The sequence below is a fragment of the Phaseolus vulgaris genome, chromosome 9 (genome assembly GCF_000499845.2).
Source record: "Phaseolus vulgaris cultivar G19833 chromosome 9, P. vulgaris v2.0, whole genome shotgun sequence".
NCBI classification, from domain to species: domain Eukaryota; kingdom Viridiplantae; phylum Streptophyta; class Magnoliopsida; order Fabales; family Fabaceae; genus Phaseolus; species Phaseolus vulgaris.
The window spans coordinates 14373918-14518096 of NC_023751.2; the positions used below are offsets into that span (position 1 = coordinate 14373918).

Sequence of the window (144179 nt, forward strand, 5' to 3'; positions counted from 1 at the left end):
GTAGCAGTACAATAAGGTTTCTCCAGGAGTGCCAATTATTTGAATACAGAAAGAGTGATTCTTATTTTTTCTACATTCTGCATAGAGTAACATTTTATTTGTGATAAATTCAGAGGAACATTTTATTTTCAAATACTTGTGTTAGAATTAAGAGCAATGTCAGTGCATAAAACTACATGTTTGAAATAAAGGATTGGTGAAGACAGTTGTCTAAAGTCCACTACAAGAAAATCATAAAATAGAAATTAATTTTTAGAGACCAAAATAATTAGTTGCAATAATAACTAAATTAGAGACCATTTTAGAAACTAAACAAAAAATTGGTTTCTAAATTAGTTTATATTATTGTTAAATAGTTTCTAAATTGGTATCTAATTAGCAACCAAGGTTTTAGAGACCAAATTTAGAAACTAAATAATTGGTGGTTAAAACATTGATCGCTAATTAGATACCAATTTAGAAACTATTTAACAATAATATAAATTAATTTAGAAACCAATTTTTTTGTTTAATTTCTAAAATAGTCACTACTTTAGTTACTATTGCAACTAATTATTTTGATCTCTGAAAATTGGTTTCTATTTTATGATTTCAGATAAGAGACTGATTCCGCAACTACAAATGCAAATTGAGATTGAGAACAAGACAAAGACAATTTCAACATGATTGGCTGGCTATACATACACCATTGTCCAAAGAGTTACTTGGAACATATATTCTAGTCTAGTCTACCACCTAAAGCACTTCATAATAATAGTAATAACAGAGCCTGAAATTGTCCAAGTGAATTAGTTAATTAGCAGAATAAGAATGTGAACAACTAACAACAAAGTAAAAATTCTTGCTCAATGCTTAAAAGTTATTATGAATTAAAAGAGCCTGTGGTGGGGAATCACAGAGCACAGCTCAATAGTGCCATAATGCAGCAACTCCTCTATCATTTGCTCAATGTGGTCCTCTTCAAGAGGCTTGAACTGTTGAGTCCTCTCCACCTTAACCTTCTTCAGAACCCAATTCTCCTCTACTTCTTGCTCCTCCTTTTGTCTCTTTTGTGGCAACATTGTTTTAGTTTCGTTACTCTTTAAGGAGAAGTTACTTGTAGAGGTGATGACATTTGGTGAAGCCACTCTCTGAGGCTCTGGTAGTGATGGCCTTGTCATTTGCAAAGAAGCCATGTAGCACCTATGCAGCTTTGCAGTTAAAGTTGCTGAGAGAAGCTTCGAAGATGATGACTGAGATGCATTTGGGTTGTAAGGGAAGTTTGTTCTTGCTCTTGTGCCACACATTAGCCTTGCCGCTTCATCATAGGCTCTAGCAGCATCCTCAGCAGTTTCAAAAGTTCCTAGCCATATCCTAGTTTTCCTGTACATAAGAAACAAACAAGTTTAAATCAATCATGTTCGAGATACTGTCACATACTAAATACAAACATTTTTTAACAGATATTGGAAGGTTGGTTCATCATGGTCTAAGAGATTAGTTCTTGGTGCTAGACCCTGTTTATTGTTAATGGCTATTTAGAAGGAAGTGAAATGTGCATGGGAGTGAAAACAAAAGGGGCACTTACAATATGGGGTGTCGAATTTCGGAGACCCAAGAGCCCCAATGCCTTTGTCGGACACCTCGGTATCGCTGTTGTGATCTGGCCATGTTAGGGAAAAGAAAAGAATTGTTTTGGAAAGAGTTAGTGAAAATGTTGTGAGTGATAGAGTTGTGGTACCAAATGGGGGAGGAGGAGAAGGAAGAGGAGATGGGTTTTTGTAGTTGGGCTTGTTCTATGTGTGCTACTTTCTCCAAACAATTTGCACCAATTTAAGCAAAGGAGGTCCCACAAGGGGATTTTGAGGTCTTACTTTCTTTTTCTTTACCTATCAGCTATAACTTGGCTGTATTGCAATTTGCTAGTCATGATTATAGAATTGGTGTTTCATAAGACGTTTCACATGTTGTTCACTCTTATATCTATCCATTGGGTGCAAAATTATATATTTGTTAATGTATGGAAAATCTGATATTCAATATCACTGTCCACAGATTCTGCTCATGTGAAAACTGATCTGCAGGGAGCAATTTGTAGATAATGACCAGTTTGTAGTCCCCTCTTGTGAGAAGTTTGAACCACTAGATCTTTGAACACATCATTCTAAAATATAAATAAAGAACCAATTGCCTCATTGATTTTTGTTTTAAAATAAAAAGGAGTTTCTGCCTCGATTTTATCAGATTTTAGACCTTAATCTCGACAATTTGACGACCAAGATAATGATCAATCGATCATGTGTTGCAATTATTTGCTGCTGTGATCGGCAGTGCTACAGAGCAAACATGGATAAACACTGTTTACCACTGCATACCCATTCATGAATCAATATGATATGATACTGTCTTTGAAAACTAGAACAACTATTTTACAACTGTATTTATTGTAATAATATAATAATATGAATGGATATTGATAGATTAAATAAAATTGTGATACATGTTTGTATGGTTAAATAAAAATTGCCTACTTTTTTATTATTAAGTAAATAAAAGTTTGTTAAGTTCTCTGTGCACACCTTACAAGCTATTATGTTTTATTTGACAATTAGATGTGTTGCTTTATTATTGAAGGTTGGGCTTTGTAAAATTATTTGTTCTCAACAGCACAAAAACTCTTCCGTTTCTGTTTCCACTTTCAGGCGCTGCACTTTGCTCAGTGTTATTATTACTTTGACTTTTTCTTCTAATTTGTATTTTTTTTTTCAACACCTTTTAGAAGACTTCTAAGTCTAAGTTTAGCTCAATTTTATAAAATTAAAAAATCGATTAAAGATAATAAGTAGGTATAAATCTTATCTTATAAGTCAGTTTTATAAGTTTGAATTGATTTTAAAGTTTATCTCTTAATATAATATCAGAGTCATTTAAAATCTATGATAGGTGGTAATTATTTGGAACGAGTTAACTTTTCACTTAACAAAACATTTGAAGTTTAGTAGTGATTTTATGTTATGTTACATAGGCTTCCTCCATTCTCAAGTGTTATAGAAGTAGAGTACATGGTTGATCAGCAATTGAAGTTTTATGTTGTATTTATTTAGTGTTTAGGATTCTTGAAAGGGAAACAAAAAGGATATCAGAAGCAGTGTTTCAAGATTTTGGTTGGTAACTGCCCATGTTCTTCTCTCATAACTTCTGTGTACAAGTGCCATAGTCAATTCACCATGACCATAACACTTCCTAAGCTAAATAAATAAAATCATACAAGACATGTAGAGAAAGAAATTAATTTCGTGTATGATCACTGTCAGTTAATAGATTATAATAAATATGTTTTTTAAAGTAATTAAATAATTCATGGTGTATGATAACCTATGACGAGATTGCAGTGTAAAAAAGTATACTTAAATCAAATTCATTTACATAAATTAGGTTCATGGAGAAAAGATAAAATTCAAAAATAATAAGAGTTAAAAAAAAGTGCTTGGTAATTAATCAAACACATATCTCTTTTCTGCTGAAAAAGCAGCAGCAGTCACTGGTGAGTGGTGAATATTGCTTGGTTTTATGCGTTTTGCAAACAAAAAACTGCATGGTTCAATGAACTAAAATGATAAATTTGGTCATATCATAGCCTCTGTGATCAGTTCCATGTGCTAAACTACTAACGGCAAAACACCTTGTTATTATTTGAATAAAACAATGGTGGGGGGTGGGGTCTATATTGGGGAGGGTGATCTTCTCATGTCTGTGTGCCAAATGTAACCAACAAGATGATGTTTATGTCGTTATTGTCTTCTTGAAGAATCACTTGCATTGAAGAATCTTTTAAACTCGGTTTTATGTTGGCTTACAAATCTAAGGAATGAACTAATGGTAAAGCTATTTCTACTTTCTGGTTTTTGGTAAAGTTTTGCTTTTTGTTTCTTTCTAAGCTAAAGGAAAAGAAAAAACAATAGTAGTCAAGACAAAGAAAACAATAAAAAAAAAAAAGACAGGAAAAAAGAATAGAAGGGAGACAAAGAAACAAGTAGCATATATGTCAAGGATCGAAAGATTAGGAGCTTTGTAAATATCCCTATCCATCATGTCTCTATCCTTCTTCTTTTTTCCCCTTGAAGGTGAGCTTTATTTCTGGTTTACAGCTATGGTGGAATTGATATGCACAAAAGGTCAAGAAAGTGAAATTTATAAAAAAAAACTAGTTTGGACCAACCCAAACATACGCGTGAAATGGGTCCCTAAACATAACATGGGTGATGAGAGCAAAAGTAGTGCATGTTTTATTAATTATTTGTATTCTAAGTATATATATATATTTCTCTCCATGGTTTGTTGCACTCATGAACTTAATAAGTTTCTGACACTCATCATGTTTGTGTCATCTATGAACTCTTTTTCTCCTCACAAAACCACAATGCTTCACATGCAAGCCAACACACATATATATAATATAATCCATCGAATTTAAACTATAAAATAACAAGGGTCATGGCTTATTCGGGGAAAGACCAGAACATGGGAATTTCTCCTTTGAACTAGTAATAAATTCAACAGTTGTGTCTTTTCTCTGTGCTGAGTCCAAAACCTTAACACACATACATGCACATATACGATGTTCCTGTGTGTTAATTGTCTTTTCCTTGATATATATGTCTGTCGTTTTGCTAGAGTCATAGTGCTCAATGAATATGGCATCCTTGAAAACGTTTCTGCCCTGAATTTAACATTCAGATATGATATCAATCTCTTCCAACATTGAAACACAGTGTAGGTTTTTTTCCCACAATCAACATCTTTAAGGATGAAGTCTTTGTCTTTCATTGGGAGCACACAGAAATTGACGCGGTTGAGTTTTCTTACAAAAAAAAATGGTTAACATGCAACATTTTTTTATCTGGGGTATACCTAAACTAGCCTATAAAGAAAAGTATAGCAGACTAATAGAAAAGTTAATCATATAATCCCCTCCATTATTATAGATATGAAATTTTTTCCATCTTACATTCAATGAATAGAATAGAAGAACTAAAATAACTCACGGACTCAACTGTAATCTTAAAAAGAAAACTAAATAAGTTTCAAGGTTCTAATAAATAAAGTCTCAGGTTTTAATTAAATGACTAATTTTTGTTTTGAATATTTTATAAAAAAATATTCTTTAAATTGATTATTTAATAAATTTAAATTTTTGGTTTAAGTGTTATATATTTGTCCTCCTTTTATGCTAAATTTAAATGTTTCATACAATCTTAAATGTTAGAAAAAATTATATGCGTTGTCTTTCTATTACTTATATTATCTTGATAACATATGTCACTTTATATTAAAAATAATATTTAAGTTATTAGAAAATTATTAAATAAAAATTATTTTTATAAAAAAAATTATTATATTGATTAAATTAAATATTATTTTATATACTAAAAAATTATTAGTATGTAAATTAGTTTTTTATTATTAATAAATAATTTTTAAAGTGAGATCTAACTAACTACCAACTAAATTATAAAGTTAGTAGTTAAATAATTGGTAGCTAATTAGATACCAATTTAAAAATTATTTATTAATAATAGAAATTATTTTAGATATTAATAATTTTTTAGTTCTAGTATCTTAATATAAATACTAATTATCTTTTGTCTTTAAAATTAATTTCTATTTAATAATTTTCTCGTAATGTATTATGATACAAAATAAGTTAAAAAATTAAAAGAGAAATATAAAAATATTTTAGAAAATATTTAAAAATATTTATTATAATGATATAGGAACTAGATATAAAATAAATATATTTTCAGAAATTTAAGATAATTTTTTATAATTTATAGATACAAGTATTTTAGTTGGATTCGTGATTTGGTTTTCTAAGTTTTTCTGAATAGTAATTGTATTGAGTCAAAATTTTAGCTTTTTTTACCTATATTTAGGGAAGATAATTTGTGTACTGACAAATTCGTTGATTATCTTTTTGTTAACATGAGTTTTTTTTAGTCTTTCGTATTTTTTTTAATAATAATATTTTTTCATGTGATGATAGATGATTATTGTTATTTAGGTGTCAGTTTAATTAAGATGTCAAGTTGCATGTGATGACTAACATAAAATTTTTTATAAAAAATAAAATAAAAATTGTTGATTATGTATAAATGGTATTGATAGATTTCAAGGTTATTTAAATTTCATATTTATGTTTTCAGAATTTTTTAAATGTAGATTATAATTATCTTGTCTTATTATAACAGTATAGTAAATTTTGGTCTAGTTGCCCACATTTTTCATCCTTAAAAAGATATATTGAAGCACATGGATTATCATTAATTGTGAGTGGAATTTGTTGACTAGTGCATATATCTTCTTGTAGACGATATTATTTTCTTCTAGCTTAAGCAAATATCTAGTTTTCATTCCTCACCAATGGTCTACATCCTTTTATATAGAGTGAAGACGAAATTGACAACTATTTTATACCTAATCACCTATTTACTCATTGAAAAAAAAAAATCCATTATTAACATAAATAGCTGGAGATGAAAATTGTCAATCATATTTTGCTTTGGTTCAAGTTGCTGTGTTCAAACAAGCATAATAAATGCTTCTCAATCGTGATTTTTTAACGCGGTTTCGTTGGAAAGCAAGCAAACAAATTAACAAAGGGTGTATGAACCGTGAGAATCAACTAAGAGATGATGTGACCCATTCCCCACTCTTCCTATATATTTTTTCACTAACAAATAGTTAGGAACTAAATTTATTAAAGGATATAAATATTATATTTATAAAAGTATTCTAATATTAATTGTGAATTGTGTATTTTTTTAATTATTAGTTGTTTTTTTTTATGGAGTAAATAATTTTATTTTGTCTTTTGTCGATTATGATTCTAGTATTTATTTATTGATTATTTCTTTCTTTGGTTTGTAATATAATAGTATGAGTCTATCCTACTGAGTGTTTGTTGGGTTTATCAGGTCACTCACTATCGGGTCGTTATCGGACCACCTATAATATGTTATCTCACGCACGAGCTGTAACTCTCGGCTTTATAGAATGAATAACCTTTATTTTGTCTTTTGTCGGTTATGATTCTAGGATTTATTGATTGATTATTTCTTTCTTTGGTGGCTCGTAATATATATGGTATCAATTTCGAGTCTATCCTAACAAGTGTTTGTTGGGTTTATCAGGTCATCCATTATCGGACTGTTATTGGATCACTCATGATATGTTATCCCACGCACGAGCTGTCACTCTTGGCGTGAGGGAAGCGTTGGAGATCTCACATCCACTAGAGATAAGAATAATTCATTGTATATAAGTGAATGTAAACCTCATCTAATGAACCGATTATATGAAGTTGAGTTAGGCTTAAAGTCTATTTTATAATAAAATTATTTTAAAACGTAGAGATTATAGAAATATATTTTATTTCTTCTAACAAAGTCTTCTTTATGATCAAGGCTTGAATCTTAACATGTTTTAAAAACTCAACATATTCATCAATTGTAATGGTTGTGACTGTTCATGGAAATGGCATATGCAATTTCCATGTGGATATGCTCCTATTTTTCCTCCACCACTAACATGTATTTGCTCATATAATACAGTGCTAGTTATACCAAACATTTTACCAACCAATCTTCATCTTATTAAAACTTCAACAGCTCCAATATGTATCATACACAAAAATTGCTCGAATCTCTTTCTCTATTATTGTTTTAGAAGAGACAGCATTAATTTTAGAAAACGACAAGACCAAATTCTCTTATATTTTTTTTATGTGAATTTGGTTTTTTTTTTCATACGGTAGCAAGCATCGTGACAATTTGTTATGAAAAAAAACACAAAAAAACTAATGGAGCTTGCCTGAAGAAAAATTTAAATTTTTGTGTCTTCTATTCTCGTGACATAACAAAAGTAACATGAGAGAATCTATCATCGATTGCAAATAGATTAAGAAAGTGGTTGTTAACATTTTGTTTGTGTAGTATTAAGTTGTTATATCGTGTGGCACATAGCTATTTATCCACCCTATTGCAAGAAACTTAAATGCGCCAGACATGTTGTTTTTGTCTTCAACAGAAGTTAGTGAAGGTGAAGCACATGCTTCGGCTACTGTACAAAACTGCTAAAGCCAAGACTTTGGGACAACCAAACCATTGTGTTGGTTTCTCCATTAAATAATATTTATATATTTAGTATAGGTTTTGTTTATTGTAATAGTGTATTTTTTTTTAAATCACTAAAATGGGTAGATTTTTGGAAAATTACGTTGGTATCAACTACTTTAATTTTTTTTAAATGAAATTTTATTAATGTCACAACTGAAAAATATTATACTAAAATCGTATTAGATAGTCACAATTTCACTTAATATTTCAAAAGTCATATATTTTTAAAGTCATGTTATCTTGAAGTTGAGTTACTTTAACACGGCTAATCTTTAATTGATAGAAAATGATAAAATATAAATCAATTTTAAAGACAAAAAATAATTAGTTGTTATAGTAGTTGCTACAGTAGTTAAAGTATGAACCATTTGAGAGACTAACAAAAAATTTTATTTTTAAATTTGTTTCTATTATTGTTAAATAGTTTATAAATTGGTATTTAATTAGCTACCAAGTTTTAACTACCAATTATTTATATTATAAATTTGGTAACAAAAATCGTGGTTACTAATTAGACACCATATTAGAAACCATTTATCAATAATACAAATTAATTTATAAATAAATAAAAAATTGTGTGACACTCCTAATGGCTTTAGGCGCAACTTGCGTTGAAAGACTTGATGGTTAACAAAAAAAAAATAGTTTCTAAAATGATTTTTAATTTAGTTATTGTAGCAACTAATTATTCTTTGTCTATAAAATTGATTTATATTTCATATTTTTTTTTTAGTGTTTATTGGTATCTTTCTCGTTCAGTATTTATAAAAAAAAACAGTAGAGTAAAAGGACCTTTATTATGATGCTTCTAACATTTTTGTTATCCTTTTTCGAATTTATGTTTGTTGTTACAAGAATTGATAACTTATTCTTTGACGTTGTCTTCTTAAATCACGGAAATGGCCTTGGAAACGGTCTATTCAAATATCCTAAGTAGATTTAGGTAACAGAAACCATGAAAGAGGTTCAACATACCTATGATTAGAGAGGTTTTAATATGTAATGGGGAGTTTTTGAAATTAGGAGTGGTAGCGATAATTGAGGAAGTTCTAAAGACTTGGAAGAAAGTCCTGTGCAAATTTCCTATTGCCATGTGACTTTATGTGCTTCTTAGGGTGTGGATCTTACACTTGGATTTATCTTTATATCTAATCAACTTTAAAATATTAACAAATTTCAACTATGTCAAACCTATTTAATGTTATTGTTTCTAAAACTATGTCTATATATATATATATATATATATATATATATATATATATATATATATATATATATATATATATATATATATATATATATATATATATATATATATATTAAAATTATTTCCTTCTCCATTAGTACATAGTAATTTTCACATGCAATTTGCAAATCAAGAGGATGGTTTTTAAGAATTTATGATTTTTTTTCAAATTTAAATCATGGCTGGTTTATCCTCAAATTTAAATCAACCTTATTTTATTTAAAATTATAACAATTTATTTAAATTAAGATGTATCTTATTTTAATTTATGGGAAATCCTACTAGCTTTATTATTGCTTCAAATTTTAAATCAAATTAAATAACATTTTTATTTTATATTTTATTAATTTTTTTAGAGAAAATAAGAAATTGAATATACAAATACAAATTGGCAATTTCTTCTTCTACCTCCTTCATGTAACACGTGAAATGACAACTTTGTCATTTTTTTTATATTTTTTATTTTTTGGATTTATATATTTCAGAGTACAAAATTATATTTTGAATTTTAAATTTTGTAATGTATTTTTTGGATTTAAAAATATATTCCAAACTCTAAAACTCAAATCCAAAAAATATCTTTCAAACCATAAAATGTGGAATATAAAATTGTATTTCGAATTTTACACTTCAAAATGCATTTTCGAATCCAGCAAATACCTTTCAAATCTTATTTTCGAATAAAAAAAATACATTTCAAATTCTAAAATTCATAATACAATGTATTTTTAAATATTGCCGATAAAAAAAACATATATGTATTTTTAGATAGATTACTAAAAAAAATACACTTTGAACTCTAAAATTTGGAAATTATAAAGTTCAGAAGTTATATGAATTATATAATTCAGAAATAAAAATTAAAAAACAAATCCTACACTTTTTTTCCCAAGGATAATTTTGAAATTAAAAAGTTTATGGAGGTGCAGGAAAAAACTATGGAGGTGGAGGAAGAAATTTCCTACAAATTTATTTCATCCGTTTCGGGGGCTTTCACTCAGGCCCATGTTAAAAAGCCACAATAACGAGGCCCATTAAAAATGGGAAACTTTTGGATTTCTCCCTCTGTTAATTAAAAAAAAAAACTCACGTAAATTTGTATATTATATAACATAATTATGCATATGGTTGATTTAAAAAAAAACATATAACTTATTCTAAGTGAATTGTTAACATGATATTTCAACCTAAATGGTGAGGTAAGAAAGACAAAGTGTTGTTTTGGCAACCCAATTAACTCTCAACTGTTTAACACTTAAAATATATTCTTAATTGTCGAGGTTTGTGTAATTAAGCTAAAATTAAGTCAACCAATAATAATGTTAAATTGAAGTTAATTTATAATTACTTGTGAACCAAATTAAGATTGAATAATTTAAACAGTTTTATAATGTCATAAATTAGTTAAAGAGTCACCAAATATCTCAAAAATATAGAATACTTATCCCGTACAATGTTAAACTCAACTTCACTATCCATTCAATTGGAATATTATTATGGATTAAATTCATAAGTAACTACTTTAATTCGTTAAAGTCTATGTATATTTAAGCAACAATAATTTGTATAATATGAGCAGAGTTATATAACTATGATATATGGTTTGATGTTTCATGGAAAAAATGAAATTTAAAAGTTCAGAAATAGTAAATGACTATTATAAACGAGGAATAAGGGCATTGGTTTAATACATTAGGAATAAATAAAGTTTATATTGGTAGTTATATAACAACTAATAAAATGTTTAAATAAGATATTAATCCTTCTATTGGTTCGTTATTTATTAAAAATATATAGAGTCAAATGGTAGTAAAATTATATAGATGTATCAAATGTTAGAGTGAGATATATAACATATATATATATATATATATATACGAATTATGGGAAAAAGAAATAATACTTTAAAAATATATTTTGTTCTTAAATAACAAATGTTTTAAATAGATATGTGATTTGGTAAACAGGTGAGGACCAAAATCATTAAACTATGTAATATTTGAATACTTTGTCGATATTCATAAGACAATAATTTGCAAATAATATTCATATTTTATCTAACAATAAACTAGGCAAAAGTGTTATACTAGGCAAAAGTGTTATGTTTACATTTTTTTTTATATAAAAGTTTTCATGTTAGGCATTTGCAACTTGACATCTCAGCTAGGCTGATCCTTCAAGTAACAACAATCATCTGCCATCACATAAAAAAAATATGATTAAAAAAAAGAAAAAGAAATAAAATACAAAAATATGGGGGACTAGACCAAAACCCACATGTTAACAAAAACGATACATAGGTAGACTATACCTATTCATAAAGAATTCTAAGAACAGACTAGATGGAAGTCTATTATAACAATTAAATGATTATCTATGAATGAACCCTAAATTAGCCAACTTATCAACACATGCATTCCCCTCACGAAAAATATGAGTAACCCTAAATCTGATTGTACCACAGTAATTAAGACAAGTATTTCATCGATTACAAAGCATCCACGGAACATTAGTTATAGCAGTAAACGCAGCACAAACAAAGAAAGAATCACATTCAAGTCAAACATTAGTTCTAACAGTTATGTTTACATTTTTTATTAAAAAAATATGTCAAACAATAATAGGTAGACTATTTTGTAAAATATAAATCTTAAATTTATAATTATTAAGATTTGTATATTCAAGATGCTCAAATGTAATGATATTAATAGTTAAAATATCAATTAGGGGTTACAATGCCAGAATGTTTAGTTTATTGAAAATGCATAATTCACATAAAAAGTCTAGCTCGTTCCACATTACCACTTTTAAAGCCAATTTTTTTTTATAATTGTTAAAAAATCAAATAAATAATTGAGGATGGGAATTTTTTTAATTAAAGTAAATAAATTTGTAATTAGTAATTAAATTCAAAATAAGCAAATGTAATTTTATCAGTATAAAATGGTAAATGTTTTTTTTACATATAATAGGATAAAAAAATAATATTTTGAATGTCAACTCAGTCATTAATTATGTGCAAATAATCTCATTTATATTTTTGTAATTAAAGGAGGGTGTAGATGAAACCTATTTCTCAAGCCTTTTTATTTAGAAATTTTAGGATTTCTATTTCCATAACATATTTTTGAGTTTTGGAAATTTTTATTCAAAATGTATTTTTAATTTTGTGTTTGGAATGTATTTTTTATTTTTGAATTTTATTTACTGTTCTAAAAATCTGGAATAAGGGTAATTTTGAAAAATTGGAAAAATGATAGGGTGTAGGTTAAAAATGATATGGTGAGAAAGAAATTGCCTCAATTATTTTTATAATGGACTGAAAGAGAATTATTGTATCTCGTGCAAATCGAAATATTGTTTGTTTGGTCCAGAAAAACGTTGGCCTTTACATCTTGCACCCCATTTTACAAGCAAGACTGTTTCTTCCTGCACTTCCATAGCTTTTTCTGGCACCCTATACACAACATGAAAATACATTTTTAACCCTCTTGTGCCACCCCCATAAAATAACTTCCGGATTATGTAATCCATACATGCATTTAAAAGAGACTTCCGGATTATGTAATCTGAAAGTCTTTTTTAGCTTCCAGATTACATAATTCGAAAACTAATCCTGCATCTGAAAAAATACTTCCAGATTATGTAATCCGGAAGTTAATTATGAATTTAAAAAAAGACTTCCGAATTACATAATCCGGAATATTACAGAGGGGTATTTTTGAAAATATGAAAATATATGGAGGTGGAAGAAGAATATATTGAGGTGCAGGAAGAAGCAGCCTACAAGCAAAGGGATTAACATACCCTTTTTAAAAGTTTGTTCTAAAATTTTTGTTTTGAAAATTATGGTTTGAAAAGCTCATCTCATAATGTATTTCATATATTTCAAAAAGTTTGTTGCAAAAATTATGTTTTAAAAAGTTTATTCTTTATGAAAATTCTGAAAAGTTTGTTCGAGAATATTTCTAAAAAAATTAATGCAGAAGTCACATTTACAAAAAGTAAAATCATCATTTTAAAATTATAGAGATACAAGAAGAAAATACCTATATGTTTTATTTTTTCTTCATGATTTAATAATTGCTTCATTTAGTGATTTTGAACTCTGCACCCAATCTTTTGAAATTGCACTCAATCAATTTTGAATTTTATCAAAATTGTCCTTCATTATGAAATTGAAAATCTAGAATTATAAAATACATTCCAAAAAAGCAATTTCATAATAGATTTTGTGTGTTATGGAAATACAGTTTTGAAAAACAAAATCTATAAGTATATTATAGAAAAATAATTTATGAAAAACAAAATTCAAACAAATATTCTAAAAATCCAAATTTAAAAATGAATTCTAGAAACCCAAATCCAAAATACATTTTGTCATGCACTCCCACTCCTATTTAAAAACTAAAAATTATATTTTTATCCTTTCACATAAAACACTGAGTACAAATTTAAAAACATTGAATACTGAAAGCAATTCCCTGCAGCATTTGTTTATTCACGTAAAGTCACTCATCTTGGTATACCCTATAAATTATCTTTGATTGTTTCCTCCTGCACCTCCTCCTTTGTATATTCTTCTATCTCTCTATACAAAACAGGAAAATATTTGTTTATCCTTGTGTGATCCTCATATTTTAGATTACATAAGTTAATCTCAAATTCGAGAATACTTTATGAAAATAGATTATATAATTTAGAAGTTTGGATGTTAGAATAGTTTCTAAATTATGTAATCCAGACACACATTTAAAAGACTTTTAGATTACATAATCCGAAAGTTAATCTCATATTAGAAGACTTTTAGATTATGTAATCTGAAAACTAATTATGCATCTAAATAAAGATTTTTGGATTATGTAATCAAAACTAATTACAAATTTAAAAAAAAGACTTCCAGATTACACAATCCGAAAGTTGATCTCATATTAGAAAAGACTTTTAGATTATGTAATCTCGAAACTAATTATAATCTAATTAAATAAAGATTTATGGATTATGTAATCAAAACTAATTACAAATTTAAAAAAAGACAAACGTCTGAAATATTAGAGAATGACATTATTGAAAATAACAAAAAATTATGTTTTCCTTTTCATATTCGGCTTCTTCCTGCACCTCCACATTTTTCTTCCTGCATCCCCACAATTTTAAATATTTCAACATTAACCTTTATTTATAATTTCAAAAGGGGCTACCGGATATCAGGATCCAGTAATATATTCCGGATTCATGAATCTGGAATTGATTAAATTGTGTTTTCTGGATGAGGGGGTGTTCCGGAAGATAAAAGATCATAAATTGTTGTTTTCCAGAGTGCTGAATCCAGAAGCCTAAATTGCATTACGAATTGGTGAATCCGAATTTTTTTTTTTTTGTGTTATGGATTTCTGAATCCGAAATGCATCACTTGCATTATGGATTTATGAATCTAGACTTGTTTTTTTGTGTTATGGATTCCTGAATCCATAATGGTCTTTTTGAATTATTGATTGTTGGATCCGGAATAATGTTTTTGACTTATGGATTCATGGATCCGAAATGCAATGATTTTGTTTCATTTTTTATTTATTTGTAGAAGCATGGACAATAGTGATGAATTTGAACAATAATTATATGATAGGGTTGATTTATGGGATGATGATGATATTCAGAAGTCATTATCCATGTTCTTCATGTGTTTCATCTTCATTAACATGTCTGCGCAAGAGAGCATCCTTGCCTGCACCTGGGTAGGGTTTTTTTAGATAAGGATATTTTTGGAATTTTAAAAACTAATAAGGGTGATTTGGTCTTTTCATAAGAGTGTGGGGGTGCAGGGAGAAAAATGTGGGGGTGTAGGAAGAAACTGCCTTCATATTTATACAAAATGGATCATTGAATAAGCCCACAGACCCATGACCCAAATGACTTAAACCAATCCATTTCCCCTTAGCCCAAAAGGCCCTGCAACTCCTTTCCTTTTTCCTCCTCTCTTACCTTAACCATCTAAAATTTAGTTTTCAAAATCTGATTTATTAAATAGCTCATAAAAAACACAACCAAAGTAAAAGTTTTTTTATACTTTTTTATATACGTGTTAAAATATGTATTATGACATATATTTTATATAGATAAAATTTATACGAAAAGAAATTTTTAAGTAAATGAATTTAGATATAAGATTATCTAATAAAATATCATTGAATAGGCAATAGTTGGTAAAATATATAGTGATGTTATTTAAACCCTCTTTATGCTAAATAAGCATATAAACACGCTAGTATTTACAAAATATTTCACTGATTTTTTGTATAACTAAAACTCCTGATAAATTATATAGTATATATTTTAATTATATAATAAATAATGTAAATCATGATAATTTTTTTAATTATTTATAAAAGTTGAAAAAATATTAAAATTGGTCAATCCATAGACAAAGCCTAGAAATAATTAAAAGACATAAATGGTTAACATGATCGAGCAAAAGATAAAGATTAAAAAATCACAGCTTGAAATCATTTTTTCTAAATAGAAGAGTGTGTATACTAATATATGATATAATATTAAACTTTTAAAATAGGTATATGAGTTTAAATTGTATATAAGTTATGAAACTTAAGTATTTAAATAAACTAGTAAATATGTAATTTCAATTTGCTCTAATGAAAATCAATATAATTATAGCAACAATATTATTATAGATCGATTTATTATATATTTACAACCCTTTCAATGATGTAGGTTAAATTTGTTTTTCAAAACTTTCATGAGTAATATTTAGGTTGATTATTCAATGTTTTTTAAATTGCATACTTAACAATTTATAAAAAAATTGTTTAAGATTTAAAAAAAACAATTTTTTTAATATTTTTTTATTATCATGATAACATTTAGAACTAAAATATATTTTAGATTTTTCACATAGTTGTTCAAATTTTTTTTTTATTATAATAACCAACATAATTCATCCTATAGTATGTGTTAAACTTCAGAGATTTAATATATATCATCTCTTAACACTTCAGATCCTATTATTTAAAAGACACTCGATTAATAGAATAAATACCAGTGAACTTAAATAAAAAATATTTAATTAATTAGATATCCAATTTGTAAATAAAAAATTAGTGTGCATTTTAAATAAAAATCGATGAGAACCTAAATTTTATTTAATTAATGAATTAATTTTTTAAATAAAAATTAACAACAATAAATCCCCAATTAGAGTGATAGGTATGGGTATAAAAGAAGGGTGAGTTTCTATCTTGTCCTTAGGGTTTGGTTATTAGGGTTTTCGCTGTTTGGTATCAGTCCAACACTCGGCGCAGTCGAACATCCAGAAGACAAAGCGAAAATGGTGCTCCTCAATCAAAATCACAATCTCTACTCTTCAATTTGTAATTGTTGCTGAAGCGATTCCTTTGCGCTTTCGGCGTTCGATTTGTGTCTGATTTTGTTGTTCTTGTTTGCAGCCGTCGCACAAGACTTTCAGAATCAAGAAGAAGTTGGCGAAGAAGATGAGGCAGAACAGGCCCATCCCCTACTGGATCCGCATGAGAACCGACAACACCATCAGGTACGATTACCCTACCTTTCGCATAATATAGGTTCGCTTTGCTCTTTTCAAGCTAAAGGTTCTGTTTTCCATTTCAGGTACAATGCTAAGCGCCGTCACTGGCGTCGCACCAAGCTTGGCTTCTAAGGTGTTTGCTCTGCCTCGGTTCGGTTTATCCAATTAATTAGTTTTTCTTTTCTCTTTTTTTCATTGAGGCAAAAACTTGGTATTGGAGATTTTATGTTTTTCATTTACTTGAAGACTATATTGTGTACGGAAACTTACTGTAGTTGATACCAATGGTGCTCACCACCGCTCTCTAAAGTATTTTGGAATTCTTCACAATTTGTGTTCTGGATTATTATGAGTTCGTTTTTAATTTTGTTTTACTTTTGATAACCGTTTTGTGCGTATTATCTTTTGATTTATGCGAGGCATATTGGTGTAGGCTACTTATTCTATTATAATTATTTACATTGTGCATGACGCTTTTTAGTTGTGCTTTAAGTAGCGGTAGGAGTTTGGTTTGTGATTGAGATGTTCTTTGTCATAATTGAAGTTTGTGTTTAGTTTTTACATTGGAAACTTTGAGATCTTATCGCCTGCCCATTCCAGGTTACTTGTCACTAGTTTTGTGTTTTTAATCTTTTTGTCTGGTGCATTAGAATTCATTGAATGGATCTGCAGACTTTTATGTGAATAGTTTCTGGGTTAGAGGAGATGCAAAGCTGGTTTATTGGTGCTGCATAAATGCAAAATGTTAATTGGGTTTAAATTGCTGAGTGATAAATCTATAGAACAACTAGCTTCTGACTTCTGCACGCTTTTTACTTGCTTTATCATGTATTTTGATTTAGACTTGGTTTGGTGTTTCGGCATAACTTTTCAGTCAAATGCTATACGTATTTCCCATCTTCCAAATTACTTCATGAACGCTACGCATTTATTGTATGATTGAGTTTAAAGTTAAGAATGGATGTTGTTAATGGGGAAAGCACTCTAGGGATTTTGCCTGTCAAAAGTGGACAATTTTTTGAACTTCAATGCATCTTAGTTATTGACCATTATTGACCTGGCCTAGGTTGGAACATTGGTTAGTGCGTCCTTTCCAAAGGGAATGTTCTATTATATTGATCACCCTTTGATAGTTTTTTTCTGAGTTATATTTTGGCCCGTAATAAAAATACTGCATTATTGTTTTGATTTAATAGTGGATTTATTGAGATCTTGAATGGAGTATGGCAAATGGAAGTGGGTAATTCTTCTTGGGATTTGCTGATCTTGATTTAGCTATAAGTGAAAATACTGATCTTGAGTATTTTAGAAAGGAACATTTTGAACCTGATTTATTGGATGGTTCGTATAAATTGTCTTTTGAATCTGATAATATTCTACCTTCCTTGATTTTTTATATGGATACTTGTGTGGATTGAATTAGGGAAATCTTTATAAAATTAGAAAGAAATGGGAAACTAAAAGTACAGAGATCTTCTGGAGATCGTTCATGCATATATCAGTAGCCCTTTAACTCCTACAATTTGATGTAATATTTTTTTATCATATTTATTGATGATTTTTTCTCGATATGATTATCTTTTCTTGATTTAAGAAAATCTTTAATGACTTGAAAAGTATGAAATTTTAAAAAATGGAAAGGTAATTCTGAAAAATCATCAGGATTGTTAGTTTTGACCGTGGTGGAGAGTGTGATGCGACAAGAATGACATGTTTGTTTTTCATATGTTTGGAAAAAGCCAAGAATGACTGTTAATTGCTTTTGTTTAAGTTGTACATAACCATGTTTTCAATATGTTAAAATAATTTATATAGACCAATACTTTCTTTAAGGGAAGCCATGTATTGTGATTGAAAAGGTTATGTTTAAACATAAAACAACTGACTGAAATGGGATTAAAAGATAAGAAAGATAAGGAAAATGATACTTTAAAAAGTTGTATATAATTTTTGATGGGATGTGATGGGTTATAATATATCATTATCCAGAAGATAAAATGCATGACTGCTTGTTCAAAAGAAGCATATTTTATCTTCTCCAAAAGAATAAAAAAAATAAAAAGATTGAAAATGAATAAAAATGTTGTTTGGTTGGAAAAAAACTAGTGGAAGAAAGATAATTTTATTTTTAAAAAAACTAATTTATAATAATAACAATAATAATAATAATGAAAGTAAAACATTCATAATTAATTAGAATTTGTAATTCAATATAAATATCAATGTTATAATTTATAGTAATATTTAATGGGTTTCTTCATTTTGATGTATATAATTGTTTTATTTATTTATTTTACTGGTAATAATATTTTAAAGTTGTACTACAAAATTCACAAGGAAGAAAATTAATGTAAAAAAAAATAAAATTAAAATAAAATAAAATGGAGAAAAAACAAACTAACAAAATAGTGGAAAGAGAGCTACATCTAGATTAAAAACATTAACTACTAAATAGGAAAAAAAAGCTAATAATTAGTGGAGATAAAAGGTAACTGCTCATTTTTTAAATATAATTAAATTGTAACTTTTTTATAATACTTAATTTTATACATTTAAACTTTTAATTACAACAAAATTTTAATATAAAATTCAATCAAAAATAGATTTAATTATTTTGTTTTCTTTTTTAAAATAATATTATAATTATAAGATATTATAGTGAAAAAAAAATCACTGTGTTTCCGGTTGTATAATGAATGCGTAACAATATCAGAAAACAACTTTTTTGCCTTTCTTATCTAGTAAGCGTGAAAAATCTCCGCATCTCATTTTCTCGATTATTAAACTTTCTGCATATTTCTTGAGTTCCAATGTTGCTAAGACTCCATCTTTCCTCACCCTTACTTCCTCTCTTGATCACTTTTGATAGAAGCTTCTTCAGTCTCAATTGAAACAAACATACTTTTAATAGAAGCTTCTGATTTCTCATTACAATGTGTTGGGTGTATGACTGTGTATACATGATTGAGTTAAGAGGTTCCAAGTGATTTTGGCTTTATGTACTGAAATTTCACACACCCAAAGTATGGAATGGGAGACAACAGATCCAATTTTATACAAATTCAATACTCTGTAGAGTCTATACACAATCCACCTCCACCCAAAAAAAAGTGAAACTAATTTCTTCTTTACATCTGTTATGAACAAGCTAATGCTCTTTCCCCCTATTTAAGGTAAACACCCTTCCCAAATGAATGTTCTTATAGTTTGTCCTGGATCTATCTGTAACTTGGAGTATTTGGTAAAAAGAAAATGTCTTGCCAGCATCATACCCCCCACTGATGCCCTTCATTCTCACTGTTATAAAACTGATGAGTACTATGAAGTACTATGCTGCCTCACTTCACTTGTGAAACTCTTAGTGTTCCTCCAAGTTCCATGGGAACAAGAGGGATAAGTGAGTGAAGAACATCTGTGATAAGGGGGCGATAACTAGGTTCTGGTTGCACGCATAGCACAGCCACAGCAGCAACCTATAAAGCACAAAACCCATTAAAGAAAAGTACATTTGTTTGGTTAAGGAAAGTACCTAGTAAGCAGCATTGGTAATATAAATAAAAGTGGGAAATGAGTTTTGAGTTTTGAATTTTGAATTCTAGGATCACAAACCTGGTACAAGTGTTTGGGATCCATTGTGTTCTTAATCACTGGATCCACAATGTTTGGAAGCTTGGCTCTGTCCGTGAGCTGTGGCATGGCCTGCAATCATAAATAGTTATGTGCCTTACACTGCTTTCCATACTTATGGGGGGTAGATGAGATGAAAAGTAGCCCATACCCATGTGACAATAGACTGGCATTGCGTCGGTGCCAGTTTTTCCACTGGCTTCCTTCCTAATAGGAGCTCCAATAGCACAACCCCAAAAGCATACACATCACTTTTATCACTTAATTTACCTGTAAAATAATTGAATTGCAGCCATTAATTCTACAAGATTTCCTACACATGAATTTCACAATGCTACATGAACTTGCTTTATGAATCTAAGACATGATAATATTAAAAAACTATTGCTACAGTAACCCAATCATCCATATCTAAGTGAATAATTTCTACCTCAATTGAAATGAAATCCCTCTCAACAGTCAAAAACATATTAGACCCATCACAAATCGTCTCAAATTTTCAAATGAATTGTAGAAAGCTTATATCTGTTCCCCCAAACCATCCAATGTTTACCATTTTTCAGACAAGAATAAATTCCATTTCTAAAGCGAGAGACATACACTTCAAAATAAAGTGCTCTAACAACCATTGCTTAGAAAATAAAAGCATGAGATTGTCATTAACTTCAAAATTTGTTCCATGTGTATTCATTTTTTATCACATGGTCGATTTGGTCAATTTGAATAATGTGTACATGTGACTTTTCAATAGGGCAGGTATATGATTATATGTCCAAGATGAGAACAAGAGACATAGGTCGTATGTTTCAAACCCACCCTAAAGTCGTGACGTCATTAAAATCAAAGAGGACTGAGAAAAACAATTTCTTGGATCTGGTTTGCTAAAGGGTTACAATATATTGAAATACACTATCTGTCAAACCAATGCATATGGCGTATAATGATAACAGGTTTAGCTGGCATACCATCTAGAAGATACTCCGGTGCTACGTATCCCAAGGTACCCGATAGTTTAATGTTCTTCTTGCTTTGGGACCCATCAGTTATGGCTAGACCAAAATCAGACAGCTGAATCCACCACCAATAAGTTCGAGGTGCCAACACATAATATGAAGCTTAGGTGAATACAACAAAAGAGGAAAACAATTGGTAATGGAAAAGGGAAGTAACTTTTATGGCAAATCTAATGTGATTTTCTTACCTTGGCATTGAAGTTTGCATCTAAGAGAATATTAGAAGATTTCATGTCTCTGTGGATCACTGCAGGGTAGCAGTGTTCATGCAGATATTCTAGTCCTCTGCCAGCATACCAGAAGAATGTTAATACCACTATAATGAACACAAGAGAAAAAAATCAAAATCTTTTTAGCGGAACATTACTTTGCTGTGTCAAGGGCAATCTTCATCCTCATGTACCAAGTCAATGCCGAGCCATGAGTAGGTCCTTCAGCATAAGATTTTGGAAAAGAATGACACAATAAGAATTTAGTAACCGAGAATCAAGTGTTGTTGTTTACTGTTTCAGAAAACTTTTCTGTTTCTAAATTTTATTTGTCTTTTGAACACATCTGAGGGTGTTTGCTTCAGGAACACGATTGTGTCCAGAAGAAAAAATAAAACATCTCCTAACCTTTTCTGATCTTTGGTTTTTAAAACAAATATATTTAGAAACGATTTTCAAAATTTAATAACTTTGGGAAAAAAAATCAGGTCCTCTCTGCTATGCATTTAAACATGAGATACAATATTTTACCATGTAAATGAGCCTCCAATGATCCATTTTGCATCAACTCATAAACAATAAACCTCGTGTCACCATCAATGCTGCAACCCAGTAAGGAGATTATATTCGGATGCTGAATTTTACTCAACAAATTAACCTCGTTCTGCAATTTCATCACACCATTCAACACAAGAAAGAAAGGACCAGAAAGAAAAAAAGCTAAAAAACAGAGAACCAGCAAATTAATTACCTCGAATTCTCTCTCCGCATGTTGAGTCTCACAGTGGAGTTTTTTTACTGCAACATCCAGGTTATGATCCAAGCGAGCCTTGTAAACACGTCCAAAACCACCCTCGCCCAAGATGTTACTTTCCAGAAAATTATTGGTCGTTTTTTCTATTTGCTTATAATCAACTATCGGCACAGACTCCTTCATACCAACAATTTTGACGGAACTGAATCTACTCAGAAACGGTGCTAGGGTGATCCCCTTCTCTGCATCTTGGCATTCAAACAGAAAGGGAAAAAATTAATCTCAGACAACACCATAGAGTCGATTTGATTCTGAAATTTTTCTTAAAAGGTATATGAGAAACGGAACATTAGAAAATAAATAAGTACCTGGACCGGGAGTTTGAACCTTTTTGGTTTTGGATTTTGTTGGAGACTTAGTGTGATAAATCCAGAAACATAGGAAACTGAAAATGAGTGCAGCAAGTGAAGTGGTGGCTACGACAATAGCTATTAGCATTTTCTTGTTCAGGTGATGCTGCTCTTTCCCTGCTTTAACAGTTGTGAGAATCCAAAAGTGAAAAGAATCATTAGCAAAACCAATTATTTAACAAAGATTAAGAATCCCAATGATGAGAAAGAGATGAATGAGTACCTGGAGAGAAAAAAGGAGGAGGTTGAGGAGAGGAAGCAGGAGGGTCTGCAGCAGCAACGTAGTGCAGAAGAAGAATAAACACAAAAAGAAGGTTCATTTTCATTGTTTGATGTAACTATGCATGTATTTGGAGGCACAAGCATAAAGGGAGAGAGTGTGCCCTGTGTTGTGAATTGTGAAGCCTTTGGAAGTTAATGTTAATGGGTGTTCTCTTCTCTTCTCTTCTCGATCTCCAAGGTTTCAACTGCTTTTTGGTTTTCCAAAAAGAATGCTCTTTTTTCCTACCCTTTTGAATCTTCTTTTCCTACCTCTCTTTGTCTCTCTCTTTTCTTCTTTTTTAACTCGCTAATATATCATCAATTCAACCAAGGATAATTCAAATTCGATTATATAAGGTTTTTTGAATTACAAAACTCCTTTTTTATACTTTTTTATAAATATAAGATTGCTGAAATAAGTGTGTGAAATCATGTATTAAAGTGTGTATGTGATATTATGTCGCTTTCTGTGCAGAAGAGAAAAGAAGGAACAGTGGGGAAAGGAAATTTAATGTTGAGGTGAAGCGGCAATCACACGACAAGCATGTGCATTTGCTCTTGTCAACTGCGCTACTCTGCTGCAACCATGAACCAACATTTTCTTCTTCTTTTTATTTTCTTTTGTATAAAATTTTTAAGCTTATGCAAAGGAAAAGAGAAAAAGAAAGGAGTGGGAGGTTCATTCATGGGGCTGCAAAATGATGAAGACGATTCATTTGATCTTCTGAACATGACACCTTCACATCGTTAGGTCCTTGTCTTGGTGGTGCCTTTCTAATAATAAGTGCATTTCTAAATAATAACTACATTTCTAAGCATAATATACTTTTAGAATTTTACTCCACACTTTTATGTAAATTTTAAATTTGTTTTAGATATCACATTTACTACAAATACATTTTATAATATAATTAGATGTAAAATTCATCTCATAAATTGACTTTATAAGGTTGAGTTAAATTTAAAATTTATTTTCTTAACATGGTATCATAGTCATTTAAAGTTTATATCTAAATTAGTTAGAATGATAAAGTCATCTGCCATCTATTAGACCGGATCATACACAAATTGAAAATATCGATGTGTAGGTGTTTTATGAATTGATTTTTGTTATGTTTGAAATCTACTTCTTAATAATATTATTTAACTTAATACTGTTTAACTTATTTTTAATTAAAAAAATTATTGGCTAACCTTAATCAATATTTTAAAAATAATTGTTCATAATCATTATTTAAAAAAAAAACTAATAACTAACTTACAAAGAATTTTTTTACATATATAAGCAAGTCATTTGAGTTAAGCAAATTTTGTTGAAGTGTTACATAACCCTTAAAGTAAAGTTTATGAGATAACTTTCCCTTAGTATGTGAAGGTTTTCATAACATCTTAGGTAATATCTTGTAACATGATTATGGACAGTTTTGATTAAATTTATCAATCACGTGTCGACATATATCATATAATTGATAAATAATTATATTTTATAATTATATATTTAATCTTAAAAGTACATATTAAAAACAACTATCTCTTAAATAAATCTCTTAATACACTAAAAAAATAAATAGTTAACTCTTAATTAAAAAATATTTCAGGTTTATAAAAAATTTCCACACCAATACTAATTTTTTTGCCAAAATTTTACCTTTACATCATCATGTTCACGAAAGTTATACAAAGTAAACAACCCTGACTTTGACTTATATTTTTTAAAAACAACTAAAAAATAAAATATAGTGAAAAAACATTTTTACATTATTTATAAATTAAGAAATAATGAGTTGTTTTACCAAAATATTTTATTTTGTAAAGTAATCTGGTAAAAGTAGAGATTTTTTATAGTATATTTTTATTTTTATTTAAAAATATTTGAAAATTTTGAGCTATAATTAATCTTCTTTTAATTAGAGAATTTAAAGTTGTTTAAAGGATGTAACTTTGTTTAGACAATATAAATTTGATGGTAATGACCCAAACCCTAATTTAGTAAGTTGTTAAAATTTAAGTATGAGTCTAAGTTCTAAATTAAGTATAAAAAAAAAAATGAATGTCCTAAACTAATAGTCTTGAAGTTTTGGATTAGGGCTATTGTAAATCCTTTATGTGAGATTGACTAAGTTTCGTTATTGTTGGAGATCCTACATTGACTAGAGATTAGAGTCTTTCATTGTATATAAGTGGGTGCAAACCTCAACCCTATGAGCCGGTTTTATGGGGTTAAGTTAGACTTAAAGTCCACTTTGTAATATGGTATCAGAACCATTTCGAGCCTATCCTAGTGGGTAATTGTTGGGCTTATCAGGCCACCCGCTATCGGGCCGCTATCGGACCACCCATAATATATGTCCCACGCACGAGTTGACAGTCTCGGCGTGAGGGGGGGTGTGTTGGGGGTGTGTTAGAGATCCCACATCGACTAGAGATTAGAGCCTTTCATTGTATATAAGTGGGTTAGGCTTAAAGTCCACTTCGTAATAGTTATTGTTGAATATTTTTTATTAATCTTACCCAACATATATATGTGTGAGAGAAAAATGATTTATATATAAAATATGTGATATTGTGAGTTCCGATAAGATGATAATTATATGAATACTCAAGATTGTATCCTAACCAATTAGTATTAAGTAAATGAACATATATTAGCAATTTTTTTTTAGTTTTACTTATGTATAAACAATATAAACTTAAACATTTGATGATAAAAAAATGATTGAGATTTAAGCTTTGTAAATTAAATGCAATGAATCAACATAACATAATAGAGTTAAGGTGAGTTTTTAATGGATCTTATATTAAATTTTGATGAAGATTATTTAATATGAATTTTACTCAAAACGTGAGTATAAGAAACACCTTGTTGTCATATGATATATAGTTGACAACTCTTGTAGTATTAAGCTATGAATAAGGTGTAGATTGTTGTTCTTATTTTTCTCTAATAAAAGAATGTATGGTAATTTCATTCTAAAAAAAATACAATACCATATTTATATAATTAATAAATTGTCAAAAACTAACATAATTGGAAAATTTCAAGATTTACTACATATAAAGAATACTTTATTGAAAGAGATGAAATATATTTTAATGATACTAATTGTTGATAGGGCTATCAAAGTTGATAGTTTGTCATGGTGTTTGACTCAGATAATATGTAGTGTTATAGTAAAAATCAACATTAATTAGAGTCATATGTGACGAAATCAGATAAAGATAAGTATGTCCATTTATGGTAAAAATACAATATCAAACTAAATCAAAAATATGTGTTGAGAAAGATAAACGCTATAATAGAAATATCCATTAAAACTCAACTTACACTTTAAAAATTCAAATATGAATTGAAAATCATGTTGAATAAAAATAATAAAGTCAAATGACATATAAGTAAAAAAACTCATAAACACATTGTCTTTAAGATTTTGAATTGAAAATAATTTCATAATTTTTTATATATCTGTGAAGTTATTGAAAGTAAATATCTGAGTCTATTTTCGAGCACAAATACCAATCAATAAATACTATAAAAGTTTGACTATGAATTATTAAATAGAAATAGAATTATTAATAACTACAAACGTCAATAACGTTTAGTAAAAAAAAAAAAATCATAAAGTGACTGCTAAAACTTTTATATTAAAATACAAAGCTTTTGTCTCCCTCCATTTTATTGTTCATAACCTCCTCTTAGAATTAGCAATAACACTCCACTTACAAAAGTCAATTTTGGGGAATTCTTGTTCATCTTGAATATATATTAGAAAAAGAAAGAGTGGAAGATGGTGGAGAAAAACCCCTTTTTCTTTATTATCATTCTCATACTCATGCATAATAAAAAATATTCCACACTCCCGAATTGATACTTGCTTTTTTAGGTGCAATTTTTCTATTTATAAATGTCTTTTTAACAACATATATTATATTAACCAACTTTTTGTCGTTGAAATGATAAAAATAACAATTTTTTTTATCACTTTTGTTAAATAAAAAAATATTATGTATGAATTGACTCTTATTTTCCTAATTTAAAAAAATAATTAAAAAAAAGTAGGCATCACTAGAGTTGAAGGTTAGTGGAAACAGATGAGAATGATTTGATGAAAATTGGAATGTTGATAGAAAAATAAGACTCTTCACATGTTAGATTTGTTAGGTAAAGGATGGTTTTGAACTTTGCTAACTAAGCACGTTACCCAAATTATTTGGCCTCTCTTTCCTTACACTGTTGTACTGCCTCACCAACGAAATATTAAAAATAATAGTAATAAATAAAATTATCTATCAATAATAAATACCAACTTCTCTTTTCATTTATTTCTTATATTTTATTTTATTTTTTATTTTTAAAAGAGCATTACTATAACATCTCAATTTTATTTATATCTATTACTTTTATTTTATTTTTATAATAACTTCTCTTGTCAATACCCCTATAACCTATGTAGCACAGTGACACGAACACTGATACGACACGGGCACGGACACAAAAATACGTAAAATTTCATAAAATGTAGGACATGGGAACACGAATCTATATATTATATAATTATTAATTATATAAATTGACGATAAAGATTTATGTTCACAAATATGCTTCAGATTATTTTTTAGAGCGGAAAGATATTTTTTATGACTGGTTCATAAGGATTTGTTTCTTATTTTAATAATCATAATAACAATTTATACAATAAAATTTGATTTTTTAGAAAATTAATGTATTTTTCCTTTTTAAAATTGTGTTAGAAACCGTAGTAGAATTGTCAGAAATCTAACAAATATTTTTTTAATTTGACACTTCATGGATATGTGTCCTACAGGTGTCGGTGTCCGATATTCGAGCTTCATAGACAATGTAAGGGCATTTCTTTTTTATTTACATATTTTATATCTATATTTTATTTTAAATTATATTTTAGAATTAGAAAATGAAAAATATTTAGATTTACAACATGTTATAAACTAATTACATCTTTTAACAACATAATATACTATACACCACCTATTACTTTTTATGCACTATTTAAAAAAATATATATAGAGAGACAGCAAATTCTTTTTGTGAGTATTAGAATATGTAAAATTAATTTTACAACACCAAATCAAATAAGATTTTATGCAAATTATTTACACACGTTTCCCAGAAATTAAAAATAAAACGAAATATAATTATTATGAAAGTGATTTTTAACTTGGCATGATAATTGGAAAGGCCAAGGTAGCTAGGATGTCACAGTCGAAGAAATTATACGCATCAAATGTTGACAAAAAAATTATACGTCTGAACTCCTGTTATATTTATCTACCTTTTCATTTCGTTTTCAATGAAAATACAAAATGTGTTTAATTAGATTTTAGGAAATAATTTAATTGGAATAAACTAACACCCTAAAAATATAATTTGTTATCTTCTTGTGTATGCTGAAATAATTAATTTTGTGTTAATTACTACTTTAAAGTCATTCTCAATATTTGAATTTTAATAGGTGCTTAATATGAAATGAGTTTGGTTAAAAGAAAACAACTAAATATTTCTTCCTTTTTTATACAATTGTATGGAAAAACAAAAAATTACAAGTTTTTAATGTAGTGGTCGGTGGGTGAGTTAAAAATATATTAATTCAACGGTGGCAGGTGAATAAATACGTAAGTGAATAAATTTGCCATTTTAAATATCTTTTTATACATACAAGACTTAAATGCAATTTTATTGATATTTTTACTGTTACTTTTACTTTATATTATATCTTTACCTTAATAAACTATACTAATATTTAATGTAAACATTATGAGTCAATTACGGAAGTACAAATGATATTTTTAATTTAAAATAATCCAAAAATATATATTTTATTAGCCAAACGTAACGAGAGACAAATATATTTTTAGTCTTCATTTATAATTTTTTGGCTTAAAAATATTTTTAGTGTTTGTGGTAGATATTATTTTTTTATTTATTTTTAATTAAAAAAAGTATTGTTTATTTTTTTTAAGTTTTATTTTTTATTTATTTATTTTGTTAGACAATCTTGATGAAATTTATAATGTGATAAATAGAAGTCTTGTTATCTGAATTTAATTGAAAATGAAATGTTTTCTTTTTAAATAGTTAATTATGTTTTTAGTCCTCCAACAAAATTAGTTACACTTTTAATTTTATTAAAAATTCATTTTGTATCATAGTGCTTTGATTTTTGTATAATATTATTTGTAGTATTTATATTGATAACATTGATGACGTAATTTTTTTAAAAAGTTTATTGAATTTTTTATAACTTTCTTGTATTTTGATCCTATGCATATGAGTTTGCTTTAAGAACAAAAAGGGTAACTAATAATCATCCAATCATGTCGGTTTTGATCTTTAACAAGTTGTGATATCATCTTTTACATTATATCTTTCATCATTAGGGTCTTCCTTGAAAAGTAAAAACACATTTGAAATATGTTGAAGGAGTTTCACTCGACACTTGTCATGGGCAATGTCATTCTATTATGTGACAATTGTCTCGATAATAAGGACACGAAGGAGGAGTGTCACAAATTGGCTCAATGAGGTTTAATTCTAATAAAAAGATTTTGATTAATGTTAGGGTTATTGTGTTTTTCATTAAGATTTTAGAATATTACAGAGAAGTGAGAAATGTTCGTGTTGCATGATATTTGCACATGTTGATAAGAAATTGATATAATGGTGATATAAAGGGAACTTTAACAACACAATCTAATCCCAACAATTAAAAATAACATTTTGCATGATCAGAGAACTAAAGAATGCAAAAAATATATATATTCCCCCTCCCCTCACAATTTATTGTGATCTAAATAAATAGAGGTGTTATTTTTATAAATGAAATTTTTAGAAATTTATAGGTTTTAGTTGCAAAATTTTTAGGAATTGGAGATGTTTGTTCTTACGAAACAAATCACCTACCTCCTTGTAATTGAGAGATAACTTGATTTATGTATTTAGTTATTAATATAAAATCTCCTCTTTTGTTGTGTTCTTTATCTTCCCGATTTAATAAAACTTGTTGGATTTTCATCTTTGTTATGCCCGAATCCTAGTTTTCTTCTTTTTTTAAACCAACATCTATGTTGATAATAATGTTCTTTGTGATGGGGTCATATAACCTCCATGCCTTGAATTTATCTTGACTCTCAATCATGCGTTCAAGTACAACATCTCACAAAAAAATAGTTTTTCAGGATATTAGAATTTTAAAACAATTAGAGAATAAAAAAATGAAACTTTTATTGACCAATATCTCAAAACTCAATGGAAAATTACAAAGGAATCAACGTTAGTCTTCCATGCGAAGTCAAAACAAAAGAATTACAAAGAAGAAAAGAAACTAAGAAAGCCCTCTATAAAGTTCTCCCATTTCTCTTTGAGACTTGTGTCCTTTTACAGACTTTTCTACTTCAAGGATCTTGGAAAAATATTTTAGTTTATATTTTGTTAACAGTTTCCAAGTTTTCAACTTTCCAAAATTCTTGGATTCGTTGGAAAACGACTTAAGGTCATCTGACCACTTCTATATTATCATCTCTCTAACATTAAATAAATCTACGCTGGAATCATTTTAATTTAACAACAAAATAAAACTATCAACATCAACAAAATCTCTTCTTCTTCACCTAACTCAACATATTTGGCTTTCTTCTCCCAGTTAGGACACTCATATTATAAATGTCATAGTGTATGACATTTGAAACTCAATAGTAAATTTATTTAAAGTTTGTGTTCGTCTACCTCTACCATGTCCTCCTTTGAATGCACCACCCGACCTTTGCTAGGTTGGTCTTCCTAAGCTACCTTTAGCACATGTTCCTCTTCCATGTATCCTTGCATTCTTTGTTCATGTAAAGTAAATTTTATGCAAATCATCAGTAGTTAAGGCACTTTGGTCCTTGATTCCTTCATATCACAAACAACATAAACCCTAAACATATCTTGCTAACCACTATACCTTGCTCCATTGTTTCACCATTGGATTTCATCTTACTAATCACGGTTAAGGTTCATCCAAATAAATTGTCTACTTTTTCACCTTTTTTCATAGTAAGTAATTTGAATTCCCTTCATAATGCTTGAAATTGTGCTCTTTTTACTGCCATGGATCCTTGGTACTTTTGTAGAAATTGACATTTTTTACTTATAAAATTATCACTCATTCTACTATATTGTATTCTCACTAGGTTAACAATGGAAAGATCACTCCCTTTACAGTATCACACACACTTTCTCCCTAGATTATCATATTCCTTTCGGAACTCTAATACTACTTTTACTTGTTAGATTCATGTATTTAATAATTTTAAAGTATGTGTTATTTGATAGAAGAAAGAGAAAAGTTCCACACTTATTCAATTTTGAGAAAACAAAACAAGACTATACATATAACTTTTGCAAAAACAGAAAAATAAAAACATATCACATTTAAATGTCTACAATGTGATTCCTAAAATATTGAAATTGGGATTTATTATCCTAAGAATTAGGGCAAACCAACAAAATCAAAAGAATATAGAAAAATCTCTAATAAATTGAACCAATATTGATTGTAGTAACTACAATGTTTTACTTGTTTTTCAGATATAAAAATACTTATAATTAAGTTAAATTGAGTATAGTTTTATAAAAACTACTTTACAATTTAGTTTAGCTTTTTCTTGTAAACTAAACTATGAACAACCTAATTAAGAGATAGAGTATGAGGTTAAGAGAAAAACCTAATAATTGAGCTTAAGGGATGGTAGTTTAAAAAATGTTTTAAGAATAAGATATTTGAACGAAAATTAACGTAGTTTTAAACGAAAATTAGAAAAATAGTAAAATACTGCTTAATAAAATATTTATATTTGTGAGAACGGGAAAATGTGTATTGATATGGAGAGAGAATGCATTTGCTTAATCAACGGGAGAATAAGATGTCACTTGGCGTGTTGAAAAGAATTGAAAAAAAAAATGAAATGAAAAGAAAAGAAAGAGATTAATTAAAGGAAGCAAATGAGGTGTTTAAGTGACTGGAAAACGATGCATTAAATTATCGTAACCCATTCATTGAGACGTTCCACCCAAAATGAATCCTAACACACAATTATGTATTAACAAACCAAAACCATTATTTTGTACCTGTAACTGTCAACATGACAACCTGGCACTTTTCAACCTTTTTATACACAAATTACGTGTTTTAAGCATAATACATCTATAAAACATTGTAAAAAATATCTATAACTATTACAAATCAATGAAATATTTTTCATCTTTAGTCAATGTGTGATCTCCAATACACATCTCTCACACCGAAAGTGACAGCTTATGCGTGGGACAACATATTATGGATGATCCAATAATGAATCAATAACAGGTGACACGATAAATTCAACAAACTCTGGATAGGCTTTAAATGACTCTGATACCATATTACAAAGTGTACTTTAAGTCTAACTTAATCTCAAAAAACCAGCTCATGAAGTGAGATTTGTGTTACTTATATATAATAAAATATTCTTTTCTTTAATTCGTGTGAGATCTTTAACAATAATTTATTTTAAATAATGATTGTATTAATAATCAATAATAGGTGACACTAAGACACCTCATGATATCCTAACACAAGCACGAGGAGTGTTTCTCTCCCACCTCATGCTTAATGATCATCACTTTATTAATGACTAATTAAATGCTTAAACACTCTTGAATATAACAGTTTTATTACCTGATAACTGTATTTGTTATCTAATAATTCTATTATAAATGCTTAAGCACTCCTTAATTACAATAAATAGTGTAAACAAATATATAAGACTAATTATTTTATTAAAGATGTTGAATTCTTTTTTTTTTTTTTGCACCGTTTTAGGGGCCTTCTTCTCACCAGACACCAGTGTGATTTTTTTAGATGGGCTACTTATTAAGGCCTGCTTTGAGAAAAAAATAAAAAATTTAGGGAGTTTCTTCCTGCAACCCTACATTTTTTTTCTACATCCCTACATTATTTAAAATACCGAAATTACTCTTTCACAGTTTTATGTGATTCCAGAATAGGGATTTTGTGAGAAAAAATATTTCCGGAATAAAAGTTATGTAAGCAAAAAGTATTTTCAGAATAAGAAATCTGAAAGGCAAAAATTCATTTCAGATTTTTTTGAGAAAACATGTTTCCAGAATAAGAGTTTTGTAAGAAAAAGTATTTCCAGAATAAAAAATCCGAAAGAAAAAAATTATTTCAGAATATCTTTTCTTGAATACATTTTTTTTATTCTGGATTCGTAAGTCTGGAATTAATAAAATTTGATCCGAAATAATATGTTCTGGAAACATTTAAGAAAGAGCTAAAAGGAATAAAAGAGTCTTCTTCGAAAATGATGGGGTGCAAGAAGAAATTTTTGAGGGTGCCAAAAATTTAATGTCATTTCGGTCTTGGGCCCTTATAAATTAGGTTGAATAATGAAAGGCACATTCTTCCTGCACCCAACACATTCTAATTGGCACCCAATCACTTAATAGTAAAAGACGAATATACCCTTAATGAAATTTTGAAAACTATAATTGTGATATGCACCCAATCACCTGCACCAACCCTATTCTTCTGTTCTTCCATTCCATTGTGCCTGCCGCAGCCACCGAGCCACCGTAAGCCATCGTGTTGTGCAGCCACCGTGAGCAAGCTTGTTGTCCAACCACCGTGAGCGACGTTCTTCTCCATTCTTCTGCACCCACCGTGACCTCCATTATCGCAGGCAGAGCACCAGATTCGAAGGTACGTCATGCTTCCGGATATTTTTTTCCATAAGTGAGTGAGAGTTGCGGATATTTTTATCCGCAAGTGACTTTTGAGAGGTGCAGATATTTTTATCCGTAAGGGAGTTTGGGGTCCGGATATTTTTATCCGTAAGTTTGTTTTGACTTACGGATATTTTTATCCGGTATATAGTTGGGTCCGGATATTTTTATCCGTAGGCAAAACTGTGGCTGGCTTCTGGATATTTTTATCCGTAGGCACAACTGTGGCTTCCGGATATTTTTATCCGTAAGCAACGAGCAGTTCCGGATATTTTTATCCGTAAATGAAGAAGACAAGGGCATTTTAGGATTTTTAAAAGTGTGGGGGGTGCCACTCACAATTGATCGGGTGCAGGAAGCAATTGCCATAATGAAATTGTTCCATCCAATTCATCATCATTCTGAAAATCTAGAACATACTTTGAAAAAATTATTCTTGAAAATATAGTACGGACCATATATAATACATTCTGAAAAAATTCATTCTGAAAATTTTGTTACAGAAAATGTTTTTCAGAAATATATTTCATGAACTTCATAAAGTATGTTTCAAAAAAAATAATCAGTAGTCATTTTTAAAAAAGGTAAGTATAGTGTTTTCCGAAATTGATGTATAATGTAATACAAAATAATAGCATAATAAAATCAGTATTATTTTTATTTTGTATTTCATTAATATATTATTATGGTAATAAAGATGACATATGAGAATAATAAACAACTTAATATATAAATGTAATAATTTTTTTACTGTTATTTTTTCATTCACATTTTAAAATTATAAAAATATTCAAATTTAAGTTAATTAAATCTCTTAAAAAATGTTAAATAGAAGTTTCTCTTATTGTTTTACAGCATCGCAAGAGTCCAATTCGACTTGAGCGTGTTATTTGAATAATTTAAAATATAAGTTTTAATTCAATTATGCGCAGACTGTTGAATGATATATTATTTAAAATATTTTAATTATTATTTTCGTCCTTAAATATAATTTATATACTTTTTAGAGCATTTGTAAAATGAGTTATTATAGGTGTTTTGTATTTTTTCTTCTTTTTGTTAGAATAAAATTTATTAACTATTAAGTCTTTTAGTGTAGGTATTTTTTCTTAATACAGTAATGTACTATATTAGTTAATCATAGAAAGGTAAATTAGTGATATAAAAATATAAATACTCAGTATTGACCTTTTTGTCCAACGTTTTTAACAAGTTTTTCATCAAGATTTTTTACTGATGCTAAGATGATTAAGTATGTTATACTATATTTAATAAATAAAAACTTATCCCGGTGTTATTTTTATTTTATTTTCAATATAACAATGTTTTTATATCTAAGTTACAACTTTAATGAATCAAATAAATTTTATTTTATTTTGAGTTATTGTTATTTGAATAAAAAATTTATTAAAACTTCAATTCAATGCGATCCATTTAATTAAAATTCAACTAGTTCGTTTATTACAAAATTTATGAATGAATATTTAATTCATTTATAAAAATATAGTTTTGCAAAAATATGTTTATATTAAAAAAAATTAAAAAATTAAATTATAGATATGTTTTTGAAAAAAAAAATGAAAAGTCAAATTTGGAAAATACATAATTATAAAAAAATCAGTTTAATTGATTTTGATCGGTTAACTATAAATAGAATGATTCAAAGATATTTGAAATAATAATATATAATTATTTATTTATAAAATTAAATAAATAAATTTTTTTATTTTTTAAATATATTATTAAATGAATGTATTTATAACGGTTCAAACAATGGGAGATAAGTAAATTATTTTGTATTTTGGTCATTAATGAGAGTAAAGTAATTTTATTCACACTTTAAAGTTTTAATCCTATATTATTGGATTGTAACCATTAATAAATTCACTATTTTCTAGTGATCATATGTTGGGTTTATTTTGTTCTTAACTCTTATTTTTGTTATTTTTGTTAGAGTAGATGGTTTAGTGGTTACACGCATTAGACGATTTGGTAGGAGCATCTCACTGAACCGTATGAGGGAAATGTCTACCTTTGCAAGTGAGTCGAATACGCGACAGTTCAAGTTGTTTCCTGTAATGAAAATGAAAGCAAGATTTGAGTTAAAAAATTAGATAATAGAATATACAATATCTTTGAAACCGAGTTCGTGTTAAACTTGGTAACATAACCTAAGAATTTTGAAAAGTTAGAAACTGGAAAACCATGAACAACATATAAACTGAAATATTATTCTAAGATCCTTGAAAGAAAGAAACTTATATAAACATACAAGGTCCAAGGATAAAGCATAAAGCTAAATAGGAGTTTGAAAAATATGACATTAGAGTTTTCTTAATTATTTTTTCATTATAATCCTATCGTTTTGCCTTCGTATGGAAGGTTAAATTTCTTAAAGTTGATTATCTTGTGATTTCGCAATAAATTTTGAGTTTTTTTGTTCAATAAAGCTTTATTCTTAATTTTCGTAGTAGATTGTGTTTTAGTGTTGGTCTTTCTGAAATATGGTTTCTTTCAAAAAGAATTGTTTAACGTTTGTTGAAAATTCAGTTATTTTTTTTAATTGAAGTGTTTTGTTCATTCGCTTAGTCTTAATCGATATCTTGTTTGCTTAATTTAAGAGGTAAAAGGAAAATATATCATAGGTAGAAGTTGGAATTGGTGAAATAATAAATATAATAGCGGATGATTGAATTTTATTTACTCTTATTTAGTTTAAGTTCAACACTCTTTAAGGACCCAAAAGGTTAAAATCTTAAGAAAATCAATTATGAATGCATTGTGGGATAAACTTGTGAGGCAACTTCTTTAATATATTGTCTTATAATTTTACTTAAATTTTTTTGCATAACCATATCAATCTTTTACTTTTTAAATAATATTTTCATTCTACCTACTATTTAATTATTTATACTATTATTTCTTTGGGTTAGAAGTACTCACACTAAAGATATTTTAATGTAATTATTAAAAAAAAATACCACTTATAATATACGCACGTAAGATACGCACGTAAGAAGTGATGTAACATTATCTATATTATTATCTCTTGGTTAGAAGTATGGTCAATAAAGTTATTTTAATTTAATTATTAAAGGAACATTACCACTTCTAACATTGATTTCAGTGTTGCTCTATACGTAAAACATGATCGAATAAAGTCACGTGCTATTCCGGAAAAGCAAATATCGCCTCGATAAGAAAATGGAGCATAACTATTTCCAAGACTCAAAGCAACAAAAATTCTACCTAATGCAAATATCTCGTAACAGTAATATGTAAGTTTATAAGCTTCTCCGATAATTTTAGTGGTAATTTTTTTTTTCCATTAACTATTGACAAAGATGTTCACAAATACATGGTTTTTCGACATTTCAGAAGGGCCTTTCGGAACTAAGAGACATGCCTCCCCATGAATAAAACCATATTAATTGTAATAGACAAAATCTGTATTTCGTGGTATTGGTTGAAATCCATTTATGAATATATCACTAAAATTTTTAGTGTCCCACTAAATAGTTAAGCATGACTATAAACTTTACTTAACTTTTCTTCCCCAATATTAACATTATTGATTTTCGTCCACATATCTAGAGCATACTCATTTTTTCAAGCGCTTTATTGTACACAATTATTATACGATATTGTACGCAATTATACGTAATTAATTTAATAATGGTAGAATCTCATGATTAGTAGATCCAACTTGTGTATATTTCCTATACACACAAGAGAATTCAGTTAAAAAAAAATAAAAAAATATAAGTGTAATTTATTTAAAATATATCACAAATTTATCTTTTCCAAGTAATTTAGTTAGATAATCAGAACTTAAAATAATCCATGTAATGCTTGAACAAAACGAATTATTACAAATATTTTATATTATAACCCATGAAAAAAATGATTTGATGGCTATAGTAGTAATATTTTAATTTTGAATAATTTTTGTATATTTTTTTAATAATATTTTCATTCTATCTACTATTTAATTTATTTAATTAGTTGAGAAACAATAAGAAGTTATGTAACATTATCTATATTATTATCTCTTGATTAGAACTGTCGTCAATAAAGTTATTTTAATTTAATTATTAAAGGAAAATTATCACTTTTAACATTGATTTCAGTGGTGCACTATATGTAAAACATGATCGAATAAAGTTACGTGATATTTCAGGAAGCAAATTTCATCATGATGAGAAAATGGAGCATAACTATATCCAAGACTCAAAGCAGCAGAAATTTCACCTAATGCAAATATCTCGTAACAGTAATATGTAAGTTCAGAAGTTTCTCCGTTAATTTTAGTGGTACTTTTTTTGTTTCCATGAACTATTAACAAGGGTGTTCACAAATACATGGTTTTTCGCCCTTTCAGAACTAAGAGGCATGCCTCCCTCGTGAATAAAATCATATAAATTGTAATAGACGGAATAAGGGGTTTCATCTTGTGGTTGTGGTTGAAATCCATTTATGAATATATCACTAAAATTTGTAGTGTCAACCTAAATAGTCGAGCATGACTATCTTTATTCTTATAATAAATTTTACTTAACTTCCCTTCCCCAATATTAACCATACTGTAACTGTATAACGGTTATAGTTCATCTATATATATATTCTTATAATACTCTTTGTAACAGAGGATTTCATTTTTCAATAGATTATTTTCTGTTTTTTTTCTCTCTCAATTACGTTTCATGCATTGCACTTATACAAACATGGTATCATGAGCCCATTCTAAGTTTTTTTTTTCGTCATGGCTGCTTCTCTTCCTCTCCTAAATCATCTTCTACGTCTTCTCATTGCTCCCTTCCTCTGACCATGACCTTCGTTCATCAGTTTACAACACTGATCACTCTTAAATTAGATGAAGATAACTACCTTCTTTGGAAACACCAGGTTCTTGCCTCCGTTCGAGGACTCAAACTGAGTCATTTTCTTGACAGCACCAGTGTCCCGTCCACAACTGCTTCTTCCGCTGCAGACAGTTCTTCACCTTCTGATGATTCTTTATGCTATCAACAACAATATCAGTTTATCATCGCTTGGCTTCTTGCATCAATGCTTACACCCATTCTTACCAACGTAGTGGGTCTTGATACAACTGCATATATTTGGCGCTTCCTTGAAACTCAATTTTCCTCTCATACTCGGGCCAAAGTTCAGAAACTCAAGCTCTAGTTAAAGACTCCCAAGAATGACAGATCTATTTCCTCTCATCTTCATGATATCAAGAACGTTGTCCACATACTTGCCGCGATTGGTGCCCCTGTTTCCACTGCAGATCACATCGACATCATTCTTGAAGGCTTGCGTGAAGAATACAATGCTTTTATCACTACCGTAACCTCTCGCACAGACCCCTACACTATCACTGAGATTGAAGCCCTGTTGTTTGCTAAAGAAGATCGATTCACCCGGTATAAAACTTCTCCCTCGTCTTTTCTTCAAACTAACACTGCCTTTGTTGCTTCTACAAATCATTCCCAATTTCGCCCTACGTTTACCAACTTTTTCCGTGGTGGTCGTGGCCCACCTTCTACATCCAACTCAAATCGATTCCATCGCGGCAAACCTCGACCTTCACAATACACTTCTTGGAACTTCAGTTCCTCGTCATGGAAACGCAACCCTGTGCGTTGTCAAATATGCTCCAAACTTGGTCATACTGCAATTAATTGTTGGCACTGGTCTGATTGTTCAACACCACCATCCTTCTCTGCAAACACCTCTTCTTTCTCTTCACCTCAACATGATGAATCATCCTCCTCTCTTCTTGGTTCACCATCCTCTTTGGATGATCCGTTATGGTATCTAGATATATAGCGGTGTTTCTCACCATATCACAAACGATCATACTCTGTTTACTAATCAACAACCTTATCAAGGTCATGCAAGCGTCAAACTAGGTAATGGTGCAGGTATGAAAATCGCTCATATTGGTTCTGCTTCATGTGTATCATCTACCTCCTGTACTTCTTTCTCTTTACATGATCTCCTACATGTTCCTAACATTACTAAAAATTTGCTCAGTGTTTCAAAGTTTGCTCGGGATAACAATGTATTTTTTGAATTTCATCCTCATTCTTGCTATATTAAACACCAGGTAACCAAACAAATTCTTCTGCAAGGCACTCTTAAAGATGATCTCTACATCTTCCCTGACCTACGCTCCAATGTTTTTTTTTCTGCTAACTACACTTCTTCCAAATTTGCAAAACCTCTTCTTCATCTCTGGCATAATCGGCTTGGGCATTGTAGTCTTTATGTGATCAAAACTATTCTCAAACAATGTTACATTTCTTGTAATGCAAAACCGTTTTTCTGTGATGCTTGTGTTACGGGCAAAGCCCATCAATTGCCTTTCTCTTTATCTACAACTGTGTATCATCATCCTTTAGAATTGATATATATATTGATATTTGGGGACCTTCTTCTATTTGTGCTAACAATGATGCCTCATACTATATTTCGTTTCTCGACGCATACTCAAAATATACATGGATTTATCTCTTGCATACTAAATCTCAAGCTCTTGTTGCTTTTGAACGCTTCAAACTCTTCTCTGAAAATCAAACTTGTTTTAAAATAAAAGCCATCCAAACAGATAATGCAAATGAATTTGTTGTTTTTAACATTTTTTTACTCAAACAAACATGGTATACAACATTGTTTCATATGCTCTCACACTCATGAACAGAATGATGTTATAGAAATAAAAGATAGGCATATTACTGACATGAGTTTCTCTATGCTTAAAACTAAACCTGATTATACCAAATTTAGATCCTTTGTATGTGCCTGCTACCCTCTTATGTGTCCCTACAACAAACATAAATTGGATTTTCGTTCTGCATGCTGTTTATTTCTTGGCTATAGCTTACATAACAAAGGTTACATCGGTATATCTTCCTCTGGCAAAAATTTTATTTCCAAGCATGTGGTTTTTAATGAAGATGTTTTTTCATATTCTAACCCACAATATGGTTTTTTACCCGCTCTGTCAACTCCTTCTATTTCTTCTCCTATACATTCTACTCTAACAATTTTATCTTCACACCCACTCGTTCCACCATCGCCACTTCTGCATCTCTGTCGACCTCCTCTCTACATCTTCAACAATCTTCATCATGTTCCACTGCTCCCACCACACGTCACCCACTCACAATATTCACCCAATGACAACTAGAGCAAAAGCAGGTATCGTTAAACCAATTTTTTTTTTTGCTCACATAGACTCTGGTTCTCCTGAACCTATTACTGTAGTTGCAGCTTTCGCTTCTCTCCAGTGGACTCAGGCCATGAATGATGAATATCGTGCTCTTATCACAAATGGCACATGGACTCTGACTTCTCTACCTCCGGGTGCAAACCTTGTTGGTTGCAAATGGATTTTTAAACACAAGTTCAATGCTGATGGTTCCTTTTAAAGACACAAAGCCCGGTTGGTGGCGAAGGGGTACAACCAATCTGAGGGTCTAGATTACTCTGCAACCTTCAGTCCAGTAGTTAAACCTACTACCATACGAGTTGTGCTTGCTCATGCTGTTTCGTCTCACTAGCCCATTCATCAAATTGACATTAACAATGCATTTCTTAATGGTGACCTACATGAACATGTGTACATGCAGCAACCTCCGGGTTTTCTCGCTACAAATCCAAAGCTTGTATGCAAGCTTCACAAGGCCATATATGCTAAAACAAGCACCTCGTGCTTGGTTTCAGAAGCTAAGTCACACTCTCAACAATATTGGTTTTCGTTCAACAATCAGTGACCCTTCCTTATTCGTTCGCTTCACTAACTCCTATACATTGTTTGTTTTGATATATGTAGATGACATAATTATCACTAGATCCTCCTCAACTACCATCACATCCCTCATCACCACTCTCAGCTCTCACTTTGCTCTCGAAGACCTTGGTCCTCTCCATCATTTCCTGGGTATAGAAGTCTCTACTCTTCCCTCTGGTCACTTACATCTGTCTCAACGACGCTACATACAAAACTTACTCCATCGCACAAATATGTTGGACTCTAACCCCCAACCAACACCTATGATATCATCCTTCAAACTTCCAAAGGACGCCACTGCCGCTGTTCCTGATCCTAGTTGTTCTGCTCTGTTGTTGGTGCGCTTCAGTATGCTCTCTTCACTCGGCCTGAACTCACTTATTCGATCAACAAAGTTTCGCAGTTCATGCATAGCCCTCAAGAACACCATTGGAAAGCTGTCAAACGGATTCTCCGGTATCTTAAAGGTACGTTGCATCATGGTCTCCTCATCAAATGCATCACCAACACCGATTTCATGGGGTTTTGTGATTCAGACTGGGGGAATGACATTGATGATCGAAAATCCACCACTGGTTATTGTGTCTATTTTGGTTCCAATATTGTCTCATGGTCATCTAACAAACAAAATGTTGTTTCTCAAAGCAGTACAGAGGCTGAATATCGTGGGATAACAGTGGTCCTTACTGATATCATTTGGCTTCAATCCCTACTCTCTCAGCTTCGCATCTATCCACTTCTGTTCCCAAAGTTTACTCTGATAATCTTGGAGTTGTTTTACTCTCAACAAATCCCACTCTACACTCAAAAACCAAACATTTTGAGTTAGATCTCCATTTTGTTCGTGATCACATTCAACACCAACGTGCATGCCTCACCCATATTCCAGCTAGATTCCAAGTTGTTGATATTCTCACAAAACCCATTTCGGGTACAAGTTTCACTACCTTTAGAGATACACCTATGGTTTTGGATAATCCAACCCTAAGTCTTCTATATATATTCTTATAATACTCTCTGTAACAGGATTTCATTTTTCAATAGAATACTTTCTCTTTTCTTTCTCTCTCCATTACGTTTCATGCATTGCACTTATACAAACACCCAATATTAACATTATTGATTTTCGTCCACATATATAGAGTCATACTCATTTTTTCAGTTTTATTGTACAATATTGTATGCAATTATTGTACACAATTATTGTACGATATTATACACAATTATACGTAATTAATTTAATAATGATAGAATCTCATAATTAGTGGATTTAACTTTATATATTTACTATACATGAAATGATGTAAATACATACAAGACAATTTATTTATAATAAAATATATTTAATATTTAATGATTGTATGTAAGGATATCAAATATAATTCACTAAAATAAATAAATATAAGTGTAACACAAATTTTATCTTTTCGAAGTAATTTAGTTAGATAGTCAGAATTTAAAATAACTCATCTAATGTTTGACAAAACAAAAATTATTGGTATAAATATTATATATTATAACGCATAAAAAAAATAATATTTGATGGGTATAAAGTTATTTTAATTTAATCATTAGAGAAAAATTACCAGTGTTGCTCTTTACGTAAAACATGATCGAATAAAGTCACATGCTATCCGAGGTAAAACAAATATCGTGAGAAAATGTAGCATAACTATTTCCAAAACTCAAAGCAACATAAATTCCACCTAATGCAAATATCTCGTAACAGTAATATGTAAGTTTATAAGTTTCTCCGATAATTTTTTTGTTTCCATTAACTTGTTCACAAATACATGTTTTTTCGGCATTTTAGAAAGGCCTTTCGAAACTAAGAGACATGCCTCCCCATGAATAAAATCATATAAATTGTAATAGACAGAATCAGGGTTTCGTGGTCGTGGTTGAAATCCATTTATGAATATATCACTAAAAATTTTAGTGTCCCACTAAATAGTCAAGCATGACTATAAACTTTACTTAACTTTCCTTCCCAATATTAACATTATTGATTTTCGTCCACATATCTAGAACATACTATTTTTTCAAGCGTTTTATTGTACGACACACAATTATTATACGTAATTATACATAATTAATTTAGTAATGGTAGAATCTCATGATTAGTAGATCCAACTTGTGTATATTTCCTATATGTAAATACACACAAGAGATTTCAGTTAAAAAAATATAAGTGTAATTTATTTAAAGTATATCACAAATTTATCTAATTTAGTTAGATAATCATAACTTAAAATAATCGATGTAATGTTTGAACAAAACAAATTATTACAAATATTTTATATTACAACCCATGAAAAAAAATGATTTGATGTCTATAGTAGCAATATTTTAATTTTCAATAATTTTTGTATATTTTTTAAATAATGTTTTCATTCTATTTATTATTTAATTAGTTGGAAACAATAAAAATTATGTAATATTGTATATATTATTATCTATTAGTTAGAAATATCGTCAATAAAGTTATTTTAATTATTAAAGAAAAATTATTACTTTTAACATTGATTTCCGTGGTACACTATAGGTAAAACATGATCGAATAAAGTGACGTTATATTTCGGGAAGCAAATTTCGTCTTGATGAGAAAATGGAGCATAATTATCTCCAAGACTCAAAACAGTCAAAATTTCCTTTAATGCAAATATGTAATAGTAATATGTAAGTTCAGAAGTTTATCCGATAATTTTAGTGATAATTTTTTTTTTCCAATTAACTATTGACAAAGGTGTATTTAATGATGGTAGGAAAGGATATCAAACATAATTCACTAAAATAAATAAATATAAGTATAATTTATTTAAAATATATCATAAATTTTATTTTTTTAAAGTAATTTAGTTAGATAGTCTGAATTTAAAATAACTCAGGTAATGTTTTAACAAAACAAAAATTATTGCTATAAATACTATATATTATAATACATGCAAAAAATATATATTTGATGGTTACAGTAACAATATTTTAACAATTCAATAATTTTTTTTTATATTTTTTAAATTAAACCGAAATTGCAGTACACATAATTCCAACATTTAATAATCTAATTTTATTTTTTTTAATTTCTTTATCATAAATAACTATTTTTTAAAACATAGTTATGATGGTAAATAAAAAATTTAAAAATATTTTCTTAAATAATCCATTCATAATATATCTGAATTTTTTAATATTTTTATTATTATTACGGAAAACTAAACCAAACATGAAAATTTGGAAAATAAGTTATCAGCTTTAAAAAAATATTTAATTTTAGTGAAAAAGATACAAAATGGGTTGAATATTAGATAAGAAGAAATTAAAAGTTCATGTAATGTCAAGAAACTCTTGTAAATACAATAATACTACAATTTGTAAGCGTATTAATTGTTTAAGTATCTAATAATTATATATTATAAAATCAATTGTTTAAGTCTGAAAATAAAATAAAATATATACTTTAAAAAATTTAGTATTGATTATGATCGTTATAGTTTAAGTGATAAATTAACTTTTGAAGTATATTTCCTTATTTTTCAAGACATAATTACTGTATATTTTATACAACCAAAATTTATAATACACAAGTATCTTTAAATATATATATATATATATATAGATTTTGTTTTAATTAAATTTTACAATAAATAAAAGAAATTGAACAGATAGATTATCTTTTAGATTCATAAAAATAATTTATACTATTATTATTTAAAAATATTAAAATTAATATCATAACAAAAGATATTAAAAACGATAAATAAAAAAAATTAGGTTAAGTTTTATATAGAGATGAATAAAAACCAATCTTTTATTAAATTTTGATATCAATTTGCAATTTATTTTATTAAAAGATAATTAGAAAGTAAAATGTTGATATAATTAGCTTCGGGCCCAATCCAAGGAACCAATCAATGTCGGTTAATCACCTCAATTCTCTCTCACCTCACGTTACATCACTGTATCCTTCATCACCTCTCATATTCTGCCACCTGTACCACACCTTGTAACAACTATTAAACATTATTAAACCACAGAAAAAATAAACGCGTCGATTAACTTCCACAATAAACCTCACCGTCGATAATTCCTAATAAAAAAAATTCCTGGTTTTTAAAAAAAATACAAGATGCGTTTAATAAAAAAGATTTTATATTTTATTTCACTAAATCTTTTTGACCTTCCAAATCCCCAACCCAATCCACACGCGCTATTCAAGGAAATAAAGAATACCGCGACCATGACTCAGCGTTGAGCAAATACAAATCTTAACGAATAAAATACGTGGCTCCAACGCGTCACGCGGAGAGATTGAGAGTGTTTATGTAATAGACTTCAAAGCACCACTTTTGGGCTTTTACCCTTCTATCCCTAAGCCGCCTCCTCCTATATAAAACCCTTTTACCCTACTATTCTTTTCACATTTCATTTGGCAAATACTCTCTTCTTCCTTCTGCGTCTTCGGTTTCGATTTCTATTTTCTTCCCCATTTTTCTTCTACTGCTTCGATTTTCCTTTCAGATGGAAGTTGCCGTTCTTCATCCGCACGATTCTCTCGCAAACAACCCACCTATCCACTACCGAACCATGCTCCCTCACTTTCCCAACATGAAACTCTCCAACCCTAACCCTAACCCTAAGCTTCATCGGAGTTCCCGAAACCGTAAGAAACGGGCCGATCCAGCCCCCCAAGTAGGCCCTGACCCGGCCCAACACGCCAAGTCTCTGAAGCACCAACCGCCGCATCTTATCATGGGCCAGGTCAAAATCCTGAAACGCGGCGAACTACTCACTCAAAAGACGCCGGATTCACAACTGCCGACGGAAACCGCCGTGAAGGAGGTCACCTCCGAGACGGAGACCGTGGAGATAACTCCGACTTTACCTTCAACGGAGAAAGTGGAGATGACTCCGATTTTATCCTCAACGGAGAAAGTGGATGGTTTGTATGCGGGATACTCGTTGTTGGTGATGTCGCCGCCTCCAAACTCCGTTCCGCTACCGGCTTTTATCACTAATAAGATCGCGGCTGCGAACTGCGCCACGAGTGAATTACGAAACATTTTGCGGCTTGATTTTCATTAACAGGTTATGAATGAACGAAAATTTGGATGGAGGTTGTTGGTGATTGGGGTGATTCAGTGCTGGATCTACTCTTATATTTTCAGCGGGTAGTTCGAGTGCGAAGAATCTCTGGTTGTGTAGCACTTTCTCCAGATCGCCGTACATACATGCTTATACTGGGATTTGGTGTTAGAATTTGTGCCTTGTTACGCTCAAGTTTAGGTCTTTTTAATTTTAGGGTTAGGCTTCAGTGTATCTGTATGATGCTTTGTAAGTATTTAGGATATAGAAGCGTCCCCTAGTTTATGTTTATTTATGTTTTACATGCTTCATTCTTCGCCTCCTCAAAAGCAAGGTGATGTGAGATGAAGTTGTATATGTTTCTGGGTTATCATTTGTACTAAACACAGTTGTAAAAGGATCTTTTTATTTTATGAAATAGTTTGAATTTTAATTTAAAATTGTTCTATAACATTCATGATTCTTGCTGAATCCATCAACGGAACCGTCATTTCTAGCTGCTTGATATTGTTTAATGATCATCAAAATTAAGCTTCAAATTTTAAATTTATTTTGAAATTTGATTTTTGCACGATTTTATTAGATTTTCTTTGCTGTTAGTATTTAAATTTCAAATCTGGTAACAATATTCCAAGTATGACTAAAGAGAAATAATATTTGATGTGATTTGTAGTTGTTATTCAACTATTAAATTAAATTTTTAAAGATTTCAATTAAGACGGTCTAAAAGATAATATTATATATTAACATTTTCAACTTTTCATATATTTGTTTTTCCACTTTTATTTTTTTATGACTTGCAAATAAGGTATTGGATTTATCTGGTCTCTAAATCCGTATCTTTTTAAAAATAATTTAGATTTTTATTAATCTAAATCCTATTGGTTTGAATCTTAAATCCAAATCTATATCTTTTATAATTTATATAATATTAAAAACTTATCAGTATAATATAATTATTTTTTTATGATAAAAGTTAGTTATTAACTTTTTAATGTTAATTTTTTAATTGGTCATTAATTTCAATATTTTATAGTAGTTTAACATTTTTATATTTGTGTATTTATTATTTATTTAATATATATTTAAATAAGTAAGTTTGATTTTAGGAGAAATATTTTAGGCGGATTCTTCCTGCAGCATATCAATTAAGACTGCACCCAATAATATTATTTTAAAAGACTTATTTGTCCTTAATGCTATAAAATCTTACATCCAACAATATTGTATTTGCACCCAACCCATTAGCCATTAACACTGTATGAACCATAAAACCATACTCAATAACACTGTATTTGCATCCAACCCATTAACAATGAACATTGTATGAACTCTACACCCCAACAACATTGTATTTGCACCCAACTCATCACTAAGCTTGTTGCAAGGTAGCAGCAGCAAAGAGGAAGATGGTTGCTTAGAGAGAAGGAGAAGTGAGCACCATTGCCACTCTTACAAAAAAAAAAATCACTACACAATTGCCACTCTTGCCACTCACTACACCACCACCATTTCCATTCAAAACCCATACCACATTAACACAACACTCCTATGTAGCATTTCAAAAAATATAAAGGTTTCAAAACACACACCACAGTAAGATAATACTTCTTTATAGCATTTAAAAAAAGTTAAGGACAATATTGGATTTTAAAATTTATGTTGGGTACATGTTTAAAATGATATGGTGCAGGGAGAAACTGCCAATTTTTTATTCTGATTTCACTTTCAATTATATCTATTCAGATAAAATATAAATTAAATCATTTTAATATATTTAATTTTAAAAAAATTGTATTATGCATATTTTAATTTTGATAAAAGATTTTGCTTAAAAAAAATTATTCCATTATTTTTATTAAGATTGAATATATGCGCTTTGCGCATGTATATTTGTATATTTTGTATTTTTATTTAATATATATTTATGTTTAATATTTAATTTTATATTTTTTAAAAGAATAAAAAATAAAATAAAATTATATTATTGAATATCAAGTTTATTGAACATTAGAACACATATTTTGTTAACATTTTCAACTTTTCATATATTTTCTTTCCAGTTTTATTTTTTTATGTCTTGCAAATAAGGGTATTGGATTTATTTGGATCTCTAAATCCTATTGGATTGGATCTTAAATCCAAATCTATATCTTTTATAAATTTATATAATATTAAAAAATTATCAGTACAGTGTAAATTATTTTTTTATGATAAAAGTTAATCATTATTTCAATATTTTTTGATTAAAAAATTATTATTTTTATGATAAAATTACTTTTTTAATGTTAAGTTTGTGTTTTTAATCGTTATTAATTTCAATATTTTATAGTAGTTTAACATTTTTATATTTATGTACTTATTAGGATAATTTTTTTATTCTGATTTCACTTTCAATTATATCTATTCAATCATTTTAATATGTTTAATTTAAAAAAAATCGCATTATGCATATTTTAATTTTGATAAAAGAATTTGCTTAAAAGAAATTACTATATTTTTACATTTTTTATTTTTGTTATTCATATATATTTATAATTAATATTAAAAATATTCTGTTTAAATTCATATTTTTTTAAGAAAAAGTAAAAAATTAAATACAAATAAGAGATAACAAAAACCAAATCACAAGAAAAGATAATAAAAAATATATTTTCTAATAAAGATGAAGATATAAAAAAATAAAAAAATAAATTATTTTCCATTTAATAAAAAAAAAACTAATCCAGATTTAAGATTTAAAAATTTATAACTGTTTTTTAAGTAATCACAATATATTAGTTTTTAAAAAAATTAATTAATAATAAAAATAATTAGTTATTTAGTAAATATTTAAAAAATAAAAAATAACTGAATTAACTAAAATAAAATAATAAAATAAAATATTAATAAGGATAATAGGTTATATATAGTAAAGAATTATAAAATGTTATTTTATTTTCTATTTTTTGTTATATTTTTTTTAATTTTTTAATTTTTATAATATTAAAATAGATTGTATAAGATTAATTGTTTTTCACTTATTTGATGTCAGTAGAAAAAGTTTATTATTCAAAATTCTAAAATGAAACACCCTCTTTAAGAAAAAATAAATTAATATTTTTATTCCATGTATTTTTTCTTTTCTTTACATTTTTTGTAAAATAAAAAAAGTTTGTTAAAATTTATCCATGCCTCACACATTCAATGGTTTGAAATCATTTATGGGTAACATTTCCAGCAACCAACCATGGTTTATAATAGTTTTTGGTTAACCAACCTGTAAGAGTGGGAGATCTCGCGAAACTTTGTAATACATGTTCACATGCTGACCATGGAATAATATAGTTTTTCTTAAATCTGTATAAATGAAATGGAAGTTTGATATGAAAAATGTATAAAATATGGATTAAAATAAAAATTATATTTAAATAAATATATTTTTAATGGATTAGAATAATTTAAACATAATGATTAAACATATAATTAATAAAGTTTTATGGGTTATATATGCTATGGAGTAAGCTTAAAATATGAGTTTTTATTAATGTTCGATTGAAATGTGATTCTGCTTTGCTTTGTGCTATGTTTACTGTTAGGACCAATGTTTCTTGGATGTTTCGTAATTGATGAAATACTTGTCTTAATTACTGTGAAAAAATCAGAGGTTTAGAGTTACTTATATTTTGCGTGAAGAGAATGCATGTGCTGATAAGTTGACTAATTTATAATTTATTATTGGAGAATCTTTTCATTGGTATAATAGGATACCATCTAATATGTTCTTATAATTATTTATGAATAGATATAGTTTATCTATGTATTGTTTGTTTTTGTTAACATATGAGTTTTAGTATAGTTCCCTCATATTTTTGTATTTTTTTAATAATACATTTTTTTGTATATGATGACAAATAATTGTTGTTACTTAAATATCAAGTTGCATAACGATATCTAACATGAAAACTTTTATTTAAAGTAAAAAAAAAAAAAATTAATTAGATAAATCTTAACTAAACCACATGTCTTTAGTCATTATCTAATATTTTGTATTTGATTATCCTAATTATAAAAATCCATCAATCAAATTTAAATTATTGATCATTGAATAAAAAATATATAATTCCTACAATACATATATTTAATAAAAGTATGTGTTATAATTTAACCGATAAGTCTAAAGTGTGAATATGTTGAAATAATATCGTCAAATTATTATAGTGTTTATAGATAAATTACAATTTGTACACTTCAAAGTTCAAATCAATTAAAAATATTTTTAATATAATTTTAAAATAATTGTTATATACGTTAACAATCTTATTATCTATTGATTTATGATAAAAACAAGTCCATACAAACTAAAATGCACTTCAAATTAATATTTTATAATTTTATGGAGAGTTTTAAGAATATATTTCTTTTTATGCCGAATAGAAAGGTGTTATATCTGAAAATAACTTTTGTAGAATTCCCCATTTTCCTATATTTCTTCTCTACGGTTTTCAATTTCTCCAAAACCCAACATTTTTTCTTCACTCATTGCTTCTCACACTTACTTCTCCGTCTTCCTAATTCACCCTTTTCAGAAAACCTTACCCGTGATTCCTTTCAGAAAACCCTAGCTAGCTTCCATGGCGTCCAAGAAGAAACATTCAGAGGGAATCGCCTTGTTGTCCATGTACAACGACGAGGAAGACGACGAAATGGAGGTCGACGACGACGAAGAAGATGCAAGAATAGGCATGGAAGAAGATGCCGCTGTAGATGTGAGATTTGCAGCGGAGGAAGATTCCGCCAATAGAACAGCTGTCCCTGATTCAGGTAAGGAGGGCGCTGATGAGGGGGCTTCAACACCGCTGAATAACAATTTGGTTTCTCCACCGCCGGAGAAACCTAGGATTAGTCGGAAAGGGGCTCTTACGATAGTGGATTATGGGCATGACGAAGTTGCGATGTCACCTGAGCCTGAGGTACTTCTCTATGAAATTAATTGAAAATTGTTCACTCTCCTAAACTAGATATTTTGGATTGTAAATGAGGTTGTTTGCTGGTTCTGATTGCAGGAGGGGGAGATATATGGTAGCGGTCGAGTCATGTTTGGGGACCAGCTTCATGTCAATAATGGTTAGTTTAATTTTTGTTTGGCCTTTAGTTATTATTTTACTAGCTAACTGATTAGCAAGGTTCAATTTGTTTGATCATCTCATCATATGTTTTAGCTTCCCACACATGTTTGTGCTGATACTAAATGCTAAAAGGGATCAATTGACTAGTCTTTTTTGCTGTCCAGCAATATTGCCTTGCTTTGTAGTTTTGTCATGCTGTCTGTTTATTCCAAATGAAATTTTGGATTTCTACAATTCACTAGTAGATTTATCTTTTCAAGAGAGCGAGTCTTGGCACCATGTTAAAGTTGCCCTTTGTGACCTGTTGGTTGTAGGGTCAAATCTAAAAACACCCTCTCAAAATGAAGTACAATGACCTTCCCCCATGCCTTCGTGAAGCATTTTTGCCACCAGGGCACGTTAGTTTTATTTTGTTCTTATCATTCGCAGATGACTTGGTTTGGCTGGTTGGCTAAGAATAATGAATCGCAAGCTACTGGGTAATCATGATTATAACTAAATAATTGATTCATTATAACTAATCTGTGAAGTTCTGTATGATATATGTTGATGCATGAGAAATTGCTTCAGGTCATGTCAAGGTTTTATTGTCATTCCGTGCTCCATGTTTTTAGATTTTTTTTATAATTATATGTATATAATTTAAATTAAATTATATTATATAATCCATAGTTATTAGAATGTTATGATTCACGATTTGAATCTTACAATTGATAGTCCAGCTTCATACCAACTGTATCATAGGACAAATCTTAAATGACTATATTGTATTGTACGTGAATGATTTTGTGCAATTTTGTATCATCAATTTCAATCATACGATTTAACTATTTGTTAATTTCTTTTAAATTTTTTTGATCAATTAATTCTCTTGAAAAAATTGAAAAGTCATATAATCTTAAGTTGTTAATGAAAAGAAACTGAAACATTTTTTTTATCTTATCTTATTTGATTATTCCACTACTTTATCATTCACTCATTCAATGTATATACTCTGTTTAGCTATTTAATTTAATATCTTTCTTTCCATTCTTCTAAAGTAAAAGCTTTACAAAGTCATAGAATTAATTTCTTTGATAAGACTTCTAGTTAAGTTATTTTATCTACTTCTGGTTTCATTTTTTTTCCCATAGAACACTATATATCATCTTTATAATTTATTTGATTAATTTTTCAATGTCTTTCAATCTTACAACCCTAAACCCATCTGAAAATTATGATTTACAACTAAATATTTAGCGCAGCAATTCACAATTCATATATCAGTTTGATAGCCTTGCTATAATTGCTTTAAATATTTCAGAATAGTGGCTATCCTACTATCCTACTGTAACATTTTTGGGGCTGGCTGCGTTGTGCTGATATCTGAGATTGAAAACAATGGTTCATGCATATTTGCAATATTTTTTCCTCATTGGTACTTGTGGATCAGATTAAGGTTTGGTTGTTTTTGAATTTTTTCTTTTGAAATATTCTGTATACATTGTTTTTTTGTGAACGAGGTTGATAAAAAAAATTGCTTTGATGATTTGGTTTCACTACTTGTTTTGCTTTGGAATGGCTGTGTAAATACAATTGAGAATAATAGCATGTTTATATTCAATTTTCTGAAGATGCTATTGCCTTATTTATTCAATTACATTACTATTGTTGTAGATGCATTTCTTTTGGCATCCTAGCGCCTAATCCAACATGTTATTGCAGGTGATTCGGTAGAGAGAACACCATTAGGAACAGTCCATGTTTTGACACCTAGCAATCAAGCTAACACTCCCCAGTTCACTGAGTCATTGAAATCTGATTCCTTGAACAATGATGCTGTGATCAAATCTGATGATGCAGAATTGGGTGAAGGAGATCAAGATGATCAAAGATATGTAGATCCATTAGATAAATTTCTTCCTCCCCCTCCAAAAACCAAATGGTCAGAGGAGCTACAAGTAAGTTCTGTTAAAATGGTTTAATCAGTATCAGATTGTTGAATACCATTTTGATGTATGATAAAGTAGCATGTATTGCTTACTGCTTTTACTTTGGTCAAATCCTCTGTTTTTTGTGGGGGCATCATAGTTAGTAACTTAGTAGAATCACAAGAATCATAAGATTCATATCCAATTTGATAGTTCCTAAAGCCATATTGATTCAAATTGAAGTTATTAATGTTGAAACTGAATTTCACTCAGAATCACTTTAACTGCTTGCTAGAGTAATGAGTTTAGGGTTAATTGCGTGATTTGTGCATGTCAGTTCACACACAGAAAAGGTTCTCTTGCATGTAGGTGTGTTAAAGTGAGGGAACCCGACTCACACGGGCTAGTTAAAAATGGGCCAGTTCTCAACCCACTATGAGTTGGTGGGTTAGGTGGATTGACTTACTAAATTTAAAAAATATAAAAAATATGTACATTTGAGCAATTTTAAATTGGATATGATAATTTCTAACACTTAGTAGCTAATACAAACTTAATTTAAATGTCAAATACATAACTATGTAGCAAATAGGAGTCTTAAAATAATTAAACATTAAAATCCCTTCAAACAATGCTGTCAAAAATAGACGTCTTGAAAAACCAAAGTTTCAACCTAAGTAACTGAAATTAGTGAACAACTTTAAAGTAAGAAGTATTATTAGCGAAGAATATATTTTTGAAGTATTATATCCTCCAAAACAATTTTTTCTTTTTGAACATTGTCATTGTCTTCATCTACAACAAAAACAAAACATTAGCGAAGAATATATTTTAGAAGTATTATATCAAGAAAGCATTGAAAAGTAACATAAATTACCAATATTTTCAAAGCCATGTAACCAGTTTTGGATTAAAATGGGTTCTTGAACATTGTAAGGAGGAGGGAAGAAGAGTAGAATGATACTTGTTAAGCATGTGGGCACAATGCTAAATGGCAGACTCACTAGCAACAATTGTTATTGAAATGCTCAACACCTCACATGCCAATCTACAAAGATTTGGATAACGTTCTTGAGGATCTTTCCAATAGCTGAAAACATCGAACTTTGAAAAATATTTTGGCTCAAGTGGTGTTTCAATCAAATAAAGATCCAACTTAGACTTGCAAGTGACATTAACATTTTCGCTCACATAATTGACATATTCCTTTGACAATATAATAAAAACATAATAAATTGATTAATTAGGATTAAAGAATAATAATAACAACATATAGCAAGAATTACTAACTTACTTATATGGCTCAATCTATTGGTTTTCCTCTATATTGAAATCTTGTTCTATTGGAGGAACAAGTTGGGACATTGATGCATTTGATGAATTTGACCTTACTCTCACATATTCTTTAAAGAGATTGTACATCTTGCCTCTTATATGATAAATATTTTCATCACAATGCAAGAATGACACTGTACTTACTCCCATACTTTCCAAATTCTTCCATCATTCTTTTGGCCATGTATTTCATCAATAGATCATCACCTTTGAGTGTTTCCGTTGACAAGCATTCAATTTTCCATACTTGCATGCAGTATGTATTAGAGATTGGATAACATGCGTCTGAAATCAAGTTGGTTATTTTGTTAAATGGTCTAAAAAGTACACACATATTCTCTCAGCTATTTTCCACTCATCATTTGATAGACAATATTTGAAATTTCAATCATGAATAGTGAAACATCTAAGACCACTTTCAAGCAAGAGAAAAGTAGAATTCCATCAAGTAGGTACATCCAACCTCAAGCCCACCTTAGTGTCAATGCCTCTAACTTGGACAACGCATTCTTTAAATGCTCTTTTTCTTGCCTCTGACCCTTTCACATATTTAATGTTTTCTCTTTTCATAGACAACTCAAGTTCAGCCGCTTTTAAACCCTCTTGAACTATAGAATTCAAGATATTTTGAAAGTTTAATTGTTCACCCAAAATTTGTTGCATACGATCATTAGCACGAAAATTGTCCAAAGTTATGGAAAATATTTTCCTATCAATTCCCCATTTAGTCAAGCATTTAGAAACTTTATTTGCTAAATCATGATCCATATGTGGAGGTTTCATTTTACACAAAGCAAGAATCTTACCATTCAATCTTCAGTTGTTGTCAACAAAATGTTTTCTTAAGCAAATATATTCCCCTTGATTACAAGTAGTGCAACAATCAGATGCCAAACGAATTCGGTTATGAAATTTATTCTTCATGCTTTAATTTGTCCTTCATTTCATGATGAAATTTCCACATATGAAACAATTGTATTCTTACTCACATGCTTTACATCTGGATTTAAATATGAAAGCAATTCCCTAATGCATTTTCAACAAATTTAAATGGCAAACCATCTTTAATGGCAGCCATTTCATGATCTCAAAAACACATTTGTGGTCAAGTTCCCCATCCCTTAACTTTTCGATATGGTTAGTTATCATTCCACCTAAATCTTGTTATTTTGGGTAAATGGTGCATTTTTTCAAATAACGCAATAATGTTGAAGCGCCTATTCTAGACCCATCAATTACATACTCTTGCCCATATGTTTACATTTAGCCTTTCCTTTGACATGTTTCACACCAATGTTGGAATTTTTTTTTTCCAAACCTCATGTACAAATCTTAGCTTTCTTGCTCTCCTTTTGAACATCATCATCTTCTTTGTTAATTGGATTTGGTTCCATATGTTCTTCATTACTTATAAAATCACCATTAATGCATTTCATATTGACACTTTGATGGAAAGTTTCAGATTCCATATAACAATATTTTGAAAAAAAAAATTGATTGCTTATTTAAGAGAAGTCACAATCAACTTTTACAATAAAATTTAGAACAAAGTGTGCCGTTAAACAAATATGGTTGAGAGTCAATGAAGGAAAAAAATGAAACTTGGTTGAGAGTGTGACCACTTCATGGTGAGTTGGGGTTTTCTGGCAGACTGCAAACAGTGACTTGTGGTGTTGGAAGATGATGCAAACAGTTTGAACATTAGACACTCTAGTCATGGAGCCTTCACAAGGTTCAGAGCTTCAAGCAAGAGAGACAAATGGAGGAGGGAGAGGATGCCAATGCTTGAGGAGGACCTCAATGTCATGAGGTTGGGAGCATTGAGTCGAGCAAGAGGATCAAGGATTCTTCTCACATAGTGCCACAAGACGGCATCAACATGGGTTGTTTTGTTTTAGGATTAGGTATTCACAAATTATGTATATTATAACTTGAGTTTCCTTTTTAATATAAAAATGGTTCAACTCACCATCAACTTCTGTTGAACCTATATAACTCCCAAATTGAATGACTCCAGTTCATTTTGACCCGTAATCGGCAAAACTTCTGTTTTTTCAACCCAATTTGACCTGAACCCATGGTAAGTCAGATTGGCTCACAGGTTCCTACCCATTTTTAACACCCTTACTTGCATGGTAACTTTTCTTGAGAAACATGATTTTAGGGTTTCTTAAAGTAAATTTTTTGTTTGTGATTGGATGGAAAGAGACAATCTTTTCCTGAGGTTAGAAACTTGGAATCGAACTAAACTCAGGTGATGAAGACAGCGTTACAGTGCTGTAAGCTTGAAGATGAGAGTGTAGTTGTTTAGATTTCACTATTTTTTGGGTGGAAAGCAAAATACTATCTTAAGGCCCAAAACCTAAGCTCTTTAACATGATTTAAATTAGTTGAACCAGCCAGATTAATTCATTATTTCACTTGGTCTGATTAATTCATTTGATGATTAGAGGTTTTAATTAAAAATAATTCATATTATAATACTCTTGTTTAAAAAAAAAGATGTTTAGGCTTTAAGGAGAAAAATGTCATAGCAAATAACCTAGCCACATTTCCTCCTGCTTTTACACCCTGTTTGGCTGAGGATGGAATTAATGTAGTATGTTTAGGTTGAGAAGAGAGTACAAATCATTTTTAAAAATGGTGGGACCTATTGTACTATTTCTCTCACCTATTTCTACTCATCTCTCTATCTCCATCTCTTATCTATTTCTATTTAATCTAACACTTAAACTTCTAATTTATTTCTCATCTACATTTTTAATAATGGTGGGACCTATTGTACTATTTTTCACCTATTTCTACTCATCTCTCTATCTCCATCTCTTATCTATTTCTTTATAATCTAACACTTCTAATTTATTTCTCATCTATTTCCAATCCACTAACTTATTTTCATCCAAACTATTTCTCTCCACTCTACCAAACAGAGCATTAAAGGACTTGGTTTAGAATTTCATATGGTGCAATTTTAAAGTAAGATAAATTTGTGGGCTTTATAAGAAAGGAAACCGTCTTGTTACCTTAATATGGGTTCCTTTTCTACTGTCGAGAATGCGAATATCTGGGCTGCCTACTAGGGGCATGAATGAATTGAGCTATTTGTGAGTTATCAGATATCTACTTATTAAATGCTTGTTCAAGCTTGTTTGTTTAGTTATGCAAATAAGCTCGACCTTATAATTAGGCTCAATAAATATCCAAGCTTAAGTTTTGTAGATTTGACATGAACGGCTTGCGAATAGCTCATATACATGAGTGGGCATGTCTGTTGTTTTTGAAGCTCTTTGTTATATGTTTATATCACTTAGATAGTTACAATTATATTTATTAAAAAAATCTTAAAGATTAAAATTTTGTTTATTAACATCTTGTATGTATGTATACCAATTTCCTAAAGCCAATTTTTGGGAATTATACTTTCAATGGATGGTTATAAATGTACTTTTAAATTTTCATCATTAAAGATTTCATCTTCAATCTAAAGTCATCTTTATGAATATAAAATTATAAAAGATTTTACTTTACTTTTTATCATGAAGTTACTACTCAAGACATACAAATTTTATGCCATACACAGTCAAAGAAATATTTGTATTAAATGTTCTATCAAAGTTCCATTTTTCCCATTTAACGAAAGTGGGAGAAAAGAAAATGTCCCTGCCCAACCTTTCTTTAGCTTTTAGACATTGCATTGCATTCATTAATCAAGTTAAATTTTATGTTCAGGATAGTGGATAGGATCTAGGATGTTTTCATTTTCTAGCTTTCTCTTTGATGGTTTAGTAGCTTTCAGACATTGCATTCCCTTTACATCATTGTCTTTGACTTTATTTTATGACAGAGAAAAATAAATAAATTCCTGGAGTACAAGAAGGCTGGAAAAAGTTTCAATGCAGAAGTTCGTAACAGGAAGGACTATCGAAACCCTGACTTCTTACTGCATGCAGTGAGGTACCAGGATATTGATCAAATAGGGTCTTGCTTCAGTAAAGATGTATTTGACCCTCATGGATATGATTCAAGTGACTTCTATGATGAAATAGGTACATAACTGCTGCTTCTCTGTCACGTTTTGCTATTTTTGTGTCTACTTGAGTATCTCTGTTGCATAATTAGATTCGTCTACATTTTGTTTTTCAGAGAAGCAGGTCTGATTGTTGGCTTTTTATTCCCGTAAACTAACTGTTAATTTCAAGTAGATTGCAGACCTCCCATATATTTTTTATTTATTTCAATGTTAGAGTTTTTTTTTAAAATTATCTGTAGAATGTTGTCTTGTCCTACATATTTTTTTGGATATCAATGATAGGATTTTCTTTAATTTTTATAAAATAGAAATGTGTTTTCTCTTGTTTCATAGACACGTTATTGTTTAGGCTGACTTTCAGAGATAACTTATTAAAGTTTGTTTTGGTCGGAGTAATCATGTTATGCTTGGTGGTGAAGTTTATTTGACCAAACCAAGTATTGTGAATGACTTAAAAGAAATCGTGATTTCTTTTGTTACGCTACTTTAAAGATGCCTCTGATTTTGGGTTTTTTCCTGCACCCTTTTATTGTCAAATTTTTTTGGTCTTTACCAAGTGAACAAAAATACTTGTTTAGTTTACGCTACTATTTTTGGTATGTTAAGGTTTAGTATCATTCATGGCATCAATTTGTAATTAGTTGTTTGTAGTATTTTTCCGGTGTCAACTTTTTACAGATTACTTAATGTCAGGGATGTTGTAGCGTCATTGCGAATTACCATTAATAACTTTTTCTCCTGTCTCTTAACTATAACAAAGCAGAAGCTGATATGAGGCGTGAAAGTGAGAGAAAAGAGCAAGAGAAGAAGAAAGCACAGAAAGTTGAATTTATTCCAGGGGGCACGCAGCCAGGGATTGTTGCTACCGCTCCTAGGATTAGCATGCCTGTTGCAGGTTCAGAAACCTCTTAATTTATTTATGCAGTTGTTGTGAAGTCCTTCATTAGATGTGATTTCCGCATCTTCTTTATTATAGTTTGACTTCTTTTTTGCCGTAGGTGCTTCTGCTGTGACTGCAAGTGGTTTGCCTTTGGTGCCTCCTACAGCTGATTCTCGGGATGGTAGACAGAATAAAAAATCAAAATGGGATAAGGTAGTTTATCTAAACACAGGCAATACTTCAGAGACATTCTCAGTTGTGCTTATGAAATTTCTGTAAATGACAGGTGGATGGTGATAGAAAAAATTCTCTGCCCTCTGCGGGGCAAGATTCTGTATCTACTATCGGGGCTCATGCGGCACTTTTATCTGCTGCTAATGCTGGTGGTGGATACATGCAATTTGCGTAAGTTGTTTAACAAACAGCTTTGAACTTTCATATACATTGTAGTTCTATCTTCATTCTGATTATGCTTTCAATTTCTAAGATTTGATTTTTGGTTTGACACGTTTTATTGTGCAGAGATTTTTGAGGTGTTCGCATTTGTCCACTTTTAACATGAGAAATCAAATCTATTGATAAAAAAACTATAATCTAAATTAACATATCTCTTGCAGAGGTTTTGAAAATGAAATATCGATTTTGAATAATCTGTCATCTATACTTAAATAACATGTTTCTTTTTAAGGTCAATGTTATTTGATTTTTTACCTATCGAGTCCAACAGTCACGTAGCTGATTTCACCTAGAGAGATAAAAAAATGCTGTGGTTGATTTTATTCCATGAAATTGATAGTGAAAATGAATGGAATACCCAGTTCTGATGACTGGCAATTAGCTGATGTTGTGTTTGATTGGATAAATGTTATTTTGTTGATCAGGCAACAAAAACGGCGGGAGGCAGAGGAGAAAAGATCTAGTGAAAGGAGGTTGGAGAGAAGATCGTGACCCATTCGTTGTGGCCTGTTGTAACGAACATGCATATACGTAAGCCGTTGCTGAGATTTTTCTGAAACAATTTTGTATTTTATTAACTTTGGCAATGATAGTAGGCACTTGCTGTATATTCTCAAACTAGAAAAGAAAGTTCTTACTCTAACTGAGCCTTTAGCTGGGGTAATTATCCAATTCCAGTGCTTATCCCATGATCTCGTTGATTGATGGATTGGGGGTTCGTTATTCATGTTTGATTTATTTGCTTAGTGCTTACATATTTTATTAGTCTATTGTCATTATTCCTGTGTGGATCCTTTTGTGAATATCAAGTATTGGACCTGCATATCTTATACCTTAGGAAAGTTACCACCCTTATGTACTTCCTCCAGTGAAAACTTCTTCCTGGGAAAAAAATGAAAGCTCTAAATTACATATCTATATCTATCTATCTATATATATATATATATATAGTTTTTTTTGTCATGTCCAAGCTTCATAGGTTAAGGGGGCGTTAAATATGTTCTCATAAGAATGTATATGAAGTAAATAGCGCTTGAGCTGAGACTCTAGATGTCAACATGCAATATATTATATAACCAAGTTATCTTCCATTATATAAAATTAGCTAACAAGCTATATTGTATGAATAGTGTTGAAAAGAACAAAGTATTCAACACAGTTTTGCCGACACATTCTGTTTTATCATTTAAAATTTATTCACCTCTCTATAAGAAAAATGTTAAGACCATATTTTGAGGCACCATTTTGAATACTCTTTTGGTATCACTTAAAATTTATTTAAAGACTAAGAAATATTTGTTAAATAGGATGGGAGATTTTTAATAGATTTCAACTAAATATGTTTGAACTATCTGTTGTGCTTTCTGAGAACAAAACTGGAATGCTTAGAAACATGTAATTAATGGCATGGGGCTCTGTTCAATTCAATAAAAATATTGACAGTAGTTATTCGATAGAATCAGTGCTTACAGTAATTCAGCAGGAATTTATTGCAAAAATTATGGAAAGGCATTTTTACAAAAAACGAGGTTTAGCATAGGAAGACAAAAGGGAATGGTCCCAGCTAGGTATGTAGCACGATACGGTTCAGTGGATTGTAGAAAATTGATTTGTTCGAAGTGATTGTCAGTTCAAAAAGTAGTACTCTCTTTCTGCTTTCCTCCATCTATTTGTTTTCTATAATACTTTACTAAAAATATGTACTGCTATTATATTTTTTAATACATATTTTATTGTTAGATAAAACTTAATCAAAATTATAAAGTATCGTTTCTTCTACACATGTTCCCTTGATAAAGTCGAGAGAAACCCCTCACACGTCTGTTTTTGCTTCTTTGTTTTATCAATTTAATAAAAAATTATTTTAAAAATTCATATTAAAAAAATAATTGGTTGAATTTGACAGTATATTTTTTAATATGAATTTTTAAAATAATTATTGTAAAAATTAATAATTTTATCTAAACTCTCTTCACCTGTAGATAGACCTACAAGCATTGCATGCAGAGTCTTTCTCACAGGGCGATCAAACCTTGAAATTCAATAATTATATTTCTGAGAAAAAAATCATCAATCTTTTTCTACCTAAAGAATTTATATATTTTACTTAATTATAGAGAAAAATGAAATTAATCCTCTTTATTTTTAATTCGTGAGGCTTTTCTAATTAAAGTAGTTAATAGATTTATAAGGCAAAGTAATATATCTTTACCCAATCATATTTGTAATGATATTCAAATAATTGAAGAGGAATAAGGGTATGCGCAACATCATATTATTTATATTTTGTTTGGATTATCGAATGAATGAAGAAGTAGTAAAGAGTAAAAGAAAAAGAAAAGTGAAATTTTATCAATGTTTAGATTAGAAAAAATAGTAAAAAAAATAATAGTAATTTTACAAGAAAAAATATTATATTAACCTAATAATTGTGATGGTGTGATATTTACATATAATTTATTTTAATTAAAATTTGGTCATATGAAATAATATTTGTTATGATTAATTCGTTCCCTGAGTCAATGTTCCGTCAAAGATATACTTTATTTTATACTTAATCCAAAATTAAATTAACTAGAATTTGAGATTATAATTTGAGAAGTGGTTTCGATTAAGGTTAAGCTAAAAGGAACTAGACAACCTAGTTACTTCAATATAACATTTATCTAATGAAAATTAAACTGTTAGTTTAGATTTTGAAGATCTACATTAAAAACATAATAGTTATATTGATATTTTCTGTATTACATAAAAATGTTTAATTATTAATGAAATTATTTGTTAATATAATATATTAATACATCGTAGTATCATTGTCATGAATTCACAACGTTTACATAAGTGATGACTTAATATTTGAGTTCTTATAAATTATGTTAATTTTAGGATGATAAAAAAATAATAAATATTAAGAAATAAATTTTAAATAAATTTAAATTTTATAAAATCGATTCATAAAATCAAAATTTTCTATATAATAAAATATTTTTATCTTTAATCGATATGAAAACATATTTTTCTTATTCATGTTTGATCATATTTATTTATAAATAATTACGATTTAATAGAAGGTAACTTGATAAACCTAATCAAAATGGATAGATGTTAAATAATTTTGATACATATTACTAAGTAAACATTAAGTCTGATTCAATATTATAAAATTAATTTATAAGATAAATTTTATATTTAATATATTATTAAATATTTTTATTTTTATTAAATAATCATAAATAAATAGTGGTGATATATTTTTTAATTGTCTTTCAAAATATTTAAGATCAGATTCTTGCATAGGTTACCATTACCTCATCTCATGTGGGACAGCATATGAAACATGTTCACATTTTCTGCCAGCACTTTTGTGGGGGAACTCAAAGTCAAAAATAGTCTTTTACTTTTACCTATGCCCTTATTACACACCAACAAAATAATTAGAAAACAAAATAAAAATCAATTTTATAGATAAAAAATAATTAGTTATTATAAAAAATATTTTAGAAATTAAAAAAAATTCTGATTTTTAAATTAGTTTATATTATTGTTAAATAGTTTCTAAATTGGTATCTAATTAGCAACCAAGATTTTTCTATCAAATTTAAAATCTAAATAATAGTAGCTAATTAGATAATAATTTAGAAACTATTTAATAATAATAGAAATTAATTTAAAAATTACTTTTTTAGTTTTTAAAATAATTTATAATTTAGTTACTATTGTAACTAATTATATTTTATCTTAATTTTGATGATTTTGTTTTAGTTTTGTTTTAGTGAAGATCCCAATCAACACAAAAGAGTGTTACATCTTGAATGCAAAATCCTCTCCATTCTGTTATGAGGCATCAACATTTTCTAATATTCTTCATATTCAAGTGCACCTTCACTCTCTAATCACATTTTCTGACAACCTTCTGCTTCCTTTCAATTTGCCTATCATGTCTAAACCACTTTGGTATCCACATCAACTCCTCAAAATCATCATTCCCTTGCTTTTTTCCCCATGCAGCTAGGCCCATTCAATGAAAAAAAGAGAAAGCAACATGAAAGGAAAAGAAAAAGACTCTTCAAGTAATCCCACATATATAGTTTTGTTTCTCTTCTAAAGGCTAGCACTACCACTATGGCTCCTCTTTTTATGACTAACTAATGATTTTGGTTGTTAATAGGATATACTTAGGAATTGTGCCTTAATACATACCTTTGTACCATTATTTTGCTGCTTTTCTTCACTTTCTTTCTCCATAAAGATAACTTACTACACCTTTTTCAGACCCCTTTCATCATGTGGGATGAAAATGCATATTGTGAGGCCTCTTACTGATTTTCTTAAAATCACTTGCATTGAAGAAAAAAAAAAAACACTTTGAATATTCTCTTAAGTTATTAAAAGCATTTTATACCTTCATTGATCTTTCTTAAGATGTCTATAATAAGATAAAGATGATGTAACAAATGAGAGAACGTGTTTAGCAAATGAGTAAAGCCAATAAGTTAGAATATTCACTAACATGCATAAAAAATATTTTAACTTGTAATAATAACACGATAGAATGATTGTTTTAAAGAAAATATTTGTTAGATGGTATTTCGGCAACAAGATTAAAAATATTCCATTTATTTAAATTTAAACTAAAACATGAAATCTTAAATTGCGTCTTTTTATTTATAGATTCATCTCCTCCCAATTACTTTAAATAAAAGCTTTCATGTTAGGCATCACTATGCCACTTAAGATCTTAGCTAGGCTGACACCTCAAGTAACAACAATCATTTACCATCACATGAAAAAAATATTATTAAAAAAGAAAAAAGAAAGAAAATACAAAAATACGGGGGACTAGACCAAAACTCATATGTTAACAAAAAACGATACATAGGTAGACTATACCTATTCATAAAGAATTCTAAGAACAGACAAGGTGGAAGTCTATTATACCAGAGAAAAGATTCTCTATGAAAAAATCCCAAATTAGCCAACTTATCAGCACACGCATTTCCTTCACGAAAAATATGAGTAACCGTAAACCTAATTTTTCCATAGTAATTAAGACAAGCATTCCATCGATTACGAAACATCCAAGGAACATTTGTCATAGCAGTAAACACAACACAAACCAAAGCAGAATCACATTCCAGCCAGACATTAGTAAGCCCCATCTTTTGAGCTTCCTCCATAGCATGTATAACCCCATAAAACTCAGCAACCAGAGCAGTCTGAATTTCAAGAAACGCAGAAAAAGCTCCAATAAATTCCCCCATACTCCCACAAAAAATACCTCCACAAGTAGCAAGACCAGGATATCCCCTAGCAGCCCCATCAGTGTTAATTTTAACCCAGCCTGGTGAAGGAAACTCTCATCTAACAGGAAGAGGACGTAGAACTTTACCAGTACGAGTGTTAATACCAAAAAACTTTAGCACATTGAAATCAAACATATCATTCTTCATTGAAGGTTTAGACGAATTACCCACTAGACTAGTTAAGTCTAACCAAAATAGTCCTAGAAAACTCAATCTTATCCTGAAAATGAGCATAATTCCTCATACGTCATATCATCCAAATAAAAAAAGTTACCACAGTTAGCTTAATTAATTTAACCAACGAACTACCATCACTCTTAATAAAAGAAAGAAGATCATCCTTATTAGTGACTCTTTTTAATATTAAGTTTCAATTAAAGAAAACTTAGGAGAAAATATTTTTGAAATTAATTTTGATAGTCTTTAATTATCATATTTTTATTATTGGGCATGAAGAGAGTAGTATTAATACATTTACATTTTTTTCTTCATTATATTGGTCTCTTAATAAATAAGTGCAAATATAATACTTTTAAAACCTCAAAGAAATGTGTGTAACGTAAAATGTAGTGACAATACAATGCTTTAAAAACATATTATTTGAAAAAAAAAATTGCTGAAATGTCAATGTAATTTAATTTTTTTTATTGAGTTAATACATTAAATATGATAATATAGGTCCACTATTACAACCTATTTTTTTTAAAAAAACCATTTTTTTTAAATGACTTCTTTATTTTGTTCAGGAAATTTTAAAACCAGATTTTGTAAAAGAACTAAAATTTGATTAAAATCATTTTATTTTTCCCTACTTCTCATAAAATAATTTATTTTAAATTTAAATAAAAGAAAACAAGTAGTAAATGTACGGTTAAATAAAAAAACATAATTCCACTAAGATTATGTGAGAGAATAATAAAATTTATCTTTTGAACAATTTCTTACTAAAGGTGCAAGTCATACCCAACATCAAAGGACACAAGAACTTTATTTGAGAGGAATATATCTTAAACAAAAAATTAATAATATTAAAAAAATAAAACATAACTATAGCCTATTTTGGTAACTTTCAGTTTCACAAGCAAGATAATTATGTAAGTTAACAAAATTTATAAAAACCCAAATATCTTTTTAATTTAACTCATAACTTCATTTTTCTTCATTATATCATAATTTAATAAGCTTCACTACCTTGTTTTTTTAAGTAATTTTTGTATGATTATAAAGTAACGATTAAATTATTTTCTTAAATCTCCAAATATAGTAACTAGTTTTTTTAAGGGAGAATAATAACTAGGTTATTTATACAAAATCATTCATTTTTAATCTAAAAATAGCTCAGAATTGAAGAAAAAAATACACAGTTATATCTTAAAATTCTAAAACAACCCAAATTTAGAAAAAAAATTAATCACATTTTAAGAACATAGAGAGTATTAATTAAAGTTTATTGAAAAGTAAAAATTGTAAATAATTTTATTAGCTAAGAAACATGACTTAGAAAATCTTATATAATTTAAAAAAAATCAACAATGGAAATAATAAAAAAAGTGTATACTGTTTAAAAATTAAAAATGTGTTACGTTTATATCATGAACAATTTATTTGGTAATGTAAACTAATTAGGATGGTAATGCGAACTCTTTTGTCCCGCACATATTTGGCGTTTAACCTGTAAAATGTGGGTCGACTTGGTCCACTCTGCATAAGGAATGTGGATTCATTTTACTCATCCATCCCGCTTAAGAGATAGCCTGCAAACTTGTGGGTGTGTGTGAAAACATATTTTTTTTAAAAATTAAAATTTCATTAATTATAAAAAAAAATAGTTCTACCATTGAAAAATTAAAATTTCATTATGTTTCAATTCATTCAATTAAGATAAAAAAATATAAAGAATTGAAGTATGAGGTTGTTAGAAGACTTTATTAAAAATAATTAAAGTTTGTTTTGCATATATTTTCTCTCTATATGTAAGTAAATGTATCAAAATATATTATCAAAGTTTTTCTATAAAATATTTTATTGAAATCTCTTTTTTTTATTACGTGGAATGACCTAAACAAATCAATGAACTAGATTAGTCCCACACTTTTTGATAAGTCTTGTCCCCACATTGTGATTCCTAAAACTAAGTCTACATACATTTGATTGTTTGTTGTACTTATAATTGTTTGTTGTAGTTATAGAGACACAAGGGCATTAAGTTTGGTTCTTTAGTGTATTAATGGTTTTATTCCTTTTACTACGTAAAACTTATGATACCAATAATTAAAAACTATTTTATAATATTTTATTGAAAATTAAAATTACTTTAGATACTAATAATTTTTTAGTCCCACACTTTTTGATAAGTCTTGTCCCCACATTGTGATTCCTAAAACTAAGTCTACATACATTTGATTGTTTGTTGTACTTATAATTGTTTGTTGTAGTTATAGAGACACAAGGGCATTAAGTTTGGTTCTTTAGTGTATTAATGGTTTTATTCCTTTTACTACGTAAAACTTATGATACCAATAATTAAAAACTATTTTATAATATTTTATTGAAAATTAAAATTACTTTAGATACTAATAATTTTTTAATTTTTAAAATAACATTTAATTTAATAATTGACTAATTATTATTTTTAAATAGTTGTTATTGAATAATTTTTTCTTAACTATTCCATTAACTTAAATCGGTTGAATATAAATTTTAAAATATTAAATTCAAATTATACTAAATTGGTTAGGTTCAACATAAATCCGACCCAAAGAAGTAATGTTCAAATCTACTTTTGATTTTCAGAAAAAAAAACTCAATAATTATCTAATTAGAGTACATGACAAAGTAATTTTTTCATAGAAAGATATTCATTTTATCTTTAACATCTTAATTGTATAATTAATTATGTAAACTAAATAATCAATTAACCAAAATTTCATTTAATTCTTTAAAACCACAAAAACTATTATTCTTGCTGTGTCATTGATTGCGGACATAATACATGATATAATATAAAAATAAGTTATTTTTTTTATCAAATTAGATAATTTTAAAAATTATACATTTTCACTCTACTAAAACACTGTATACTTAATTTAATTTTATGTTTATGGGTGGAAAGACTTTGCATGCATCTCTCCTAATAAAAGATTAAATAAATGGGCCACATTAAAGTTTGTGTTCAGTAAAAGAAACAAAGAGAGAAATGACACAAAATATATGGTATTATCTTCATTTAACAGCATGTTAGTGGTAATAATGTGTGTCAACCCTCACATTTACCCTTCTTCTGTCTACTTAATGTCCGTTTTTTTCACCTTCTCTTAATTTATAATTAATTTTCTCAGGATCATGATGCACTTGAAACTCAGAAACTCAGTTCTGCAGAATCTGAGTTGTAAAAAATTAATAAGAACTGAAAAGCAACGGTAACATTTTAATTCAGAATTTTGGAAGTTCCTCAAGGGCCACTTTGGGGACATGGAAAAGTTAACGGCACCGCACCTTTAACTTGTATAAATAATAAATCAAAAGCAAACAGAAAAAAAAAAATGACAAAGATTGATGTTGTGTTGAACAGTGCAATTTCTCTACCTCAGTTTGTGTTCTGTTCTGTTCTCACACCATTTTCTCACTAGTGTCTCAAACTCTGGATTCTTCTCACCCACTCTCTTTCTTTCTTTCTCTAAAAAAAGTATTCTCTTTCTCTGTCTTGCTCCCATCATTCCATTGGCCCTTCTTTTCTCTTTTTCAACTTCCTACATTGACTAACTCTCCCTCTCAGTATTCCAACACTGTAGACCAAAGACTACCTTTCTATCTACCTTTCTTTCTCTCATTCTCTCAAGGTTGTATTTCATAAGCATTGAGGTTTGGAGGCAAAAATAGAGTTGCAAAGGAATGATGGCAGCTCCCAAGCCAGAGGAGATAAGCCACCCACCAATGGACCAACTTCAAGGCTTAGAGTACTGCATAGACTCAAACCCTTCATGGGGTATGGTCATTCTTCCTCAACTGCATTTTCAGCTTCATTCAAAGATTGAACTTTTTTTTGTGTGTGCCATGAGAGTGATGTGTGTGTTTTCAACTGTGAACAGTGGAGACAATAGTTTTGGGTTTCCAGCATTACATTTTGGCCTTAGGAACTGCAGTCATGATTCCTTCATTTCTTGTGCCTTTGATGGGTGGAACTGATGTAAGTCATTCCCAACTTGGACACCTTTTGCTTTGTTTCTTCATTCTTTTTAATATTATTATGTATGGTGAAGTCCTTTGATGTTGCCAAATCTCTACTGAGGAGGATCGGAGGAACTTTTTGTTTTGCCTTTACATTGTTTCTTTGTTTTATATATTTTGTTTTGGCATATCGTAATCATATGCTGAAATGAGCTGGTTGGGTCCCACAGAGAAGAAAATTGTTGATCCTGAAAGTGGTCTTAGTTTTAATTTGCATTGTCCTATATAGAGAATTGATATTGATATTTCAAACATTGATATAATGATTCAGGATGATAAAGTGAGGGTGGTGCAGACCCTGCTTTTTGTTGAAGGAATTAATACACTTCTGCAGACACTCTTTGGAACCCGGTTGCCAACTGTGATAGGAGGGTCTTATGCATTTATGGTCCCCATTATATCCATAATTCACGATTCCTCATTGACAAGGATAGAGGACCCACATTTGGTTTGTACATTTCTCTAATATTTGGTTACCACATTTCAATTATAAGTCAATTATACTGTAAGTTCTGCACAATACAATGTGAACAATTTTGCTTCTTCAAAGTTCCGTGTAAGGTAACATTTTCATTAGGCCAAAAACACTTGTAGCCTGTTGAATAGAATTTGAGTTTAATCATTGAAATTTATTTCAAGAGATTAAGCTCTGATTCCTTTTATTTGCCTGCAGAGATTTCTTAGCACCATGAGAGCAGTACAAGGGGCAATGATAGTGGCATCAAGCATACAAATTATTTTGGGTTTTAGTCAATTGTGGGCCATTTGTTCTAGGTAAGCTCTGATAAGTGAAATGCATATATATAGATATTCTTCCTATTAGGAAAAGCTCAAGTCTCACATTGATTATTTAACAGGTTTTTCAGCCCACTTGGAATGGTTCCAGTAATTGCATTAGTTGGTTTTGGGTTATTTGACCGAGGCTTCCCTGTGGTATAACAATAACCTACGTGCTAATGATACAATTTATCTGTGATCTAAGTTAAAAAAAATTATCCATCTCTCCTTGGATCTTACTTTACCATTGTTTTTGGAATTTTTTCAGGTTGGTCATTGCGTTGAAATTGGAATTCCCATGTTAATTCTGTTTGTAGCCTTCTCTCAGGTATCAATCAAATTCAAATTTATGTGAAGTAAGCTAATTAAATTAATGAATATTTCAAATATCTTAAGTGAGCATTTAATGCTTCACTCTGAAATGAAGTGCTTCTAACAGAAACATTCTGAATTTGAAATCTTACATGATAATTATGTGGTGAGGGCCACAGAAGGGTCTTTATTGTGCATGTCCAATGTTTGCTGATTTTTCTCTATCGTCAATACAATAATTTATGACAATGTTACATTACTTTTTCTGTTTACAGTACTTGAAAAATTTTCATACTAGACAGCTACCAATACTAGAGCGATTTGCTCTACTAATATCAACCACAGTGATATGGGCATATGCACATCTCTTAACAGCAAGTGGAGCATACAAGCACCGTCCTGATTTAACCCAACATAACTGCAGAACAGACCGGGCCAACCTCATTTCTTCTGCTCCATGGTTGGTACCAAAAACATCTCTCAAAATAGTTGAGTTTTTAATCATAATTTAGGTGCATGCTGCACTTTTGAGCTGTTGCCATTGACTCTTGAACATGTTGCCACAGGATAAAGATCCCATACCCTCTTGAGTGGGGTGCTCCAACATTTGATGCTGGTCATGCCTTTGGAATGATGGCTGCTGTTTTAGTCTCCTTAATTGAGGTCAATGCATAACTATTCAAAGAAAAGTACCAGCTACACTGTCTCTGACATTCTTCTTCTAACACATTATGTATTATTGGTTAACAATTATTCAGAGTTATAAAATCATGAGTGTAACGAGATAAAAAGTGAAACTCACAAGATTATGTATTATTCAATAAATTTCAACTAATAACAAAGAGTTTTTGAAAAATGTGTTACTATCATTTTTGTTACTAAAGATGGCCCTTATGGAAATTCAAAACTGTTGCAGTCAACTGGGGCATACAAAGCTGCAGCACGACTAGCAAGTGCAACACCACCTCCAGCTCATGTTCTGAGCCGTGGTATTGGTTGGCAAGGAATTGGAATATTGCTGAATGGCCTTTTTGGAACACTTACTGGGTCAACAGTTTCTGTGTAAGTGCCACTCTTCAATTTTTCATAGTTTTCAATTTTATGTGCCACGAATTGATTCTCATAGGAGATGATCATCCTTGACAGAGAGAATGTGGGGCTTCTAGGAAGCACTCGTGTTGGGAGTCGAAGGGTCATTCAAATCTCTGCTGGTTTTATGATATTCTTCTCAATGTTAGGTGAGTGGCAAATTATGGAGTATATTTATCCTATATTAACTTCCTTTCCGCAACTGTTGAGCAGCTTTCACTTTGCAGTGCACAATTAACATATTTCTTGTTCAGGAAAATTTGGAGCTTTATTTGCATCAATACCCTTCCCCATTTTTGCAGCTGTATACTGTGTTCTGTTTGGCCTTGTGGGTGAGTATCACCACTTCACCTATGGTTTAGTTTAAGCATTTATTTTCTTCCTCCCTCTCTCCTTTTATGACAATTTTCATTTTTGCAGCTTCTGTGGGGCTATCATTCTTGCAATTCACTAACATGAACTCAATGAGGAACCTCTTTATTACTGGTGTAGCCCTTTTCTTAGGCTTTTCTGTTCCTGAGTATTTCAGAGAGTACACTTCAAAGGCCCTTCATGGTCCTACTCATACAAGAGCTGGATGGGTGAGTTTCTTGTTTCATCTGTACAAACTCATGAAAAACCAACCAACTGTAACTGCCTTAATATGTGCATGTTTGGATAACCATTCTAAATGTTCTTTTAGAAGGTTATATATAACGGTTATCCAAACATGCACCAGGTCCAAATGCATTTTCATAGGAACTGCTACATCTATCATTTTGAGTTCTTAACGGGATCATTCATGCATGTCACTTGGCCTATGTCATAAAACTCCTTATAGAAGTGAAAAATTGTGCATGTTCTGCTACTAGAACATATCATACTAATGTAGAAAATGATACTTATTTTGTGTTTCCTTTGTTTTTTTTCAGTTTGATGATTTCCTTAATACTATATTCTTCTCATCACCAACTGTTGCATTGATTGTTGCTGTGTTCTTGGACAATACTCTTGATTACAAGGATAGTGCCAAAGATAGGGGAATGCCATGGTGGGCCAAGTTTAGAACATTTAATGGAGATAGCCGGAATGAAGAGTTTTATACCCTTCCTTTCAACCTCAACCGTTTTTTCCCTCCTAGGTAGGAATTTTCGATGTTAGAACAGGAAAAACATCATTTCCAGACAAGGTTGCATGTGGTTGGTGTGAGAGTGAAGAAGCATCAGTGATAACTGTGTATCATATTGCTGAATTTTTGATGGAGAAATTGATCATAGGCTTCAGAAGATCAAATCTAAGTGTTTTCACTATTCCTTGATCCAATTTCATGCAAACACTGACATAATTTCAGCTACAGTATTTGTTTTATCAAGACATGTCAGATCCAGTTAAGAATGCATGTTATGGTCTCTCTGTCGTGAAAGAGTTTTTATTTTATTTTTTTATATAGTTTATAAAAGTATATAATCATATATTATACATTGTGTTATTATTCCTTCCTCACTTTTTCGTTTAAAGAATTCCATTATTGTTTCATCTAAATCTAAAGTTTTGAAGAAATGGTGGTGTGGCTTAATGGACTGTTTAATCCAAATAACACTTTTGAGTTTTATGAAGCTTTGCTCTAAATTTAAAAATTGAATTTCTCCTATTTATTTTATATAAACCATTTTTTTAGACCTGACTTGATTAACAAAAAGTTATTAAAACTATTTTAAAGAATTACTCAAATTACCCCCACATTATCACTAATTACCCTAATTTAATGATGCCTCATGCAACCAATTAAACCCTCTTCACCTAACACTTAAACGTTGAAGAAGAAATAAATTAAACTTTTAGAGATTTACATAACTACACAGATTGTTTTTTCAATTTGTGAATAAACAAATTTCATCTTCAAAATACTTTAACCTTTTCCTACACACATAAATAGATTTCTATTTAAGTTTAGTAGAGAGTAGTATAAACATGTAAAATATTTTTTTATGTATATTAATAAATTCAAAAAATAATTAATAAAATAAATTTTAAATATATAAATTATTTTTTAAATTAAAATAAAAGGTATTATTAAATTTAATAAATAAAAATATATTTTAAGTAATAATATATTAAAATAGACTTCTTTTAAATCATTAAAATAATTTGATTTATTATTTTAATATTTTTTTATTATGTTGTAAGAAATGTAATCATAAATAAAATATTAATGTATATAATCCGTTATAGTTTTATGACTATATACCCAACTTTCATTTTCAATCTTATCGTATATGCGAAAAAAGTTTAACATAATTTTTTTCTTTTCTTTTAATTATTTTATTTCGTTTTTTTTTTGTATACTTTAATTTTATTTATTTGTGTATAAGAAAATCACAGTGTTTCTTACATTTGAAACAAAGAGCCTAGAGAAATCAGAATTTCTCCTCCTTCTCCTTTGATAAGCCAAATTTCCTCCTTACCATGTAAATTTCTTTATAGAAATTGATTTTTTATTTGGTCAAGATGGAAAATCATCTGTTAATTGATTTTGTAGAAAATACACAAAATCTTTTATTTGTTATTTTGCTTTGAATTTTTGTTAGGGATGACTCATTATCATCATCATAATAATAATAAACTTAATTCAATTTAGGATATGGATGTACCAGTGTGCTGAGGTTTTCATCTAGAATTAGGTTATGAGTTTATCAAGCACATAATTTTACATTAAAAAATGTGTATACTGACACATTTATTAGTCTATACTTAATTAGTTTTTAGTTAATAAATTATTTTGCTGTAGTTTTACATTGACATCAAATATTTTGTTTTGGTTAAACTTTTAATCAACCAAATTATTTTTTTAATCTATTTACAATAATTATTGTAATGATTGATGTACAATAAGTTTATAAAACGATACCTTAACGTACCGATACTTATAGAAATAAAATTGCACAGGACACGACACTATATAATCATATATATAATTTTCAAAGTGTTTGGAACTACAGAATGATTGTTATTCCATTTTCTTTAATCGATTATTATTATTGTTCACTTCCTGTTTCGCCTTTCTTCTTTTGGTCACCTGATTTCATAGGTTGAAATGATATCTGCAGAAGATACTCCAATACTCAAGTCAGTTAGGGCGTCAGCACTCAAATGTCAGAGTACTATAAATAATGACGTACCTGGTTCTTGGATTTTGGGCCGGATTATGAAGTTGGTTTCTGTTTAGGATCGTGTTAAACAACCCTTAATTATGGATTAACCATGCTGACTTTGTCAACTCATGACTCGTCATCATGGATCGGTCAATTACATGATCTTATTGTAGTTGAATGATCAAATTTCTGAGTGACTCATTTAAATCGATTCGGTCATCCAAGTATATATATTGTGTTGCAATTTTTCAAATGTTACCATTTTTTTTCGTTTAGAAATTCTGTCCTTGAAATTTAGTAACTTTGGAATATAAATTAATGTAACTCTAGTGTAGAATCACGGAAACATCCCTCACAAGTAATGTTTTATTTTACTTCTACTTGAATTTATTTTATGAAATGATAATTGTTTATAATGAGAAAGATCGAAATATTTTGAGCTGTTAATTAGGTGATTCTTCCCAACACTAATTTCAATACGAATAATTACATGGAAATGAAAAAATTTACTTACACAAGATTCTTAAACGCTTAAGTTTGATCTGTTCAGTTAAAAATATATTAAATGAGACATAAATAAATTTTATGAGAATATTTCATTGTTAGTTAAGTGTTTAAAAATATATTAAATGATTAGTTATTGGTCAATGTCGAACGTTAATTATTAACATAATCAAAATAATTATACAAATACAACAAATTAATGAAGATTCAATAATATTGATCAATTTCTAAAAATTTCATAAATAATTAATAACCTTTTAAAAATAATCGTCATCCAAATCATACATCCCATTACAGATCCTGATTCCGATTTGAACTAGGAATACAATGATAATTAAACATATACTTTTTGCGTTGAGAAATATGAAAAATTAAGGTATTTTGTTAAACATAAATGCTTTCTATGGAAAAAAAAATCAAACTTTAAATATTTTATTGAATATTTTAAAAAGGTTACTCTGATTAATCAATTAGTCTAAATTTGACTTGGATAATGTCATAGACTTTTAATGAGTCTAAATTGAATACTTTTTTACGTCGACCTTTTACAGTGAGATAACTCATCAACTATAACATGCCATTCTTTTTTAAACCAATAATTAATGAGAAACAAAAGGGTTATTTATCATAATATTGTAAAAAAAAAGAGAATTTACAAATATGTTAAAAAAATGATTGATTAAGATGATGTCTGAAACAGGACCAATGATATCATATATGAAACAATCATTCTAAGACGAATTCCGCCGACGTTAAAATGATAAAGCAAAAAACATGAAACTCAATTATGATTATTGATTTTTTCTCAAAAAAGAAAAGAAGGTAGCATTATGATTGTTCATTACCTTTTCTATTTATTAATAGTTTAATTTACATTTTAATTTTGATTTTTGTTAAGCATACCTAATGATTATGATTAACAGTGAGGTCTTCCTAATGTGCAAAGTTAGTCAAGGAAATTGGGAAAAGTCCAAAAAAAAAATAAATGGAAAAGAAAAGAAAAAGGAAGACAGAGGAAAGAAAGGAGAGCTGGAATCACATGGACTTGTCTTTCTCTTGCTGGGACCTCCATTGAAATTTTCTTCTCTCCCTTCTCTCCTATCATTCTCTCCTTCTTCATCTTCTTCTTCATCTTCTTCTCCTTCTTCTCCTTTTCTTAGATTAGATTCCTCTTCTTTCTTCTCTCTCCCCTCTGCCATGGCTGAGGATAAGGTACTTTTCCTCCCGGAAAAATGTGTTTTTTTTTTCTTTCTTTGTATTGTCTGGTTGGTGAGAAAACTGAGTGACCCAGAAATGGGAGAGTTGAAAATGTCTTTGTGATTTCTGTTGTGAAGAGGACGAGGGTGGAATTTTGGTCTGGGATGTGTGATTTGTGTTTCTGTTTTTTTTGTTTGCTTGCGCAGTTAACAAAGGGGAGGTTAGGGTTTGTTATTTTTGGGGGAATTCGGTTTTCTTTCTGAACATCTGGTCTTTGAACTTAATGAAGAAGACCCGCCAGGTTCATTTTGGCGTTGATCTATGGGTTTCTGTGAGGTTTCATTTTATATTTTTGGGGAGAGATTCTGAGATTTGCTTTTAGCTGATACTTGTATCGGTATCTGATCGTGCTTGTTATGATCTTGTGTTGGTGTTGGACTCTCAAGTGTCAACGATTTTGGTTTTCTGTTTGTGTGAACTTATGATCATTTGCCAGTTATTCACCAGATTTGTTTTTCTTTTGTTTATGATTCCGATCAAATATCTTTGCCTACACTTTTGTACTCTGCTGCTTGATGTTGGTTTTTTTTCAATTTGGTTTAGCAACGTAACACGTTGTGTTCCCTTAAGTTTTTGCTGTCAACATTTTCAATTGAAGTTTGTCCTCTGAACTTCGTGATGCTATAGTTCTTGGTTCCTTGTATTTACTTTGTTTTGCAGCTTACATCCTTAAGTTGCTTACCTGTTTTGTTTTACCCAATTTGCATAGTTTATGAAACTCACTTGAGTTATTCGACGGGCTGTTGAAATCTGATGTTTTAATTTTGTATCATGTTGACGATCTTAGTCTTTACTTTGTGATTTTTTTCATGTCTGCCAATTGGTTTCCAAATTTCAGCTTCCTTCTGAAACCAAACCATTTTGAAATATTTTGTGAAGAAAGGTTCAGATTCTAATACATTTTACAAATTGTTTTAAACATTACGATTTTAACAGGAGATGTCTAACGCTGTCATCAATGGCAATGATTCTCTCACTGGTCACATCATATCTACAACTATTGGAGGCAAAAATGGGGAACCTAAACAGGTATTATCTTTGTAAATTCCTGTTTGCTGATATTATCACTTGTTTAAAGTTTTGATTGGTTGTTAAAAGCAACTTTACGGCACTTATCCTCGATTGTGAGTTTAATGGCTTGTGCAATGATTCTTGCAGACTATTAGTTACATGGCAGAACGAGTTGTAGGAACTGGGTCATTTGGAATTGTTTTCCAGGTATGCTGTTCGGTTAATACTAGATCGTTACTCTTGCTATCTCCACCTATTTTTCCTCGTACTGATTTTTTTTTTTCTCTTAGGCAAAATGCTTGGAAACTGGGGAAGCAGTTGCAATTAAAAAGGTTTTACAAGACAGGCGATACAAGAATCGTGAACTACAGTTAATGCGTGTGATGGATCACCCAAATGTGATCACTCTGAAGCATTGCTTCTTTTCCACTACAAGTACCGATGAACTTTTTCTTAATTTGGTGATGGAATATGTTCCAGAGTCCATGTATAGAGTTTTGAAACACTATAGCAATGCTAATCAAAGAATGCCCATCATCTATGTGAAACTTTACATGTACCAGGTATGCTGCATACTTTCTGGCAATTCATAAATATATATATGATTTATTTGCTCGGTGTCTGATATTAAAAGTTTGTTAAATGCATGCAGATTTTCAGGGGCTTGGCTTATATCCACACTGTTCCCAAAGTTTGCCACAGAGATTTGAAGCCTCAAAATATACTGGTTTGTTGATATGCTGTTGTTGTGCCTGTGTGTGTATGGGGGTTATCTAATAAGAGCCTTTTGTACGTGATGGTGTGAGAAATAAATATGGAGTATCAGATCTTATCATGAATGGTTGAGATTTAAACACAAATCATGAGGTTTGGAAAAAAATAACATGACTATTTTATGTGGTCATGTGGCTTTAAAAGACTTTGAATTCTAACCATTCATTTATGGTTGTACGTCTCAAATTTGTTCTCTCTAATGTCACCTACAAAAATGGTTTTCTCACTGTGTAATATGGTGAGAGGAGTTAATTTTTGCTATACAATCATACATGGATTGTTAAGATTGTTTTAATTAGTTTTTATCTGAACCATTCATTTGATTTGTGGTTGGGGATTGGCTCCTCTCACTTGTACACGCCCTATATATATCAGTTCATTCTAGAATGTAGTAATTATTTATGGTTTAAATGTCATTATGTGTACATTCCAGGTGGATCCTCTTACTCACCAAGTGAAGTTATGTGATTTTGGAAGTGCAAAAGTTCTGGTATGTTGACCTCCTTATGTTGCTTTGATGTGCTTAATTTTTGTCCATTTTATCATGGCATTATCATCTTTTATATTGATGGGGTAATAACTCACTATCAACCAATAATCTATCAGTTGCCATAAAGTTTTGACAGTTTCGATGAAGAGGGTCTAATTTTTACGCTCTTATAGTCCCTTGTGTTCATGTCTTGGTCAGCTCAACAGCAAGCTTTGAAGCTTTGTTTTAAGATTTCTTTTATATTATATTGAACATTTTGGTTATTTTTCTTGGCATTTTGTGGAAACATCATATTTTAAATTTTTGGGAGGTTTTTGTTATGCTCTGTATGCTTTCAAGTATTGTATTATTAGTGAGAGCGTGTGACTGCTATTCATCATATGTTATCGTTTACTAACCCTCAATCTTATCTCATAAGGTCCAAGGTGAAGCTAATATATCATACATATGTTCACGATTCTATCGAGCACCAGAACTTATATTTGGTGCCACTGAGTATACAAGTTCAATCGATATCTGGTCAGCTGGCTGTGTCCTTGCCGAACTTCTTTTAGGCCAGGTCTGTGTTATTTATTTGTTTTCATTCATTTCTATTACTAAATATTATTATATAAATTTATCACAAAGTGATGTAAATGTTCTCTTGATTATCTGCTACCTGTGTGTTGTCTGAAACAATTTAAACTTTTGCAGCCATTATTCCCTGGTGAAAATGCTGTAGACCAGCTCGTACATATTATAAAGGTGCAATTGGTGTTAACATGTACTGTATATGTTTCATTAGTCATGTATTTTTCCTTTTCATCTTGAGTCACCTTTATAAAATTTTGTATTGTAGGTGCTTGGCACACCAACTCGAGAGGAAGTACGCTGTATGAATCCCAATTACAATGACTTTAGGTTTCCACAGATAAAAGCACACCCATGGCACAAGGTCTGTAATTTTCTCTCCTTTCATATTAGCATGGGAATATTCCTGGCATTCTAACTCATCGAAATTGTGTGTAGATATTCCACAAAAAGATGCCTCCAGAAGCTATTGATCTTGCATCCCGGCTTTTGCAATACTCTCCAAGTCTTAGGTGCACTGCGGTAAGTGAGACTGTCTTCTACCCCTTTTTATGTATTCTATGTTCTAATCAATTTAGTATTGCATTATGTACATCGGCCTATATTTCTCCTGAGTTTGATTAACTAACTGGTGAACGTTGTTATCTGGAAAAACTTGCATAGCAAATTGAGAAAAATATAATTTTGTTATGCAGCTTGAAGCATGTGCTCATCCTTTCTTTGATGAACTCCGAGAACCCAATGCTCGTCTGCCAAATGGTCGTCCATTGCCCCCTCTATTTAACTTCAAACAGGAAGTAAGTCCTTAAAATATCTTTCTTGGTCATATTTGTGCTCTGCTAGTGAATTTTTTGTACAGACAAATTCAAGACTAGGAATAAAATTGATAATATTAAAAAAAAGTTTGAAAAAATGTAGAAGCCTGATAAGGGTCTGTACTTCGACAGATGCTTTACATATATATGCACTGTGTTCCTTGTACATTCCTGATAAACATCCAAGCTACACATAACTGACGGGCAACTATATTTTTTATTCTCCCTGTTTACAGTTAACCGGAGCATCTCCTGAGCTTGTTAATAAGCTGATACCTGACCATGTGAAGCGGCAAATAGGGCTGCAATTTATTCATCTTGGAGGATCGTGATGATAAGCTTAAGGGGCATAGTGGGATACCATTATTTTTGTCTAAATACCGTGTTCTGTGGCCTGGCCAATGTAGTTTCAAGCTGAACCGGGACTGAGATTTTGGGAAGCTGGATGGCTGCAGTTGATCCGTCAGTATATGTATTACCTTTTGGTTCTCTATTGGTACCGGTGGATCTTTATCTCCCCAGGAAAATATAGCCTTGTTTATTGTCAAAGTCTACATGTCATATAGTAGGAGTATACTTGACCTGAAATGGTCATATCAGAACTTAGAATGCTTGAACTGTACGGGGAAAACTAAAGCCTTGGCTGGAAGGAGGGGAGGAGGGTCCAGAAGAGTTTTGATGGTGGGGTTGTTGGTTGGGCTTGCTTTGGTTTCCTCATGTTAATATGTGCCTCATTTTGCATTGTTGCACACCCAGTTCCTTTCCTTGTTAAATGTAATGTGCTATCTATCTGTTTCTTCAATGCCGTTTTCTAATGTTTCAAATTTCATTTTTATTTCATGAACTTGATTTCCTGAAACTTATAAGCACTTTTGGTAATAACAGTGCTCGTGATTTTTATGTTGACATATATATATGAAATGTTGCGAGCGACTTTGCTTGAACTTTTTCTTACAATTTTGAATTAAACTCGGTGTCATCTATAAAGTAACTGAATCCATCAGTTTTGTTCAGTTACTTCTTTTTATTAACTATAACTACTTGCAAAATAGGGTGTTAATCTTAACAAAGACATAGATGAGGAGGGATTCCTTGCAAACAAAATGTAAAATTCAGATAAAAAATGTCAGTGGATAGTGTTTTCTACAGAATGTTGGTGGCAGAAAGAGGCTGAAAGTTAGTGAGTTTTCTGTATTTGTCCATGTATGTAGTAGTTATTAAAATGCTTACTGAATTCATATTTTCCTGTATTAAATTCTAATGACTATAGATTTTAATGGATTTTCTCTTCTTTTATCATGTCAATTTTTTCCTACTTTAGTTTTTATGTCAGTGGTTTTAACTATACTGTATACGCGAATGTAAAGATTTATTTATGTGAATGTGTTTATGATGTGGATTTAATTTAATATTCAAGTTTCAAAATAAATATAATGTGGATTTGAAAGCCATAAATGTTGTTCAAACCTCTCTTTTGGTGATGTCATAGGCATAATCTATCAGGAGTAGTACGGTCAAATTTGGTAACTTTGACTCTCTTTTATAATTCATCAAACCTTACTTCAACTCTTCATCTCCACGTTTACAAAATGATTATAGAACTTTTTTTAAAAGTGTGAGCAACAAATTATGTAATATAGTTTTTTTATATTTTTTATTATAAATATATGGTTGTTAATATTTTTTTTTTAAGTCGATATTTTATGTTATATCTTGCTCTTAATTTTTATAATTTTATCTTATCATATTAGCATTCTTCAATGAGTTTTTTTTTTTTTTATAAAACCAGAGTATTAAATATGAGATATTTATTAACATGAAAATAAATTAGGAAAGAGGGGTATAGATAAAATTATTAAAATTTTATGATTGTTTTGATAAGGAAGAGATACGTTATCTATGTTAGATTTATCAAAAAATTATTTTCCTCCAAATTGGTACGAAATGGAAGATAAATGAGATTTATAAAAAAATATGTTTGGAAAAAATGGCTCAAGATCTTATTTTCATAAAATATAAGACATGATAAGAGAAAAACATATATACTCTAATATATGTAAAAAAAAAATTATGTAAAATTAATATAACTTAATTAGATAATAATAAAAAATAACGCACTCAAAGAAACATGTTAGTGAAATATATTAAATGACATTTGTGATATATACTCTAAAACACACGTCGATCGCTTACTTAAAGTTAAATATAACTTAATTAACTACTAATACAAATATATTAAATTACATTTGACGCATAATGATAAACTATATCCTCGTCAAGAATAATTCAGTACCATCTCAAGATCCCTTTCAACTATTATATTATAATTTTGAACGACTCATGAATAAAACACTTACTAACATGAATAACAATAATTTAACTATTATCAATCTCTTCAAAATTTATATATAGGAGATTCTTCGATAACAAAAAATTTCCGATTCTACTCTTATTTAATATATCTCATTTTATTAATACAATGAAATATTTTATCATTTCATATGAATTATTTAAAAAATTAAATTATTTTTTAATTTTGAAAATTAAATTAATGTACAGTTTTTGTATGATTTTCTCACTTTTTTCTTAGTTTCTTATTTTAAGACAACAAAAAGAGCATACTCTCACACATTTTTACACAAAATCTCACATATAAAATAAAATAACATTCACTTTCAATCACTTTCTGCATTTTATTTTTTGTTTTTCAATTTCGACTCGTCCAAAATTATTTCTGAATGTTATATTTCTTTCATTGTGAAAATTGAGTAAAAGAGAAAAATGTGGGGTGTTTGCACTAATACTTCTTAAATTGCTTTATGTGTTTTTTTTTTAAATAATATAAAAACCATAGCTCGTATTTTATGTGTCTACCTTAGATAATGTGGTTTATAACAACCTTTTTTTTTTATTTCTTAAAAGTGAGTATAAAATTTGAAAATACTATTGTACAAAGAATATTTGTGATAATCACTTAAAAAAAAAAGTAAAAATATTACTTGAATTTTTTTCAGTAGGAGTACTTTTTGGATTTAGCAAAACATAAAATCTTAAAAAAAAAATTGAGACAAATCAATACAATTTTTGTTGTCTTTTTTTTCTTATCCTTTCAATTAACAAGATCTTTCAAATAATATTTTAAAATAAATAAATAAATTACATAAGACTATTTGAATAAGTTTACTTTAAATTTTTTCCTTTCTTTCTTCAAAATTTCATTTTTATCCAAATAAAAAAGGAAGAATAGATAGAAAAGAAAGATAAAAATATGTGTTTTTTTGGATAGATAAAAATAAAAAAGAGACATAGAGATTTATCTCTATTTCCTTGTATAAGAGTAAGTAAAAAATATTTTATAATAATTAAAAGGAAAAAAATTAGGCTCTTATTTTCTTCTTCACAACATAAAAAATATTATTATCATTTTAAAAATGGATTTAATTTTTAGAAAAATTATGAAAAAGACATTTGTATCCAAAAATCATATCTCTTTCACTGAGGAAAGGGTTCTCTAATGGTGGGGCCCATACATTTTAACATTTTCAGTTTTAGGGTCCACCTAAGTCTCAGCCCAGCCCATCTATTCTCCGAACAAAAACCAAAAAAAAGTAAATCACTTTGGTTCACGACAAATCCAGTAACATCTTTTTCTCTATATAATAAAATAACATTTTTTTATTTATTATTTGGAAAGAGACATCACATCAATAAGTAGTTGTTTGTTTAAATTGGAAGACCTATTTCTGATGCATTACGCATCTAATCATAAAGAAAAAATCATCTGTCATAAACACTAATTAGTTATTTTCATTATTATTATCTTTGTTTGATTTCTTGATATACATACATAGCGTTATGTTAAGAATCTGATTACTAAAAATATTGATTTCTTATATAAATGAAATTCTATATCTTCATTACGCATTATACAACATAATTTATCAATATCCACACAAATATGCTTTTTTCGTAAAATAAAATATTAAGCATAACAAATATTTGTACTAACCTTTATATATATATATGATTGTACTAAACAACTCTTAATTATGAATTATATACTATGAAAGACGCTCTAATCTTTAGTCGATGTGGATCTCCAACACACATTTTTCACATTGAGATTGTCAACTCGTGCGTGAGACTATATATTATGAGTGGTCCGATAGCGGGTGGTCTGATAAACCCAACAAATACTCGCTTGGGTAGGCTCCAAATGACTCTGATCCCATATTACGAAGTGGACTTTAAACCTAACTCAATCCCATAAAATCAGCTCATAAGGTGAAGTTTGCATCCACTTACATATTATAAAAGACTCTAATATCTAGTCGATGTGGAATCTCTAACACATAACACATCTATCAACAGAAGGAAAACAAAAATAAGTGTTATTTTGTGTGTTGAATCTGTTTACGTAATATAAGTAGATCAGGTGGATCAGTAAGATAATAAACATATTAAGTATAAATTTCATTATTATGAGATTTTGGAGAGTGACTTAAAAGTGGAATAATATTTAATGTTGTTAAAAAACTAGAAGCACATGAGACAGAGATAGGAGTAGGAAGAATATTTAACATAAAAAAAAAAGATATGTATGATTGGAAAAGGACAGAGAACAACTCAATCTCTTTATTTCTTATAAAATAGTAAGTATTTTTATAACTTTTAATGCAAAAATATTACACAATTTACATTTTAATAAGTTCTTATTCAAATTTTACTTCTTCAAAATGGGAAAGATAATTTTACTTTTATAATTCAGAATCTGATCTGATATGAAGTGTTAAGTGAAGATTGATTTAATGTGGTGCAAAGGGATTGCATTAACGTGAAAAGAGAGTGAGATGGGTGGATCCTTCCATTATTATAAATAGCTGGAAATGTCTATATCTTACCAATACACATCACAATTCGCACTTTCATTTCTTCTTCCATAATTTATTCTCTTTGCAATCTTCTTCACACTTTCTACACTTGCAATCTATTATCTATCAAATATGGGGTGTAAGAGATAATAAAAAAGTTTAAAATATAAATATAATTGGTTGTCCTATGCAAGATAAGAAGAGATAAAATAAAATAAGAGATGTTATTTAAAGACGAGATGTTTAAGATTATTAAGATTTAAATTAAGTATGTTGTGTTATGTTCAATATAATCTCACATCGTTTAGGAGGTCTGTTACAGTTGATATATATCTCCATCCTTTAATTTGTGTCTTTTAAGATAAAACCGTGACGAAGTTCCGTGTTCCGAAGTAGACAATATCTCAGATGCGTTGATTGACCTAATCAATGCTATCTCAACAAATTTGAGATTACAACATTAAGCTCAATTGTCACATTCGGGATATTATTTGTTTTAGAATTTGTATTCTATCACGTTTTTATCCTTAAAATAAATCTTTGAATATTAATATATGTAAGTATATTTAAATTATCTTTCTTCCTACTCTAAATTGATATAAGATTATTGAGAATAATTTTTTTTAAAAATTTGATTAAGGAAATATGAAATACTAAACAAAAGTACAACCATAATAAAAAAAATATAAAAGACATAAATTAAAAAAAAGAAAGTTAAGAAGAACGATATAGACTTTTGGTAGTGATTCAATTATACTAAATTTATATTCAATCATCACAATTTAGTAAGATTCTTTTCTTATTCTATTTTGCATGTGAAATATATAGAAAATATAAAATGTATTTTAACATTATTTTACACTAAACTAGATATAGTATTGTTTATTTGAATACGAAAATCTATATAGTTTTAACTACAAAAGAATAATGTTAAAAAATATATATTTTTTCATTAATTTAAAATTTATTGTAGAGAATTTGTTGTAAATAATAGTTCCAAGAAAATTTAAGTACCTTTTGTAAAGAGTAAACATAAGAATTATTTTGTAATGAGATTAAAATTAAAAAAATATTGTAGTCTGTTAACTTAATTTACTAAACAATTAAGTGTAATTTGCATTTTCTTATATAATTTGTATATTTCCTATTTTGTACGATAATATATAAAAATTATAACTCTTAATATAATGCATAATTAATCATACATAAGAAAATATAACTAATGTGGTTAGTTTTTTTAAACAATATTACTTTTTAGTATTATTTTGTTAATTTTGTAGTTACTGTTGATTTCAATAATAAATTTATAAAGGATTAGTTATTTTTATCTCTCTTATACTTTTATTTTACATATGTTGTTTAAAATTTAATTATTTACTTTAATAAATTAAAAATAAAACTTAATTTGACATTTTTTTTGTCTATATGCAAATATTTTCTCCTTATGCATTGAAATTTGAATATTTAATTTTTTTAATAGTTTTTATACTTTACATATTATTAGGGTGAATTTACACCTTAAAAAACTTACTATCAAATTTAACTAATGATAAATTTCTACATAGTTAATAAGATTAAACATAAATTAAAATTTATATACGATAAAATCATTCAATCATCGTAAATATACTTTATATTTTGACGACTACTTGAACGAACGAAAAACTCATAACCTAAACAATATCTTACTAGCTTGAATGAGGAAATCATACACCAAATACCATGTTCCATCTTACTTAAACAAGATACGCAAAAAATACAATAGTAAAAAACACTCATAATCATTAAAGATTAACAATTTCACCTTTCTAACAAGTTAGTTACAACATGTTAAGAATTAAGATATAAATTGGTCATTGTCACTTATCTCAATACAAGCCAAAATTTCAATGACTAAGACAATTTCTAGCCTTGGTTCTCCTTATAACTTCAAATACCATTTAATTCAACTTACTCAATTCTTTAATAAACCTAAATAAAATAAAGATTTAATATCTAGCTTCTCGTTTAGGGTCCTAAACCTAATGATGTGTTTGAAGTAGGGAGGAGAAAGATGAGGATTTGAGGGAGTGAATTTGGAGTGTTTTGAGAGGAAAATGTGAGGAAAGTTAAGTTGTTTGAATTAGGGTATGTAGAGTGAATTTGTGAAGAAAGTTTATTAAAGTTGGTGAGTGATGTGATGTGATGTGTGTGAGGGAATTTTTATTTTTTTAAAATATTAGAATGTGAATTTATAAATTTATCCTAATTTTTAAAAGGGAAATATTTTTGTTTATAAATTTTAGTAATTAAATTTTTGTATACTTATTTTTATATATAATAAATAATTTTTTATTATTATTAGTATTTATTTTTATTAATAATATAATTAAATGTTTTTATTGTTGAAATTTATTTAATATTTAACATTTTTATTTTTATTATAGATACATATAAAAATTATTTTTATAAAATAAAAAATAAAAAATTGTTGTTAATATTATTATATAAATATATTATTATTATTATATTGTATTAGGTAACTTTCTTCCGCATTCATTATTTTTCTTCACAATAGGGTGCCATCTTTTTCTTCTCTCGCAAATTATTCACAATTAAATCGAAACAAACATAATTTTTTTCGAAAATCAATGCCTTTCAATCTCGGATCTAAACTGAACATAAACGAGTTATATTTATAGTTTCTAAGATTATCGAACTCAAATTTAACACAATATTCAAGCATCAAGGTAACCTATAAATTTCATTAGCTTACACACTATAATTTTTCAGAATAATTTGCACTATATGCTTACCCAATTTATCAATAACTTGAACCATGCACCAAATTAAAGAATACAATGTTTCACAATTAATTGAAAAAACACCTTATTACCAACATCCTCGAGTAATAATCTGGATTCTAAGAGAAACAACATGAAATAATATTTGTAGAATCTAAAATTCTAGTTAGAAAAATTATAGTTTCTCTTATATTTTTTGAAGCCTTAAGAGATTAAAAATTGAAAAAGAAATGATGAAGTAAGAGTACCAAAAACTAATAATGAACCCAAAATCTTAGAACCTTATCCAACACAACAATATAACATCAATTTGTGATCATCTAAAAGTCATGCTCTTTCCAATTCCCACATGCATGCCATTTAAGAGAGAAAAGAAGGAAGCAAAAAGCTTACTCAAGCTATCATGTTGCCACCTAATAATCAACAAAAATGGAGAAATAATTTGAAGGTGGAATAAAAGAAGAATCCCCACCCCCTCTTTTAACGTATTTCACCCTTTTTGTTTTTAGTTCACATGTAATTAAAAATCAAACAAAGTCCATATCCCAAAATCTTTGAACATATTGATAGTAAAAACGCACGCGGAAACAACACACAAGATTTAACGTTGTTCGGTAGCCAACTGCAACCTACATCTACATGAACAATTATTATATTTTATTTCTTTTCTGTTGTGTACAAAATTACAAGCACAATGATGTCTTTAAACAGAGATAATAAAGGGACACAATAATTAAGCCCAGTCACTAAACATGTGTCTAGTCAGCCCAACCCAGTTGGTCATGACTTCATACCCAACACATATCCACAAAAAATACACCACTTTTAAACACATTACCATCCTACCCAACCACTAATTAATATATATATATATATATATATATATATATATAATGTATTATGAGTCATGGATTCATAATAAAGTAATCTATATAACTTTAAATAAGAGATAATATATAGAGATGTTTGAAAATTTCACATGTTTTAGAGATAAAAATATTTTATAGGATATAAAAGACTGAAAATCTTATTTTATCAAAGTTAATAAAAAAAATATAACATATACATTATCCAATTCTAAAGTTTGAATTTTGACAAATTTAATTTAATATATTTTTCTCACAAATGATTTTTTAATAATATTATATATTAAATTTTGTATTTATTATATATAAATATGCATAAAATAAAGGGATATGCATATTTTAATTAAATTGAAAAAACGTGTCAGAAAATTATTTTTAAATTCAATTTATTTATTTATCCTTTCAAATGAACTTTAACTTTGTGTTTAAATTAAATTATTCACTCTCACTGCTTTGTTCATTTCACATAAACAATTTCACGTATTTGATATATTAAATATATACTATAAATTGTATAATATTCACAACTATAATTGCACATGAAATACTTGTAGTAAGTCAAATTCAAACTAATATACTACATGTGCACAATAAAAAAAATTAGATAATTTTATTTTAACATGCACCAAAATTTTATACAACACTAAAAAGTATTAATGTTTATTTTTAAAATATACTCTACGAGGAATTCTATTAAAACTAAGAACTTTTCAAACGTATAAAATAATAATGTATTTACTACACATATATGTTCATGTGAATTTGAAATTTTTATAAAATTATTAGAAAATATTTTTTCGAGCAGATATTTCAATATATAAAGATATTTAAGTTTATATTAATGACTTTTTATTTAGAATTTTTATATATTTATATATTATATTTATTAATTTTAGTAAATACATTACTTAATTAATTTTATTTTATTATTGATAAATACAATATTTATACTATATAAGAAAAAAAATATTTATTCATATATTTATATACGAACTACATTGACAATTGTATTTAAGTCTATTGCATTTTTTTATTTGTTTAATTTGAGATATGTTTTTTGAATAGTAATAATTAAAAATATTTTTAAAATATGTTATTTAATTAAAAATAATTCAGTTCAGTAGTAATTAATAATGAAAACTACTGCATAAATATTATATATTTAGCAATATATATTTTGTGGGAAGTGTTACAAAGTAAAGAAATAGTTACAAATAAATTATTTTGTTGCAAAATAATGTCATCGTCAAAATATTCTTACAAAGCATCAATCAACAACGAAAGTAACTCTTTCCATTAAAGAATCATAACTCATAAAGATTTGGCATTACTAATATATACAAATTAAATGTTCTGAAGGCAAAAGTTTGGAGTTTAGAATATTTTGCACCTATCACAAACCATCAAAAAATGGCACGCATTCTTATATACTACTTTATTGTGAACGTTCCATTCACGCAGCATTTACAACTAAATACTTCATTCTGACATTTAGTAACAATCAAAATATTCTACTATAATGTTTTTTAAGGATTTTCTATTCTCTATTCAATTGCATGGGGCAACTCCTCTTACTTTGGAATACCAAGTTTTATACATGTATATTTTTTAACTTGAATTTATTTTTCAATGAATAAATTTCAAAATTTCAAATAGTACAAGTTGTTTTCATAATTACACTATCTGGTGGTGAGAAAGAGTGATCGGTGGTGAGAAAGAGTGATCGATAATGCAGAATGAACTTGGGAGCAAACGATAAATTCATGATTAACTCTGATTAAATCAAATTAATTATAAGTTATTATTAAGATACAATTGGACTTCGTCTGAACTCAAAAACAAGTTCATGATAGTTGAGGTTCATTCTAAAGTTATAAATATTATAGGAGATTCAGTGTCAAAAATAATCTTTTCATCCTTAATTTACTTGCATATTGTACTCGGACTGACTTGAGCGTCGGAACACACCTTTGCAGGTATCCCAACCTGCTCATCTTGAATAAAAGAAATGCGAGACGAAGAATCACCAAACCCAAAAATTGTAAGGACGAGAAGACAAAAACTACGAGAGTCACTTTTATAAGAGGAATAATCCTTCAAATATAACATATAATAAAAATATAAAATAACAACATACACACTCACACACAGATAACAAATTATCAGAAAACACACACAAAACAGAAAGATAATAATTAGCAAGAAACACACAAAAAAAAAAACAACCAATTAACATGATACACAGATAAAGGGAACTGAACAAATTAATGGATAATGTTTGTGGTGTGGCTAACAGATCAGTGGTCAGTAGTAGTAGCCATTACTATGTAAAAACATTGATGAGTCCAAATCTGTTTTGTAGTTTGTTACCATTTTTTAAGGTCCATGAAAAATTCTCACACTTCACCACAGCCATATAGGAGCCGACCCGTACGTTGGAGCTTCTGCTTAAGCCACTATCATGTAAAGTAGACAAAGGTCACACCACCCACCACTCACACTGTGCACCCACTTGCTCATTGCAAACTTTTTTCCCAGATAATCTTCAATCACAAAATTTCAGCAATTAGATTAATTTAATTAATAATAACTGAATAAAAGCTCATATTTTTTGTAATATATAGTCATCCGTATCTATCTTGGTACAACAATAGCAGGGTTTCTGTTAAATTTCCCAATAAAGACAAAGTCACCTTTTTTTTTTCTTCCTTTTCTTTGATCACTAACCTAAATCATCTAATGATTCCATTGCACTCAATCTCCTAGTCTTAATGTTGAGTTTTTTTCAAGAGAAGCTTTCTTTACCTAATTTTGCTCGTATTTTTCCCCATTAATCACGCAGGTTTTACCTGGCGTGAGTTGGATTGAAACATGTCAGATTTGAACTGTTTGTGGAATTTAATATTTTGAGGTAAAGCCAATCTCTTTGCGGCTATTTGGGGGCTTGTTCCTTGGACAGTGAGGTCGTCCATTTCATGTGACATCCCAGGTTAACATTTTTTTTAAAGGTTTGATTAGTTTTAAGAATATCTTGAGAGATTGTGTCCCCAATAAAGAACTGGATTGTTGGAAGATATGTTTGTTACTCCTTTCATTTGATCACATTTTCATCCTCTTTAATTAAAAAAGCAGGAGTTTTTTCGGTGGGGTTTGTACTGTGGCAAAATTAGGAGTGTCTTGAGAGTGAACGAGTTGTTAATGGATGAAGATAGGGGTGATGTATTGGATCCGGTTCATGATGGGAATTTAAGTCATTTGGTTGAAGGGGTTGCAATTCGTAGCGATAGTATAAGTGGAGAAGCTGGAACTTCGAGACAGGTCGATGAGAACTCGGGATCTGATAAGGAGCTAAAGGAGGAAGTTAAGGGTCAAGACAAGCATGGTCGCGAAAATTCCAGTGATAAGTTACCTGGGGTTGATCAGGGAACTAGTTATAATTCAAACCATTTGGTTAATCAAGAAGTGATTGAAACTGTGGTTGTGGTTGAGTCTGTTCAGAGTGAGTACATCAATGAAGAGAATAGGAAATTGGAAGTGAAAGTTGAGGAAGCAGAGTTGAGTTTGGTGTCCATGAAAGCAGCAAAAGAGGTTTCTGAAACTGATAAAAGTTCATGCGTGATTGATATAAAGTGCAGCAGCCACAAAAAGTTGTATGAGAATTCTGAAGGTGAAACGATTTGTAGGATTTGCCATCTGACTTCTGGTCAGTCATCAGATGTAACAATTTTTGGCACTGCTAACAGTGCCACAAGTTTAGATTTGATTCAGCTTGGTTGTGCTTGTAAAGATGAGCTAGGCATTGCGCACGTTCACTGTGCTGAGGCGTGGTTCAAGCTCAAGGGGAACAGGTATCTGTTCTTGTCAAATTAGTTTGATTCTAGTTTTGTAGATCGACAATAAAATTAGTGTGCTTTTTGAGGTTTTGCAATGATGTAATACTGTTTGGCACAATATCTGATAGCAAATATTCCTCTTCCCCTTTTGTTGCTCTATGTCTGTGTATGTTTGCAGGTACTTTGATAATATAGAACATTTATTAATTCAACAATAGTATTGGATAGGCTTTATCTTTTTGTCTTGATCTTTTGAGGTCTGTGACTTCCTTGTAAACGTGTTCTTATTAGAACAGGATTTTAGAAGTAGGAATTGTCAATATCATAATTAGGATTCCTTCAAACCCTTTCCATATCCATGACTAGGCTTATGCTTGATTTTGGCTTCATAAGGCTCCTTTGGTTGAGCCCTTGGCATTGACTTTGCTTACCACCATTACATTAGAGAACTGGGTAGCGTAGCGCGCTGCTATTTGCTTTGATTGGTATATCTGTAGTTGGCCAACCGTTATCATCATTACTGAACCCATGCATAGCCATTCCTTGCATATTGATTAGGATTCTATGATGAGAAAATTGGAGAAATGCATCCGAACACGCGGTGGAGTTTCCTCCTTTAGGATGTAAGATTGTGGATTAGACATGAGAATTATTAGCAATTTTCTTCTATTGTTTGTGAATTGAGGTTAATTGACATCCATAAGATGCATCAAGTGATCAAGTCACAGTTTGGCAAGTAGTAAATTATTGGATTTGGTTTTCATATTCTTGTTGGGTCATCGATATTTGAATAAGTGTCTCGATGAAGATCCTTTTGGATAATGTTTCCATGTTCAGATGACACAGGGGACTTAGACTAGGAAATGTTAGTCTTATAATATTATAGGGATATATTGACCAAACCCCATTGACCTGAAATGTAACAGTAGTTTTGCCTTCTATCCATTGGATGGTTCTAAGGTTTCTTTTGCGTACAAGTCAGCTCTATTGTTAGAGACCAAATACGGAAATTTGGTTTCATATCAAGCGAAAGCCATTGGTCAATCTAGCATTAACTGATCATTGTGAATACAAATTCTACTATCCTGTAAAGGGCTTCTTTGGATGAACACTTATTCAACGAGAGATTATCACAGGAAAGCCTATTCATTAGTTTGGAAAGAGTTTAGTTTGATAAATTTGTCCGTAAAACTTATTGAAATAAAATAAACATGATCCTGAGGTTCTTTTGTTCTCTGTTATACTTCTATTCTATGAATACTAAATTTAAAAATGGTCTATGGTGCTATCTTTTATTGATATTAGCTTCCTTCTACACCACAGGTTATGTGAAATATGCGGCGAGCCTGCAAAAAATGTTTCAGGTGTTACTAGTAATGGATTTATAGAAGAGTGGAATGAAAGAAGATTCATGGACAACGATGGTAGTTCATCCCCAAGGGTTGTTGGATGCTGGCGGGGACAGCCATTTTGTAACTTCTTGATGGCATGCTTGGTGATAGCGTTTGTTCTGCCCTGGTTTTTTCGTGTAAATATGTTCTAGCTGATGAATCAAACTCTATAGTTCTTGTCTTCAATTCTTCATTCCTGCTAATATGGTGAGTGAATGATTGGTTTCTGACATACATTTTATGAAGAATCATCACATTTCAGTGTGATGTTAATGCTTAAACCTCGTGTCCAAGTAGACACTCTGAGGGTGTGTGCCCTCAAGAAGATCTGAAGCTTCCATGTAAAGAAATTACCAGCTTGGCTAGGGATAGTCAAACTATTTCCTGGATGCATTCTTTGGAGTGTGTGTGTGTTGTTTTGAGGTAAATATATACACACACAGTATATCTTACTTTTGGTGGCAATAATATTGTAAAAATTAAGATTATGCTGCAAAACAAACACATAGATCCTCCTTTTGTTCCTTCTTCTTTTTCACTTGTTTTAGTTCCCTTTACTGTTAGACAATTTTTTGGATCTATCTCATCATCATAATAAAGTTTCAAGTATAATCGAGTTGAGAAACCTAGGTTAGGTAAATTGATTCAAAATCCTCTTTTGACAAAATATTTTTGAAGGCAATACCTCTTTTGACAATACCACTGTGTAACTTATTTTTTACTACTCTCTTTAATCCCTTTTATAAGAAATAAATGATAAACTTGCAAGATAAGTTCATTCTTGCATTTAAAATATAAACTTAATTTGGATTAATTAATCAAGTGCTGATGACTCTTGTGCTGTTTCCTTTCACACCAACTATTTTAAAAGAACAGGAAAGTAAAGTTTTATTTCTAATATAATATAGTGATAAATTCTATGTTTGACAAGATATCTATTTTCCACCATCTTTGACAAACGTAATTAGAATAAAGAAAGAAGAAAAGAGGAGAACAGCAAATTGTACTTCTCCTAAATTGTTGTGAATTGTAATAGAGACAGCACAGAAGGCACAAAAACTGGAGGGTCCATCTCTAGTTTGATTGATAATCCAAGTGGTTGATGGAGATGGAAAGTTCGTTAGGCTCGACCACTCCAGCAATTAAGACATGACAGTTGCATTGCATCGACCATTGTGTTTACTTTGGTTAAAATTTGAGGTACTGGTCGTGCAATTAAAGGTTGGAGAGCATGTCTTGGAGAAAGAGTAACATTGTTATTTATACACATAAATTGTGGATTACTATTATTATTACAATAATAACAGTATAAATTAAACGTATAATACAAATCACTTAAACTATTACATGTAAATTACGTGTGTTAGAGTTTTAATTTAAGAGTTAATTTTTTATATTATAATAAATAATAATAATTTTCTATATCTGTGTGTGGATATACATTTTACATTTTCAAAAACTTCAAAATTTACTAAAACAATGAATTTGAATGAGATATGAGATATGAATGAGAGAGTGAAAACATATTTTTCTAATCTTTATTTTCTCCATATCATTCCAATATCTAAATGGAAAGCAAAATCACTAATTTACATTGATACAATGAGTCAATGCTTGATCTCTACACAAGAAATTCGACCAACGCATGGAAAAGAAGTAACAACGATGTTTGCAACCTTACTTTTAACATGATTACACATTTCAGCAAAGAACTAATGGGGCTCAAATCATCATCAATCATCAATCATCATCCATATTTTAACATATGGTCAAAACTTTTATGTAAGTAGTGTGTGACTTAACAATCTATAGAAATGCAGGTCTGGGAGAGGCTTGAGCTATCAGCTCTGCTGATAAAAGGGTTAATCTTCACCCACACCAGAGAGAAGACAGAGGCCAACAACACTGACCACAGAATAACAATGGTTGGAGTACGATTTTGGCGACCCATGAGACCCTTGAGGAATGGATAAAGATGGAAAATAACCCAGAAGGCAAAGAAAACCTTTCCAAAAAGTGGTCCCCAAGACTCATATCCTCCATTAAGTGCATCAGAAAATCCAGCCACAACACCAACTATGTTAATAACGATAAGGGTGGTTGGAGGAATTAAGAGTGTGGTCCACTTGATCATATATAGTTCACCAAACTCACTGTCTTCAGCAGCTTTGGCAGTGACAGTGAAGTTAGTGTCAACACCAGCCAACATCTTGAGGAATCCTTGGAACACAGCAAACAGATGGGCTGAAACTCCTCCAATCACCCAGAACTGCTCATTACGCCACAAAGCTTCAATGGTCACACCACTCCAACGCAGCTCAAGCACACTAGTGATTATAATAGACAGGAAAAGTCCAAGAAAGAGGGCACTTGCAAGGTTGGAAAGCTGCATCAAATTATCAAATGTTACATTCGTGCAATGACCTTAATTTATTTATGGATATATTGATCTGTTGCTAAAACTGTTTTCATTGGTTGTGTAATTACTCATTACGCATAATTATGACATTTCTCCTTACGAATTTAATGAATGATTAATGAGTAACAACAAATATATCTTCTAGAGTTCAATAGATATTTACTGTTAGTACTGTTTTTAAGATAATTATCATAGTTATCAGTAAAGTCAATAAACTTTTACATATATAAATCTTTTGTAAAAATATCTTCACTCTATCATGCATTAGTAATTTTTAGCACTGTTAAATACAGTCAAGGAATTACCGTTGGTATGATGAATTTTCCTGTGAGAAGGCAAATTGCAGGCAAAGTGCAATAAGCAATGAGAGGAAGGGATGTAAACGGGTAGACAATGGTGTTTATGTAAGCAAGTCTCTGCAGCCATTTGAGGCGACCTCCTGCAAAACCATACCAGAGGGGGCAATGTCTACTGAAGAAGATTTCAACTGATCCAAGGGCCCATCGAAGAACTTGGTGCAATCGATCAGAAAGATTGATTGGTGCTGAACCTTTGAATGCAGGCCTTAAGGGCATGCAGTAAACTGACCTCCATCCCCGGCATTGCATCTTGAAACCCGTTAAGATATCCTCAGTCACTGAACCATAGATCCATCCAATCTGAGCAAACAAGAGAACATGTGATCAAATAAGTAAAAGGTAAAATGTAGTAAATGTAGCTAGAATAATATTCCCAGTGGTAACAAAAACATCATCACAGGTGAAGAGCATTGGCATTTGAGTGTAACCTCTTTTCCCCATGCAGTCTTCTCTTCATATCCACAGCTAATAACATGAATGGCCTCCTTGATCAGCATTGAGGGATCAGATGATTCTGGCAGACCTCCACTCTCCATTAGTGTAGATTCAATGAAAACAGTGGACAAACCAAATGTTTTCTCAAAGCTCGTTTGTGAAATCAGCATTGACCTCTCATATTCATCATAATCTGGAAGACAAAATAAGAGGCAAGAAGCATTTTCCTCATTCAAGACTCTGCTATGTGCTTAAGTAAAACTGATTCACAAAGTTAAATGTGCTTACTGTCCATCTCCCTAAGATTAAAAATAGCAGCATCAAGTTCTTCTCTCTTTGCATCTCTATAAAGCTCCGAGACATCTTTGGTTTGCTTCTTTGAGGGACAGCAACAACAGGATGATGATTTCGGTAATTTGGGCATGGAAGGTGGGCTGTAGCCATAAAGTGCCTGTCTATTGAAAACACATCCAGTTCCCACATATACAGGTCCTTGAATGCCATCAAGCCCTTTCATGTTAACCTGAAAGAGATCAAGGTAGGAAACTACAGTAAATGTGTGTCCATGATTTTTACTTCATACAAGTTATGCCACCAGAGGCACTTTCTTCAACACCATGACAATATTGAAGCAGATAAATTCCAAATTAACTGAACTCCATCATTCACAAAAAGAAAACACATCAAAGCTGTTAATACTTGTTTGATGCTAAATTTTCTACCACACTGAGCCTACAATGTGTATGAAGTTTTGAAACTGTTTATTCTATTTAACTTACATCAAAGAAAACTGTGTTACGATTGGCATATCGATCACTACGATCAATACCATCAAATCTCTGGGGAAACTGCACATAGCACAATTCTCTACCCATTACTGGATCCATCAGAAAACACATTGCTTCCCGAACAGCCTTGCTATTGTTCACATAATGATCACAATCAAGATTGAGAATGAAGGGAGCATTTGTGAGAACTGCAGACACCCTCACCTGTATAAGTCCAAATAAGCATCAGCCATTATAAAATTTTAATGACCTTACATAGAATGTTAGTACAATTATCTACCATACCAGTGCATTTTCAGCACCAGCCTTTTTGTGGTGTTGGTAACCTGGCCTTTTCTCTCTGGAAACATACACCAACCTGGGAAGTTCATTTCCTTCTATGTCATGGGCACCACTGTGTCCAAGGAAAACCTGCAAATGACAAACAGAAAATTTGCTCAGATTTCAGTTTTTTTTCAATGAAGATGCATGTAGAAGTATGGCATGCACTTGTTCCAATAATTGATCAATAGAACAGTCGATCTAACAAAAACAGAGGAGGTTCTCACTTTCCATACAATCATTCAAAAATTTCTTCATATTATTTGCTCAGAATGAAAAATAGAGTGATTATTATTAGAATAGAACAACCAATTGCTTATGAATGTTAAAATGGAGCACTCATTTTCAACAAAAGAAAAAGTAAGAACAAATATTGTTGATATTGAAGAAATATACATAAGGCTTAACTTGGTGAAGCCCTAATTAATTTAAAAACTAATCATATTGAAGAAAGCTTATTGTAAGCTGAATATGTGTTAATATCTTCTACACAAAGTAGATAATTAGCTTTATATAGCATTCCATTAAAGTACTGGCCTTTTAGACTTCCACATTTGCTCCTTCCAAATAATTTGGTAGCCAATTTGCAGAAATCAGGCATCTGATATGTCAGAATTGAGGTTTGAGTACACACAAAATGAATGGATGTACCTGAATCATGCCAGGGTGATCACGGGAGTTATTTCCTGGCCATGAGGTTCCATCTTGCATAGTCCATCCTTCATCTGGTGTTTTCTGAGCCTTTGCTACCAAAGCATTAATTCTCACTTTAAACTCTTCATAGTCTCTCTGGAAGAAAAGCAGAGATAATCATGAAGAGGTTTCTCTTTGAATAGAAAAAGGTGGAAAGTCATGTTTTCTAATTGTTCCATCAAGGTTGTCCTGACTTTGAGGTCATAGTAAATATATGAAACTTCAAATGCTTACCTTCATTGCTCTACGTTCCTTCACAAAAGAAGGTTGTACTTTGTCCTTAAGGTAGTCAATCTTCTGAGAGAAGTAAAACTCAGGTGCTCGTGGTTCAATCGAAAACTTTTTGCAAAATGGAATCCACTTTCTTGCAAAGTCAGCTGTCTCCACAAGGGACTCAAATGTCAGCATTGCAGCACCATCATCAGACACATAACAGGATACTTTATCCACAGGGTAGTCCACAGCAAGAATAGAAAGCACTGTGTTGGCAGTGATCAACGGTGGTTCTTTCAGAGGATCGACTGTACTGACAAAGAAATCCACAGCAGAAAGCTGAGAGGGTTCACCAGGCCTTTCATATCTGGCATGACAGTACAGAAGTGAGCATTCAAGCATCCAAAATATAAACTAACTGAATATCATTCTCAAATTCAACTTAGATGTTATTTCAATTTATATTATCCATTCATTTCATTTGCACAGATTACCTTTCACAAAAATAAACTGAGAAAGAAAGAAAGAAAGACTGGAACATTTCTCAATCCACTTCAATTGATTTTTCATTTCAAATCTTGAAGTACAAGGATCAAAGTTTCCAAATGTTTTACAACTTTGCGTATTTACCTTGCAGAAAGCCTGTCAATAAAAGTGTCCCTGTTGATCGGATACCATTTAGGGAACTGATCTAATACCCAAGAAAATGCAAACCAAATCTCACAGATGATGGATGTCAACCACAGACCAAAAGCACTGTCAACAGGATTTGTAACTCGATAATGGAAGAAAAGACCCAATATTATAAGTCGGACGACTATCACAATTCTGTATGGTGTGATTCTTGTTTTTGGGATTGGAATAATGGTTGAAAGTGGCTCAGCAGCTGCAGCCTCAGAGGACCTGCAAAATATATCAGCATGAAGCCATGCACATCATATATATATATTGAATTTTATGGGCAAGTTTTAAAATGATAGAGAAAGGCCACTAAAATTAATAACCACATGAAAATATTCATTATCATATTACTACTAATCTTTCAACTACAACCAGATGAATTATAATAATTTGATGAAAAGTTGGCAATTAACTTCAGGAACTAGTGCTTGTTATTCTTCATTCACTATTAGGAATTTAGGATGCTGAGGTGTTTAGATACATAATCCTACATATACCAGCATTCCAAAAAGGAAAATACAAGAATACTTACAAGGTTGAGAAATTAGTCAATGAAAGAACTCAAACAATTTTTTGATTTTAGTCCTTACATGTACTTTTCTTAACCATTTTGTGTCTGATTCCATGTGTGTAACCAAATAACTCTACCTCATCCTCACCACAATTTACAAGGAACTATTTTAATTTCTTCTATAGCTTCTCTTAAAATAAACCTAATTAAGGTCTGAAATACTTTTAGCTTTCCAAAAAGGATGTTATTTCAATACACATCTTGTATTGTTCCCTGCAGAAAATATGTTACATATCGCATTGAACTCACTGTATTTCTTCCATCTGCTGTTCTTGTGGAATTGGTGCCTCATTTTCAGCCTTAGGTGCAGATTTTTTCTTCTTGTTCTTTTTATCCTTTTCCTTCCAGCTTTCCACTCTATTTTTCCAGATAGGATTCCCAGATTCATCATTCAGTTCTACAAGAAAAAACAGATCATGATTATCAAAAGAAAGTTCTAAAGAAGTTATACTAGAAGGTGTGGGCCAAGTCTCTCTTTACCACTATCCACTGTGGACACAGTACTGACATGCCTAGCATGGAGCCCAACATCCTACATAATGCAAGCAGAGATTGTAAGGCAGATATGAAAAACTTGACACTAAAAATTTAAGGCTAACTAATGACTCTTTGCACCTTCAATAATGAATTACCTGAGAAACATTGATCTGGGCAGCCGTAGTGGTTTGATCATCATCTTTTGCTCTATCTATGAAATATATACAAAAGGAGACAAATCTTAGGCTATTTCACCCAAACAAAAAAAGCATGTGATGAACTAGTATTCATACGACTTTTTTATTTTATATATTAAAATGAGTTATGAGTATAATCACAGAATCTTCACTGAATGAGTTAGAAAGTGAAAGAAGGAACAGACATTAGAGGGCTACCACTTACCAGCATAGGGAGTGGCACATCTCAAGCAGATCTTACGACCCTCATTGACTTCATATTCAAAACAAGCCTTGCAAATTGGGAAATAGCACTCATGACAAGCCACAAACACCTCCCCATTAGCATCATGTCCTACTTGTTCACCACAAGAGTTGCAGAAGTGAGCTCCGGATTCCATCATCTTTGGTTCTGGTCCACCAAAAATCGCTCTCCGACTGACCCTTTGGTTCTCAGTGTATGCTCTGATGGATTTTTATATGAATAAACTCATTGAGGGTGGTCTCTGGTGTAAAGGGTGTGGAGGGTGATGGTAATGTGGTGGATCATTTTCAGAGGTTAGGAGGTTGGTGTCATTCATTGTGTAGCTCACACACAAAGGCACATTCAGAGACAGACAGTGAGAGATGAGAAGCAACGTCTGGTGTTTTTTTAAGAAATTAAACATTTGAATTTATTGCGGGAACTATAAGGAATGCTTCGGTTGTGCAGGGTACGTCTTTAACTAACAACTCTTAAACTACAAGCTCACGACCACTGACCAGAAGGAATATTATAGGTACAGGTACTAAAATAGCTCTACCATAAAAACATCATAAAATAAATCAAATTACACGTAATATAAGCATTGATACAATACTTTTTTGGAATCACTGTGACATTCATAATCTTATCTTATGTAAGAAAATTTTGATAAGGTGTTTTTTAGTGTGGGTAATGTAGCTGTTAAGATATAGGGATTAAAAGTAGGTAATATTTTCAATTTCTTGGTAAGAATTCATTTCAACTTTTTTTTCCTCATATACATTAATTTGGGTAAGAAAGCTATATAATCAGATGTTCTTCTACTGCGACTAATATATATCCATAAGTAGTATACAAGTATTTAAGTGACCAATTTAGGGTGAAAACTATAATCTATTCTCAGTTTTTCTTTCCATTTCTTTCTGTACTAAGCTTTTAAGAAACTCTTCATAACTATAATCATTTTCATTTTACATCTATTATCAAGTGTATTTTTTTTTACACTAACTATTATGACATACTTAACATTTAAAACAGTTGGGATCTGTGGTGCTAACTACCAAAATACACGTTTCTATTATAAAGTTGCTCCAACGTCCTTTCATGTTTTCAATTTACAACCTTTTATTTTATGTATCATTATTATAATTACATAAACTCACGTTGTCAATAACTAAAGGAATTTTCAATACTATAAAATATTTTTTTATATAGTATGTGTTTGTGTAGTTTTTATGTAGCAATGTCATGATGTCTGCACAAAAAGTGACAACAGTGTGAAATAGAGTAACTTCAAAGTTCAGCAGAAAACATGTATGAATATGATATGAATATTACGTATGTGATTGAATATAGGGTATCAATCTATCATTAAACAGTTCATATTGGGAAGAACAAACAAAAAGAAGTTACTAAACCAAACTAGATACAGATAAAAATATCAATAAATAAACAAAAATCATCAGTACTTAGATGTAGTTGGACCTACTGCCAAATTCAAAATCAAAGTACAAGAAGATTAATTAAGTGGCTCTATATATAGAAATCTTTGTAATAAATAGCTGGCTGGTATAAGATTTTAATGCAATTTGTTATGCTTCAGAATCAAGCCATAAATCCAAAAACAGTTAGGTCTTTTGGCTGTATGTGTTCATTATAAAATCCAGAGTTTTCCACCAATACTTCTTCAGAATGACATGATCAAGCTCGATATAATTCATATATTCTTCCTGATTTTGGAAAGCATAAATCTGGATTGTATTCTAGTTATCATCGCAGACATGAAAGTTTTTGGTTATCTTTGTCTTGACTTTCCTCACTGCTAGATGCAAAAATTCTCTTTCCTCTACGACCCAACACTTCAAATTCTATTTCTTTTCAAGTTTAATCGGAGGTTCAGCAATTCCTTATGTGTGTGTTCTTTTCTCTATATCGAGTCACCGGTTTAATTGAAATTTCCAAATTCAATCCATAATTATCTAAATACATATTATTTTTAATTTATTTAAATGGATTTATCTCAAATTCAAATTCACATTTTTTGGATTTTAAGTCCAATCTATTTAATAAGATAAAAATTAGATAAAAATTCGATATATTTTTAAATTATTCAAAATGAATTTTGGGTTGGATTTTAACTTTGATCCCGATCTAGGATAAGCCGAGTCAATCTGGGCTTAGGAGCAAAGTCAGCTTGATTCCATGTCGAGTCGAGTTGGCCCAGGCCAATATTGAGCCGATTCAGTTCGGATCAAAGTCGAGTCCAGTCGATTCGAGCCAAACTCAAGCCGAGTCGGCCCAGACAAAACTCAAGCAAAGTCGAGCAAAAGTCAGTCGAGTAAACCCTCACTCAAGTTAAGTTGAGTGGGCCAGAGCCCAAGTTGAGCCGGCATCGGGCCCACATCACGCCAAGACGATCTGGGCCCATGTCGAGTTTATTCGGCCCAGGTCCAAGTTGAGCCAAGTCCACTCGGACCCATGTTGAGCCAAGTCGGCTCGCATCCCTATCGGGTTGAGTCGGCCCGAGACGATGTCGAGCTCAGTCGATCCGAAACCATGTCGAGCCAAGTTGGTCTTGGCCCATATCGAGCTGAGTCAGGCCAGGCCCATGTCGAACCGAGTCAACCCGAACCCATGTTAAGCCGAGTCGATTCTGGCTGATGTTGAGTCGAGTCGGTCTAGGTCGATGTCGAGTCGAGTCGATCCGATCGATGTCGAGTCGAGTCAATCCGATCGATGTCGAGCCGAGTCAGCTAGGGCCGATATCGAGAAAAAGTCCAACAGAGCCGATGTCGAGCCATTGTCGAGCCAAGTAAGTCCGAGACGATGTTGAGCCAAGTATGTCCGGGTCAAATTCAAGCTGAGACTATTTGGACTCAAGTCAAGGCGAGTAGTTTGGGCCACAGTCAAGGCGAGTCATCACAGGCCCATCTCGAACCAAGTCCGCCCGAGCCATGTTCGGCCAAGTCGATTCTTGCCCATGTTGAACTGAGTCGACCCGGGCCCATGTCGATCTGAGTCGGGATGGCCCATGTCCAGTCGAGTCGGTCCAGGTCGATGTAGAGTCGAGTCGACCCTATCTGAACTAGAGTCGTGTTCGTCCTGGTTGATGTCGAGTCGAGTCAGCCCGAGCCCATGTGGAGCTGAGGCGGTCCGAGCCCATGTTGATTTGAGGCTACCCGAACCCATGTCTAGTCGAGTCAGTACATAATGATGTCGAGCCGAGTCAGTACGGGACGATGTCGAGTCGAGTCAGTCCATAACAAAATCGAGCAGAGTCGGCCCAATCCCATATAGAATTGAGTCAGTCTAGGCCAATGTCGAGTCGAGTCTGATCGGGCCCATGTTGAGTCGAGTTGACCTTGGTCGATGTCGAGCCAAATCAGTATAGGCCAAAGTCGAGTTGTTGTCGAGCCGAGTCACTATGTGCCAAAGTTGAGTCGATCTGGACCTATGTCGAGCTGAGTTGGTATGGGCCCATGTTGATCCATTATTGAGTTGAGTCGGTTTGGGCCAAAGTCGAGCCGAGTCAGTTCGGGCCAATGTCGAGCCTTGTCGGCATGAGCCCATGTCGAGTCAAGTCGATCTAGGGGGAAGTCGAGCCGAGTCAGCTTGGGACCATGTCGATTCGACCCGGGCCCATGTCGAGCCGAGTCAATCTTGGCCGATGTCAAGCCAATTCGGTCTGGGTTAATGTCAAACCGAGTCGGTCGAGACAATGTCGAATCGAGTCGGCCTGAGCCGATGTCGAGCCAAGTCGGTTGGGCTGATATCGAGCCGAAACGAACTGGGCCCATGTAGAGTTGAGTCTTCCGAGCCCATGTCAAGTCTAGTTGGCCCGGACCCATGTTGATCTGAGTTGGTCCTAGTCGATGTTGAGTCAATGTCGAGTCGGGTCGAGCCGAGTCGGTCTGGGTTGATGTGAAACCGAGTCGGTCGGGTTGATGTCGAGCTGAGTTGGTCGGGGCCCATGTAAAGCCAAGTCACTATGGATCCATGTTGAGTCGAGTTGTCCTGGGCCCATGTCGACCAGATTCGCTTGGGTCCAAGTCTTGTCGAGTTGGCCCGGGTATACATCTAGCCGATTCAGTCTAGATCTAGGTCGAGTCGGTCCAAGTATAGGTTGAGTCTGCTTAAGCCCAAGTTGAATCAGATTAGCCTGTATCCAAATCAAAATGAATTTAATCTAATTGAAAAGTGAATTTAATCTAGATTTATTTCACTTTAAATAAATTTTAAAAAAATCCAAATAAGGCTGGAGTGATGAGAGAAAGTGGAGAAAGGAAAGGAATACTCGTAAAAGTGATGCACATGAATCCAACAAACAAAAATAAATGCATGTTAAGCCAAACTTCTTTACTATGTATGTTAAGGTAGAGAAACTATTGGACATCTCACTAACCCAATCACCATAGAAACAATTAAGTAAAGTGAAAGAAATAATAAGATGGAAAACAAATCATATTAATTTGTACATCATATATGATTTAATAAAGTGTTATTAATTATTTTTATAAATTCAAAAATTCAAATTTGAAAATATTGATTGATTTCTTAAATGATAACATATAATTCTCAATACAAAATGATAGGGTATGGTATTTTTAATTGCAAACAAGATCTTGATAACTTCAATAACATTGTCAAATCGCTTATTATTTTGTCTAAACTCATTATTGTACAATATAAACATGTGATTTTAGAGATTAAAAAAACTAAGATGTTCCTCACAAGGAAGTGGTTGGTGTCACAAAGAGACAAAATTTTGCGTATATGATGTACCTATCCGTAACCGAAACGGGTAATGGATGTTGAGGAAATGATAGTGATCTTGATATCTTTATTGAAGTTGTTGTTGACCAGAAGGTTGATGGATCTCTTGTTGGTCAAAAGTTTAAGAAATATGTTGGAGATATAAAGTTGGTTTAAGATCATTGGATTATACTTTTGCTAATAGCCCTCTTTGGGGGATGTCTTTGACTCAAATGATTTGCTACAAAAAATTATTCCCTGTCTCTTGAAAATTATGGTCTTTTAAAATGATTGTCTTATCTTAAATCTTCAACTAATGCAACAAGTCTTAAATTAGTTTATGTCAAACCGGTTACTTCTAAATTTGTTTCTCAAGATTTAGTCTTATCAATTTTTTAATCTCTTTCAAGTGATGAACAATAGGTTGAAGAGTCATATTTGGTTATCTTGACAACAAATATTGTTAAATTTACCTCAACAATCAAAGACAATGAACTAGTTCAAACCTCAAGAAAATCAAAACGTCCTCCTAAAGCGGAAGAAAAAGTAATGGTAGTAATATATATCAATATCATAAAATTTTATTATTAGTGCCGACTACCAATGATAGTCAATTTAATTGATCCTCTTTTTGTTGTCTTAATGGAAGCTAATATTTTTGTTTATCTTCTTATCTTTATTTAATTTTATCAAAGTTTCTTTCATTTTTTTTTTCATGAGTTTATGAGATTCGTCTTATCCTCCATATTTTTTTTTATGATATTTTTAATGGGATGGCAAGTGTTGTTATAAAAAAAAACATTAAATACTATTTTTTAATATCTAATAAAAAATATGTCTATTTTTAAAAATTATTATAAATATTTTCCACCCTTTAAACATGATTTAAAAGTGGGAGGGAGATTGTACCTTTCTTTCTACTTTTAAAATTTTTAAAAATGAATAAATTTTAAAAGAAAAAATAATTAACTTAAAAAATATTAGAAAATATATTTTTTTAAATAGTAAAAGAAAAATTCACCCGTCTAAACAAATAAGGATAAAATCTTTAAAAAAAACTATTTATATAAACATTTTTATTATATTTTTCCATCATATTTAAAACACGTTCCAGTAAAAACATAAAAGAGAGGGCATAACACGTGTCCAAGACTTCAATCCAATGTAGATTACAGAAATGATAGTGTTATATGTAGTTCTGAAATATTTCAAATAACAATATTTTAAAATTCTATTTTATATTATGTAATCTAGAATTTCAAAATATATTTAAAATTATATAATCTAATCATCTAAAAATATATTTTGAACGGTACAATTTAAAATATTTTCTATATCAAAAATTTATTATAAATTCTATAATCTGAAAATAAACTATTCTGAATTATATAAATATATTTTAAATTGTATAATTTTTGAAAATATATTTTGAGTTATATTTTAGAATATGCTGTTAGTGCGTGTAATTTAAAAATCTATTCTAATATAATTTTTTAAAAATTATATTCAGAATTCAGAATTTTAAAATATATTCTCGGATAAAAAAATATTTTAAATTATGTAGTCAATACATTTACGTAATCTAAATTTTATTTTCAGAGAAATATTTTTATATAATTTAAAATATATTTATAGAGTACATAATAAGAAAATTTAAATTATTGACATTTTGGACTCTCTTTTTTAACGTGGTCAAAATGTCAACTATGGCATTGCAGCAAAACTCTAGCAGTTGAGTTCAGCTCTGAAGTATGAAACTGGAAGTCAGTAAGACAGGGTGACCTCGTAATAAGAAGGCAAGGTGAATCAATATGTCAGGCTGGGTCTATCTTGACCTTCATTTGGGCCTTATTGGGTCAACAATGTGGGGAATCATTTTTTGTTGTTTCTTCCTCTATGCACCTCCATAACTTCTCTTGGCACCCCATAGTTCAAGCGAAAAGACCATTTTGTTATAAAAAAATATATGAAATATAATTTTTCTATTTACACCTCTTGTATAGTAGAATCTGAAAGGTATAAATACCTTATGAAGTATATAATTCGAAATATTTTAAAAAAATGCATTTGAATTGTAGAATTCGAAAGAGATTCTCGGATCTATAAATACCTTTTAGATTTTGTAATTCATAAATATCTACCATATTTCATAATTTATAATGAATTATTTTAGAAGAAATTCATTTTGGATTACAAAATTTATAAGGTATTTCATTGATACCAATTCTATAATCTTGACTTTTCCGGATCATCCATTCAAAATGAAAAATATCAATAAAATAAAAAGATATTTTTGGTATTTTAAAACATGTAATACTAAAAAAATATGGAACCTAAAATCTAAAAATACCTTATAGATTCTACAATTCGAAATATTTTTAAAAAATACATTTTGAATTATAGAATTTGAAATAGATTTTCAGATCTATAAATACCTTTCCGATTCTATAATTCATAAATATCTACCAAAAATCATAATTCGTAATGAATTATTTTAAAATAAACTCATTTTAGATTACAAAATCTAGAAGGTATTTTCAATATGGATATACTTTCCGGTTTGTATAATCCAGACTTTTCCATATCACCTATTCTAAAATGAAAAAAAAAAATCAATAAAATAAATAATATTTTTGGTATTTTAAAAAATATGTGGTAGTAAAAAAATATAGAAGTGCATGAAGAAACTCTCTTTATTAAGGGTGTGTGTGATAGAGAGAAAGATAGATATAGAGAAAGATCCAAATAATACTTAAGTAACGAGGGATTGCACTTTTGCTAAAAGAATTTTGAATCATCTTAGTTTGATGTGCAGCATTTCTACCAAGGAGTTCTAATTAGATATAATAATTAAAAACAATTTGAAGAGAGAGATTAATTTATTTGAATAATCAGATAAAAATTAATGGAAGAATTTGATCGATTTTCTTGAGATTATTATGAAAATTTAAGGTTAAAAACATTTTTAATCTACTAGGAAAAAAGTGAAGGTTTAAAATTAGTTGGATTATGTAAAATTTAAGAATGTTAGCAAATTCATAGAATAAGTTACAAAATAAAATATAAGTTGTGAATAAAGTAGACAATTACAACTGGTTAAACTATCGATCTTCTCGATCTTCTTGGTTATCAGTCTTCTTAATAGTTTGATATTATTTCGATCTTCTGGCATGGGATGCATCTATTTATAGTTGTAAGTTTGAGCCTCATAGTGTAAGAGAGTGTACAAACGTGACCCAAAAAATTCAATTGACTCTTGATCGTGATTTTCACATGATTATCGCGTAATGATAGCTAAATGATGTTTTTTAATCACTTTGTAGAATGTGGTTCGTGATAAGAAGTGTAGTTGGGTGTTCGACCTCCTAATAATACAACAACCATATTAATATTTTTATTAACTGATTTCGTATACCAAATATTTACATTTTTACTATTTTTTTTCGTGGTAAATTATTTTGTTTTTATTTCAATTTCTTTCATTAATTTGAATTTTTTAGTGATTGTTTTGTTATTTTTTAGGAAATCTTTACTTATTCCGTCTTTTCATATTTTCCGGTATCAAATTATTTAAAAATAATTCTCTCTAAATTTTAATAATATTTATGTTTTTCACAAGTTATATTTACTATATATTTATTTTCATTTATATCATACACGCTAATTACGTGTAAGACAACTAAATAAATAATAGCAAAATAAATATTTTTTTTAAGACTTATCGTTATTCTTTGAGTTCGAGGACAAATGTACTATGGACATGTATTGATACATTGTCACTGTAACAACATGTGTTGGCATCTCGAATTTTTTATTGATAAATCAGTCATGATAATTAGCTTATAAAAATTATCATGTAATTACATCATTAACGAAAATAAAGGACTAATTTAGTATGAGATTATTATTAAAGAGATATTGTACCTACTTGAGTCCAAAATAATTATAGGACACATAACAAATATAAATATATAAATTAGGAAAAATATATTAAATATTTGAGAATACACTAAATAATTTTACTAATCTTTAAGATTGAAGACAAGGAACCTAAAACCAAAGATTATATTTAATCATAATTATTTAATCTTGTAAGAACACCGGGTATATTTATGAAAAAAAATCCAAAAAATATGAAGCTTTAGTATTCAAAAGATCAAACATACCCAAACATAAGAACATGACTAATTTTCTTCTTAGAGTCTAATTATATATTTTTGAAATACATGACGTGATGGGAATTTAGGTTAACTATTTTATATCATTTTCTTTTTATTCACCATGGTCAGTCTCAATAAATAAAAACTGCAATTTTTTTATCTATTTTAATTAAAATGGAATCTTAAATTCAAAGTTTGATGAAAAAACAGTATGATGAATGTTCTTGCCAGAAAGGAACTTGGTGGAGACTTGGTTTTGGAATGTTAGGCTTCAGCATACTCTTGGAGAGGCAAAAGGCATGTGCAGATTAATTTGCTTAACAAAAGTTTAGTCTTGCGTTTCTTTCTGTGTTTTTTCAGTTTTGGCCGTTTGAAATGATACAAGCATTTCCTATACAACGATAAATGTTCTTATGAAGAATCCTAAATGTAACTATGTATAAAGAAGGCTGAGATAGTATTTGAAATATTTGTTGTGAAATTGTGATATGTTGGTTGAGTTTCTTTAAGTTTCCTTATTTTATTATTGATGTTCCGTCGATCGATCTGTGATTGCATTCTAACGTTTAAGTCATGCTATGATTTAAGTGTATTCTAGTTAAAATATGAAAAAACGTCGGAATACAATCACAGGTACCTCGACCGACAGAACATCGAAGAAAAAAAGTTTGAAGAAACTCAATGATTACCTACACATCACAATTATACAACAAATTTCATATCCTATCCGGACTTCTCTTTTTAAATAAAATAAAATAATACTTTTATACTAATTTCAAATATCACAGTACAATTTACTTCTAAATAAGTTAGAATTAACAATATAATACATTGTAATCAGAATTATATTGACGCCATTAATACTACAGTGATAGTAATAATTATGATTTTGAGTTCTTTAAAATAAAATAGTATTATAATTATGAATTCGTAATAGGGTTTCAAACATTGTGTTGGTGGTGCAAATCCCAACGGTGACAAGGAGGCGTGAAGTCGCCGAAAGGGAGGCTTGTCACGCACTCTTCCATTCCAATCATTCACCCCTGTCTCTCTCTTTTCCAACTTCTTTCTTCCATTCCAATATATTAACAATATCTTTTATTTTTAAAATATAAAAATAATAAAACCAACTTATTCATTTCAAATATATTGTTTATTAATTTAAAAGGGTAAAGATTTTAAAAGATAAATGTTTAGATACGATTTAATTTTTTTTAATCGTTAAATTTATAATCTATTCATTTTTTAAGTTTCATGATGGGTAGTTATTATATATTTTCACCTTTTTTTGTTTATGCGAAAAATATATTGTTATCAAACTCAAGCTAATTATCACTCTCACATCTTCCAAATTTTTTTGGTTACATTTACAAACTGCATTCCGCTGACTTTTTGTTTTATTCTTCCACTTTTTGTTTTGGTTACTTTTAGGGTTGTTTACTTAAAACTAGACCAAATACTTATAAATAAATAAAATCAAATTAAGATAACCTTTTACAAATCATAAAAATAAATATTTTAAAAAGCTAAAATAATTTAGCTTAATCACATTTTTTTTATAAATTTTCTTAAATGAGTCATTATTCGGCTTACCATAAAATACTTCTGAAATGCATTTTTTTAAGGAATTACTTTATTTCTTACTTTACTTACGCGGTGCATCGTACCACAGTGAAAGAAGACAAATACATGTTACTATATAATACACTTAATGATACGTATATTATATTAATTAATTGTATATATAGTTCTAACTCATGATTTTTACTATTTTTTTAGTCGAAGAGCATCTCAATTTTATCATGAGTTAAATATATTTTTTTGTCAATAGTAGGAGGCACTTTAATTGCCTTTCTTTTTCATAAAAAAAAAATAGTATACGTTTTATTGATCTCCTTCTAATGAATTCCTATAATTTTAAATATTATTTAATATATATATATATATATATATATATATAATACATAAAGTTACAAGAGAAGTCCCATTATCATCCTTAAAACCTTGACACTAAACTTAGTTCAAGGATGTCATGTAGTCAATATAGTGAATCTAGTTCTGTAAGATAAAAAAAGAAAAAGAAAACTTTGTCATTGTTGTTGCTACTAAATAGGAGGACTTGTTTTCTTTTTTATTTTAATAGTACATTTAATGATACCATGTATTTTATAATTTTGCATTTCAAAAGTAATAGCTAAGTATTAAATCATTTTCCTTGTTTGGCTTTGAAAATAAAAGTAGAAGAGACGAAAAATAGAAAAGAAATAAATTAAGAGAAGAGAAATGCATTAAAAAAAATGGAATTAAATTATTAGTTAGTTGGTAAGGTAAGAATAAATGAAAAATTAACAGTTTTTTAATTGTATGATTTTACACAATAATAAATGGATACATGAATGAATGTAACTGTAATTAAAAATAGGAGTTATTTATAAATTCTCAATATATTAACATATTTGAATAAGTAAAACTGTTTTTTCTAATTGAAACCCTCCCTTGGTGTTCATTCCATTTGATTTCCTCGCATATCACGGGCTGATTTGATTCATGGGCCTCCCAGATCTTATGGCCCAATCGTTTGTGTAATAGGTAAAGAATTATGGAAGGGGGAAGAGGGAATAATTCAATAATAATAATGTTAAAAAAAAGAGAAAATGGCATTGGAATTGACATTGGCGTAGTGATGCCAGATGTGAGTAGGTGGGGTCAGGGGAGGAAAAGAGAGGGAGAAAGAGCAGAAAAGAGTGAGTGGCCACACCCTCCTACACGACCCAACCCTCGCTTTTAACTAAGAACCAACGACCAACCAAGAATAACTCGAATCTACTCCACCTTCCTCCTTCACCGCCACACAATACACTCACCCCCTCTCTTCATTATTATTTTTTATTTATTCTCATTTATTATAAATTATATATAAACCTATCCTCCCCTCACTCTTCATCTTTTCTTCCAATACCTCCGCCACCCCTTTCTTTCTTCTTCTTCTTCTTCTCTCTCTCTTTCTTATGCACACACGCCACACCAACGCAACACTCACACAACACTATCTCCCTTTCATGACTGTTATCACCCAAACGCCAAGATGCTGAACGATGACTGGGTGAGGGCGGCCATGACGGACGAAACCTTCGTCGTCGAAGTTCTCCTACGACTCAAGCAAACCGTTTCGACCGAATCTCACCACCGCCTACCTCTCTCCTGGGGGCTCAAACAGCCGCGCTCAAGATCAAGGCTAGCAACCGCCGTCTCTCGCTGCGACGCCGCCGTTTCAACCAGATGCAGTCCCACCACGCCGCTCTCTTGGAGCAGCGGCGCCTCGCCATCCGCCACCGCCGACGGTTACGAAGACTCCAGTCGCCAACACCATGCCGCCAGATCCAAGGTTATATTTCTTTCTCTCTATCTCTCCCTCCGTTTCTTCTGATCTCTGTTGTGTTCTCAGACTTCCGTTGTTTCACCGTTACGACTGCGCGTGCGCGTAACTCCCTCCGCCTTTCGAGACCTGCGGTAGTTCTCGGCGGTTCAGATGGCTACCTCACGAAACATTCTTTCCTTCTGCATGACGTTTACTTCGGGTCTGACAATTTTGCCCTTTGCCTCTTTATTCACTGGCCAAAGGCCAGCGGAGTTTTTAAGCTTTAACCGCTTCCCCCTTTTTTTTTCCTTTTTTTCAATAGCGCATCGTTTTCGGTGTTCCGCTGACATCAGACGCTGACGGCGAATCTGTCAATTTCTCTGTTTTTCTTTTTCTTTTAGTTTTAAAGTCGAATTATTACTATTATCCTCCACTCACTTGTGCTGATTACCTCTCCTTATGGATGATGGTTTTTCCGTTCTTATTTGTTTCTAATTATTTTTTGGGGCTCCTTCGGTGTTCACGTTGATATTGTGGTGACGGAAATATCCGGGGATGTTTGTGGGGGCATTAGGTCAGCACTGGAAGAAAGACTTGGCGTTTTGTTATCGCCTGCTTTTGTTTGGGGTACCCGCCTGTCATTCTATGTTTTCTCAATTGATTACGAAAACGCCCTTCCTAGGTGCAACTAATATTCCGCTGACACGCCCTTTTTTTCTTTTGACGTGGTGAAAAAAAAATCAATAATTTAATTTAACCACTAACACCAATTTTCCCGGTGGGCTTAATCGAGATGAGAGCAGAGATTCTTTTTTCTTAATATTTATTACATCGACAAAAGTCGTTAAAAATGGCAGTGGAAGGCGTGGGTAGTTTGGTCAATGCAAATATGGGTTTGTGGGGCCCCATGATTTAGATGTGGATGGGTACGGTTCCGAAAAGACCGAACCGAATGTGGAGTGTGGAAGGTTTGCTTCGTTATGTCGTGGATAGATGACGGGCCTGCGATTCGTTGAAGTTAGTGTCATAAGTTATGGTAAGTTCCTGAGTTAGCTGCATCGGTTCTGCTTTTGCACCTGGACCTGGGCTGGAGTGGAAAATTCACCTGTGTCTTTATAACAAGTACCACTAGTATTTATTTAAATAATAATTAAAATAATGGTCATTAAAAGGCGTTTATAATTGAAAAGAAAATTTAGGTGTATGAGGAATGTGGGATAGAGAGATAGAGTTGTTGGTGTGGATGTAAACGGTTTCTGGTGTTGAAATGAGATGTGATAGACAGGGAGAACACGGCGACACAGTGCCATTATGAGGTGGATGGGGTATCAGTATCACGGGGGTGATGGTAGTTAAAGTTGGTGCCTTAAATGGGAAATTAAAATCCTATACATTAGGATTCGGTTGGGTGGGAAACGGGAAGATACGCAGCATTTGAGCCCCCTTGGCCCACTCCACTCCAGGGCGTGCACCATGCTGTGAACCCCGAATATTTGTTTCTCTATTCTCTACTCCTTCCAAAATTACAATTTAATTTTAATTTATGGGGCTACTGGGTTAAGCTCATGTGACCCAGTCACGTGACCATTCCAAACACCATCATCATCATCACGTGCCTGCCTATGCTGAGTTGTCCTCCTCACTCTCATCTGCGTCAGGATCACTTTTTCGCGATAATAACCAAAAAATAAATTATGCCCAAGTTGGGCTTTGATCAGAAAGAATTATAAATGGGCTATACGTGGGCCTGACGGTAGGTGAGGGTATGCCATGCCAATGACCTGAGACGTGTTCCATTGCATAAAAATTATTATTTCTTTTTATAAATTCTAAGCATCTAGCTCCCTCTCAAGCAACCTTTGCAAGCTAAGTATATTTCACTTTAGCTGGATCCCAACGTCAATGTCTTCTCGATCATTTCATTCTACCCTTTCCTTGGGCTGCTATGCTGAGATACTCGGTCTGATTGAAGTTACTTTTATCTTTTATTTTTAATTTTATATTCTTCTCAGTTGCTTATTGATATGATTTAGCTACACTTTTGTTTGTTTCTGTTTTATTTCAAAAATAGAGGTCCCTTTTTCCCCTTATTTTCGACTTTGGTTTTATCGAATGGTTATTCATGTCACTATCTTGCTAATCCTTTATGATCTCACCAATTTTCAGGCTACTGCCACGAGTGGATACACTGCCAACTCCGCTTCTACCAAGAGGTGCAGAAGAAAAAAGGTAAAACTACACTTCATTATCCTAGTAATTTGCTACCTTCATTCTTTTTCTTCGAAAGATTTCAAAGATCGTATATTCCTGGTGAATGATTTCTGGGTTGAGAAGCCGTTGACAGTGACCTTTCTTTTGTTCTTCAAATACTGTATACGAATGTTAATCGTTATTTTTTACTCGTTCTTCAGACTTTTGCTGAACTAAAGGAAGAGGAAAACTCCCTGCTAAAAGAAAGAATATATTTGAAAAAGGTATCTCCCTGGGCTTGGCACATATTCTCAAGAACTATAAATTTTAGTTTGGCATACATAAACATGTGATGATGTGAGTAATTATTCACGAATATTAATATCACTCTTGCTTTGCAGGAAATAGCAACTATAAATGCAAATTTTGAGGCACAGGGAGCTAAAAATGAGAGTCTGAAGAAGATTAAGGTATGTTCAGATGCTCTCTCTACTTTTTTATGTAGTGAAATCAACCTTATTGATTAAAGCTTATCCTCATTTTTTTGGTTTTTGGTACTTTTAGCTTGATATCGGATCAAATTATCAGAAGAATCCAAGTTCAACATCTGTTGAACCACAGTGTATGGTTGCTGGTCAACCCCATCAGAGAATAGTATCTCCGACCCTCACACGTCCCACTCAAGATGATACTCGTTCCCAAGCATCAGAATCTAGGCCAAACGAAATAGAATCAACCGGGGAAAGGTTTTTCTTGATACCAGATCTCAATATGACCCCATCCGATGATGTTTCTTGCACTGACACCCTATGTTGAATGAGTTGAGAACTTTTTTGCTTTCTTAGTTCAGAACGCAGAACTCTTGAAACAGTTGCTCTGTTTGTGTTTGGGGAAACAAAGCTGAAAAAATGTACAGGCCATTTTCAAGGCTCTATCCAATAGAAACCAATGGACAACATGGTGCGCCAGAGACGTTTCTTGGTGTGATTACCAGTTCTTATGAATAGCAAAGAATTTGGTAGTCATATATGGGACAATTTTCTTGGGTTTCTAGCCATTAGGCTGTAGAGTAGAGATATGCTAAGGTCGCAGGTTGCTCCCATTCAGAAATTTCCCTTAAAAAGCCTTGGGAATTCTTCAATCTTGTAAGATGTACCATTCTTTTGTAGGTTAAATCTCTTGGATTCCCCCTTTAGAAGGTATCTAAAATTAATCTACAATTCTATATTTTTATTCATCAGTTCCATTGGTTGCGTTGCTCCATTTCTTTTATACAAGTTAATGTTCCACCTCCTGGATATAGTGTAGGATGTTTCTTTTTTGGGAATGTGTTGTGAAATTCATGCCCCTCCTGGAAGTTGAGGGGACGGAGAGAATATCTCGGTCCACTTCATATGGTTTTTTGTAGGATTATTTGGCACTATCATGGTGTGCTAGATTCGCTTATCTCACTGCTGACTGGTGAACACAAGATCCTGGCACCGTGTATTATTCTATTTGATTAATGACACCTCCTCTCCACGTCCAAACAATTTTACTTTGTTTAACATAAGGTAATATAACTATGAATTAATTAAAATATTTTATATAAATATGTTTCAATTTATATATTATATAATTATAAATTATAAAATGATAATAAACAGGCAATATAACTATGAATTAATTAAAATATAAATATGTTTCAATTTATATATCATATAATTATAAATTTATATAAATTATAAATTATAAAATGATAAAATATTTATCAATACATATATAATTATAAATTATAAAATGATAATAAAATATTTTATAAGTGTATTGATGTCAGATATAATTACCTCATTTAAAAATAAAGAGTATTCCAGCCTATTTTACTACATAAGTGCACTGCTAACTATGGTTATCTGTGAGTTGTTGTGAGTTTGAGGTTAGATCTTTTACATACTTATTTTCAACCACTCTTAAGTTCATAGTAGGGTCTCCTTAGACTTTTTTTTGTTTGGGCAATAAAATAAATAGGAATAGATTATGGGTTGCTTGGTTTTTTCCCCTTTCCTTCATTTTTAGTGAAAATAGAAAAGGTTACTGAGAACATGTTTTTTCATCTTTTAAAACTATTTTATGCGTAAAACGAGTTCCAAACGAGGTTATGAGTAAATACGAAAAATGAAGTAAGTAATTGAAAGCGAGGGCACATCTAATTTTAACTACAAATTTTGTGAGATCAATCATTGCTTAGTATTTTCATTGAGTTTTTTTAGCGATGCAAAGATCCATTTAGTTTAATGATATATTTAGAAATTGGAAGCGAACAATTATCTTTTTTGTGGTCCATGACATGACATGGTATATCAGAAGTTTAGAAATGTGACACATAGACGTATGATAAATAATCAGGTATTAACAATTTTACCCTGCAACCTTTAAACAATATTTTAGAAATATGCATTTTGGTTCAAGTATAAAGTTAAGCGTTTAGGGTTATTTGTAAATTATTTCAAGATTTGGAAAGTTGAAAGCCTCCTCGGTCTTTTTGGGTCTGGAAAAATTGTCTTCCTCATAATCTCATTATTTATTTATTTATTTATAATGAAATTTCTTTATTCTGATGGGAGACAAAAATTTTAATTGATTAGTTCTGCTCTTATTGTATAACTAAATAAATCTTACGCGTCGCATTGTTAGTTTTTGGGTTTTCAATTTATATATAAGTGAAATTTAGAGATTCATTTAACTTTTATCATAGGATGTTCATTATTTATGGAGCTTTAATGACTAAGGTAGGTCCACGTAGGGGAGATCCTTAATTGTGGTTTATAGTTTGTTTATTATACAACATTTGTTAATGGTATAGTTAAAGTCTTTAATTCCAATTATCATATGTTTGTTATGTATGTTGTAATATCTTGTCACTTTAGATTTTTGGTAATACATTGGTCTTCTATGTCGAACAAGATAAAAAATTTAAAAGAAAAAATCAAATTCTTAATTACAACAGCCGTTACTTTTGACATTCCAGGAGTCAAGCAAGAAATTTTTCAAAGTGTTCAACTATGCATGGGTGGACGATTAGGTTTAAAAGAACTTCTTGAAATACCATTTTAAATCCAAAGAAGCAAAATGAATTCAATAAAATGAAGAGAACTGTGGAATCACACTTCTTCAAAGACAGATGCGGAGAGAAACTGTTAGACTTCTTGCGTTGCGAAGAGAGATCGAAGATGAAGATTTTATGACACAATGCGAGCACGCTTTAGACATTCGCTATTAATGTAAATATAGTAGAAGGATGATGTGTCAGATGATATTGTTTCTTTTGTACAAGAGCAAGGCCTTTGATACCTTCTCCTTGGGACGATAAGATTTGTCTGATTTTTTTTTTTTTATACTTTTATTCGTGTTTAATAATGGATGTGTATGTCAGATTGACTTTGTCATATGCGTATTACAAATTTTAAACATTATGTCCACTTAGTTGCACTAGAATAATTGAATATCATTATAGGCTTTTCTACTATTGTGTTTAGGAGTAGTTGTTGACTAAGAATTATGTAAAATTTAAAAAATATTGAAACAATTTTCATATTTACCAACCAATTTGTCTCAACGTATGCATGTGTCAACCTAACTTGATTTGGACAGCTTGGCTTAACTTAGACCTATACTTACTCAACTCGACTTGATCTTGGTTTGACTCGGCTTGATCTAAGTTTGAGACGATAAAACTTAGTTTGTGCTTGGACTAACTTGGTTTGATTTGGGTTTGGACTCACTCGACTTGATCTGATTGGGTTGACTCAACTCAAGCTATGTTAGGCCTACTCTACTCGACTTGGGTTTGGTTCAATTAAGCTTGAATTGGGCCCATACTCACTCAACTTGATCTGGACCTAAGCCAAATCAACCTTACTTGGGCCAGACTGGCTTGACTTGACCTAGGATCAAGACAACTTAATTTAACTGAGTCATGAGTCGACTCGACTCAACTCAACTTAGTTCTGATATTGGTTTAAGCTTGGGCCAAATCTAACTGGACTCAACTTAGATAGAATGGACTTGATATTGGCCTAGGTCGACTCAATTTGACATAAGTTCGGATTGAATTGACTCAACCTATGTGTAGGTCAACTCAAAATTAGTTTTGGTTGAATTGACTCGATATGGACTTGGGTCTCGGATGAATTGACCCCACTCAACACTAGTTTAAATTGAATTGATTTGATCTTGACTTGTCTCAATTTAGGTCTGAGTTGAATCGACTTCACTTGAACCGTCAACTTCACTCAACTTGGATCTAAGTTGAATCAACTCAATCTTCTCTTAGATCACTATGTTTGAATCAACTTGATTCAACCTAAGTCCAATCTAGTATTATCTATCTTGGGTTTAACTCGACTTACTATTTCATAACTTGAAATGTGAGACTTACTTTGATTTAAAAATTTAAAATCTAAAAAATTATTAATGAATTAAATTAAAAATAAATTCATTTAAATATATTTATAGTAATATAAATTTAGATAGTTATAAATTGAATTTCATAATTTTAAATTTTTTCACACCTTACTCATTTTAACAATTGTATTTCTTCATAGATATTTATGAAAAAGAATGACGTCAATGTGTAACCGTAACCCTAACCCTACTCGTTCCTCCAAAAATGTCATTTAATTTTTACGGAATACTTCAAATAAAACTTTCATCTTGAAGTAGAAAGAAATGTTATGGATCGAGTGAAACTTTACAACTTTTTTTTATTTCTCTCCAAATAAATAAAACAAATTTTCTATATCCCTTTATTTGTAATTTTTTTTATAAATCATCCAAAACAAAGTGTTAGAAAGGGGTAAAGCACCTCTTGAAAAAGACTTCAGAAAAAGGTGGTGATTTTTGCCGTTTTCAACAATTTGAAGATTTTTTATGGGCCCCACTATCTACAAACTCACAAAAGCTAACGTCCAAGCGAGAAAGGATCCATAAAACAGTACTTTTACCTCTATGCAATTTCCAGGAAAGAGGGATTTAAACCTGTACTTTTGTTTAAGAAATAAAAAGACAATGATTCTACGAGAAATCACAAAAAAAATAAATCAACAATGCTTCTACAATCAATCAATTGATGATAGTGACTTTTGGGTGATCTTGTTGCTGCATCTGATCAAAATCCAAAATCTGGTAAGTGCTTTCAAGGACATCTTTCAATGAATTTCTTTTAAATATATTTGAAAGAAAGTTCATAAGGTTATATTTAGTTTAGTCAAAAATAATAGTTTCTTTCTTGAATAATTTCTTCTTCTTATATATAATAGTGGTTTTGTCCCTAACGATGGCAAAGTGGGGCGGGTCGTGCAGGCCGGTCTGCGACCTGCTGAAAAAAACGCGGGCGGGTTGCTTATTTCAATCTGCTGGTCCGCTTAGGTCCGCTCCACATAATCCGCAGTCCGCGCGGGTCAAGTGCGAGACAGGGCGGGTTGACCCGCATAACCTGTATAACTTTGAAATGTAGAATTTTTTTTTTCTGCACCTCCCCATTTTCTTTATGTAGCCTCATATTTCACATTTCGAAAATTTTAATAGCATCTTACTACGCATGTCTCGTGAAAATAATATTATGAGATCATTTACTTAATGCATCTAAATAATAAAAATTCATTTTTTTTTTTTTAAGTTTCTTATGCGGGCTGGCCTGCAAGCCCACGGACCAACCCTTTTGCAAAACGGGTTACAAAAATCAGCCCACAGATTCTATGCGTGACGGACCAACCCAACCCACTTTTTATGGATCAAGTACGGGACGGACCAACATTGTTATCCTTAGTTTCAAACATAAGTCTAAGTTCATAACCATTAAACATTAATATTAAAATCATTTCACCTTGGGTTAATCACCTCACAAAACTAAAAAATAAAATTAGTTACATTTACTTGATTTAAATTAAGTGAGAATTCTTTTATCAGAAAAGTAGTTGGGAATGTGTGGACCAGTTTTGAGAAGAAAATTGTTGGTGAGGTTTGGTGTTATCAAACTTGTCACACTACTCTTTTTTCTCCCATGAATCTGACACGGTTCCATTTGTGAAGTGGAAGACAAGTATTCTACACACTTCTCTTCCTATTCTTTATCTTAGTCTAACTATTTTTTTTTGTCTTTAATTGTGTTACGAAATGAATTTTAAGTCTACGATAGACCCAACACAAACACTCGTTAGGATAAGCTCAAAATGGCTCTGATACCATATTACGAAGTGGACTTTAAGCCTAACTCAACCCCATAAAACCGGCTCATAGGATTGAGGTTTGCACCCACTTATATATAATGAAAGGCTCTAATATCTAGTCGATGTGGAATCTCCAACAAATTGTTTATACATTCATCAAACTTAGATGTTGGGAATAGTCATAAAAGATCAAGTAAAGAGAGATAAAAGGTTATGAACAAACTAATATCTGAAATGCATGTAAATATCACCATGAATAATAATGGGCCAAATTCAGTGCTTTTTATCGATGTTTCTTCTTCTTTTGAGCTTCTATTTTTCTGTTAGTTAAATACGAAGTTTAAGCTAGTTTTTGTGGCGTTAAGTGATTTTCTACCTAATTTTGATTAAAGATTAGATTAAATCATTTTATTTATGTGTGTACTACTTATTTTGAAAATAATTTCTTCACTGACTTTTTTTTAATGATGAATAATATTTTTATACTTTAAATTTGTAAAACAGATTTTCTGAACGTGATAAATACAACAGAAATGAATATATATAAATGTCTTTAGTTTTGCATTTTCTAAACACACTGTCCAGCCCAATTACCATATTACCAAAATTTTAGAAGTACCATTTTACCTTTCATAAATGTGATTTCCATATTACCTCTTTTTTGGAAATAAAATTTTTAAAATTTTCAAAACATGATTTCTGAAACAAGATTTCTAAAACTGTATCAAATACATTTCAAACAAGCTTTAAAAACATAATTTTCAGAACAAGTTTTGTATATATGATAATTTTGAAGTTTTCATAATAAGTTTTTAACAAAGTCCATCATTTTACTCTCTCTTTTTCTTTTTCTCTCTCCAATGTAGTTCAGCTGATGGTAATAGTGGCAACAACGATGACATGATGAAGCAAAGTAAGGTATTTTAGTTTTTTTTATGCTTGTAGTATGAGGTGGATTTAGTAATCATGGGGTGCCGTAAGAAAAAATCCAGCTTTAAAAATTTATGGACATCACCTCCAAACAAACTAAGAAAAGAAAATCCACAGTGAATCGAGTTTATTACAAGTTTATAAGTGCCCATTTCAATAAGTGGTATGGAGAAAAAAAAGAAAATTTGTTCTCTGTACTTTGAACTAATTACGTACTTAAATTTCAAAGTTTCCATCATCATTCATATTTACAAGAAACCAGTTATGATTGTCACGCTGCAATTCATCGGAAAATATATCAAGCTCCCTTTGATTGTAAATGTAGGGTTGTTTTGTTTGTATTATATTTTGTCATTTTTTTAACTAAAGATTGGTTATAAGAATCTTGTTTGAATAAATGATATGTTTTTTCAATATTGATGTTGGACATTCCACATCGACTAGAGATAATGATATTTTATTTTATATAACTGGGTGCAAACCTCACCTCATAAGTTGATTTTATAGGGTTGAGTTAAATTTAAAGTTCACTTCCTATTATGGCATCAGAGTCACTTCGAGCCTATCAGACCACCTACTATCGGGTCGTTATCGAGCCATCCATAATATGTTATTCCACGCACGAGTTGCCACTCTCGGCATCATTTCATTGTATAAGTAAGTGCAAACCTCACCTCATGAGCCGGTTTTATGGGATTGAGTTAGGCTTAAAGTTCACTTCCTAATAATTGAGGATTGGTTTGGTGGTTTGTAGAGTATGAAGATTGTATGTCAGATATTGTGCAGATTGGTCATGACCACTTTATGTATAAGTGTTGGGACATCTTAAAGTGTTTGTATAAAGGTTATGACACCCTTAAAATATCTCATTTTATTTTATTTATTATTTACTGATAAAAAAAATCAAACTCCCTTCTAATCTTTACATTTATCGCCATTTACCTTTTTATTATCAACAATAATAAAATGATATAGTTTTTTTTATAAAATATAGTTTGCACCATTAATAATCTGTATTTAAGATGTTGGATTTAATTTTAATCGCTCTTTTTTCTTTACCTATTGAAACCAAATCTAAAGACATACACTTATATCTACTATATACTCAATTTCTTAATATAAACTTCCTTAATAATTATTTGACTTCATTTTAACCACTTAAAGAAAAGTCCTTTTGTAATAAATAACTGATATAATTATTTTACAATATACGTGCCGACATAAATCATTAGAAATATATAATTTTCCAAGATTCTCCTAACCTTCATCATTATCCTTGGTCATTTATGAAGACAATTTATTGACTCCTTATTGGGCCAAATCATTGACAAAATGAATCAGGATACACATAGTTAGCTTTTCTAAATTATTTAAGTACGGCAAATTCTTGCTATACTCAACCTTTTCAAACCTGCACCCTACATATTTTTTAATTTCCAAAAATATCCTTTATTCTGAAAATAAAAATCCAGAATTAAAAAATATACATTTTAGAAAAACAAATCCAGAATATGTTATTCTGTTCTGGAAATTAAAATTCAAAATTTCATTCCAGAAAATTAATTTCGGAATGAAAAAATACATATTCAAAAAAAGAGGCCTAGAATGTACTTTTATCTGTATCTCTTTTAATTTAATGATATTTTTGTTATTTGACCTGAAAATAGGCATAAATTCAAATTTAATAAGGTGCAGGAAGTAATTTTCGTTAAGCAGTTCAATTTTTTAACTAAATGAAGCTTCTTCCTGCACCTCCATACCTTCTTCTCTCACCTCCATAGATTTTTGTATTTTCAAAAATGCCCCTCTGTAATATTTCGGATTACATAATCCGGAAGTCATTTTTCACAATTGTAATTAACTTCCAGATTATATAATCCGAAAGCCTTTTTTCATATGCATGATTACTTTCTGAATTACATAATCCAGAAGTCTTTTTTATATTCTGGATTATGTAATTCGGAAGTCTTTTTTCAAATGCATTTCCGGATTATATAATCCGGAAATTATTCTATAGAGGTGGCAAGAGAAGGATAAAAATGTATTTTCATGTTGTGTATGGAGGTGGGAGAAGAAGATATGGAGTGCAGGAAGAAACTGTCTTGGAAAAGGGGTTTAGTCCAGTAGATTGAAGTGTAAGACTTTTTTGAAATACTTTTGTCATTTAGTAAACTCTTCACCTTTTATATGTCTAATTTTCATCAAAACTGTATTTAACATTTCTTTAGTGGTTTTACACTTTACCAAAAATAATTTAATGGCAAACACACCCTTAATGTTGTATTATTGTTTCGATGGGCTTGATTAATGGACTTGGGCCTTGTTTGGTTGGGTGGTCTGTAATCATCATCTTCTTCTTGTTGGGTGTTTCTTCCTGAACCTCTACACTTTTCTTCCTGCACCCCTACATTCTTCAAAAATACCGAAATTAGCCTTTACAGTTTTAGGTGTTTCCAAAATAGTGGTTCCGTAAGAAAAAGATGTTTCTGGAATAAAAAATCCAGAAGACAAAAAATCATTTCGGAACATCTTTTCTGAAACACCCCTACATTCTTCAAAAAAATACCGAAATTAGACTTTACAGTTTTAGATGTTTCCAGAATAGTGGTTCTGTAAGCAAAAGATGTTTCTGGAATACAAAATCCAAAAGACAAAAAATCATTCCGAAACATCTTTTCTGGAACACATTTTTTATTTATTTCCATATTTATAAATCCGGAATTCATAAAACCTGTTCCGGAAAAGAAGTTTCAGAAATATTTCGGAAAGAACAATCCGAAAGTCATTTTTTAAAGGGGGCAAAACAGTATTTTCAGAAAGTGAGGGGGTGCAGGAAGAAATTTGTAGAGGTGCAGGAAGAAGTTGCCCTTCTTGTTAGGAGAGGGAGCATGGTGGTGGGGCAGATGGCACTAGAAATGAGTTAAATAAGTTTGTAGTGTGGTTGGGAGAAGGGAAACAAGGGCATGTAACTAAAATGGAAGAAGGAAAGTGACCCAAAACAATATACAAAATATGGTACTTTGGCAATCCCTTGAAAGTGATTGCATCTTCAATTCACCCTACAAATGCATACTTAGTAACCTTAAATATAAAGAGCATTTAACGGTTTCATCTCAACCATCCATTTTCCTCCTATTCCTATTCTATTTGTTTATACAAATCAGGAATATCACCTTCTCTTCTTTTAACCTACATCTATCTATATCTATATTTTATTTTATTTCATAAACTATACTTTATTATATGTCACCAACCTTTGCCACATGCTAGAATATCCTTTTCATTCTTCAGTTACTTCCACATATACACAAATTGATTTCCCATAACAATCATCCAAACCTCACCAATTATATAAGTGCAACCATTTCTGTTTATAATAATATCTCAACTGTTGGGGAAATAAATAATGTTTTATTGGATTTTTCTTGGATAAGTTATACAAGTCAAATGTCTCAAAGGTCAAGATTCTTTCATTACCATAATTTTTTAAATCATTTTAAAAGCTATTTCTTATAGTAGTGTAAAAAAATCATTAATTAAACTCTAAGATCATGATATACAGTTTTTGGTCAAAAGTACAGAAGATGGTCATGAGAAACCTATTCCAGGCCAGAGAAGTCAAATTTATGCTCTAAAACCTATTCAAGAAAAGGAGATACAGTTAAAAAAAAATCTTTTGAAGGTGGAAAAAATCTGATAAACAAACCCTTCAAACTAGTAAATTTCAAATGATAAAAACTTTCAACTTTCAACTTTTTTATTTTTTTAATTATTTTCTGTTTCCTACTTTTTCCCTGTTTGATGAATCAAGCAATCGAAAATGAAAATAAAAACAAAGAGCAGATTGGTGTGACAAGACGTGAAAGAACACATGCAAACACGAACATCAAAATTGCTATAGTTCCAACAAAGCAAACAAAAACAGAAATAAAATTGAAAGCAAGAAAATAAAACAGTAAATTCCATAGACCAGACACGTGATTATTCATGCTGTGTAGTCTGAATGCATGCTTGCTACTATTATCAAATATAAATACTCTCTTTTTTCTTCATCTATCATGTCACCTACATTACCTTGGTGGGGACACTTGTCCCCTTACTGTTACTATTCACAAGTTTTACATATACATAGCCACACCCTTATACCTTATATGTTATAAGTTACACTTTCATCTTCAAAAGGTCCTTCTTGCCACAGTGATATGTATTTGTGTTCTTTGCTTTAATTTCACACAGGATTTAATTATTATATATCTTTTATGTGCTGGTTTTATCCATGCAAGCATCTTATCTGAGGAAAGGTGTTGAAGAAAAAGTGGAGAGAAGAGAAAAACATGAGTAGCTAGGGTGAAAAAGTGGTCCAGGGAAGAAAACAGTGGTTGTGATAGTGGTTTTGTGGTCCTGGAGATGAGTTGAGTTGAGTTGAGGAAAGCCTAATTTGGAGGCAGGTGAAGGGAGGCAGAGGAACATGACATGGTGGAAAAGAGGGGGGCCTTGGTTATGTAACTCACACTACTCACTCACTCACTCACTCACTCACACTACCAATTAATCATGTTCCACACATTATTACCTTATCAAATATCAATTATTCCATCACCTTCATTGTAAATTATATTGTTTCATCACAAACTACTTCCATCTGTCATGTCATGAATCAATTATATCCTAAGAAGCTTAATCTGTCATGTAAGAAACCATTAATGATTCTATTCTTGTAATGAGTTGAAGGCTGCATTATTGTGTTTTTCTTTTGTAAGTATTTGAGTGCAAAGCAAATACAAGAGTTTGTTTAACAACCCTTTGTAAAACAAAGACAAATATAACTTATAACTCTCTCAGTTTCATAAGTTATATTAAAAACAATTATATGACAAACCATCTACTTTATTTTTTTCTTTATTTGTATATGTTCTAATACATTCTCTTTTATGTCCAGATTTAAAATAAATTATTAGTGATCAAAATATATATTCATACCATAATTTAAGTTGTTTAGTATTTTATTGGTAGACATAAATTGCATGACAAACACAGCTATAAACAAGTGTCGACAAAAGAGTACATGAATTTTGATAGGAACAATTATGTGTCTAAAATAAAATTTATATATAAAAATAGTTATCTGTTATGATTTATAATTTTCATATCGTTTATGTCTTTAAAAATAATTATTTATTACTAGTTTTAGTTATGTAAAATAAATTTCAACTTGTTTAATACATCACTGAAATAAGAAAGGTTGTGTTAACACCAATCCTTATCCATCATTATAATATGATGTAATAGAGAAAAGATAAAAATAATAATAAATATTAGAGTGAATTACATTTATATCTTTTATTTTTCATATCTCATTAGAATTGGTTACACGTGTAATGTAAAAAAAGTGACAATGTAATATTTTGTTATAAACAAATGATAGAGTTATATAAAAAAAATAAAAAAATGCATGTAATATAATACAATCTTCTATCTCGTCTATAATGTGTTGAGATAATTATTGAAAATTTTAAACTAGTTTCCCTTACCTAAGGTTTTATTGAAAATTTTAAACTATACTAAGAACTCTAAACTCACCAAAAGCTTAAGGATACCCTAATCTGCACCATAGAGTTCTGATAAAAAATTTAACTATATCACTAGGATCTTGAGCTAACATAAACTAATTCTGAAGATTAAAACCTCACATGCAAATTTAAACTAGAAGACAATCTAACCAGATCAAAACTAACCCAAAGGAAAATGAGTCAAGAATGAACTTACTCTATCTAAGATCTTGATCAATCAATCTTGTAGAGTTCACTGCCAGGAGTCCAATAACGAACTCCGATCGTCGATCTGATGAGCAAGGAGGTCGGAATTTTAGAGAGAAGACAGAGGAAAGAAAAATGAATTTTTAGAGAGATTATGGTTCTTTTAAAATGAAACCTGAATAACTAAATTTCTATTTATATGACATTTTCACTTTAATAATAAAATATTCAGGTACTATTTTAATTGTACCATTTCTACTCTAAGACTAAAATTAAATAATAATAATAATAAAAATATTTTAAACATATTAATTATAATCGAAATTCGTTGAAGATAAGATCTTACCAGTAAGGTGAGATTATAATATACAATCACATATTTTATAAATTGATTTTGTGAGATTGTAATAGAAAAAATTCACTTATTAAAAAATGATATATAGTATTTTTAAAATATAAAAAAGTAATTGAGTTTGTTATTATGTATACAGCAAAATTGGATAGAATTATAGTTTGTTTTGTTTTCCTTCTATAATGTTTTGATCATATGTTATGTTGTCCAGTGAAGAAGAGTTTAAGTGTGTATTGAAATAGTTTGAAAGAGTAAAAAGAGCAGTAATAAGAATGTGTAACGCACAAGACATGTAGATGTAGAGGATAAGGGATAGGGAGCATCTTGCGATTGGGTGTTGAATGGTTGGTGTTATGATAAAAGAACAAAATGCACGTCTCTTTTAACTCCCTCAAACACCATTATTTGGATACCACTTTTTTAGCCCAAATCAAATTCCCTCCTTAGTAATTGTTCCATTCTGATAATAAAATATACCATTTTGCATTCCATTGCTTTGACTCGAACAATCATTTTCCACGACAAACTGCACCTCAAAAAAGCGTACACGGAAATGGGCATAAAAGAAAGAAGGAGGTAATGTAAAGTTTTCAAGAGTGAAAAGTATGGATAAATACAAGCAGAGTCTTAATCTGGATAAGACCACCACACATTCATTCAGACATTTCAAATGCCCATTTCTCCAATGTTTCCACAATTTCTAGGCTTCTTTCAAACACTGCACTCCAAAGTTTCTGATTATAACTCCTTCTTTGTCCTCACTCTTCATCCAATCCTTTCTTTCAACCCTTCCATAATAAGAGCATCAATTAAAGCCTGTAATAATCACGAATCTTCCAACACACCGGAAAAGCTACACTACTTTTTCTCCCCACCACTTTCAAAATTTTCCCTCACTATTTCAAACTTTGCATACCCTCTTCTCTTCTCTTCTCTTCTCTTCTCTAACATCACCAAATTCTTACACGACTACATTTTCAATCCATATTTCTCATTCCACCTTACATGCCTTGTTTGTTTTTGGCGTGAAATACTTTTGGTCAAACCCACGCTTTATATAAATTTCCAACATCATTATTAAGACCTATTATCACTTGGACGTCAAAATTAAATGAAACAATTTTTTAGTTTCAGTGTGAATTTGCAAACAAAAGAGTATACTCTCTTTTATTAAATTATTATAATTAGGTAGATTAATTATTAAAATAGACAAAGACTTAATAAATTATTAAAATAGAAATTTTTTGTGTTATGGTCAAGTTGATACTATTTTAAGAATATATTTTTGTTCTATACAGACCAATAGAGGACCTAAATCCAGAATATTCAAGATAGTGAAGAACAAGTGTGCTCTTAATCCCGTGTCTGTCGTTATGATTCTCTTTTTGCTGCCTGATTAATTGTTATAGAGTGGACTTTAAGCCTAACTCAACCCCATAAAACCGGCTCATGGGGTGACGTTTGCACCCACTTATATACAATGAAAGGCTCTAATTTCTAGTCGATGTGGGATCTCCAACAACATTAATGCTTGGTTAATGCTAATTAATCAAAATCCCCTATTCCACGCTATTTCCATTATATTATTCATGTATATCGGATTTCTGCCTTACTGATAATGGGTCGGTCCAGAGGCATAACCCAACAATTTTTAAAGTGAAATCGTATTAATCGTATTTCATGTTAAATCGACAGAATTTTATTGTAAAAAATATTTTTTTTAAAGTAAAATTATATCAAAGTAAACTTTTTTAGTATATTTGAATTAAATTTATGTCAAGAGGTTTTAATTTTAATATAATCACATTGACAAGACTTTATTAAAAAAAAATTATGTCAATTTAACCTATTTTAATTATTTTTAAAATTTTATTCATTTTAAAAATTCAGAATCAAATAAGTTATTTCCCACTAGTTAGTTTAGTGGAAAAAAAACCACTTGTCTTACTTCTTTTAGAAGAAATATCTTATATTGACAATTTTGTTGGCATTGTTCGTACAAGTTATCCATGGATGTTTGTGAGAATTTCCACGCGTTTTGAGAAAAAAAAATGGTGTGGTTAGAGAAATAAGGATTTAGTTTTGGTGGATTGGACTGTGGTAGACGTTGGTGTGATTGACGTTGATTAGGTTACTGTCCGTCAAAGGAAAGGAAAGAGGTGTAGGTTCCGTGGAGCATCCGCTAGGTCTTTCGCATGGGATAACTTCTCAAATTACTTTCTTTTTTTTAACGTATATTTCAATTTTTTAAAGAATATATTAGATATTTTTAGAGTAAATGGTCAATTAGGTGTCATGTGTTGTCAAAATTAGTTCTAGAAACAACAAAAAAAAAATCTTTAATGTTTAAATATGTACAAAATATAAGTTCATCCTTCACATTATAGTTTAAAAGTAAAATGTTTCCTGAATTTAATATCAACTTAACCTTTAAAATTATTTTTTCAATTTACAACTTACAAGACACAAAGACAAAGTATAATAATTCTAATTTGTGTTTTATCGTTAACATGTTTGTCAGAATTTGGATTTTTTTTTATAAAAAATGTAATTGAGAGAGTTTAAAATAGATGAGTAATTAATATTTTATTATTTTAAAATAGAAATTATGTGTTGCATGAGTGGTTAAAGTGACATCATAATACATTATCAAACTACCATATGATTGAGAGGAGACATCAAAACATATGCTTAAATATTTAAGGACTAAATAAATACAGATTGTTCACTTAAAGATAATTTATATTTTAAAATAATCAATTAAGTATAACACATATATACGAAATTCTTCTAAAATTAATTTGGTAAGTTGTGTTTAACATTGACCCACATACACAAGTACCTTGTTATTCATATATATATATATATATGTCCAATAACAAGACCAATGTAAACATTTAGTAACAATTAATACTCTAACAATTAATCCCTAACTTTTGCAAGTACACCTCCAATAGAGACTGATGATCGGAGTCTAAGACCGGAACAATCAATAATTGTTTGAGGAGACCACTTATTTCCCTATATAAGAACAAATGATAATTTATTATTACTAAGTTGTCCTTGATGTGTTGTATTAATAGTTTTACATATTTGATTTACCAATCTTTTTATAGTTTTTAATTGTAATGTTGAATAGTACCTTCAAGTTCACTCTTGTTTAAGTTTCTCATTGTGTTCACCCTCGCGATTTATTTTGACATTGTCATTATTTCTTTTTATAAAAGCTTTCATATTACTGTGCAACTTAACATTTTAGCTAAGCTAACACCTCAAGTAACAATAATCATCTGTCATCACATAAAAAAATAGTATTTTAAAAAATAAAATAAAAAATACAAAACTATGAAAAGACTAAACCAAAACTCATATTTTAACAAAAATGATACATATGCAAACTATATCTATTTATAAAAAATTTTAAGAACAGATTAGATTAAATGGAAGCCTATTATACAATAAAATAATTTCTTATGAATAAATTTTAAATTATTCGTTTGATTAATTTTAACATACTGAAATAGTATGTTTGTTTGGATGGAGAGTTTTAAGGGAATAGTTCATTTGTACATAAATTTTATAAAATTTGAATTACTTTTTTGTTGCTAAGGAATTTAAGAAAAAATGAAATTTAAGAGTTTTACGAAAGTAATTGGATTATTAAAAAGTAAAGAATTTTAAATTTCACTTTAAATGTAAGAATTCAAAAATTTATATTTTCTTTTCATTTTTTCCCATTATGATTTTGGTTTGAAATTCATTTACGTGAATAAAACCAAATCCTTTTTGGAATGACTTTTTTTTTATCCATGACAAGATTTTTTATTGATATTAATATATATTTTATTTAAATTGTTAACATTATTTTTCTCGTTGTTGTAAAGAATTATTAATTCATGATCGATATTGACTAGGATTTTAACTTGAATACTATCTTTTGATGATGGTGAATTATATTTTTTTTTTCAATTCATCTGTTATATTTTTTTCTACAGTGATTATTATTTATTATTGAATTGTTTGACAATAATTTTTTTTATATTTTTAAATGCTGACTGGAAAAAATTCCAATCAATATTAAATTTAATTATTTGACATTTAAATACTTATTTTTTCCTATTCAATGATAATTGAAATACTCAATCCAAATAAGAAAAATAAATTTTAATAAATTTATATTGACTTATACAAACCAAACATATAAAAATGAACCAATTCAAATTTAATATATTTCAATGTCCTATATAAATTAAAAAATTCTATATCCAAGCACCAGGCTAAGAATCAATTTAACATTAAAATATATTTTAAAGAAAACACAAATTTGACATAAAATTACAAAGTTCACATATCATTTTTATATCTGTTTGCACATTTATAAATTATTTAAGATTTTTTATTTTATTTTCAATAAGTAAATTACTAAATTGTCACTAGTTTATTCATTGATTTAACCACAGGCTATATAGATTAAATTCAAATGAAGAAAAAGAAACTCTAATTATTATTTGAAATATAGGAAACTTTAATTTATAATCTTTAAATAAAAGTAAGAATATTATTTTTCTGGTAGCTAAATTTGTCTTATTATAAATTCGAAAAACTTAATGAAAAAAAAAAACTTGAATCTCATACTATTCAAAGTTAAGATCTAAAAGTACAATTATGCATGTTACAGTCGCAGTTACAGATAATTCCATACCTAACACAATCAGATTTAATCACGCTTGGAAACAAAAACGTATTGTGGTGGAACAATAATTCTCCGTACCTAACAGTTTCACACGTGAGACACACCATTTCAACAATGTGATTTCACAACACAAAGTTGGCACCAAATTAAATATTTACATTTTTTTATAAATAAAATAGTGAGAAAATAAACGGTACTCTGTCACGGTTTTATCCTTAACACTCTGTTTGCTTCTAGGTGTGACAACGGAGGAGGAAGGGGCAAGCGGGAAGAACTTTTGTTTGGATCAGGGTATGTGAGGGCGTAGGTGCGGATGAGCGAGCGGGTTCAGTAGCTTTTTCACTTCTCGCAAAATTGAGAAGATTTGCGCTGATTGTAGAGACACAAATAGACATTTACGTTGCTACCCTTCCATCAATTCTAATATTAAACAATGTGGGCATCAATGAGTTTTAGGGTTCTTTATTACCGTGTCTGGTGCAACACTTTCCTTCTTCTTCCCGAATTTTGGAAGTGCAAAATCGATTTTCATCTCTTTGTAAATTGGTGCAGAATCGATTTTCGATTTTTCCAAATGGTGCAGAATCGATTTTCCCATCCTTGTAAAATGGTGCAAAATCGATTTTCGATTTTTCGAAATGGTGCAAAATCGATTTTTCCAAAATGACGCAGAATCGATTTTCGATTATTCCAAATAGTGCAGAATCGATTTTGTGGCTTTTAAAGGTAGGAGAGAATCGATTCTGTTGCTTTTAAAGGTAGGAGAGAATCGATTTTGTGATTTTTAACTGTAGGAGGAGAATCGATTTTGTGGTTTTTAAAAAAACGAGAATCAATTCTATGCCTTTTAAAGGTAGAAGGAGAATCAATTCTCTCTGTGTGAGAAAAATGTTGAAATAGATTCTGTTTTTTTTTTTCCGATTGCATCTTGTAATTGTGGTTCTTTGGTTGGTTTTGTTCATCACAAACTTTCTTCTTTTTGTTCTCAGTTTGTTCTTATTCTTCTTCTCCCGTGCCTTCATCCTTCACGTAAATTTTTAATATTTTTTTCTATTTAGAATTTTTTTTATTAAGTGCACTATTTTTTTTATTATGTTTACTGTTTTTTATTTCTAATAAATGTAATTATATTATTTTATATATGTTTATTGTTTACAGTTTTTATTTTTCTAAATGTATTTATTATTTTAAATTTTATTAATACTATTTTAAATTTTTATAAATACATTTACATTTGTTGATGTGTTTATTGTTATTATTTTTATAAATTTATTTATGTTTTCTTATTATATTTTTTTACTGTTTTATATTTTTTATTATTTTGTATTTGTTGTTTAGTTTTTCATTCTATGTTTTATTGTTTTTAATTTATATATATATATATATTATGTTTTTATTGTTTTTATATCTTTTTCATTTAGAAGATATTGTTTAATTTTTTTTATATGTTTAATTTTTTAATCTTAATAATTGTATTTGCATTTGTTTTGTTATATTTGTACTCTGTTGTTTATTTTTTTTATGTATTTATTGTTTTTAATTTTTATAAATATATTTATACCTTTATTATATTTATATTTATACTTTAAATATTTATAAATTTATTTGAATTTAATACAAAATTATTATTTTTTACAAAATAAGAGTAATTATAAATATTATATATTGGAAAAAATAATTAACTCAAACTTACAAAAAATGTATCATAACTCATTATTAAAATATTTTTTATTGACAAGGATAAATTTGTAAATTTACATTTTATATTTTTAAAATAATTTATAAATTATCTTTTAACTATCACATCACTCACAAATGTCAATATACAATCCTCACAAATCCACTCTATCATCCCTCAATCCAAACAACCTCACACATCCTCTCTAATCCACTCCCTCCCCTCCCTACAAATCCTCACCCCAATCCAAACAGGACCTAAAAGACGTCTCGAAGGGTGAAGGGAGGAGAGAGTATATAAATTGCCCTTGGCCTCGATTCGAGCGATGTGGGACTGTATTGGCATACGGGAACATTTTTAATTACAAGTCAGCATAATTTAAGAATAATTGTCTAAAATCATTTATAAATAATGGATAATGTAAAAGTTTTGACAAAGAAAATGTACAATATTTAAACCATAACAAATAAAAAAATATAACTAATTAAAACAATAAAAAATGATATTTTCTCACTTTTATAATTGTTTTTTTATTACAACGTGAACTTTGATTTTAATTCAAAATTAACTTAAAATTAACTCGTGTATGAAATTATATATTTATAGTGTTTCGATAGTAGTCTAATAATGGGTAACATGATAAGTCCAAGAAATTCTTGCAAGATAAACTCTAAAGAACTCTAATATCATATTAAAAAATAGACTTTAAGTCTAACTCAACCTTATAAGATTGGTAAAATAAAATTTATACCAACTTATATACTATATCATAATCTCTAATTGATGTGACATATTAAATACAGTTTTAATTTATAATATAATACAATTCTAGTTTATAATATAACTTAAATGAACTTATGAATTGATGCTTAAAAAAAAATATTGAAATAACAATTTTTTAAAGCCAAAATATGAGTCCATATAATTTTTTTCACCACCTAGAAATCAAGGAAATCCAGTATAGCTCTCCACATAATTAAAAATTACAGTAGTTATAATATCAACTACTTAGGAAAAGGAGAACTAATGAATATGAATCAACAATAACTTATAAAAAATAATGAATCTACTTGAGTATGATTATAAAAAAAAAATATTAGTAAATTTAATATTTTTTTCCAGTTTTAGTAGTTTTTCAAGGTCAAATAAAATGACTTAATTCGAAAATAAATATGGTTAAGAATGTGTGTAAATTTAAAACAATGTTACAATGTCCTTTGTTTCTTTTGTTCTGTCTTGTATTACAAAAAAAAACTCTGTCTAATGAAACAAAGATTGCCGACATTTTTGTTGTTTTCGTGCATTTGTTCCACAAAAATAATAAGATATATTACATTTAAAAATTTCAATATTGCAATAACTTTTCATTTATCACCCTATTTAATAATATATTATTTATTTTAGCTAATATACTATTAATATAGTTATTTATATTCAATAAAAATGTTATATTTTTCAATAGAATAATAATAATAATTCAAGATCTGTAGTTAGTTCACTATAAAATTCCTTTTAAATAATAAACAAATTTAGAGACATACAATACTTCGTCACTATATTAATATAAAAAATAATAATGTAAAGATATACAATAATTAATTATTATATTGACTAAATTATATATTAATTTAGAAACTAAAAAATTATTTCTATCTATAGTGATTTTTATTATTAATAAAAATTTATCAAATAATTTTTAAACTGATATCTAAATTAAATATATAATATTTTAATCAATTTATAATATAAAGTAATATATAGTTAAAATCTTGCTAACTAATGATTAAATACCAATTTAAAAATTATTTTAATTTTTGTTTAATAATAAAAATTACTTTAAATACCAATAATTTTATTAGTTTATAAAATTATTTTTAATTTAATAAATAATAACTAATTATTTTAATTTTTAAAATTAATTTTTATTTAATGATTTTTTATAGTAATTTAATTGATTTAATATTTTTTATAGACATCAAATTACAATAGTCTAATTGTTAGTTTTAGAGGTCACGGAGTTAGATTAAGTAACAATTTTGTTCATATAATTTAAAAAATCTTTAATTGTAAAATTGCATTTTTATAGATATTAAATTTAACTAAAATATAATATACATTCACATTGAAATAATATCATACACTTTAAGAGTTATATTTGTGAATTTTATAAAAGGTTGGGTAAACATACAATTTAATAAAAGTAATTGGGCTTGCTTTTTAGAAATCAGTTTTAGAAAGAAAAAAAAAAGTTGTTATAATGACTATATTATAAGTCATTTTAGAGATTAAAAATATTTTTATTTATAAATTATATTATATTATTATTAAATAGTTTTTAAATTTGTATTTAATTATCAATTAAAGTTTTTCTACCAATTTCGAATCTAAATAATGGGTAGTTAAAACATTAGTAGCTAATTAGATACCAATTTATAATTATTTAACAATAATAGAAACTAATTTAAAAACCAATTATTTTTTTTAATTTTTAAACTGATCTCTAATTTAGTCACTGTAGTAACTAATTATTTTTTGTCTCTAAACTTGATTTATATTTATATTTCATAATTTTCTTGTAGTGTACTTAAATAAGATTTATACTTTTTTAAGTTTTTAAACAGATATAATGAATAGTATTTATTTTGTATTTTTAATAAAATAACATTCATTTTTCTTATTTTATTTGAAACGATATACTGATTGAAACTTAAAAGAGTTTAAAATTAAAAATTCAAGAGTTGTTTTTATAAAAAAATATTAATTTTTGAAATGTGTTTATCCTAGTTTGCGCAGAGTATGAAAAGAATTACTTACAAATAGATCATCACATAAAACATCAACTTAATCCTGTTATGATAAAACTACAAGTACAATTTTGTTATATAATGTATTTATTTCTTTATTTTTTTCACGTATCCAAAATTAAGTAAGTCGAATATATTTTGTTCATTTTTTCTTTATTAATTTTATTCACTCAAACAATCTTTATATATTTCGTAATATTTTATTTTATTTATTTAATTTTCTCAAATAAAATATAATATTCCATTGTTTACAGGAAAGAAATTATAAAATGAAAAGAACAAAACTTATAATATAATAATTAAAAAAATAAGAAAAACCATAAGACATTAGAAGAAAATCATGAAATAGAAACCAATTTTTAGAGACCAAAATAATTAGTTGCAATAGTAATTAAATTTAGAGACTATTTTTAGAAAAAAAAAATAGTTTCTAAATTAATTTCTATAATTTTTAAATAGTTTCTAATTGGTATCTAATTAGCAACCAAGATTTTTGTTATCAAATTTATAAACTAAATAATTGGTAGTTAAAACTTTGGTTATTAATTAGATACCAATTTAAAAATTATTTAACAATAATAAAAATTAATTTAGAAACCAATTTCTTTTTTTAGTTTTTAGTTTTTAATTTAGTTACTATTGCAACTAATTATTTTGGTATCTAAAAATTAGTTTCTATTTTATGATTTTCTTATAGTGAGAATACTGAAATGTTAAAATTTGTAAGTGAAAAAATACTTATTAAAAAATAATACATAATCAAATTATGTTTTATATATACAAGTGGTTTTTATCATTGTTTAGGGTTTTTATCATTGTTACGTAAAAATGCAATATATTAAATGTTATACATATACATAATTGATTAACTTTTTTTTATCATAATTTATGTTATTAATTTTTTGTTAAAATTAAATAATACTATTAAAATTTAAAATAATTATATTAATTATAAATTAATAGATTTAATTTCTTTCCATTTCAATTTATATTATTTAATTTTAAAACATTCTTTATTTTATTTTTTTCTTTCCTAATTTTTTTATCATATAATTCCAACAAAGTATAAGAGACGTGGATAATAAACTTATTATAAACTATTTGTAAATTTGTCTAGAATAATCTGTGATGAATGAAAATAATAAACAAGTTTTAGATGTGTTTGTATTAACAGAAAGTATTAGAAAAAAAAATTATTCTTAATAAATTATGATAAAGGAACACAATTTTAGTTTGTTGAAATCCAAAATCAAAATTCTATTATAATAGGATAACTTTATTAAAAAAGTTATATTAAACTTATGAACGAGTGCTACTATTTCAATATATATTAGTTCCGTTTTTTTCATTTAATAAATTGTGTCATATACGTATTATTCTGTAATAAAAAAAATATTTTTTGTAATTATAAAGTGAAAATATTTCTTGAGCAATATTTTGATCTAATGAAAATAAAAAATAAAAAAATAGAGACGTGCAGTGGAAGTAAATGTAGTTTAGCGTGGTGGTGAGGGTATATCAGCTCACAACACCCTCCAAAAACTTACAATCATTTTTTTATTGTTATAATATGATTAATGTATAACTTCAACTTAAGAGTTTAGGTTAAAAATATTTTAAATAATTTTTTAATTTATTAAAATATTTCTAAAGATAAAATTATGATGAAGTTTGGAAATTTTAAAATGAATAATATTAAGAATGAATGAATAAAATAAAAGTTTTAATAGCGTATTTGAATAATTGGTAGTAGATTTATTGTAGAAGAAATGAGGTGAAGAGATGGGGGACCAGAAGATTTGATTTGATGTTAGAAGAGAAAGAGGAAGACAAAATGGCGTGAAGAGGCAAAATTTAGCGGGAAAGTGGGTCACACCGTATGTGAAAGCGAGTAGGGACCACAAATAAAATAGTAGTATTGATTGAGGCGGCGGGTGTTGGTGAAGCCAAAACGAAGGGTGGTCCCCTGCATTCTCCACATCATCACAGTTCAACTGAAGGCGCGTGCCGTTCCACTCACCAATCATTATTTTCTTAATATTCTCCTTTAATCAATTCCTAAACATCATTCTCGGAAAACCATAAATGGACCACTCCATTGCATTTATGCACCTCAACACTTACCAATTTTTCAAACTTCCACACCAAACTTTATCACATTTTCATTTTACACCTTTCCTATCTATTATTTCACTCATATCTATAAACACTTATAACTTCAGATCAAATAATACCATATAATAACTTAAACAACTTTTTTCAATCTCACTCAGTGCCTTCACTTTTAACACATGGATATCGGTTGCAAAAATCTCTTCACACATCAACATGTTTTTTATGGAACTATTTTCTTATGCCAATTTCTCCATGTTTTATGTAACATTTTATTTCACTAATTATAAAAAATATGATATTTTTTATTTTACACGTTTATGTATACACGTGTTTCATTTAATGATCAATATTGATAATAATTATTGTGTTTGCAAGTAACTCTCACGGAGCAAAATTAATATTGATTAAATAAACTAGTTCATATTGTAATACTATAAGAATAACTATATACTTGCATATACTATAGATTATATATCTACAATACATAACCAAAAAAATTACATATATTCAAAGTATTTCAAAATTTCAACATAAAACTTTTATATATATATATATATATTTATATATATATATTCATATAATAAACATTTAATAGGTTAATTAAGACTTATTTTAAGTCAAAAGAAAAAAAAGTTGAAATCATACCAAATTTTTAGGTAACTAAGGATAATAGAAAATATATTTTAAATCTAACTTAACTTTTCAAAATCAACTTAAAAATGAGATTTATATTCATTTCATATACTATGAAATGTATTTATTTATAGTTAATGTGAAATTTCAAACACACAGCTGAAACATGTCAACTTGTGTTTTATATTTATAAGTAATTAGATAATGGATGACTTAATAATCCAACAAACTCTCGTTATAATAGACTCTACTTACTTAGATACAATATTAGAAGATGAACTTTTAAGCATTACTCAACTTTATAAGAGCGACTCATAAGTTGAGGTTTACACCATAAAATATCTTTATCTCTACAATAGGATTTCCAACATTTCACATTATTATTTAGTTCATTTTATTAATTATACCACTTTTATTTTTAAAAAAGTTGAATATGAACTAAAGGAAAAACAAATTAGTCACGCTGCTATAAAATAAATGTATTTAAATCAAAATGTATTGTTGGAAAAGTTTTAAAGTCAGTTATTTATTCAACTTTTCTTATATAATTTAAAAGTAAACTATAGAGTTAAATATTCATCCATTTCATAGTAAAAGTATAAAAAAGCGAGAGATAGTATTAAATAGTTGCCTGTATTATTGACCTTATTCAACCTTTACTTATGTCCAACGTTTTTTTAATGGTTCGATCCATTACAAAATCAAAGCTATAATGGATCAATATATATACTTTTTTATATTTATGTAAATTGCATATCATATTTCTTAAATTTCTCTTAACTTTTTTTTCTTACATTGTTATTATTGTGAAGTTATGGGTCGAGTTCAATCATGTGGTGAAACGGTCAACCAGATACAAGGAGAAGGGGAGAGAACACTACTCTATATAAGGAATAGAAAATAACCTGATAAGGAGAATAAACAATAACTCATAACGACACAGATAACAACTCGAACTCGGACAACATCATAAGAACAACAAATTACATAGAGTAATTTCAACTCATATTTTATACTATACTTACTATATTTTATGTTCTTACTGACTTAAGCGTTGAAGTATTTTCTGCAGGTGAAGCCCCCTCATCTCTTGAGAACCAATTCATGAAACTTGTAAGGATACGATTCGATGACCATTTCAAAGTTTAACCAATATCAACTAAATGCTCTAGTTAAAACATCCTTCTTAACTAAAATAGATATGAATATGATAAGGTAATTACCATCTTAAGGGTTAACTAATACTTTTTTTTTATCCTATTCATAGTTTTGCAAAAAAAAATATCACAATGCCAAAATGTTTGATCTTTATTGAACTCAGTGCCAAACTAGGAACATGATTGCAAAGTCTTTTGAACGTCGATTGCTTTCTCTTTTGAACGAGTGTGAACTCTTTTTTACACTCTTGTTTACGCCTTTGACTCTTGTTTTTGAAGAAAAAAACACACATATATTGCTCCTCTTTATGATGAAATAAACAGCTCGATGCACCTTTTGTTTATGATCGGAAGTCATGAACTAAGATCTTCTAGTCACTGATAAGATGTTTGCTTTTATTTTGATGCTCAAATACAGTGATACAACAAAGAAGATAATGAACAGGAAGTTAGAAGAAAAGTGTAGAAGAAAAACTTTAGATTATAAGTATGGACCTACAATACTCAATTCGCCATGCACTGTGGCCACGTTTGTTTAGTCATATAAAGCCAAATAGCAGGGAATAGATAAGGTCAATGTGGCAAACATTTTTTCTCTATTTAACATATTTTTAATTTTCCTCCTATAACCGTAGAAAAGTCTCTGAAAGAAGTTATGTGCGAGTGAAATCGTTGGTTATTTTGGTGCACTTCAACTCCACCGTGTAAAGCATAAAGGGATGGAGTTTTGTAGTGGTTAGTTTCCCACATTATTAAGTCCTATACGCAATGCTATGTAATGTGATGTTACTTTATGCTTTCACTACCATATTCCTTTTATGTTTCCTTCCATGTCACTGCAAGATTTATGTTTCTAATGCTGCAATAAATATCCATCTCATAAATAAATAATATTTTTTTTTAGTAAATATCACCAAGTTACTTATATGGAATAAATGTTAGAAGAAAAATATTTATTTTGAATACTCTCAAAGTTCTCAACGATATTAATAATTACTTTAAATAATTTGTAACTATAAAATTACTGCCTTCAGTTTCACTTATAAGCAAACATAAACATAAAAGGGTTTACTTTGTAACGTTACTAAATTCTCACATTTAAAAATTAATACATGCATGAATTAACAAATTACTAGTGTATAAATCTATACAAATATATATCTCTATATCTCTATCTTAATAAGAATTTTAATATATATATATATATATATAAGTTTAAGATTTAAAACATTATAATCAAAACATATCAGCACCCTATTATTTAATGATGAACTCTATTACTTGCAATATCATCTATTTCAGTGTACATATACGATCATTACATATTAAAGAAAATAAACACAATACAAACAACCGGATAAACTAGTTATTTTTAAATTTCTCATA

General features: G+C 29.7%; 10 protein-coding genes across 18 annotated transcripts; 7 read left to right on the forward strand and 3 right to left on the reverse strand.

Annotated features, from left to right (window-relative positions):
• Positions 1–634: 634 nt before the first annotated feature.
• LOC137822715 (protein PPLZ02-like) lies at positions 635–1781 on the reverse strand. Its single transcript, XM_068627662.1, has 2 exons — positions 1568–1781; positions 635–1362 (listed from the first exon to the last, which is right to left on the reverse strand). The coding sequence occupies exons 1-2, from the start codon at positions 1648–1650 to the stop codon at positions 870–872; spliced, it is 576 nt and encodes a 191-aa protein (XP_068483763.1). The 5' UTR covers positions 1651–1781; the 3' UTR covers positions 635–869.
• Positions 1782–16602: 14821 nt separating this feature from the next.
• Positions 16603–17287, forward strand: LOC137823097 (large ribosomal subunit protein eL39). Its single transcript, XM_068628216.1, has 3 exons — positions 16603–16744; positions 16860–16963; positions 17041–17287. Exons 1-3 carry the CDS (start codon positions 16742–16744, stop codon positions 17087–17089), a joined length of 156 nt encoding a protein of 51 aa, XP_068484317.1. The 5' UTR covers positions 16603–16741; the 3' UTR covers positions 17090–17287.
• Positions 17288–19844: 2557 nt separating this feature from the next.
• LOC137823098 (probable receptor-like protein kinase At1g80640) lies at positions 19845–23931 on the reverse strand. Of its 4 annotated transcripts, none has more exons than XM_068628218.1 (10): positions 23194–23931; positions 22929–23087; positions 22558–22808; positions 22338–22470; positions 21965–22028; positions 21786–21882; positions 21550–21652; positions 20736–20854; positions 20567–20656; positions 19845–20430 (listed from the first exon to the last, which is right to left on the reverse strand). In XM_068628218.1, the coding sequence occupies exons 1-10, from the start codon at positions 23294–23296 to the stop codon at positions 20296–20298; spliced, it is 1254 nt and encodes a 417-aa protein (XP_068484319.1). In that variant the 5' UTR covers positions 23297–23931; the 3' UTR covers positions 19845–20295. The 4 variants fall into 4 exon arrangements, with proteins under 4 accessions (XP_068484319.1, XP_068484318.1, XP_068484320.1 ...); XM_068628217.1 differs by having other exon boundaries at positions 22929–23090; positions 23194–23634; XM_068628219.1 differs by having other exon boundaries at positions 22558–22802; positions 23194–23551.
• A 22244-nt stretch (positions 23932–46175) lies between these two features.
• On the forward strand, positions 46176–47349 carry LOC137823099 (uncharacterized). The gene has a single exon (XM_068628221.1). It carries the CDS (start codon positions 46346–46348, stop codon positions 46907–46909), a length of 564 nt encoding a protein of 187 aa, XP_068484322.1. The 5' UTR covers positions 46176–46345; the 3' UTR covers positions 46910–47349.
• Positions 47350–51323: 3974 nt separating this feature from the next.
• LOC137823100 (uncharacterized) lies at positions 51324–61333 on the forward strand. Its single transcript, XM_068628222.1, has 8 exons — positions 51324–51861; positions 51955–52015; positions 53722–53957; positions 59107–59308; positions 60056–60187; positions 60291–60385; positions 60459–60577; positions 61054–61333. The coding sequence occupies exons 1-8, from the start codon at positions 51523–51525 to the stop codon at positions 61118–61120; spliced, it is 1251 nt and encodes a 416-aa protein (XP_068484323.1). The 5' UTR covers positions 51324–51522; the 3' UTR covers positions 61121–61333.
• An 8135-nt stretch (positions 61334–69468) lies between these two features.
• Positions 69469–73724, forward strand: LOC137823101 (nucleobase-ascorbate transporter 2). The gene is made up of 13 exons (XM_068628223.1): positions 69469–69916; positions 70020–70117; positions 70430–70606; positions 70832–70932; positions 71016–71091; positions 71204–71263; positions 71523–71707; positions 71814–71910; positions 72164–72309; positions 72394–72485; positions 72591–72668; positions 72757–72917; positions 73248–73724. Exons 1-13 carry the CDS (start codon positions 69823–69825, stop codon positions 73458–73460), a joined length of 1578 nt encoding a protein of 525 aa, XP_068484324.1. The 5' UTR covers positions 69469–69822; the 3' UTR covers positions 73461–73724.
• Positions 73725–76807: 3083 nt separating this feature from the next.
• On the forward strand, positions 76808–81690 carry LOC137823102 (shaggy-related protein kinase eta-like). Its single transcript, XM_068628224.1, has 12 exons — positions 76808–77183; positions 78165–78257; positions 78387–78446; positions 78530–78802; positions 78892–78966; positions 79447–79503; positions 79922–80062; positions 80197–80247; positions 80342–80437; positions 80512–80595; positions 80769–80870; positions 81125–81690. Exons 1-12 carry the CDS (start codon positions 76878–76880, stop codon positions 81218–81220), a joined length of 1434 nt encoding a protein of 477 aa, XP_068484325.1. The 5' UTR covers positions 76808–76877; the 3' UTR covers positions 81221–81690.
• A 10009-nt stretch (positions 81691–91699) lies between these two features.
• LOC137820227 (uncharacterized) lies at positions 91700–95156 on the forward strand. 3 transcript variants are annotated; one of them, XM_068624187.1, is made up of 4 exons: positions 91700–91886; positions 92251–92397; positions 92541–93256; positions 94565–95156. In XM_068624187.1, exons 3-4 carry the CDS (start codon positions 92607–92609, stop codon positions 94782–94784), a joined length of 870 nt encoding a protein of 289 aa, XP_068480288.1. In that variant the 5' UTR covers positions 91700–91886; positions 92251–92397; positions 92541–92606; the 3' UTR covers positions 94785–95156. The 3 variants fall into 3 exon arrangements, with proteins under 3 accessions (XP_068480288.1, XP_068480287.1, XP_068480286.1); XM_068624186.1 differs by lacking the exon at positions 91700–91886 and having other exon boundaries at positions 91902–92397; XM_068624185.1 differs by lacking the exon at positions 91700–91886 and having other exon boundaries at positions 92061–93256.
• A 1000-nt stretch (positions 95157–96156) lies between these two features.
• LOC137820226 (cellulose synthase A catalytic subunit 8 [UDP-forming]-like) lies at positions 96157–102475 on the reverse strand. Its single transcript, XM_068624184.1, has 13 exons — positions 101992–102475; positions 101745–101800; positions 101593–101644; positions 101362–101509; positions 100491–100763; positions 99882–100227; positions 99606–99743; positions 98919–99044; positions 98625–98837; positions 98134–98368; positions 97839–98038; positions 97357–97710; positions 96157–97018 (listed from the first exon to the last, which is right to left on the reverse strand). Exons 1-13 carry the CDS (start codon positions 102167–102169, stop codon positions 96431–96433), a joined length of 2907 nt encoding a protein of 968 aa, XP_068480285.1. The 5' UTR covers positions 102170–102475; the 3' UTR covers positions 96157–96430.
• An 11101-nt stretch (positions 102476–113576) lies between these two features.
• LOC137821117 (uncharacterized) lies at positions 113577–117709 on the forward strand. 4 transcript variants are annotated; one of them, XM_068625558.1, is made up of 6 exons: positions 113867–114306; positions 114367–114499; positions 116446–116507; positions 116689–116753; positions 116871–116939; positions 117034–117709. In XM_068625558.1, exons 1-6 carry the CDS (start codon positions 114201–114203, stop codon positions 117283–117285), a joined length of 687 nt encoding a protein of 228 aa, XP_068481659.1. In that variant the 5' UTR covers positions 113867–114200; the 3' UTR covers positions 117286–117709. The 4 variants fall into 4 exon arrangements, with proteins under 4 accessions (XP_068481657.1, XP_068481659.1, XP_068481658.1 ...); XM_068625556.1 differs by lacking the exon at positions 114367–114499 and having other exon boundaries at positions 113577–114306; positions 116446–116508; positions 116691–116753; XM_068625557.1 differs by having other exon boundaries at positions 114004–114499.
• Positions 117710–144179: the final 26470 nt, after the last annotated feature.

Bases quoted from the DNA above. Each gene is read 5' to 3' on its own strand.
- LOC137822715 (XM_068627662.1), bottom strand. From the start codon at position 1,650: ATGGCCAGATCACAACAGCGATACCGAGGTGTCCGACAAAGGCATTGG. The intron at 1,363-1,567 runs GTAAGTGCCCCT...TCTTATGTACAG, and splicing joins GAAATTCGACACCCCATATT to GAAAACTAGGATATGGCTAG.
- LOC137823097 (XM_068628216.1), top strand. The intron at 16,964-17,040 runs GTACGATTACCC...TTTCCATTTCAG, and splicing joins AGAACCGACAACACCATCAG to GTACAATGCTAAGCGCCGTC.
- LOC137823098 (XM_068628217.1), bottom strand. From the start codon at position 23,296: ATGAAAATGAACCTTCTTTTTGTGTTTATTCTTCTTCTGCACTACGTT. The intron at 20,855-21,549 runs GTATGCCAGCTA...ATTATTTTACAG, and splicing joins ACCGGAGTATCTTCTAGATG to GTAAATTAAGTGATAAAAGT. The intron at 20,431-20,566 runs GTTTGTGATCCT...TGTGCTTTATAG, and splicing joins ATCCCAAACACTTGTACCAG to GTTGCTGCTGTGGCTGTGCT.
- LOC137823099 (XM_068628221.1), top strand. From the start codon at position 46,346: ATGGAAGTTGCCGTTCTTCATCCGCACGATTCTCTCGCAAACAACCCA.
- LOC137823100 (XM_068628222.1), top strand. From the start codon at position 51,523: ATGGCGTCCAAGAAGAAACATTCAGAGGGAATCGCCTTGTTGTCCATG. The intron at 53,958-59,106 runs GTAAGTTCTGTT...ATTTTATGACAG, and splicing joins AATGGTCAGAGGAGCTACAA to AGAAAAATAAATAAATTCCT. The intron at 59,309-60,055 runs GTACATAACTGC...ATAACAAAGCAG, and splicing joins TGACTTCTATGATGAAATAG to AAGCTGATATGAGGCGTGAA.
- LOC137823101 (XM_068628223.1), top strand. From the start codon at position 69,823: ATGATGGCAGCTCCCAAGCCAGAGGAGATAAGCCACCCACCAATGGAC. The intron at 70,607-70,831 runs GTTTGTACATTT...ATTTGCCTGCAG, and splicing joins GGATAGAGGACCCACATTTG to AGATTTCTTAGCACCATGAG. The intron at 72,918-73,247 runs GTGAGTTTCTTG...GTTTTTTTTCAG, and splicing joins CTCATACAAGAGCTGGATGG to TTTGATGATTTCCTTAATAC.
- LOC137823102 (XM_068628224.1), top strand. From the start codon at position 76,878: ATGATTATGATTAACAGTGAGGTCTTCCTAATGTGCAAAGTTAGTCAA. The intron at 80,063-80,196 runs GTCTGTGTTATT...AAACTTTTGCAG, and splicing joins CCGAACTTCTTTTAGGCCAG to CCATTATTCCCTGGTGAAAA. The intron at 80,871-81,124 runs GTAAGTCCTTAA...CCCTGTTTACAG, and splicing joins TATTTAACTTCAAACAGGAA to TTAACCGGAGCATCTCCTGA.
- LOC137820227 (XM_068624187.1), top strand. From the start codon at position 92,607: ATGGATGAAGATAGGGGTGATGTATTGGATCCGGTTCATGATGGGAAT. The intron at 93,257-94,564 runs GTATCTGTTCTT...TCTACACCACAG, and splicing joins TTCAAGCTCAAGGGGAACAG to GTTATGTGAAATATGCGGCG.
- LOC137820226 (XM_068624184.1), bottom strand. From the start codon at position 102,169: ATGATGGAATCCGGAGCTCACTTCTGCAACTCTTGTGGTGAACAAGTA. The intron at 101,645-101,744 runs GTAATTCATTAT...TGCATTATGTAG, and splicing joins CCCAGATCAATGTTTCTCAG to GATGTTGGGCTCCATGCTAG. The intron at 99,045-99,605 runs GTACATCCATTC...TGTCATTTGCAG, and splicing joins ATCACCCTGGCATGATTCAG to GTTTTCCTTGGACACAGTGG.
- LOC137821117 (XM_068625556.1), top strand. From the start codon at position 114,007: ATGCTGAACGATGACTGGGTGAGGGCGGCCATGACGGACGAAACCTTC. The intron at 114,307-116,445 runs GTTATATTTCTT...ACCAATTTTCAG, and splicing joins ACCATGCCGCCAGATCCAAG to GCTACTGCCACGAGTGGATA. The intron at 116,754-116,870 runs GTATCTCCCTGG...CTTGCTTTGCAG, and splicing joins AAAGAATATATTTGAAAAAG to GAAATAGCAACTATAAATGC.